The following is a 144,179-nucleotide window of genomic DNA, read 5'->3' on the forward strand; positions in this document are numbered from 1 at the left end:
TAGACATTTTGGGAAGCTGGGCGGTGAGTTTCTTCATTTTGGACTCCGACATGTTGGGGTTTTGGACAGTTTTCTGTGTCGGAGTCCGAGAATCGGTAAAGAAAATTTGGCATCCTGAAATAGGTGGGATTTTGGAATCCCCTTTTTCCCTTAGCTCTGTGCAGTCCTCCCGTACCTCGAGACAGTCCCAAGAACCAGTTTGTGGGAAGGATCCCTCAGTTACTGTTACATTCACAGGATGACATTTCTGGGGTTCAGTGATGGGCGATTCTGAATCAGTCCCCACGCCTACCCAGTCGGGATTATGGTCTCTTGGGACTAACTTTTATTTGGGAGGAATTCCCCCGGCTTGAAGGAGAAAACTTTTTTTCCCAGAATCCTCCAAGAAAGCTTCCCCTTCAAACTGGAGGACACTGACTTCCTCCACAAAATTGGCCTTTTTGGTCTCTTTGTTTCTCCTATCCACCCTCTGTTCCCTGGGTTGCAGATTTTCAGGGGCAGGAGATTTTAGTTCCAGTTCCGCGGTGTCTATGGGATTTTTACAGGTGAGGAAGGAAGCTCCCTGTAGGGCTTTACATCTCCCTTCCTCCTGTGCCTCCTCCTATAGAACTGGTGGGTTATTGGGGTTCTTGCCCCGTCATTGTTCCGGGGTGCCAGACGCTTGGTTGGAGTTATTCTGAGCTGCCACGTTCATCTGAGGGTTCTGCTGAGCCCTCAACATGCGCCTCAGATCTTGAGTAAGGTTCTGGACCTGGCGCTCCAGTTGGGAACCCTTTTCGGCTGGTACAGGGGTGTTGAATCCACTCTGGGATGCTCTAGGGAAGAGTAACTATCCCTTCTCCCAGAGTAACCTGGGTATTGGGGGTTCCCCTGGTAACCCTCCACCTTGGGCTTCCCCTCGCCTGGATTTGGTGGTCCGGACTCCTGAGAGCGGGGAGAGTAAGGAGGGTTGTCCTGCATGTTAAGGTTTTGAAGGTAACGGGGGAAGAAAGTTAAACCTGGATTTGAAGGATTACTGCCCTCCTGAGGGAAGTTAGGAGGGAAATTCCCTGGGGCCATACTCACCTGATTGGATCCCCCCTCATGGGCCAGGGGAGTCCACACATACCCCAGGATAGGTCTGTTGCCCTTATACCAAGGGCCGATGTAGTTGGCAGATTTAGGGGGCACATTTGTGGGGTAGCCTACATGACACCCACCTGCTTGTTATTGATCAGAGGGTCTTCTCCGCCTCTGATTTGGTTGGTTTTGGGAAGGTGTATTTTTAGGCCCCCCACTTCTAGGTCCAAAATGGGGCAACCTTTACCTCCACCACCTTGGCAGCAGAGGGGGTGTTGGTTGGTTTGGGGTTTTCGGTTGGATTTTTGTTTTCTACAGGCTTCTGTAGCTCATAGATCCGGGTAGCTTGCTCTATTACCCAGTCCAGGGTCCTGTCACCATGAACATCTCTTACTAACTGTGTCATGATGTATTTTGGGAGTGCATGAAAATAGGTATTTATGAATTTCCTACTATTTGTGCGCACCCGCCTAGTTGTTTGTGCAAATGCCCGCTTTAGCTCCTGAACAAATTCTCTTGGGGCCTGATCCTCTCAATACTGCAGATTGTAGGCCACCTTGCGGGCCTCCTGGGGATTTCAGTGTGTGGAGAAGTGCTTCAAGATGGCCACCTTGTAGGTGGTAATACTTGTGACGCAGGGACATAGGCTACCCTACCTGTATGGTACTTGCTGGTAGTATACTGTCGCACAAAAAATCGATCATAACATTTGATGTATGTATAAATTAGAGAGCACCAAAATTTGTTTTCACACATATAACAGTTTTTATTTTCTAGTAAATCCTTAAAATTTCCTGTTGAGGCTGCTGTGTATGTATAAACATCTTCAACCCCCTGTCTATGAGGATATTTATACAAATGCAATCATATTAAGTATTCATATGACTAACAAATTGTAATACAGTTTTTTATGAGAGTTAGTACAAGTTGTGACTTAGAATGTGGTTAATATATCCACACATCTGTCTAGTCGACACTTCTGGTGTTTCTGGCACGAACTGGGTGGTTTACTGTTCTAGTGCCGTCTTCAGGACTGTGCAAGTGGACTGGGTGGTGTCGCTTGTTACCCCGTGGAGGAACATCTAAAAATAGAGAAATAAAATCAGAACCGTGGTGTCTCTCTACAGGGAATAGTAATTGCCTGCGTGGTGTGCTGCGACATGTCCTACCTGAGCCGGTAATTGTAGTGTCACAGGTGCTGAGAAGAGGTACAGCGTTCTTCTCTCAAGGTGCCTTCTGTGCGCCTCGTATTTCTTGGTCCTATTCAAATAGGGTCTACTGGTGAGTAATCAGCTAGATAGACTGCAAAATTAAAGATGCTTATGTCATATTTGTCGTGTCTATGGTTGCTAGACAGATCTAAATGACTGCGTCTATGGCGGTCCATGGCCCTTTATTAATGGATCACTAGTGTTGGTACATCTCTGCCCAGCTATTGATACTAGTGTTGGCAGACCCTTATGGGGAGCTGCCGGCTTGTGGTCGGTGCAAGCATAACATTGAAAAATGTGGTTTTGCGGTCATTTTATATCTGGTGCCCCGTGGTGAGCCAACCCTTACGGGGTATCCGTTGCTAGAAATCTGATCCCATCACATAGGCGGGACCAATGGGTGGTGCCCCCCTGTCTATGTGATTGCAAGTAATCGTCATGAGCATTTGATAAAAAGAACTGCTCTATGGAGGGAGACGGCCTTTCCTGTGTCCACTTGCTTCATAGCGGAGCTGTGTCCACGATAGTGTTTCTGGCCTGCGCATGCAAATGTGTCAGAAATAGGCGTGTCACTCGTTACTAGGCGACCGCCGTGCAGACTGCACATGATTGTATGGATAGTGCTGGTGGCTGCTGTGTGTGTAGCATACCAGAGCGTTGTCCTGGCAATTGTGTAATCTACTCAGTGCGCCCGGAAACCATGTGTGCAGGGACGAAACAAAATGCACGTAATAAAAACATTTGAGCTACTGATAGGCACATATTTGTGCAGTGTGAATCAGCACTTGGATTAACACAATACATCATTGATGGGTAATATTGTGATGAGGTTGTTCTGAGCCTAGTACCAACATCCGTAATTCAGCAGTATTCATAACAACATTTTTGCTGGCATGTGTTAGACCAATCACCTAACTGATAAGGTCTTGCCCATGCAAATATTGAATATTGGATAACATTGCCAAAAGGTAACTCGTCATATTGGAGAGATGCACACAATGAAACAGTTTTAGCTGGTGATACGCACATCTTTGTACAGCATGAATCCACACTTGGATAAACACAAGATATCATTAACATATAATATTGTGGTAGGATCTGTCTAGCAACCATAGACACGACAAATATAACATAAGCATCTTTAATTTTGCAGTCTATCCAGCTGGACACATGCACCAGTTGCCCTATTTGAATAGGACCAAGAAATACGAGGCACACAGAAGGCACCTTGAAAGAAGAACTTGTACCTCTTCTCAGCACGTGTGACACTACAATTACCGGCTCAGGTAGGACATGTCGCAGGACACTTCGCAGGCAATTACTATTCCCTGTAGGGAGACACCAATGTTCTGATTTTATTTCTCTAATTTTAGATGTTCCGCTATGGGGTACACAAGTGACAACACACAGTCCACTTTCACAGTCCTGAAGACGGCACTAGAACAGTAAACCACCCAGTTAGTGCCAGAAACACCAGAAGTGTCTACTAGACAGATGTGTGGATATATTAACCACATCCTAAGTCACAACTTGTACTAACCCTCACAAAAAACTGTATTACAATTTATTAGTCATATTAATACTTAATATGATTGCATTTGTATAAATCTCCTCATAGACAGGGGGTTGAAGATGTTTATACATACACAGCAGCCTCAACAGGCATTTTTAAGGATTTACTAGAAAATAAAAACTTATATGTGTGAAAACAAATGTTGGTGCTCTCTAATTTATACATAGATCAAATGTTATGATTGATTTTATGTGCGACATTATACTACCAGCAAGTGCCATACAGGTGGGGTTGCCTATGTCCCTGCGTCACAAGTATTACTCCATACCCTCATGACATAGGCCCCCCAAACCAAAAAAGAGGGTCATATATACCCCTTTATATTATAGACACCTTGTAGGTGGACCACCTTGAATGTTTCTGGTCTTCCAGCTCAGCAAAGAAGCTGGAGTACTCTGGAGAGAACATCCATTTGGCAAATTCTTTATAATTCTGGCTATTTTTAATGTCAAAAGCGGTCATTGTCTGTTCATATAGCTCCAGATGCTCCCATTGAATATTTTGCTTTCTTGCGGTACAAAGTCATGAAACTCCTAATAGCTTTAATTGTTTTAGTGGGGTCTTTCACCAGAGCTCCCTTTTGTTTATTATCCTTCTTTTGCTGCTTCACCTGAGTCCCTTCGCCCTCAGACTCAGAGCTGCTGCTATTTGAGGTCCCCTCGTTATCCTCTAGACGCTCCCTAATTCTTTGAGCTTGTGAGTTTCTCCCAGAATGGTGGGGCCTAGTTTAATCTCCCCTGTTGGGCATTGGGCTCTCTGGGACACTCCCCTTGGACTCCCTCTTTCTCAAAGGAGAGTAGTCATCTGACTCCTCCCTGCTTCCAGGGTTGGTGGAAAATCCCCCCACTGCCCTGATTGGGTGGAGGTTTTTAGAATACTCTTTTGAAACCTCAACTCATACTCCTTTTTCTCTGCAAAGCGAACCAAGTGGTTTCATTGTAGGTGATGTTTCTGCACGTCTAGCACCCTGATTGTCTTGTCATAGGAGCTTTCCTGGTCAGATCCCTCGGGTCATAATATTTTTGTACCTGAACAGGGATGCCTGTCCATCAGTCTCTGATGGAGGCTTGCCCGTCAGCTCAATCTTGCTAGGCCTAATAAGTCTACCTGCCTCATGGTTTCCAGTTCATGTGAACCTGGGAACATGAAGTTAGCAGTGTCTGGTGCATACGAGATGGTAAATGGGTTTGACCCCCTTGGTACGAAGTGCATCAAACTGTGATCAGGGGTTGCCCTGCCACTCTGTACTTGTTCGGGGTCCCTCAAGTTTTGATTCAGCCTAGCACACTCTTTTTCTAACTTCCCAAGTTTCTCCTTCTCAGCCCCTACCTCCTGATAGTACGCAAAGGTCTGAGCCTTTTGCTCTGCTAGCATGGCATGACTTGCCTCTATTAACTTCCCTTAGGCTGCCACCTGACTCTGGAGTCCCCCGTGCTCTTCACAGAGGGCCTCATTGTCTTTTCATGCTGCCGTATTGCCTGGGAACACAGAGACCATTTATGTTGCAGGAGATACATCTCCTAACTTTGCACATTTTTGGCTTGGGTGGTCTCTTCTAGATCACCTTCTACTTATCTTGTGGGCCCCAATAATTGTTCATATTCTACTTTTACTTCATTCAGTTCCTGGAGGTCTAACTCCTTTTCTGTAGGCCTGTTTTTAATTTGCACACTTCCTGACATAATGCATCTCTTTCCTGATAAAGAGTGCCCCTCTGTTCAGCCAGGTCATCCCTCTGTTGCTTGATAGCACTTAATTTCTGGCGTTCTTGGTCAAATTGTGTTTGAGAGTGGTGTTCGTTAATGATTAACGTATTATTCTCCTTTTCCAACTTTTTGATCTGATTTTGTAGTGCAATCATGTCCCCTGAGCAGGTTCTATTGTATACCACCTGTTGGTTTAATTTTAGTTGACTCTCTTTAAGGGACTCAACCTTTTCCTAATACTCTTCTTTTAATGTAGCTAATCTGAGTTGGTTTGTTGCTGTACTGCCAACTCCTCTTTTAACTGTTTGATGTGGTTTTCAAATTCTACCTCAAAATGTTGGCTCTTTTGCAATTTTTCTTCTACTTGTTTTAATTCACTATGGGTCTGATTTAAGAGGTTAGACTGGTTTTGGGCAAAGGTTATACTTTCTCAGTATTTTTCCTCCATAACCACCATGTGTAGGTATATATAGGCAGTGAGACAGATCATTTTAAGCTGCTCTTCTTTAATGTTCAGTTATACACAACTCAGTCAAGGCTTGATGTAACAGGCCGTTGTTCTGCCACACGTCCATGTTCATGGAGGTGACCTGTTGCATCATGTTGGCTAGCCAGGCTCCCTGCTCCTCTTCTGCCCATTCCCCCCTAACAAATAGTTTGGACAGAAGGTTCTACCTAGCTATATTATTCTCTACGGTGCTCATTATGAAGAGTGTTCTTCCTTTATTTAATTATCTATGTAATGACAATTCCGTACTCTGCTTTTGTCTAGTTAAGGGTTACATTTACTTTATTTTTACACATAGGCCTGATACCTAGGGTATACGTTTTGGGCTGGCGCTTTTACAGTGTGACAGAGTTTTCTAACCACCAAAATTATCACTAACTTGAATGAGTTAGCCTCCTGTGTTAAGATGTCATGGGTGGAAACACTTACTTCAATCACGGCATGAGCCCCCAAAGTGTAACAGATTTTATGGCATGGCACACTCCAGCCAGAGACTTCTTCTACTGACGCCGAAGGTGGCGCACAATAAAACACCCTGTGTCGCAATGCACCATGAACCAGGCCGGCGTATAACAAAGAAATATTTATTCATTTTTAAAATTCAAATGAATAATCAGAGCGAAACAGATTCTAGGACAGCAATCACCAGTGTGGTGATAATCTAATGCAAAATGTTATAATACCATTAATTCAACTTTCTGATATCATCTACATAAACCTTAAATAGAAATGGAAACAAAATCACTTTTTTTCACAATCATAAATGGCACTTATGTTATGCACCCCCCCTGCAACATTCCCCAAGAACCTGCTAACTAAATTCTGTGTGGATGAAAAGCAGTGGCAAGGATTCAGCAAGAAGCGGGAACAATCTTTTTTTTTAAATTGAACCCCCCACCCCAGAATGGGAGGCCAAAAACGAAAAATGAAAACCTTCAAAATAATCAAAATATCATACTCGGATTACACTTTTTACTTGAAGATCAGTTTACACTTGAGGTAGGATAGATAGGACAGAATTTCTTGTTGCTGCACTAAAGAGACAAGGAAGCTTGCAGGCTATTGAGCAGGGCACCAAAGCCATGTGAACTCAGGTGAGAAAATGAATTTTGTGGAGGAACTTAATGGAACAAAAATCATATGCGGCAGAATTGCAATTTCTTATTTCACACAGGCTTTAAACTGGCAAACAGCTAAGAAAATGGGTTTAGCAATCAAAAGCGGAAATCGGTTTTGGGATGGGAAACAAAGACACAGAAAAGACACTTCCCCTTCCTGAGGGGAAGGGGTGACTCTTATGGGATGATGATATGGGTTGTATTATGGGAAATGCAAATAGGGTTTTTAAAGAAAAGCAAAATACATGGACACAATCGGTTTTGTTAGCACAATGATTAGTTCTACTGAAACTATATCTTAAGGCTATAATTAGTAAAAACACTCAACAAAAGTGTTACTTTCGAACTGCAACAATAATGAACGTGAATTTTCAATGGGGAATTAATTAATGTATTCCAAATGATACTATGGACTTACATAGGTAACTGAAGGAAATAGAAAATAAACATGCTAACAGATATAGACTAAACAGATTCGTCTAGGGAAAGGGTGAACAGAAGATACTGGCAATTTGGAAAATGACTAGGGTTTTTATGGGATTTTAGTTTTTGTGTAATGTGTTATGGGATACTTACAAGGCAAACTTGGGTTGAGTAATTTGGACAGTCAGCAGGACCTCTAGACAGCAGGGCCATGGATCTGGTCATGGGCATCGGGGTCAAGAGATCTGGTTACTGGGTCAGCTGGGCTCTCCTGGTGGGGAACAGCTGGGCAACGTCTGGTCACTGTGGACAGTGGGATGGGTCAGCTGGGCAAAACATCTTGTCACTGGATCCTCCTAAAGGGGATCAGTTGCCTTTCCTTCTTTCTCCCTGGATTATTGTGTATGCCTGGGTCTGGATAGATGGCTCTGCCTGGATCTGGATCTGGAGTCTTGGAATCTTGAAGAGTGAATTTTGAATCTTGAATATCCCTGTGTCTCTCTGTCTACCCCTTATATAGCCAGAATGACATCAGAGAAGTTTACAATATGGGCAGAAATATCCTGGACTTACCCCCTGAATGAGATAGCCAGGCTATTGGGGTTGCCTCCTCACTCTGGGCTGATTGGTCCAAGGGAAGTGACCTCACCTTAGGTGTGTGCATTTTTATGACTCCCTTTGTCTCACAAGCCTATTTTTCACAAACGTGAATTATGGAGCAAAACTTCATATTTACAATAGTCACCATCATAAAAATCAGATAGGCAGATCCCATATTTCACAAGGAATATGCCGGTTCAAATGCCAATTCTGTGTGATGTTGCCTTGTCCTTGGGCACAATTTTGCCATTTTCAGGAGCAACATTTTATCTAAAATTCAGCAAATGGCTACACATATGCATAATAGTATTTGGATAGTTTCTTCAAGTTTAATATCTGTGCCATTTATGCTTCCCCCAGAATTGCATTTTTCCTGTCATTTCAGTTCACCACATGACAGAAAGATGCACCTACTCTGATTGTGCTTGTCCAAAAATCACATTAAAACTGTCATAATACCACATTGCTGATTAATCATACTTCTGGGAAAATGTCTTAAAGTATAAATGTCCTGCATTGTCAATAAGGTGGATATGTGAAAGATGTGGGCGGTGCTGCCACCCCCACAATCCAAATTGTCTCCCCTGGGTCAGTTTGCACAAAGGTTTCCATGACTCCCCTTTGAAGTTCTCCAGTTTGAATCTATAGGAAATCACCCCTGAGTCAAAACTCAGGGCTTCATCCCCATCCTTTGTCATTCAGAGCAATTCTGCCTGGCAGTCTGGGAGAACTTGTAATTATCACACTTGACAGGTCCATAAGAACAGGGCCCCTGCCCTTGCAGTATCAGTTCACGGGAAAGTGCAACATTGGCCTTGCTGCCAAACTGATTTGACAGAAATTCCTGGGCCTCAGCCAGAATGATTTGTCTTTTGGAGGGGGGGGACAGAGCACAATACATATATTTGAATCCCCTCTCCCCGCATGTACAATTGTGAATCTGTGCAAGCTTCAGTATTATTTCACATTTAGCTTTCCCAATGTCATTTTCAGCTTTGCAAAAAAAGATTTACCCATGTTCTTTTTCTCTCGTGTTTATTTCACAAAATGAGGTTTTTTCCCGCACATAGCTTCCTTTGCATTTACTTTCTGAAAGGCATTTTGTAGATGTGGTCAGTTTTGGGACACTAAGATATGCTGGAAAGTGGTTTCTTGGTTATTGACACTAGGCAAGAGAGAGCATCTTTTCTTTGAAATACTTTGCGTATGTTGGTTTATCTAAAAAAGTAAATCCATGCTGTGCGGACTTGAGGCATAATTCTTTTGCTTTTCATGGACTTTCCTGATGAAACAATGCCGTTCTCGGAGGGATGGCCTTATTTGATGGTGTTCAAAATAAAATACACTGACAGGACTGTGTTTTAATAGAACAAAACTGTGTGATGTTTGAATTGAAAGTAGCATCAGTGCGATGTCGTTTTAAATGCAGGTCATTTTCCTGAGCAGCCTTGAATGTTTAAATGACAGAACAGCAATGTACAGCCATACTGAATTGGAGTGGTTTTCTCTGGATTCATGTGAATGACAACAAAATGAAGCTATTCTTGGGGTGGCTGTGTCAACTCTCGCCCCATATGGGCTCAGCAGACCAAAGCACAGCCATTTTTGGGTGACTGCTAAAATGCAGTTTTTGTTGTAGGGGGTTCTGCCTTAGGCCTTAAATGTACCCCACAGATTAAATATCAAAACTGTTCATTGCTGATGTTATAACATAATATCTCGGTACAAAGCCTATGGGAATGTGGGATTGGTTAAGGGGATTGGCTAGATATAGACTCTATAAGTGAAAAACATTTCATTGGGTTATGACAATGTGATGGCTCCATCTGCGACCACCTTTAAATTGATAGAAGTAAAAAAATATAATCTCCTCACCAAATTATTCGTTGGCCCATAATTTCCTGGGTGGCCTAACACCAGAGACTCTAATTGGCTGGTGCTCGGAGGGCAACCTTGGACATTTAACAAGCCGTCAAGACATGAGCCAGACATGAGTACGGGGAGAGAGGCCCATGGGCTGCTTTCCAGTCAATTATAAAAGATACCATTCCTTATTCCTCGGCCTTGAGCCTGGGGACTTCTTTGTATTTGGCCTTGTATGTTGTTTCGTGTCTGGGTGTATGTGTAGGGAGTACAGCAGGTGACCTATCTGTTTTGATTTCTAATGAATAGACAGTGTTTGTCAATTATGGGTCATGCGTGATGGGACCGGGATTGAAATAATTGTATTGAGTATTTATTAGGACTTTAGATAAAAATGTATGTGAGTGTTATGGTTTCTTTTACCACTGGGGACACTAATGAGTTATTCTGCATGGACTTCTCTTGGCTTATGGTTTAAGTGCACCTGGCTAACAATGTTTGGTTGTTGTCTTCTAAACTTTAATTATTCTCGGAGTATATGTCTGCATACTGAGAATTGTTATCTTGTGCCCTCCCTTGTTTCATGGTAACCTTGACATATTTCTATGATTCCGGCATTTTATATTGTCTTCAATTCTTAAGGCCTTAGTACATTTAAAAGCATGCTATGGCTTCCATTTTGGGAAAGATGGCTGCCGGTACACTTGCTTTTCTATGTTAGTAAGCTATATTCATGTGTAGTTCATGTTGCATTTTAGCATATACATTGCTTCTGTTAGTATTCTTCATGTCTTATAGATGCTATGTTTATTTTCTTCCTGTAAAAATGCATATTTTACCTAGTGTATGTGTTCTTCATGTTCAGTGCACATTTGTTTTGTGTCTAATGGATGCACACGTAATGTTAAAATCTTCGTTTTTTTACTCGTGCTATTTTCAACTGAGTTTGTGTCCATCTCGTTCTGTACCTGCCTGGGATATTGGCGGGAAAGTTGTCTTAGTGAGTAATGTTTCTCACCTGTGCAGTAGTGGGCTTGGGGGGCAGAAGCTATGACATAATCTGCCTCTCAATATCCTCGTCCTATATCTCGTGGGCCTTGTTCTTAATTTCTGGCCAAGCCAGACGATGTTGCTTGGTACTCTCCTTTTACCTATCTTATTAATTATTTCCTACTTATCATTTTAATCGGTGTGTTATCCACACTGCTCTGCAGATGGTTAGGGCTGGGACTGCAACCCGCTGCATCCTTCGCCATTAACTAAGATGACTGGCCCTGGTGGCAGTTGAAGTCCACAATATTTTTGAGAGATAAAATGTTTTAGACCCTTGATTTAAAGGACAGGCTGTTTTATTCCCAAAGATTCTATTCTCCTCTCAGTGACTAGATTATTACCTATCCTGCCCATTTTCTCCAATATGAATCTTATTAGGCTATCTGGAAAACAAAAGCCCTATCTTTTGTCGGTGCCTCAACCTCCCTGCCAACATGGCAAGAAGGCACGTAGGGTCAACAATTCCTGAGACGCATAGAGCCACTCAGGCCAATGGGACTGTGAAATGTTCACCTCTTCCCTCTTAAAATGTTATATCCCACATGTCTAGACCTGTATAGGTACACCTTCACCAAACCACTGCAAGTAGGCAGCTCCCTAATGGCTCATTCACAGGGTCTTCATACACAAGGAGTGCCATATGCTGATGCACTGCAAAGGGAGGCAGCCAGGGAGATCGCAGGCAAGCGGCACGGGCAGACAGGTGTACATGCATGAGATAGGGATAAATGTGCAAGCAAGATGCACCCTCAGAACTTTCTTTTTTATCTGGTGCATCCCATTGCGTGCTACTGCTGACAACAGCACACTCAATAACTAGCTTTCTAACCTAGGGAAACACTAAGCCAGCACCAGCAAATTGTGTGTCTTCTTTGTACACGATAGGGAGAGAGGAGGGAAGCCTCGATTGATCTCAAAGCTTACAACAATGTAACATGGCAGTGACAGGAGCAGGGAATGAAGAGCACAGGAAGGGGTCTGGCCAGCAGAAAAAGGTAGTTATGCCTTCTCTAGCGATGCCTCACTTATGCCTTAGATGAAGCATCTGGGAGAAAGAGAACTTATTTAGAAGCTGACTGATGATGGAATCTGCCCAGTACATGAACTCATCATTGAGTAGTTTCCTGTACGACCTGCAAGGGTAGCAGTCTGCATCCATGAAAGTGCAGGCAGCCATCCTACTGCCCAACTAGTACTCAGACACTGCGAACCCTTGAGGATACCCCAGTCTAACCCAACATGTTAATGTTAATGTTAAAGGTATTTGTACTGCACACTGTCACCACTGGAGTGGTCCCCAGGCGCCCTGGCGGATCTGAAAAGGAGGGTGTGAAAAAAAGGGGGATGATACGTGCCATAGGGCGTTGCGGAATTGCCAACAGACCTTAAAGGGCGGGAAGGGAGGAGGTCTGTTGCCTGTAACTGGCGGTGGTAGCAGCTCCAGCTCTCCCCACCTAAATTAAAAGGCGGTTCTGGTCTTGCTATTTAGAGGAGTGAAACGGAGTCAGAACTAGGAAGTTCGATCTTTTACCATCTAAGGTGGCAGAGAAAGAGTTTCAAAATAAAATTGAAAGTCTGATTGAGGCAGAAGGCAGAAACTTCATTCACTAAAATTAAAGAACTAATTGTTTCAGCTTCTAGGGACCTCGGGCCTCATTACGACCCAGGCGGTAAGGGGTTAACGGCGCCGTAAAAGGTGTCAGCGCCGTTAAACCCTTACCGCCTAATTACAAAGTCCCCTTGCGGGTCCCGACCTTAACGGCTGGTTTTACCAGCCGTTAAGGAAGGAACCCGCAAAGGGACTTTCGAGGTAATTACCGTACCGCAATTTGCGGTACCGTAATTACCGCCTTCCCCATTCCCATTGAGCCCTATGGGGGCAAAAATGGGAATGGGGAAGGGCCAATGGTGAATGGGGAATTACCACCCTGCCAGCCTTGGAATGGGGCGGTAATTCCGCCATTCACCATGGCGAGTTGGTAAAATACCGGCGTCAACCATGGCGCTAATAGCGCCATGGTTAATGCCAGGGTCGTAATGAGGCCCCTAATCTCCAAAAAGTCAGATTAGAGACAATCTAGAGGAGGCCTATCAAGATGTGCATGGTAGGGACTGGAGATACTGTGTGGAAGGCGGAGGAACTTAAATATACACAGTACCGGGTTGGCACTGGTAGGTGATGGTTTATCGCCAACCCTGTAACACTGTTTCCGACGCCTGACATCCCGGTGGCAGAAGCAGCGGTGGAACGGTAAATCCCCATTCCCATGGAGTCCAATAGGACTCCATGGGAATGGGGACACTGAAGCAGCAGCACCGTTGTTAACAGTGCCGGTGCTTTAGTGAAAACACTGCCGGTAGGGGCCTGAACTCAGGCTTGCCACGAGCACCGTACCCATTCCAGCAGACGCGTAGTTTGGTGGTCTGGAGAGGGTGCAGTGCCTTGATACTAGCACTGTAGTCATTGTTGGGGGGTTAAGGGGGCTATAGCCCCTGGTCTTTTGGCTGTAGCCCCGGATAGAATCTCAGGAGCTACAACCAGAAGGCTAGCTAGCCCACAGTCCCGACATTCCAACATTAGCTTAGCCCCAGATCTTTTCCAGACCTAGCAACACCCCTGACTTGCACCCTTATTTCCGGACCACCAAACTTATAATGAAGCCCAGTGTCTTAAAATAAGAAAGAGAGAGAGAGTGTGAGAGAGAGAAAGAGAAAGAGAGAGAGAAGCTGTGACATTGAAATACCTCAGGGGTGTTGATACAGCTGCAGAGCCTGACACTGGGGTGTGATTGAATCCAGCTGGTAAGATGATGCAGGTGATTTCATGATTCTATGACAAGACAGGAGGCTCATATTATGCATTTCAATCTTTACTCTGAAACCACAGCAGCAAAGAAAAAACTTTTATAAACAAAAAAGTTGTAAAGAACAAAACTGAATAGAGTTCAATGTCAATGTAAGGGAGCTCCCCAATCCATCATGGAGGACAGGTCATGCCCTGCAGGAGACCAATGAGCAGGGACCCTTCCTTATATAAGTCCATTACTCTAATCCCAACTCCTCTTTCTTTGCTGCTGATGCCACAGCTAAGTCACACCTTATTGTTTTTCCTTAGAAATACTGGTTGTGGGGCAGCTGTATAATTGGTTTGCCAATGTTGTGTTTTATTTCACAGTACGATTGGTGAAAAATGGAGTCATGCCTTCCATTGTGTGTTTTGCTTTAGTTTCACAGGCGTGAGTTTCTTGTTATGTATAAATAGTACATTGTACTTTATATGGCCTCATTTGCACGGGTCCGTCCAGAATTTATCAGTTCATTAATGATTTTGTGTTTGAATGTTGAAAATGGAATCTCATTTTTCTTTTCCTCATTGGGAAATGTAATTGGAAAAGCCTGCGGGTAGCAGCGCTTTCCTTTTTTTCTTTCATTGTTGTTATGACCTCGCTCGCGCGTCGCGTGAAGCTTGCTTCATTCCAACGACACGCAAGTATATGCCGGTCAGGACTTTCTTTTCTTGATGCACGTGAGTCCATTGGGACTAGCGTACTGTGAAGGGCTTTTTCCTTGTAATGTTGCCGCACGCGGCCTGTGAGGAAACTTTGCTTCAGGCCTTCCGCGCGTCATAATGGTGTCGCAATTGATTTATGTACTTTATAAATGCTATGCGGCTCGCGTGCAGCACTTCCCGAATGTTTTCATTCCCAGGGTGATTTAGGGCCTCATAAATGCTTAAGCTGCTAGTGTGCAGCAGGATACAAAGGTGTTCATTTAAACTGTGTTTTATTTCTTCATAAATGCTTACACTGCTCGCGTACAGCGAGACACAAATGTTTTCATTTAAATTGTGTTTATGTCTTCAAAACTGCTTACGCTGCTCGCGTACTGCGTCACTAATGTTTTTCACTCAAAGCGTGCTTTTGGACCTCATATATGCTTACGCTGCTCGCGTACAGCGAGACACAAATGTCTTCCTTTAAACTGTGGTATGTCCTTATAAAGGCTTACGCGGCTCGCGTACAGTTGCTGGCTCAGCTACAGCAGAGCTTGTTCCTAAGCAAGCTTACCAGCCTTGCATGGCTGCTTCCCATTCACCCTGCTAGGGTGTGCAGTAATGTATAGCCTGCTTGGCTGTTCCTTTCTCAGGGCAGGGTTGTCCTGCTTTATGTTGCCCATTCTATTTATTTATTTATTTTCATGGGTTCCTAACAGGTAAGGTGCAAGGTTTATGAAGTTCTACATACTTAAAGTAGCAATCGTCTCGAATTCAGCCCAGAGGCAGAATAGCTCAATGACAAGAACTGCAAGTTTCCATGCTCAAGAACCTGGGTTCGCTTCCCGCCATGCTCAGGGTACACTTTTGGGTATAGGTGTGTTTGTTTGTAATTTTGTTTTAAATTGTTCAGCTTAGGTGCCATTGCCTGCTCGGTTGCAAGCTCTGCCTGGGTTCTAATGCGAGGTTAGCCCCTCGTGTTCTGCTGGTTACCACCCGGCTAGGGTGAGCAGTTTGACATACACTTGCTCAGTGTATTCCTCGCTTAAAGTTAACAATGTTGTTTGTCTATTACATATGGCATTCATGCTTACCTTCTCGGTATGTGGGCCATAATCGGCTCGGTGGCAGGTTTTTCCCTGTGTTTCTTCTGCGAGGTGAACCACTCGTATACTGCTGGTTCCACACCCGGCTTGGGTGAGCAGTAGAGGTGCACTTGCTCATTGTACTCTTTGCTAAACAATATGTATTTACCGGGTGCCTGAAACACATTTGCGTTCAGTAGGTATCAGCTTCTATAAGGGCCGGGGTTCAGACCCTGTGAGGGCATAACCCCTATTCCTTGGGTATTTTATACTATTTTATACTATTTTATTATTTTATTTATTTATTTCTTAAGTACTTTAAAGAAAAGAGTGTGTAGAGGTGGTTGTAGCAGCCCGTGTGGGGGGGTTGCACCTTCCTCTCTAGCCATCACTCTAGTGTTATCCTTCGCCTTTTACAATTAGTTAGTTTCAGGACAACTCAGTCCTTTCCTTAGGTTTTGCTTTCCCCGATGTCAATGGCTCCACCCAATTCCTGTGCTGATTAAGCTGCAGTATTTTCTCTCGACATGAGGAAGAGCAAGATGAGTTAGGCCTCTATTGAGGTCTGCAGGGCTTGAGGCTCTCTCTTTAGTGGGGACATGTGTTCCCTTACTATGTGTCCCATTTTTGGCATTCATTATACTATTGGACTATTGGTGGAGACAAGGTCAGCTCGAGGGTAACTGTTCAGTTTTGTTGCATGGCACGTTGAGCAACCGTGTTCTACTTGGATGAAGTGTTTGGAAACACTTGATGGTATCAGATGGACGAGTTGCCAAATAGTAGCCTTCTGGCGCCTGCCCCATGGTTTCTCCCAAAACTTGGCCTGTTGTTCAGCTAACCTTCTAACAGTGTGTTACAATTTCTCCTCTACTCGAGAAGTACCAGCAGGCTCCTGTACCCTCAAGAGCCTTGTTTAACCTCGTTTGTTGGATGGGTCATCCTATTACAGATTAAAATGACTTTTTACTCCCATTTTCCCATTTCTGAACACTTGTCTTTCTCACTTGGTTCCCCAGTGTAGTTATGTGACATACCCTGTTTCTAATGTGATATCTTTGTTTAATGCATGGGATGGAACCTTCAAAACTTTCACCCCTATGGGGTACTTTTCTCTATCTCCAGGCGAGCTAGGTGCTTATTTTCTTTGGTTTGCTATCTAGGTTCCCTAACATGTTATGAATTTAAGTGTTTTAAATGTTTGATTGGACAACGGAGGCGTGTATGGTTCCGATGGTTTTTCCTAACCTATTAGTATAGGAAAACTTTGTTCAATGTTTTCTCCTCTTTTAACCAGTTGGTTTTGGTGGCCTGTAAGGAACGCTGGAATTGGCACATCTTCCTGTCGTTTTTCTTGCAGTGGATTTAGCTATGCCTTATAAGTCAGTTATTCAGACAGCCTAGTCTTGGGCAATTCTTTTGCGGTCAGCTGATCGATTTAATAAGAGCATTTAAAACATTTTCTTTTCCTATTATTTTATTATATTATTTATTATATGGTCTATTGTATTGATCATGTTGTACTAATGGGATGCAAGGGCTTCGAACTTGCATAATAATCGCCTCCTGTCTTGTCATAGAATGGCTAATCCCCCACACTAACGTGAGATGGGGATTTGGATTCTATTAAAGACAAGGAGGCGATTATTATCCCACCCACCCACCCTTGATATGATATGATATGACAGTTTTGACACGCATGTACACAGGTGTTTCAAGAGAGAACTTTCTTTGGTTTGTTGTTCTTCCCATCCACCCACCCTTCTTGCTTGTTGTTCTTACAGCTACGAGTTGGGGTTCTGATCAAGAGTATGGTTTGCAGTTACCAGTAATGGAGCGCGTGGTACGAGAGCTTCGCTGGATTGCCTTCATCGTTTATCATCTGATCTGTGCAGTGGACGTCTGGTTCAAGACAGCTACAGAAAGAGGAGTTGGGATTAGAGTAATGGACTTATATAAGGAAGGGTCCCTGCTCATTGGTCTCCTGCAGGGCATGAGCTGTCCTCCATGATGGATTGGGGAGCTCCCTTACATTGACATTGAACTCTATTCAGTTCTGGTCTTTACAACTTTTTTGTTTGTAAAAGTTTTTTCTTTGCTGCTGTGGTTTCAGAGTAAAGATTGAAATGCATAATGATCGCCTCCTTGTCTTTAATAGAATCCAAACCCCCATCTCACGTTAGTGTGGGGGATCAGCCATTGTACTTCTCACACACATGTTCTTATAAGCACTCATGTGTTGTATAGGGGGTGTAGGGTGAGGGCAAATAGTGCACCAAACTTCAATAAGCACTGGATAACACTGTGGAACCTAAACACAATTGGGGATCAAAGACAGAGTCGTAGACTTAGCAGAATCCACAATGTTGCCAAAGGCTTGTAAAGACCCGATGTGCCAGTGGTCCCTATTGTCATGTCAAGGGCAGCGTTAGACTTAAATGGATGGAATCTAGGACTTTGAAGATGGGTCCTTGCTTAGGCCACTAGATAGCACTCACTGCTGGGCTAGGGACAGAAAGATGGTGAAGGAAACTCAGTGGAGTAGAGCAGGGGCGGGGTAGTGTGTAAGAAGCTCCCCCAGAATGCTACAGAGCAACCCTTATCATTTAATACACGTGAAGGGAGAGGCTTCCACTTTTGGAGAGAAGCTCTGATCCCCTAACGGAACTTTCCTGCCCATGTGTGGATCTCTATGCTCTCAGTGACATTATCTCCTGGGACCTCAGCAAAATCATTTGCAATAAATTGCCCCAAAAAACGGATTCTTTCAGAATGACTCGCCACAAAAAGTGTGTGACTTGTTGAACAGTGCGCCTGCCAAACCTATACGAAAATGAATAACTGAGTTGCAATTTTGTAAAAACTGGCACGTTTTCTATTTTACGCTGATTAGTAGTCAAAGAAGCTGGACAAAGATGGCCGCCAGTGAAGCCGGCCTCCTGCTGATGCCACCTGTCGTACATTAAACTAGGGACCTAGACCAGCGGATTAATGCTTTAGTGAGAAATTCAGCGTTAAAGGTTGGCATCCTTGCTGATGCCCTCTTGCTTTCTTTCTCAAAAGCACTTTGGAATTAACATCTTGCAGTGAACGAGGCCCGACAAATCAAAAGACGCACGTCTATTAGTACAGCTTGTCCGCCAGCTCCGAAAATACATTGTGTACCGTCGTCACCGCTCCTGGCGCAGCGCGCTGTCACATTAGTGAGGAGCACGCCAGCTGGCGCAGCGTCATTTTAATATCTTTAAGATGCCCAAGTCAGACAAAAGCTTACTTATGGACTAATGCAAGAACAGGTGCCCCATGGCTGTGTGTGTGTATCGAGCCGGAACAGAAGCGGGGAAAGTTACACCATGGCCTGTCCTGTTAACCTTTTAAGTGCCCCGCACCCGATGGTTGTCATCCCACAACAAAATGAGCAGGGTCAACTTTAAAATATGGCATACCTCTCTACTCACACGCTTTCCGCATATTTCACCCGTCTTCCAATCAGCTGACTCACCCACTCATCCGCCAAAAAAAAAATCAGGTGTTTTCAACCACCTTGGCGGCGCAAAAGGTTGAGCGCTATGGCATGGGGTTCCGGACGTTCCCTCCACATTATGATTTAAACAGGCCTTGGGCCGATGGGCGGCCATGAAAGGGTGGGGGGCCCCTTGCAGGAATGTCTGGAGTGCACCCAAGTGGGCCTGATGCAGTGTTAAACAAGCATTGGCAAAGCCAACCGTTTGGGCTTTTTGTAGGCATGGGAAAGGCACTTGCCAGGCACAGTCATCGTTTTATTAACTGGCTATTGGTGGTATCAGGTGGAAAATGATGCGAGTACCTGGGCATCTAATTGCAATGTCTGGAAAATGCCCAATACATATACACAAGCCAAAACGGTTGGCTTTGCCAATGCTTGTTTTTAACAGGACTTCAGCGAAGGACAAGCGTAGAACTTATAAATCGAGTAGGCAGATCTGGTTAAAGAAATGTTTACTACACCAGTAATGTACAACTCCAATTAAGTCATTAACTCTAAGTAGACTTTTTGAAAAAACACTGGGAGACACTCCGAGTACAAAGTTGATGGTAAGGCTTGATTAAAGCAAGCTCAAAGAGTTCCTGTGAGGAGGTGTTTTGGGCGGGGAGGGTCAGGAACTGCATGTGAATGCCTTAGGGATTAGCATTGCCATGGGCAGTCAAATGGGTGGGAAAATAACCAAGCAACACCTACAAGCTGTGTGTCACTCCCTCATATGCCATTTCTCCCTATCTGTGCTCTAATGCGGTATCGGTCCAAAATATCGATAGAAAAATGCTGAATGCTTCTTTAGCGCACATTCAGAAAATTTGAAATCCCATTATACCGAACAAGGGGAACAGGGGTTTTGGGGTTCTCCCCCGCTCCCCTTGTTCAGTGTAATGAGCTCTGGGGTTGCGGGTGTGTTCCCTGCTCCCATTACATGGATAGCGGGGGACAATAAAGTAAAATAAAATAAAAAATAATTTTAAAAAGGACCCTGCAGCACCATTTCCGACCCACGTTAGTGGAAGGGAACTGACGTCGCAGGGATAGAGGGGAGTCAGCGGCCTCTGAAATGTAAGTAGGGAGAAAAAGGGGAAGCGGGTAGGGGGATGCGGCCAAAAGTGATCTATGTGATGACAGCTCTGTGGCGGTTTTGTAGTCAGCATTTTCTTTGGCTGCATTTTCGATGATGCAGTGATCAGGTAGATCCCTATAATGCAATAGTTTACGCTTCAAGATAGTCCAAACCAAACAAAGGGGCAGGGCCTATGTCCCTGGTACTTAGGGCAGGGCTGAGGCGGGTGCTCTCATAACTTTCTGCGCCTCACCCCCAAATTAAGATGTATAGTTATGTCAACATACGTGTAACTCATTTGGGAGAGCAAGATTTTTACTTGCATTGAAATTAATACTGTCAGAGCATAACGAGAAGAATAAAGGGCGCAGGTAGAGGCCTGGCCGCGGATACATATATATAGTTACGGTTTCAGGTGTCAGCCTCCCTCGACAGACACCTATTGCTCCTTTAAAAAAAAAGTTTCTTTTATAATCTCCTTCCAGTCACCTGGCTTCTATGGAGGAGCCCCAATGCCTCTGAACCTCCTGTTTGTTTGTCTGTCACCTTGACAACATAACTGCTGCGGCTACCGATCATATTCTAAATAAAGACTAGAGTCACTGGGGGCTTAGGTCTGGTCCGCATTATATAGGTCGGCTCCTGAAGGATCTGTAATCTTGTGAGTGTTGTGACTTCCAATGTTTCTGCCCCGGGGCCCGGAGATGCTAAAAGGCTTATTTTTTTTTGCAAGGAGCTCATCTACGTTGCGAGTGGTTCCCCTCAGTAAATTGGCTTTTTGCCAACCCTAGTCATCAATGTAAACTTGCACTGAACGGTCAAGTAAATGCCTCCTGCAATGCATGTTTCTTGGAGGCATTTATCATGGATTGCTGTGGAATCTACCTGCTTTCTATAGGACTCTGCTTCATTAACACCAGCATAAAAATGCCATTCTGGCCCTACTCCACCTGCCTCATCAGGCAGAGCAGAGGGGAGAGGCGGAAATGTAGGTTTTATTCTGTTCCCCAGCTCTCTCTGCCTGAACAAAAAAAAGCTAAATCCCCAAGATTGGGGAATAAGGTGTTCAGAGAGGTGTTAAAGCGTAATGTCTGTTTTAGCAACTTTTGTCTAATCCAGGATACTGGGAAATGAACCCTTAGGGCTGATTCACCGAGCAAATTCCAATGCGGGTTTGCCATTATAAGACGCTTCTGTCTGTGAATTAGGCCCTAAGTGTTTCCCCTGTGTTATTTCACAGGATGTGATGCACGGTAAGGGACATGAGCAACAATGTCCCTCATTGACAATCCGTGGCAGGGGCTGGAATCCCTGAAATCTTCCCCAAGTAGGAACATTCTCCATGTGTCAACCCCCAACCCGGAAATTAGGTCTTCGATGGTGTGCCTTTAGAAGCTGAGCACAAGGTAGTCCTGAAACTCCAGAAGGACCGAGCACAGAATAGTTGGGTATTAAGGCATCCACAAGGCGCAATGGCTGGGCCCGCACTACGATTATGTCCCAATGATTTACTCCGAGACAAGGCCTTCCTTGTGACAGTTCTTATATACAGTGAGTTCATGGATGTCATTTAGGGGTTGCCAGGGGTCGCACCTACGACCACTGAGGTCTCCCTTGCTTCCCCTAAACATTTATTTTTTAATTTTTTATTGAGGCTCATGGGCTGTGGCCAGCAGAATGTGGCTCTTTGTTTCTGGGGTGGCTGGTTTTCTGATAGCTATAGCCGGTAAGATAGCTCAGTGGGTTGAACACTGGCTGCTGCAATGTGTGTGTAATCTGCAGGTTGCAAGTTTGACTCCCAGCAACATCAACTCAGCCTTTCATCCTGCTGAAGTTGATAAATGAGTACCAACATCGGTTGGGTGATATTGTATGTATATTTGTTCTATAAGAAGCACTTAAGTGTAAGTGCTATATAATAACACATCATTATCATTTGGTCTGCTAGCATTCACAGTGATTTGGTAATATGGGCCTTTACGCACTGATATCAATGATACATATGGTGATCCATTCTTGTAGGAAATGTATATCACTTTACAGTGATATCGTAACCATCTTTTTCATAGTGTACTAAGAAACAATGCTATGTGAGGCCACTTCCTGTTTTGTCGAGGGGTGAAAGGTTGTGTTCCATCTCTCCCTGTGATGTCTCTTCGGGGTGGGGTCAAATGACGTCATCAGAGGTCAAGTGTCATCTGATGTCACTTCCGCTACCCCTGCCATTTTGGTGAAATGACATCCCTGGGTGAGGTGGTGCATCCACCTTCAGAAAGACTCTTCCTACTTCATGTTCCCACATGTGATTTGAGAAAGACTGCAGAGCCTAAATTCCAGTCCTTTTCTCATCCCATTACATTTCTTGGCTCCACTGCTCCTGGTTCCATAACGCTCCAACCTTCAAAGGCAAACTCCTATGTGTTAACCTAGCTTTACTTAGTTAGACTGCGGTGGGACATAATAAAAACTGCAGAGGAAGCCCTCGACTTGGAGTAATCAAAATGACTGGTAAGTAATGTTGGGATGGAAATGAGTATATACCACCCCCCTGGGCGCTTTCCAGTGAGGCAAACCCTATGAAGTGATGTAGTGTATAAGGGGAGAGAACACCGCACTACGAAGCCCCCTTTAGAAGTAATGTAGCACCAACAGTAGATGCGCGGCACTTGAAGACACACAGAGAGAAACTCCATTTTGTAGTAGGCCAAAAAGCACAGGCTTGCATGATTCAAGCTGCACCCCTAAAACTCACTAGGACCAACATCATTAAGGCAGAATGAATCTGTGCAGCCATTTCTTACAGAAGTTCACTTCCCCCACGTCCCTTCACTGTAGCAAAGATTTAGTATCTTTCAGAGAAATGCGCTTGCAAGAGCGTAAGACACCACCAGGCTCTGCACTATGTCCATTCATCACAACTAAGATGCCAGTAGGCATCTAACCCCCGCCCAGCCAGCCCAAAGCCAGCCCCACACCACTGACCCGACCCCAACACCCCTGCATTACAAGATTAGCAAGCAACCCCCCTGTTATAGCACAAATACATCCTTTGTAACACAAGATACATGGAGGGATAAATTAAAATATTAAACCCCAGGTGGCACCTTGAGTGCAGGGGGTGCGGTAACAATGAAGACCAGAATGTGTTGGTCAGTCTGACTGTATTTCATCCTCCCTTCCCCCTGGCACAATTCCCTGCGCCACCCAGGTGCATGCCACACTGATGGAGTAGGAAGCTCAGCGTGTTAGATGCAACTTTGTATTTTAATAGCAACCCGACCTTCACACAAGACCAAGAGGAGCCCAGCTGGCCCACATGGAGACTGATCGACAGCGAAAGAACCAACCAATTGTAGTCTGTCATCCCCTATGGAGCAGGGTCATGCATAAAATCCAGCGAATCATCTGTGTAAATGTGGACCCTATATGTTAAATCATCAGTGATGCTGTGGCCTCTCGAAAAGCCTTGAAAATCCATGGGGAGTCAGAATGTTTTCATGCAGCAGAGTCCTTTGCTGATCTTTGTAATCTGTACAATTAAAACCTTTGTTATCCTTGCGGTGCTATCTCCTGGCCTATTTCCCTAGAGTGTTGTATTCATTCTGGAGTGTGTGTAAAAAAGGGACTTGCCTTCAGTAATTTGGGCATTCCATCCTCACCCATCTTTCCTGTCACAGTTCTAACAAGTGGGTCTACCAAGCAATAAACAAGAAAGAATTCAGCCAAAGTTGGAGACTCATTTGTTGCACTGTACAGGGTCTGCATGATGGTGAATGGATGCCAGCATGCAGAATGCCTCCCGAAACAATTAGGGAATGCCACAGGAAATGCAGACACAGCGAGAGGTGGAGCAGGTCCAGGTTCTTCCTAGGGCATTTAGATAAGCTCTAGGAACATTTTTTTGTCCTGATAAGGACTGCCTTCTTATGAATGCAGGGAACAAATGCCAGACGGGGCTGCTGGACAGGGAATTGTTCTCTTCAGTTCAAACAATAATAGGACTCCTGCAGAGACCATCTCTCCTGAAATAATTGGTCATCCAGGTGTTCCACCCTCTCGGCTAGACTTGCTTCAGTGATGTCTACCACCTGAGTGATGTCTACCAAATGAGGGAACCTTTTGAATACATTCAACCAGGATATACACCTTTTAGATAGAGCTCAAGGGAATGCATGAAAACTTTACAGTCTTAGGAGTTCAGACAGAAGGAACCGAGGAGGTGGCTAAGAAAGGGCTCCTGGGGGACATTTCTCCTTGCAGCTGCAGCCGTTTCCTGGCTGTGCCAAGAACAGAAGTGATGACATTTTCTTTTGTAACTTGGTGATCCCCTCTTAGGCAAGAAGAGTTGACCCACCAATGGGGCAAGGTGCATCCTAATAAAAGTCATGAACTGTGAGGGAATCAGGTGATTTGTCAAAAGGAAGCAATGATACTGCAGACTGATGGTGACTTGTTCAACATCAGATTTGGACAGTCATCTTAATTTGAAAATATATTAATAACCCCATGTAGTACACCCACCAGAGGGGACATGAGCTTTGTGACTAATGATAGATCGCAAAGTCAGCCCAAATAAGAGAACAGTAAACTGAAAATGTTGGCCCCTGAAAAAGAGGCACAGAACCTTCTGGTGTGCCGGCAGAATTTGGATCTGCAAATAGTCGCCCTTGAGGTCCTTGGATGCCTGGAAGTCCTTTGCCTTGATCAATGAAATAATCCTCTCTAGGGGGACCATCTTGAAAAGATGACAGCCAACAAATGTCCTTCTTAGATCAAGTGTGGCTGAACTGGCTTGAAGTCTTCTGTACTAATAAATTGGTCCCCCTCCTCCCATCTGAGTGTGCAACCAGAATGATCATTTTATTCTTTATGTTTAATAAATATATTCTGATTTCTCGATTAACAAAGTACATTACTTCTAAAACATTTCCAAATAAATAAAATCTGTTAAAGCAATTACTATGTCTAAAATCACAAATTGTCATGACTCAGTAGAGTTGCATAGAAAAATGGCTGCCCAACATACTCAAAAAGGCTATATATAAAATTCTGATTGTCGCAATTATTTCAAATAAAACATTGCTGTCCTGCAGGTTCTTATTCCTATTGTTATAAAATAAGGTCTTAAACTAAACGTATGCAAAGCTAAGAAACAAGGACATATTAGGAGAAAATGGGCCTTATTATAAGTTTGCCGGTCCGGTAACAACGGTACTGGTAAGCTTGCCTGTACCATTGTTACCGGACCGACAAACTATGAGTTCTGCTTGCGGGTGCCTTCCCACCTGCCAGGACTGGCCTGGCGGGTGTACCGGCACCCGCAAGCAGAGCATGTTGAATGCACCGGCACCATTCTCACGGTGCCGGTGCGTCCAACCTCCCCATTGCCATTGAGAACTATGGGGCTCAAATGGGAATGAGAGGTCCGGTGGGGCTGTAATGACCCGGTAATTGCCCATTCGCGGATGCTGGAAAAAATTGCAAGTTTGGTGGCAGCCTGCCGGTTTTACTGGCAAGACTACCGCCAAACTTGTAATGAGGCCCAATGTATCTAGTCTGCATCACTCCGCATTTTCATGCCCATTTAGCACTTTCACCTCCCGACATATGTGTTTATTAGTAAGTTCTATCAGAAATTATATTGGTCAAATTTATCGGCATGTATTTTTGAGCATATATCGATAGATCTGAAAACAAGTTCTAACGCATCTTACCTTCGGTTTTCTCACATTTGCACGTGCGAAACTCACGGGTCGGAAACCGCCATCTTGTGCTAATCATAATCCTCTGATCCATCGCCCCTAAACTCGATTGCCCTTGCGTCGCTAAATCAGATCACCCGCCCTTCATGTTGACAGGAACATGTCAAACCGATATGCTCCACCTCTTCTTATGACATTGGTGCGTAGCGTAGCCAAACAAACTCTGTCATCACCTGCATCATCACGTTACCCAATGCAAAACTAGGAAGATCAAAACACACACACACAGCACATAAGTTTAGTTTCTTTTCACAAAAAGAATAAAACAACTTGCACTTTCAAGGAAATACTAATAGGCAGGATTTTACCAAGTCGTTATATTTGTAACTTCAAGTTTAACATAGTAGATTACATCAACAGAATCATTGAACACCGTTGAGAATATAATGATTGCAAGAAAACGTAGTTTACAATAAGATATACTTCTGATGTTTAATTTGACAGTTATATTCCATGAACGGTTTCAGATTGCCTTCATCAATCTGTGATTGAATTACGAAGCCAAAGTTCTGTGTGGTAAAATCAAACACACTTGTGCACCATCTTCGTTTTTATTTATCAATGCACATGGCTTTCCGTTTTTGAGGAAAAAAAGGCCTCCTTTCACTTTCAAATGCGGCACTTTTACATCCGCAGGTGTTCCGACAATAAATGATGGCATGTTGATCCCTGCCACTGGCAGAGCAAATGGGCCAGCTGGTGTCTCACGATCGTCCCATAATATGGTTATTACTGTTCTGTTACTGATGGTTATCTTCCAGTTCTGGTTAAAGAACCCATCCACAAGAAGATTGTATCTATGACAAATTCACATCCGAAGGACATAACTATGCACATTTGGGAAGGCAAACGTATACAGTAGTACCCAATTGGAAAAATAAGTTGGATAATAAATCTACATGTTAATTCAAATCATTTTTGTTTGTTATAATTGACTATTGCCAGGTAAACACTTTGCATCAACTTGAATATTAATACGGCACATTGTTACTCATATAGCATACAATTGCATAAATATTATTTAAAGGTTTACTTACATGATTTGCTGATTTTTGATACTAGCAATGTAAATTTGAATGACCGTCTTGCTCCAATACTCTTATGAATAGAAACCTAACTTTGGTATGTTACATTTCATTATAATGAATCTTATCATTTCTTTGTAGTTACTTGTCACATTGTGTCCTTGAAAATGTTAGTACGAGGGATTCAGGGACAAATAACAAAGAGACCCTGTAATGTGTGGTCACGTTGCCAATGTTTCGTTTTTGGGAAGAAATACCACAAAAATGAACAATATTATTTTTCAGTTTCAATTTCAAGCTATGCTGTGAAAATAAGAAAATGATATGTCCCATTGCAAAGACAATGACGTTGCCATATGAGCAGGAGCACACCAGAAACAGGTGTCCATGTTATGTAAGGTAATTTTATATTATGTTGTAATTTGTACCACACACTGCTGCCATTTTCATGGTCTCCAGACATCCTGTGCCATTCCGCTCTGGCCCACTGTAACAGCTGTAGCCTGGAGTGGTGCAGGGGTGTCCCGCAAGCACCTGCTGCCTGCCTGCTTACTGTTGCATGACTTGATTTCTGAGCATGTATGATAAGCTTTGTTATAGGTGTCCCGAATGGAGGCCATTGCACAGCAGGCGTGGTGGAAGAGGACTGCACTTTCTGTGCCGATGGTTACGCCCTGGCAAGGTCGTGACGTGTACCATGATTTCTTTGATAAACCAAGCATGGTGTGCATTGCTGCTTGTCTACAGTTCAGTTTGTGTGCAGGGGTAGGGTACAGAATCAAGTCACCATATTGCATGCAGGAATGGTTGTGTGTAAGTTTATCAATAATTGGCCAAGGTGCACTTGCTGGGAAAGGTAGCATTACTTTTTTTTATGGCATGCCACCCCAATCTTGCAACTCTGGATAGACCCTGACAGTAACAATTCATAATCTACAACCAACACCAACACCTAACTAACAAGTGTGCTCATGTGTTTCTGTACTTGCATCCTCTCTATGGAGATACCAGCACCGAACACAGGGCAAAACACTTATGTTTTTACACCTCGGCACCAATAGGTGCTGTGTATTGTGTTTATGCTCTGGCTTTTTGGTGGTGGTTAGCACGGTCCTATATGAATGTTTCACAGTCTCGGTGATGGGTTTGAAGCATCCAAGGTATTGGGCTTGTGCTCTCTGTATTGGGGAGACCGGATGTGAGCTCGGGTGTCTGTGTTCTGGGTTTGGGAGTGTCAGATTCTTTATGGTGTGTGTGTGTGTTTTACACTACGTACTGTGAATCAGTCTTTCATAAAAATGGCATTACTATCGCAAGAGCTTTTACACTCAAGTATCAGTCTTTCTTCAATGTAAATTCAAGCACCCCATCACAAAGAAACATAATCGTATCACGCCCGGGCACAGCAACCCATCATCACACTTCTCAATAAACACTACTTAATTACACAGACCAAAAACATTCAGTGCCACTTCAAACCCAATACCACTTAGACACATGCAACATTGTGTCCATCAGTTAAATCATTTCAAACTTGTTACTCTCTCACCACCTTCAAAAGTTGTCACTGCACCTGTTCCCTCACCTGATAAGTATGTGTTGCTTCTTGCACTTAGCCACTCCCTAGCCACCTTCTGTGCTGGATAAAAACACAGTAACTCTTTGTATACATCCTCTCCTCACATCTCCCATGACTGACAATGTCTTCAAAGTCTGTTCAACTGCACAGCACTTCTTAGACACACCAATGTGCATACATATTAGAGCATGCAATACATGATGTACTTTTGAAAAACACAATGCTTCAGAGATACAGTCAGACACATAGACAGAGGGTGTGGGCTACTTGTTTTTGTTGGAGAATGGGCTACAGAGCTACAGAGTTGACCCAAAATTGGAACAGATCACCAGAGAAAAGTTTATACTGATATAGATGGACGCATAGAGAGTGATGGATAAAATTGCAGACAGACAGATAAACTTTGAGATCGGTGTATGGAGACCAATCGATAGAGGTATATATAAAATATAGAAGAGTAAATGATGATGTATAGATATCGATCAAAGTATATATATATATATATATATATATATATATATATATATATATATATATATATGAAAACACATGAGTATAGTTATATTTGCGTGGAGAGAGGAATACAGCCATCCAGACACTCTTATGGATCAAGGTATGCAGACAGATACTGATGGATATGTCCATTGATATGTATACAAAGATACATTAAGTCAAACGTATAGAGAGATATAGATCGACAACGACAAATGCATAGATGCAAATGTATATCTGTCTATATAAATATATTGGTAGAGACAAGCAAACACTGATCGACAAGGACAGACATAGAGGGATGGATACAGCGAGATATACAGATGCATGGATATTGATGGAGAAAAAGGGGTGGGTGCATACATAGAGACAGGCACATATGAACTGAGATCACAATATATAATAACAATAATACTTTTATTGCCATAGACAGACAGAAGACTTGTGGAACAGTCAGTCACAACTAAAGAAAATACACTATTCATACCCCGGGCTAATATGCCACGGTACTAATAGCATTAAGCCCCTTGTTGGGGGCGGGGGCATTACCTCTTCAGGTAATGTCCCCAGGCTTGCGGTAAGACCCTCGCTTTGCTCGGGCCTGTAACTATTCATCTCAGGGCATTACCTGAAGCAGTAATGCCCTCCCTAATTGGGGCTTATTCCTTAAGAATGTGATAGTCTATAGTTTTATGTGATTAATGGTGGATTTAATGTATATCATGATCGCTTATTTTTACTCCTTTAGTTGTGTGATAATTGTTATATCTTTCTTCTTATTCAATGTGTTAAATGGTTTGTATTAACTCTCATAGATCTCCAAATTCTTTAATCAAAAGAAGGAAGGGGATCCTTTTTCTCCTTCTATTTTCTCTATCAAATGTTGAGTCCTAGAACCGGCATCAGAAAACTTTGGCTCGACAGATGATTGGGACTACAACTCCTGGGATCCTTCTATTGTCTATGCTGTCTAGGGCTGGTGGGAGGAGTTGTCCAAAACATCTGCATTACCAATGTTTTCAGCCCCTTGTCATCGACTCTGTTCATCTTTAGTTCACAGTGTGATGGAAAGGGCCAGCAGAGGTGTTTAAGATCTCATTAGGCTTGACTTTCACTAATAAGGAGATGAACAGATGGATCATATCTAGCAATCACTGTTTTCTGTTTTGACTGTTTTTTACAGATACATACAGACAGAAAACACTGATTCCTTTCAGTGTTTATTTGTAAAAAACAGAAAAAGGCGAAAATTGATGTCTCTTAATTATTTCTTCCATAATGCCTTACAGGCCAATGGCTGTGCAAAGTATCTCAATGGATATGGTAAAAAGGGTCATATATGTCATTGGAAATTGTTTAAAAAGATACAGAGATATTTACCACATCAGCATAAGGAGCAACTGTTCACCATTAATTTGAAAATGGATCGTGACTTGATGCACAAGGACCCACCTCTTTGAACTCCCCATTACAGATATCGATGCACTACATTTTTAATTTGAATAAATACAGAAATGTATTACTTGCTAATTATATTTTTTTACAGAGCAACTATAAATATGGATAAACACAGATAAAATGACAAAAAAATTAATATGGATGAATACAGACGGAAATGTTGAAAAAATATATGCCATAAAACCTGGAGCCAAATCCTAGAGTTTGAGAGGAAAAGGTGATCACTTCCTTAAGGGGATTCTCATTGCGGCACTCGAGACAAATTGCAGCCTCTTTGGATTACCATGACCAGGACTTCCTGCTACTAGTGTCCTTGCAGGATGTTCTGCATTAACAACATCTTTGCCCGCTGTCAGTCGCACCATGTATCAAGGCGCTTGGCTGAAGGGGATGCCACTTCTAGAGTCAAGGAAAGCAGCACCTCCATGCTCTTCTGAGAAGCTGTGGCCATTTAATTGGCACTACATGAACATATTCGGATAACGTGTTATTTTTGACTGTGATAACTGAGACAGTGAGATTCCATGAAAAGAATGCAAGAAAGCAGCTTTAGAGAAAATTCTGCAAAGCTGCTGCAGTAACATATAGGTTAATTGAGAACAAGAATTAAAATAGATATTTCGTCATTTCTCTGTGTATGGCTTAATGTTCTCTACCATTGGAGCGGCATTCCATATTTAACCCTGTCTTTGTCAAACTGATCAGCAAGCCAACTGTACAATCTGTGGAGTGACCTTGATGTGTAATTCTAAGTGTCAGGAGGGGTTTGGGGTGCATGGTTGCTTACTTACTGACAATATTTCAATTGGGATCCAATTGGAAAAAACACTAAAACAACTTCATGATCAAGTGAAGAATCGTAAACAGGTAGAGTCAATTCCTTCCCAACAAATTTCAATAGTCGCAAATGTGAGATGTAGCTTTAGAAGGACTGTATTGTCATGTGAACATGAAGACACATGAAGCTCAGACTACAGCTCTGGTTTTGTTGGCCAACGCATTACTATTCTGCTAACTCAACTTTGTGCGAAGGCGCCACAGACAGCCTTGACAAATCATCAGTGATGTCACAACATCCACAGGGCCATTGAACTACTGCTTTTTTGCCCTGTGAGCTCTTGCCAAGGCTAGGCATGTGTATGTGCGCTGATGCTGAGTATCCATCCGCCGAAGGTTCCAGGAAGTAGACGTGGTTTAACTGTGTCCATTTCTCAGGCCGGTGGGAATCCTGCAAAAATATGTTTGTCTTGTTAAGACTTCCCACAGAACAATTCTGCTGACTCGGGCCATGGAAAATGTTTAAAAATATGTCATCAACAAATGAATGAGCAATCCAAAAAAATCCATAAATCGAGCCTAAATATATCAATGCATATTAGTAAAGAACATGGAGAGAGATAACCCAATGAGATTAGATTTCAATAAATAATAAATCGGAATGATTAATGACCACTGGAAAAGATGCAAGAGAAGTAGAAGCAGGAAATAGATCCAGTCCAGTTCCTAATACGTAATATCCCGTTAAAGTGGGCCAGGCTATGCTTACATGTTTATAGTCCCCAAGAGATGCCAGATGTACTCTCTGCAATTGGTGCGCACCACGTCATGCAAAAGGATGGGGGAACTGCCAGCACCCTAGGTAAATGTCCAGAGAATGTGTGTACCTCGAAGTTCAAAATAGATAAGGGAGCTTTCAGCAGTCAATATAACCACTTAAAATAAAAACGTAAATGCTAAAGCCACAACTAAGTCATGAAAACCACAGAAACATGTGTGCAAATAATGGGCAGAGAGTCTATGCATGTCTTTAGGAAATGGACGATCCCAAAATGAGACCCTTTTATTTTAACATTTCCTACATCCTCTTTACCATTTGCCAATCGTCTTTGATCAATCTATTGAATGTTCATCGTATTATAATTTAATTGTGATGTTATAATGTGTCCCTAATATTCATTTATTTTTAATTATGCAGTAGTTTGGTAGCAGCAAAATGCTGGAACTCGCTCCCCACAGATATTAGAGCAGAATCCTCCTTTTGGTCTTTTAGAGCCAAGGTGAAGGATTTGCTTTTCACTCAGCAATGCTAATCCTTCGCTTTCAGACTTGCCATATCGGCAGCCAGGTCTAAATAGCCTGCCTGCTCCAATTTACTGTATTTGTAACATATGTGTTGTCCTTCGACTTTGACCACTCTGTAACCTGGTGCTCCTAATGTATATATTCTCATCATTTGTAACCATTTTCTCACATTGCACTTTGTCTGTGTAATCTAGAAATGCACCCAGGTACCCCAGGCTTTGGCAGCGCTATGCAAATAAATAAACTAAACTAAACTTCGAACTAAAAACTTCCATATTATAAAATTAAAGAACAGCATGTCAAGAATTATATTAAAATGGCATTAAGTAAACATGGCATTAAGTAAACATGTTCAATTACATTAAATCAGCTCATTTAAAAAGAGGGGAGATCCATACCAGTCCCTCACCTTTTTACTCCATCGCACTTCATCAAGACGCAACCTTGTTTAGACACGGGCAAACATGCTGAAACATTTAATAATGAGGATATCTCAAATCCCTGCAAACTTCGTATATAGAGTGATGGTGGATATTGTGGATCTTTGAGGAAATCAAATCATACATTTCTTTCTGCATCCAAAGCTTTACTGTCTATGGACAGATGTCTCTAACATTGTATCTCATCATTTCCCTGATGTAGTGTCCACAATCTTTGATGTCCAATAATACTTCTGCTCGTGCCCAAGACCTCACAGGAACCCAATGCATTAAGTCAAAATGTCATGATTGTAGGCCCAGATTAAGATCAGGGAAAAAGCTGCATGAACTGCTGGGGCTCAAATCTGGTGGGCATCACCTTCAAATATTCACAGATGAGACTTTAGGGGATTCATTTTGATTTGGGTGGTTTTTTAGAAAGAAGTACTGCTAGAGGTAGCTACCACCTGTGTCTGTAGCATTTCTCAAAATCAGCCCAATTCAGCTTACCGCTGTTGGACGTGCCTTTTCTGGTTGTATTTCAAAAACGCCATATCTGCCTGTGGTAATCACTAAAAGCATTTTTTTAAGACCATTACCACCTTCAACATGACGGTGGAAATGGAGAGTGTAAAGTAGTGGTTCGTACCACTACTGTACATGTGTTCATGCATGAAAGGGAACACTTACACCATTGTGTGCATTATATCGGAAAGGTGTGGGTTGGGACCTCGGAGATGCCCATCATCTCACCTCTTTGCAATGACGCACTCTACTAACTATGTTTACTGTACAGAAGACCAGAGGTTTCGTTGGTGGACAATAAAATAAAAACCTGCATAAATGCTGTTTGGTGTTTGTAAACTCAAGAGTGCCAGTGTACCTAAATAAGAACAAGAGATACACATTTATATATCTTGGATGTTGAGAGCTCTTCTAAGAGGGAAGTATTGGTCCTGAAGAAGGCAATTTAATTTTGAGATATTACTGAAACCGGTCAACCATTCTTTGTTGTGACATCTCAAGAGAAATAGAGATGCTTGGATCTTTAATACACACTACATAGTAACACAGGTTCAATCACCATAGATTGGAAGACATTACTCAATCCATTCAGTTTTTAACTAGGTGCACAGTACTGGTTGAATAGTGGGAACAATAAAGTTGGGGCTCTTACTATCCCAATGCAGTGTTTTTTTTTTAACATTGCATTGTTTGTTTGGCATTTAATAGGTTGTTATATGGTCACTATTTCCTTGGAGGATTGGGACAAGGGATAGCTTTTCTTTCTGTCCACTTTTAGATAGGCGGCACACCACCACTAACTAGGAACACACAATTGCCTTTAGAGATAAAGTTATTCGAGAGAGACAGTTACTAGACAGGTTACATTGTGTGCCATTCTTTCTTGTTATCTTTTGAGTATATTTTGGGGAGTCAAAAGGATCATAAATACCCCAGAGGCCTTTTATGTGGTATGCGTATATCAGAAATGCCACCTCTGCCTGTGCCATTGAAAGCATTTATTTTAAACGTTTTTTTCTGGCCCTTTCCACCTTCACATTGTGAAGCAGTGGTTTGTAACACTACAGTACATCTGCTAATGCATGAAATTGAACATTCTTAGCCTTGTATGCATTGTATTGGAATGGTGTGGTTTGGGACCTCATAGATGCCCACCATCTAACCTCTTTACAATGACCCAGTCTACCATTGAAGGGAAGGAAAGCCCCTATGTTTTCCTTCAATACAGTAGAAAAGGTCAACAAAATATTCGGGGAAACTTTTCATTTTTACCTCCACCTCTGATGTGGAAGTGAAGGTAGGCAAACTTTCAACAGAAAGTCCACTTGGAATACAGTCAGTGGTATTCCCTTGGAATACTGCTAGTAATATGTGACCAAACCTGAATTGAGCGGATCCTGAGAACTGGTGTATCCTAAATCCCTGGATATTTGACCAAACCGTTGGACTTATCATTACCACCCAACTGTGAACTGAGTGTCTTATTTTACAAATAGATTTGTTAGAATGCCTACCCTATTCCCACATCTTATAATTCAAATCTTTTATTTGAGTTTTACTGGGGAAAAATATATCAAGCTGAAGCTTTCTGAGGAGCCAGGACTCATGGTTTCTGGGTATAAACTTGTATTCAAATCAAAAGGGATTGGGCAATGCCTCACTATCCCTAATCTAGGAGGTATTGTCCTTCCTCTATCAAAAACAAAGGGTTCTGGCCTTTGTCAAGATGTCCAAATCAAAAATATGTCCTGTGTCTGACAATCTTATTCTGGTCCTCACACTCTAAAACTAACTCTAATGTGCAAAGGGTATTGTTTATGTTTCTCAAAGAGCTCACATTTTCAAATCTAACACAAATGTATAGATCTAACTGCTAGGTTCCAATTTTCACAGTTCCAGGGAATGGCTTGCTTCCTTGGATTCCTTTTTACCAAGATGCAAAAGTCCAAACAAATAATAACCAAGTTCCGTGTAACCCAAGATGGCAACTCCTTCCTCTTGGTGGGTTCACAAATCAAGGGAATGGCTCCCTTCCCAAGGTTTCACTTTACATTCGGGACAGTCCAAACCCCAAGGGCATGCATCCTCCTGGGGTTTCTCTTTCCACTGTATTGTAATTCTGGATGTGGACTCCAGACTCACACGTTACCTGGTATACTCCCCTGCTAGGTTTCTTTTCCACTCTGATAACAACTCACAATCTCAAGGGTATGGGTCTTGCTAGAGATTCTCTTTCACTTTCCTTCAAACATTTAACTTTGCCTGGTATACTCTCCTGCCAGGACTCTTATGCAGTCTTTCAAACAATTGGCTTGCAGTCTTTCTTAAACACTTGACTTTGCCTGGTATACTCTCCTACCAGGACCTATATGCAGTTATCTTTCCTTTGGCCCACAAACTGATAATTGCCAAATGTTGGCTTATCAGCTCCTGTTTAACCAAGTTCGTTTTAATGTTTGCTGTTGTATTTACTTAGCTTTCTCTTCTTAAACATGGACCAGCAAACCATACATGATATGGGTCACAACTATGTTTAAGCCTTTACATGCTTCACTATGTGTTTCTTCCATTATTTTCATGGAGTACCATACATTTTTAGGCAACCCGGTAACCCGTTCGTCTTCCCTGGGCTTACCGGGTGCTTTAAAAGTCCCTTGCACCTCTCCATTCAGTTTGCTGGCTCAGCAAACTGACTCAGCGTACATCCTGTTAGCCACAGTGCCTTGGGTGGGTCTGTTCAGCTATGGGCGGCTACCGCTGCTTCTTACTCTCAGGCGGTGGACCCTCTGCCAATCGGTTTCTCTTCACACCATTGGGACTCGCCTCTGCACCGCTTTCCCTGGCTTGCAGTCTGCCAAGCTCACATCATCAGAACAAAAATAAGTTCCCAACTTAGGAACTTACGTCACCTGCACACTTTCTAATATCTGGATAACCAGACCAACGTTTTAGAAAAATAAAGTATCTCAATGAATTATAGTCTAAATGCAAGTCATGTTAATATGAGAAAGACCAATTCTTAATAAAAGACGACATTCAATCGATTGAGGTCACAAGAACCAATCTTAATTTTTTATTCTTGGTGGTGGAGCTGTTGTAGGCCCAACGGATTTCGAGTGAAACAGACACTCTTCATCAGGGCCAGAACAATGATTCTAGGAAAAGATATACACAATATTTATATTAGAGTAATGTATGAATCCAAACGAAAAAATGGACAAAATATCATTATGACTTAAAGAAAGGGTCCAGCGCTCTTGTACAGAAATTCAATCCTCAAAGCACTAGCATGTATAAGATTCAATGTACTGAGTACAGACGGATACCTAAAAAACAAAAGTATACTCATTCCTATATCTTTTTTTGAAATGAGAGAGGAGACAGTTTTTAATTGATTAATTAAATTCCCTATTGAGTGGTATGTGGATCCAAAACAATTGAAATAAAATCGGATTTACCCAAAAAGTGTAAACAACAGAGGAAAAGAATGAGAGAGAAAAATCTAACCTTGTGTGTTTTTTGGAAAGATTGTTCTAAAAATAGAACAAGAGAGGTTCTGGGACAGGAATCCCAGTTGTTCATGTATGCAGGATTCAGGAAGCCCTTTGTCTGCAAAAGTAGAGCATAGAAGTACTCTGTTTAGTCACCAATTGGTTGGATGTCTAAAGCAAACTCAACCATGGAGATTCACTTACATATTTTAAGTGGTCATCCGTATAGGTGATCCCATGAATAGGTAGTAGAGAGGAAAAGCAAGCAGGAGGTCTTGGCGCTATGCAGGGCTTAGTCGCTATGAATGAAAGTGAAAAAGGGAGAGAAGAAGAGTAAGAAAAAAAGTCAGGGTGAGGAAATCAAGGTAGACTGGGGGTAACGGGTTCAGATGAACCCTAAGGTGGTTGACCTTACCTAATATTATGCAGTGCTGCAAACAGGAGACAGGAGACAGGCAGGTAATCCTGCTCCCCCTGCAACGCCGCCGCCATAATGTACTGTGATATCATCACGCGCATGCGCGTAATACGTCATTATTGTAGTTGCGGTGGAGGCAGAAAAATATCTGAGCATATTAATAGTAAAAGAACTATCATAATCGGATAATTGAATACTGCATTATTGGGAAGGTAATCCTGCTCCCCCTGCAACGCCGTCGCCATAATGTACTGTGTGGTGGCATGATATCATCACGCGCATGCGCGTAATACGTCATTATGGTAGTTGCGGTGGAGGCAGAAAAATATCTGAGCATATTAATAGTAAAAGAACTATCATAATCGGATAATTGAATACTGCATTATGGGGAAAGGGAGTAGAATCAAGGGAATACTTGGGTGAATGATCACAAGCCATGGTGTGTTTACAAAGTGACGTCATCATGCTCACGCGTGCATGACGCCACTTGTAAACATCCCGGGTGCTTGGAAGTGGGAAGAGACCGTTCGCTAGTGTAATTAAGGGCGGACAACCGATGTGCTATACTTAAGGTATGGCTGAGGCAGGTACATCTAAAGCAGGACCAAAGGGAAAGAATAGAACGAGGGAGGCGTATGAGCGAGGGTTATCCTCTGTTTTGGGGATACACAAAGTTGTATAAGAGCGCATTTGTGTATACAGATTGCCTTTTACGGCTAAAGACATACTGCTAATATGTGACCAAAAGGACTATGTTCAAGGTACCTTATAACTAACAAATTTGTTAGTCAATACGTTTGTTGTGACTATTATCATGCTTTTTTCATTTATGCTTTTTCCATTTCTGGACTATGTCAAATCTGAGATACATTTCGATTTTAGCATCTAACATTGACCCCCTCTATTTGGCCCCATGAGGTGTAATTTTGCTTTGGGGATCCCCTGTATAGATATTATTTGACTTTAGGCATTTTCATACTACTGAGGACATCTACTATACACGTACCGATTAGTGAGCTCCTCTAATACCTTGGCGGACACTCCTCGCTCCTACGCCCCCTCGTTCTATTCTTTCCCTTTGGTCCTGCTTTAGATGTACCTGCCTCAGCCATACCTTAAGTATAGCACATCGACAAGTTACCCTTCTCAATAACTGCACCTATTATTTCTAGGTGTCTTTTTACATAGGGCGGTTGTCCGCCCTTAATTACACTAGCGAACGGTCTCTTCCCATTTCCAAGCACCCGGGATGTTTACAAGTGGGTCATGCATGCATGAGCATGATGACGTCACTTTGTAAACACACCATGGCTTGTGATCATTCACCCAAGTATTCCCTTGATTCTACTCCCTTTCCCCATAATGCAGTATTCAATTATCCGATTATGATAGTTCTTTTACTATTAATATGCTCAGATATTTTTCTGCCTCCACCGCAACTACCATAATGACGTATTACGCGCATGCGCGTGATGATATCATGCCACCACACAGTACATTATGGCGACGGCGTTGCAGGGGGAGCAGGATTACCTGCCTGTCTCCTGTCTCCTGTTTGCAGCACTGCATAATATTAGGTAAGTTCAACCACCTAAGGGTTCATCTGAACCCGATACCCCCAGTCTACCTTGATTTCCTCACCCTGACTTTTTTTCTTACTCTTCTTCTCTCCCTTTTTCACTTTCATTCATAGCGACTAAGCCCTGCATAGCGCCAAGACCTCCTGCTTGCTTATTCTCTCTACTACCTATTCATGGGATCACCTATATGGATGACCATTTAAAATATGTAAGTGAATCTCCATGGTTGAGTTTGCTTTAGACATCCAACCAATTGTTGACTAAACAGAGTACTTCTATGCTCTTCTTTTGCAGACATAGGGCTTCCTGAATCCTGCATACATGAACGACTGGGATTCCTGTCCCAGACCCTCTCTTGTTCTATTTTTAGAACAATCTTTACAAAAAACACACAAGGTTAGAGTTTTCTCTCTCATTTTTTTCCTCTGTTGTTTATACTTTTTGGGTAAATCAGATTTTATTTCAATTGTTTTGGATCCACGTACCACTCAATAGGGAATTTAACTAATCAATTTAAAACTGTCTCCTCTCTCATTTCAATAAAAGATATAGGAATGAGCATACTTTTGTTTTTTAGGTATCCGTCTTTACTCAGTACATTGAATTTTATACATGCTAATGCTTTGAGGATTGAATTTCTGTACAAGAGCGATGGACCCTTTCTTTAAGTCATAATGATATTTTGTCAATTTTTTCGTTTGGAGTCATACATTACTCTAATATAAATATTGTGTATATCTTTTCCTAGAATCATTGTTTTGCCCCTGATGAAGAGTGTCTGTTTCACTCGAAACGCGTTGGGCCTACAACAGCTCCACCACCAAGAATAAAAATGAAGATTGGTTCTTGTGACCTCAATCGATTGAATGTCCTCTTTTATTAAGAATTGGTCATTCTCATATTAACATGACTTTCATTTAGACTATAATTCATTGAGATACTTTATTTTTCTAAAACGTTGGTCTGGTTATCCAGATATTAGAAAGTGTGCAGGGGGCGTAAGTTCATAACTTGGGAACTTATTTTTGTTCTGTAATATTTAGTGCAACCTAGGTGTCAAGGTTGCAACTCTCTCCTCTGCACCTCATACTTCTTCTACCTATTCCTTCAACTAATTTAAATTTAACTTTATTCTTTCATATTTGATACTCCCATTACTAGGGTGTGCCATAGGGTCCTACTCCCTTTTCTTCCAAGCTCACAGCATCACCCAGCTTCTGCACGTCTCCCTCTCCTCCGCGTCTTTCAGCTGCAGAGGATGTAAACTTCCTGGCAGGATTGAGCATCTTCCAAAGACTAGACCGTTGTGTTGGCTTACTCGTCTTATTCATCTTCATTGGTCAGTACCTCTTTCTGTCCCAGTTGTTGCCATGGTATTTCTAGTGTAACACTGAGGAAGCTGATATCAGAGCTCACTGGGAGTAATCATTACTGCTCCCTGTCTCAGCTGTTGACATACCATTCCCTGTGTGATGTTGGGGGTTATTTGTAGTAGACCTGGCAAGGGTTTCCGGGGGAGGGCATGGGGAAGACAGGGAACATCCCTAGAAGAGAATGGGGGTATGTGACATTTCCTAATGATGTGATGTTATCCCGCTGAGAGTCACCTCAAGTCATGTCCCATTTCTCCACGGATGTTTATCATTTTCAGGGCGCTAGGAATTGGCGGTTGCCATGGCGCTTACTGCAAGTTAGCCCGAACATCTGCATCAGACCATGATTCCCGTCAGCCCTGCATGCTCTGCGTTCCAGCCTCACCCGGAAGCATGGTTATTTATCTTGCCGGCAACATTAACGGTGCTCCTAAATGTCTCGATTAGTTCACAGTACGGTTGCTTGGTGTTTTATTTGTTCTCGTTTCCTTGATTCCTGAATTGGTACTTCGACCCTTGGCTACACTCACAAATGCTGCTCGCTCTTGTCCCTCAGCTGCCTCCGACGCAAGACACCCTTTCGGACTGGTCTCCCGGCTGCCCCGTTGACTCTGTGAACATTTTCTGGTAACGCTTGCTTACTTTTCCTCCTTCCACGGATGCGCAACATTAACGGTGCTCCTAAATGTCTATATTAGTTCACGGTACAGTTGCTTGGCTTTTTATTTGTTCTCGTTTCCTTGATTCCTGAATTGGTACTTCGATCCTTGGCTACGCTCACGGATTCTGCTCGCTCTTGTCCCTCAGCTGCCTCCGATGCAAGACACCCTTTCGGACTGATCTCCGGGCTGCCCCGTTGACTCTGTGATCATTTTCTGGTAACGCTTGCTTGCTTTTCCTACTGATGTCTGTTTGCTCCGATCCCTTACCTTACAGCTTGGATCCCCACTGTTTCTGCCGGCCAAGGTGTTCTTGGACTGCTTTCTGCCCATCCCTCATTGTTCCCTTCCCATGGCCCTGAATCCCCCACCTCACCTTTCGGGACGCTCTGCTGATTTTTTTAGGGGTTTCCGATCCCTGATTCTGGACATTGTGTTCTTCTTTGGTTCTCTGAATGCTCCGCTGACCACTTTCAGTATTATCTCCTTCTGGATCACAGCTTCACTGTTCTTTTTTGCTTCTGTGGAACCTGACCTGGACTCTTTAGTTGCACTTATTTTTGGATTTCCTGATCATATTTGTATGTTTGTGACTCTAACTTCCCCTCAGATGCGCCCTCGTGCCGCCCGGGTCAGGGTTACCCTTGGTGACTTCTTCTCTGATCTTCACAACGCCCTTTGCATCTTAATTACATATATCCGGACTCTCTTCATCCTCACTGGCTAGGAGCCTTTTGCTGCAAGTAGGTTTCATATCTGGTCTAGCATCACGACAAGTAAGAGTTGGGTTCTCTGGTGGTGACATGGGTGGTATGCGTGGAAAAGTACTGGAAGCAATACAGAATATTTGTGTCTTTTTTACTCCCTCTAGCTCTGCTGTTCGCTCCTGCCTTTTCACCTGAGCCCCTATCCTGACAGGTCTTCATACCCTGCAGGCTGCGCATCCATGGAAGGAGGCCTCGGTTTCCCATAGGGACTGGTCCTCCCCACCTGTCTTTGATCCGGACCAAGGAGTCTTTGATCCTGACAAATTTGGGAGCCTAAAACTTACACCAGCCTGTGGTGGATTCTGGGGCGGATCCCATAGCTGCTATCCTACAAACTTTTTTTTCAGCCTCCACACATGTATGGCTTCCCCTCATTCCGCTTTACATCAGTGCATGAACGTTATGCAGAGCCTTGTACACCCGTTGCCCCATGTAAATCGGGGCAATACGAGGACCCCTGACCAAGGAAGAACAAGAAAGGCGAATGGCTAATAACCTCTGCCTTTATTGTGGTCTGCCAGGCCACTTCATCTGAACCTGTCCCAAAAGGCCTTTCAAGCGTTTGGGAAACGCCAAGACTCGTCCCTAGACAGGACCACGTGGACAAGTGGGCTTTCTGGTGGCTCGGAGGACATTTCAGCTGCTATACATATTCATCTGTCGATGTCCTTTAAAGTATCTGATTCTGTGGTGTTCACCAACACGGTTATGATCGACACAGGAGAAACAGGCAATTACATGGACACCCAGCTGGCCAAGAGGCACGGATTGCCTATTACTTCCAGAAGACCGTCGCAGAAGAGGTACATGCTGTGGACGGCTCGTGTCTTGTTTCCGGGTAAGTGACGGAACAAACCAGCCCTGTCTTGATGTGTACCCTAGAGGGACACTCAGAATGGATAATTTTCAATCTCATTTCCTCTCCTCAATTCTGAATCATCCATGGCCTTCCTTGGCTGCAAAAGCATAATCCTGCTATTGATTGGGTTAATCAGACAGTGTGTTTTTCCTCTTCTTCCTATTTAGAGGAATGCCTTACTGTGCAAGGGGAGTGGCATCATCCCCATGTCTGGCCTTACTCCCCAGCACGCCAGTGCCACTACACAAGCCCCATCACCCAAACTGCCTCGGGCTTACCAAGCCTTCTCTGAGGTGTTTGATAAAGGACTATCAGAACAGCTTCCCCCACATCAAAGCTATGACTGCCCCATCGGCCTCGTACACAGGGACACAGTTCCCCATGGTCATATCTATTCTCTTACTCACCAGGAGGAAGAGCAGCTCAAGGCCTACATAGAGAAGTCTGTGAGGTTGAGACACATCCGACTCGCTCGATTGCCTGCAGCCTCACCCATATTCTTTGTGCCGAAGAATGATGGAGAACTGCGCCCTTGTGGACTACAGAGCATTGATCACTATCACCATTAAAAAGCAGTCTATCTCCCTATGGGGGGCCTACAATCTTGTAAGGATGAGGCCGGGTGATGAGTTGAAAACCCCCTTCAAAACCAAGTACGGACTATTTGAGTATCTTATCATACCCTTCAGACTATGCAATGCTCCTGCCACTTTCCAACACTTTGTTAATTATATCTTCTAGGATGAGCTGGACTGTAGTGTTGTGGTATATCTGGACAACATTCTCATATTCTCTGAGTCTGAGGAGCAGCATGCCCAACATGTACACACCATCCTGCAATGCCTACGGCGGCAGGCGCTATATGCTAAACTAGAGAAGTGTATCTTCCATGCCTCATCAGTGGAAATCCTGGAGTTTGTAATATCCTCATGAGGTGTCCGCATGAGCAATGCAAAAGTATGGGTGGTTTTGGACTGGCCAGTTGCTACCACTTTGAGAGTCCTTCCATCCCTTTTCACTGGAACACGGAGGCACAGTTGGCATTTCAGACCCTTAAGGATGCATTTACCTCAGCTCCCATACTGCAACATCCCGATCCTTCTTTAGCATATGTCGTGGAGGCCGATGCATCTGCCGTGGCTATCGGGGCAATTCTTTCGCAGAAATGTCCCTCCACACAACGTTTGCACCCAGTGGCCTACTACTCAAGATCCTTGTCTCCTTCCAAAATAAACTACACCATTATGGAGAGGGAACTCCTGGCCAACATAGCTGCATTTAAGGAATGGAGGCATCATCTCCTGGGGGGCAGATATCCGATTACAGTATATTCGGATCACCGCAATCTGCAAGCCTTGTCACATGCTAAATGCACCAATTATCAGCAAATCTGCTTGCATCTATTCTTTGCTCTGTTCAATTTCGTGGCCACTTACTGTCCAGGTGCTGTGCATGGTAAGGCCGATGCCTTGATGCAGATTGGGGGGACTAAGACACAACGAAATCCATCACACCCATCCTATCCAAGGGTTCTGTGATCTGTGTCTGTTCGGTTTCCTCTTCTTTGCTGGATGGCATCCGCCGCTGGGTTCGACATCACCCTATCGACCTTGCCGCATTAGAAGCATGACCTCTATCAGGCTTGCCAAACTTGCAAGGACTTTTATACATCCCTGACACCAGGACCGGGCTCCAGGAACTCAAATGGTCACATGACGTTCAGTTGTAAGCCCACACAGGACAACTAAAGACATATGACCTGCTCCATAGGTGGTGTTGGTGACCACACATGAAGCAGGATGTGGCGGAATACATAGCAAGGTGTTCCATTTGCACCCTGTGTAAGGTACTACCGGTTAAACCCGTGGGCCTGATACAGACCATGCCCATTCCACACAAGCCATGGAATATGGTCTCTATGGATTTTGTGGTTGATATGCCACCACTACGGGGCATGTCTTCAATTCTTGTAGTTGTAGACGCCTTCACCACAATGTCATGCTTTGTTCATTGTCAGGGTGTTCCTTCCACTTCCATTTTGGCCTCCCTGTTTTTTGACAATGTTGTCTGCTTCTTTGGTCTACCTACCATAATCATCTCTGATCGAGGCTCACAGTTCACCTCCTGTTTTTGGCTGTCCTTAACCAGGTCTCTGGGTATCGCTGCTCGCCTATCCTCTACTTACCATCTGCAGACCAATGGCCAAACGGAATGAGTAAGAGCCACCATGGAACAATACCTTAGTTGCCTCTGTCTGCAGTACCAATCAGATTGACTTTCAGCTTTGGGGGCAGCCGAATTCACATATAATAACTCACTCCACTCTTCAGTGGGGTGTTCACCATTTTATGCTCTATATGGGTAACACCCCAGAGTACTGCCTCTGGTAATGCCTTCTTCAGTGTCAGTCCTGGCACCTGATGCGGCAATGGATGCCCTTACTCCATACACGTGGCTGTCACCCGGCATCTACAGTCCGCTCAAGACACACCAAGGCACAGGCTGACAAACGCTGTTGCCCGGCTCCAGATTACCAGCCCGGTGACAAGGCCTGGTTATCCACTAGGCAGCTGTGCATTCCAAGAAAACACAAATTGCTTCCTCGCTATGTGGGTCCATATGCTATCTCCAAAAGCATCAAAGCTGCCACTTTCGGATTGGCGGTTCCATCACCTGGGCGGGATCATCCCGACTTTCATGTTTCACTGTTGAGACCCTATGTGGCGGGTACCAGACTCCCCATCTCTCCAGCTCCCGTGGAAGTAAGTGCGAAGAAGAATACAAAGTGCAGGCCATTTTGGATACCCGTGTTACCCTGGGGGCTCACTATTATTTAGTAGAGTGGAAGGGTTATGGCCCGAAGGAAAGAACCTGGAAATCAGTGGTTAATATCCATGCCCCACGGTTATTGCGCACTTTTCATTTCATTAGGTTCCCCTCCTCTCGGGACGGGCTTCTTTGTGGGGTGTACTCTCATGTCCTGTTTCTTCCTGGGTGCTTCTCATTTTCGGGGCGCTGGGAACTGGCAGTTGCCATGGCGCTTACTGGAATGCCAGTCCCAACATATGGCGCTTACTAGAACGCCAACCCCAACGTCTGCATCGGACAACGAATCCCGTCAGCCTTGTCCCTCTCTGATTCGCGCAGAACGATGCATGCTGTGCGTTCCACACCTGACCTGAAAGCATGGTATTTAGGCTCGCCGGCAACATGAAAAGGTGCTCCTAACCCATCTCAATTAGTTCACGGTACGGTTGCTTTGCATTTCAGTTGTCCCTCGTTTCCTTGATTCCTGAATTGGTACTTTCACCCTTGGATACACTCTCAGATTCTGCTTGCTCTTGTCCCTCAACTGCCTCCGACGCAAGACACCCTTTCAGATTGATCTCCCGGCTCCCCACTCGACTCGGCTAATGTTTTCTGGTAACCCTTGCTCGCTTTTCCTACTGATGTCTGTTTGCTCCGATCCCTTACCTTACACCTTGGCTCAATGCTCCCTGCTGATTCTGCCGGCCAATGTGTTCTTGCACTCCTTTATGCCCATCCCTCATTGTTCCCTTCCCACAGCCCCAAAATCACCCCTCCTCAACTTTCAGGATGCTCTGGTGATTTTGTGAGGGGGTTTCCGCTGCCTGATTCTGGACACTGTGTTCTTGTTTGGTTATCTGTATGCTCTGCTGTCTACCTTCAGTATTATCTCCTTCTGGATAACAGTTTCACTGTTCTTTTTCTCTTGTGTGGAACTTGACCTGGACTCTTCAGTTGTGTTTATTTTTGAATTCCCTGATCATATTTGTATGTTGGTGACTCTAACTTCTCCTTAGTTGCGCCCTTGTGTCGCCCGGGTCAGGGTTCCCCTTGGTGACTTTTTCTCTGATCTTCACGACGCCCTTTGCATCTTCATTGGATATATCCACACTCTCTTCATTCTCACTGGCTAGAAGCCTTTTGCTGAAAATAGGTTTCTCATCTGGTCTAGCAGCATGACAGGTAAGAGTTGGGTTATTTGGGGTTGACACGGGTGGTATGTGGGGAAAAGCACTGGAAGCAATACAGAATATTTGTGTCTGTTTTCCTCACCTCTAGCTCTGCTATTTGCTCCTGCCTTTTCACCTGAGCCCCTATCCTGACAGGTCTTCATACCCTGCAGGCTGCGCTCTTGGGGAAAAAGTCTCCCTTCCAACCGTGGAAGGAGGCCCGGGTTGCCCATAGGTTCTATGGCTCCTCACCTGTCTTCGATCCAGACCAAGGAGTCTTCAATCCTGACACCTACCCCCATCACAGGGTACTTGGGACCAAACATCTATAACAAACATTAACATAACCTTTTCCTATTTCATTATCAGCTGACTGTATGTTTCCGCGGTAAAATATATGTGCATAGAATATTTGATTTTAACATATTGAACACTTATTTTGGTACTGGCCAAAGCTGATAGTGGCACAAGGCCAAATGCAATCCTAAGCTACTCTATAAGAGTCCCTTCAGAAGTCCCCATTGCTGTTCTCCACAAGTAACATCCGATTTTGTCCAGCAACACATTGCTTTCTTAACGTCACAGCTTGGTCCCATACAAAATAAAGGGGAAAAACATTTCTTGGTACGCCATAATGTGAGGTAAGAAGGAGCAACCTCCAGATCATTTGCTAGGGGCTGGACGTGATGCCATTAAGCGTGTTGCTCTATTTGTTCAATGTTTATATAGTTCCTTCCAAGGCATGTAAATCATCAAATAACAGGCCAGAAAATTGGTACTGCCGTGCCAGCTCTGCATCCTGATGGCCCGTTCTTTTTGCACTGATTTATTGTAGTGGTAAAGCACATCCTTTTAGATTTTGAATTGGTATTGGTGTTGTCTTGTAAAACCTTATCATCGACATAAGCCAGCCAAGTGATGTGATTCTGGCCTAGTTTCCGGAGAAATGTTCAAATCAGTCTCCAAACTGATCAAGATCATCCAAATACAGTTTAAAGAAGAAGGAGGCGAGAGCCCACCCCTACATTAGCTCATTCCTGTTGTTCACTGGCTGCATCAATGCCCCATGGCATGAGCATGTACTCTAGTGGATGTGTATTCATGGAGGAGGATTATCATCTTGACAAGAGCAGAATCCCCCAGTTCCTCTTATTTATCCCTAAATGGTCCTGATTCACTCTGTCAAACATAGCGGATTTGCCCAGCTCGGCAACATAAACAGGGCAAGATCGTTCATCAAGGCCGGTTGCCCCAACAACCTCTAATAACTTCAACAGAAATGTTAATGCAAGCTTGAGATAGATACCAGCGCCAAAGTCCAGACATGAAGGTGTCTAAGATGAACGAAACAAGATTGTGTCACTTTAGATCCGTGTTGTATTGAGGATAAATTGCATCCAGAAAAACACCTAAATTTCTACCAACAGGGGCAGGGTTTTGGACATACACCGAACACAGAATGACAGTAAAGGGGATAACAGGGGTTGTACGGTCTTGTCAAGCCAGTCCTAGCACGGAGGAGGATGGTGGCAGTGGGGAGGAATCCAATTCCTGTTGCCAACCCTTGTGCCAGCGTAATCGTTTGCCGGCACTTAGCTCCAGCCTTACCTCCTATGTACTCACCAGTGTTTCTCCTACTGTTCAGGACACTCTAGAGCAGAAGCAGAAAACAGAAAAAAGCCAAGTGGGAAAATCAGCACCAGCGCCCCACGCCCGCTAGCAAAGAGAGGGTGGCAGGAGCTGATACAGCAACACAAACACCTGACCATTGCCATGCATCAGCCAGGGAGAGAGATAGATAAACCGCAACAACCACCTGCACTCTAAGCATGGTCAGCCAGCATCGCACACCCGGTAGCACGAGAGTGAGAGCCACTATAGGCCAGCGTGGCCCCCGCACACAGACCCAATCAACCTAAACAACAACACGTGCCGGATGGCTTGCGCCTACATTCCTAAATCCACTAACCCACCAGGGACAAGAAAAGAGAAATGAACCCTTGTTTCCCTGAATTTACCAGATTGCCACCTGGGAAGGAAGCCCGGAACACGAACTGGACCATTGAACTTTCAACACTGCCATGGTCAATACGCTGTGACCCTGCACTCTCAAAGTGAACGGAGATTGTCCCCCTTTGGAAGACTTGACCATGCTTGTACACATCCCATGAGGCAAAGGCAGAGCAGGATTAGCTAACGTGAGCTGTCTAATCAGGACACAGGAAGTGAGGTGTAAGCAGGGCACAGGAAACAGGAAATGTGGATTTTTCAGGTGAGGTCAGCAGTTGAGGTGGAGTTGGAGCAAGAGACCAGCAGGAGCAAGGATGGTGCAGCAGCTTGTAGAGGAGACAAGAAGGCGAAAAAGCTGAGGTATTGGTTTAGGAGGGGTGAAGAGATTATGCAGTGTGAGTGTGCATGTTTGTGTGGCAGGGTGTTTGTGTACACAGTGAATGTGAATTGAATGGTACTAGGTGACAGAAGGGTGTTTGTGTAGTGGAGTGGGAGAAGGAGGAGATCATTAGTGTGAGGATGAGAGCAGTAGGGGTGTGAGAAAGAGTTCTAGTAGTGGTGGAAGGAAGAGAGTAGTAGCAGCGGAGGAGGAGAGTAGTAGTAGAAGAGGAGTATATTAGTAGTGTGGCAGAGAGGGGTTAGTAAAGTGGAGGGGGCGGAGTGGTAACATCAAAGGGTGGGGGTAGGAGGATTTGAACATCTGAGGGACAGAGAACTGGTGGGAGGGGTATGCCGGAAGTGAGTGGTGGTAAGTGTAGTGAAGAAGAGGTGTGCGGGAATGACTGAAGACCACACAGTGAGTTCAAGGCACTATTCAAACTTCCTATCAGAACATGAACCTTTGGTTAGAGTATGGAAAGCAGGAAGTCTCTGGGGGTTCTTATATAGCCTGCATTTAAGGAGCCATTATTAGTAGAAGCCAGGAATTAGACAGTAGGTGTCACCGTTCAGTGGCACTAACCAGAAATTACAGACACATGGATTAGGGAGAAATCCCACATGAAGGAAGGAAGACTCTGAGTGTTGTCTGTGTCATCCACGACACCACATTGTACTTCACATAGTTATTGGCTATTCAAGACTTGATGGAACATACGAATTCACAAACCTTCATGGCAGTAAATGCTTTGTTGCCTGATAACTTAACAAAAAATCTGCGTACACATAGTTTAATGCCTTGGGGTATCAGGTTTGCCAGACAGATATCGAATATAAAGACTAAACGGAGTGGAGACAGAGCCACTCCCTGGGGCACTCCACATGTGGGGGGTTAAGGGGTGTAGAAAAAAAGGAGCAAAGCGAGCTCCTGAGACCTTGCTGTAGGAAGGAATTAATCAAGTTCAATTAATTTCCTTTTTAACCAATGGATGAAAGTTTGAACGGAGGGGTGGAATGGCCCATCGTGCCTCCAGTCTAGTGACATTGTTCACATATATTCAAAAAATAAGACATGGCTCTTTTATGACCTAGTTGATTAAATTAGGAGGCCAGAACATTTTAGTTAATCAGCAAAACATTCCTTTCAGACCATATCATCAGATTTTGTGATGGATTAATCCCAGTGGCACCAACCTACCCCGCTGTAACATTCCTTTCTATGTCAAGATAATACCAGGGTCATTTTACGAGAAATCTTAATTACATGCAGGGGAACTCCAACATAGACACTTACCTGATATGAGTCCCCATGCATGAAGCAGAATGGGCAACGAAAATGGTAAAAGCACAGTGAACGTGCTGTTACTCTTTCAATGTTCCACTCCATCTCATGGAAAGGGAAACGCTGCATGCAAATATGCTTTGCAGGCCATGTTCACTAATGGATTCCGATGGAATCCGCCTGGTCTTGGCCAGGTCAAACCCGAGAAAGATTCCATAGGAATCCTTTCGTTGTATGCCAGCATGAAAATCTCATGCAGGTGTACAATGGGGCACACTGATGAGACGCAGGAGGAATGCTATTTGGAGATCTTATCTGCGTTCGGTGCCCCTCCTCCATTTTTACACTGCTGCAAAATGAGGCAGCATGGGATAGGGAGATGTAAAAGCATTACACCCTGCTTTTACACTTCTCATTCCTTCTCCTTCTCATTTAAAATTAAGTCATAAGTTAAAAATAAGGTCCAATGATAAAGAAATATCCCAAAGTAGAGAGGTTGTAACCTAATACTCTTGTGTTTTGTCCCTGAACATATCCATCCATGTTAGCATGATTAAGCAAGAATCCACACATTTCTTAGTGCAATAATCTCCCATTGCACTGCCTGCTGAAATTGCACATTAAGTACTGTGAGAAACCTGAGGGTATCCTCACACCTACTCCCGTTGGATCCACTTCTCAGGTGGCCAGGGAAAGGCCATCGCTTCTGGATTCTGACCCTGGGGTGGAGATATGAGGGAGGCTTACCTTGGTGGAGGGTCCTTGGGGGTTGGGCAGAGGATATCCACTGGCAAGGCATCATATCCCCCCTTGTCTCGGGAGCATAGCTCAGGGGCAACGTGCTCGCCTTGAAAGCAAGACGACATGGAGCACCACAGGTTCGATTCCAGGGTCCGCACTTAGAAACCTCTGGGTATTAAGTGCGTTATAAATAACCTATCATATATATCATACATTCTGGTGAGAACCAACCTTACCCTCCTCCTGCCTTTACAGGCTGTTGCAAACCATCTCCCCTCATTTTCCTCCATTTAGACTATTATAGTATTGAGGCGAGGAAGAGGCGACTAGGAATAGTGCACACTGTTATGCTATTTCACCACTATAGTACTGAGACAAGGGGGAGGCCTGAGGACAGTTGTGTGGGTCAGGCATGTCACAATAACTATAGTCAGGCAGTGAGAGTTAAGAGCTCACACTTGCAACCTGTTAACTGGTTGCAGGTTTAGAAAAAAAGGAAGAATGCAGCAGTCAGGGAACAAGCTGGGCAGGAGAGCACAGCAATCCGAGGTGGAACAGTCAGAGAATGGGCCAGTGAAAAGGGTGCCTATGGCAGAGAAGCCAGAAACATGTTGAGGTCGAGTGGGCCACAAGAGAGTCTGGAGATGAGTAGAGCCCATTGCTGCATTTTCCCCGTTGGAAGTGGGGAACAAAGAGATACCGGTTAACGCTGCCGGAAAGGTCTGGAGGAAGCGAGTGTGGTAGAGAAAGCAGAACCAGTGAAAACACTAGAGCGAAACCAGAGTACCCGGAGGAGCGGCCGCACAACGGTGAGTGATAGGGAAGCATCACTCAGGCCAGGGGGGGGGGGGGCGCTGCAGTGCATGGTGTGTGTAACGGAAGACGCTGCAAGCGAAAGTCTATGCAAAAAGGGATTTGGGGACCCAAGCTGAACTATTGAATACCCAACAAGTTGTCAAGTATGTAATGAAGTTTTGAATGCTATGGAAAAGCGGCCCGGAGACCCAGTATGAAATATTGAATACCAAACAAGTTATCATGAAAGTAATGAGATTTCAATGCTGAATGAAGGAAAATATATGAGAATGTCACTGAAATTAAACAGAAAGTGATTTGGATTTGTGGAACTGTGTTGAACTTGGGGAAAGGAACCCTGAGGCCATTTTGTTGGAAATGTCTCAAACCTTCGGAAGGAAGTCAAGAGCAAACCAGTAGCTGGAAGAAGCTTTTGAATTTTAGTTTGAACACTGTATCTTTGGTTACTGACATACCTACACATTGTTTAGCTTTAGCTGTGAGGTGAAGTGTAGGGTTTGGACACAGATAGACTTTTAAGTTGAACCTACTGACTCAGACTATCCTTAGTTTATTTAGGTAGGGAAATCCCACCTTAGTATAGGGCAAGTCAGGCCTTACACCATCCTAACATATGAGTTAATAAAGATCGTTTGTTTGAACTTTGAATCCACTGCCTATGTCTTGCTTCATGATGCCTTCACAGTACATCCCAGTATTTTTCTTAATCTGCCCCACCCATCACAGTAGGCTTGGTTGGAACAGTGCTTCATGCCAGAATCCTCCAGCTTCTAAACACTGTAATAACAGCCATTATTATTACACCATTTTGAATGGTACTTGATTTAACAACCACGGTAGGCTGAAAGGCTAAATCATATTTGCCGCAGAATTCAAGCTTGCAAAGTACGGGCTTCCGTTATGTCAGAGGACAACACTATACTTGTGTAGCTATGCACCCTTGGACATTAATTTAAATCACTTTCTACTATACTTGTCAGAGAAGGATGGTTAATTGCCCAATATCCAAGGAATTTTTACAAGTGTACAGACCCTTAGTTCAAACAATAAAAGGAAAACAATTGTAGCAGAAAAACATACAGACAAGAATATTCTATGATAATTTGTACCTCATTTTATATATTTGTTCGCCAATGAAGCCCTACACCCCCTTTTTAGTGTGTTATTTAGAATCTTTAAGAGACGGCTATAAAATAATACTTAATCTGTACATATATGTGTGTTTACTTAGCCAGGACTCTTGTAAAGCAGGTTATTATCCTGCCTCAATAAAAACATGAAAACACATTCTTGAAAATAACAGCTAGAGTAACCCTCAGTGTTCCATTACACAATGGAAACCTGCTCTATCCCATACTTATGGATGCTTAATAAAAAGGCAGGTTGCGTCACTTCTCCATTCAGGGATAATATTCCTCCTTCTCACCTTCTGTGCTCTCTGCCTTCGCTGTCGACGGGACTATACATTTTCTTTTTGTTTTCTTTTTGGAACTAAACATTGTGGTTGCCCTGATCTTGACTTCCTCCATTTTCTCCAAAGAATGTTCAATTTCACACTTCATGCAGGATCTCCAGCCCTGGTTTTATTATCAATGAATCAAACCCATACTTCCTAACTCAACTTTTGGAGGGCCTCAGCTTGCTCAATTATCAAACCCTTAACACACTTAGAAATTAAATAGATTGCAGAAAGAGAGATTTTAGAAAAATCACGAGATTGCACCTGTTCAATATCATGCGATGTAATAAACCTGAACCGAGGTATCTGATGAAATATGTGCAACATTTGGCTCTTGTTCCGGGGAATACTTTCAGATTCCTTCAACGTGTCTTCTGTTGCTAAGGCCATGGTGGCAAATGCAAAATTGCTGATTCTTACTTTGTGTCCTGTGCCACGTGGTCAACATCACACCTATTCTGCCTAATATATATGTGCTGTCAAATTGATATCGATTTTGTCATCATGAGCATGCATATGTAAGAGAAACACTTAAGCTTAAAAATAACCCAAGTCAACACCAAATTCCAAAGCCAGGTAATGAATTCCCAAAAAACAAGCCAAAAAGTATAGACAAATTATCTGTCTCCCCATTAGTTCCTAATGCAACCCGTACAGCAGTCTTTAGGATTTATCTGACTATAGAACGTGGTTATAAAGCAGAATTGAGGAAAGGTTCAAATATTTTGTGATGGAATCACATTTTCACCCACCCCTGGCACAATGGTCATATCATTTAGGTCTCTTAACAAATGCACACATCTCATGTTTGACATCTGTCACAAATTGCCCCTTGTAATGTAATACATCTATCAGAATTGTGTTTGGAACAGTCTCGCTGTAAGCTGCCACTAATCAGAATATTGTTTTCTGTATCATTCACGACCTTGCCCTGGACTTACATGAGTTGTTACAGACTTCCGGTTCGAGCCTAAGGCAGGGCAGAGCAGGTCCCATTTGAAATACGTTTGAATTGTTCACGGGAGATGGGTTTAGCACATATTTCACGCACCCAATCTTCCACAAAAAAAAGAAAAGCCCAGAAGGCCAGTGCCGTGGAAAAAAAGATAACGTGAGTCCCTTTTCTATTTTCATGACGGTGATGGCAGAGGACTGTGAGCAGATAGAATGAGGAGGGCCATGGGCTGAGTAGAAAAACTGTACTTGGGAGGGGAGCGTGGGGGATGCTGGGGTTCTAAGGAATGGGAGGGTTTAAGGGGAAGGAGAGTCCTAGCAAAAATAGCATATCGGACACACAAGGAGGGCACTCAGATGGCGAGAACACAGGCTGTAGTTGACAGCTTCCGCCTGTGATAGTGGCCACCTGATTAGCTGGACACACTTCCCCCATCTGCAAATAATATATTTCACAGACTTTGATCCAAGAAGACTCTGGACAGGGATAGTGCTACAATAATATAAATTGAGGTAGTTGCCAAGGGAGCCTTCTGTAGCGAGGCATGTGGAGCTGCCCTTTTCTGCCAAAACTGTCAACTCTGTCCCCATTGCAATGGACAGAATGTGCCAAAATGGCACTTCGCAATGGAGAATCTAAAATCCTGGCATTGGCCCTTCCTCTGAGAGTGTTGTTTGAGCCCAGGCAGGAAAACCCACATTAATATTTGTGTGATAAATGTGCATACAATGATTCAAAATCTATTCACATTTGCCTCATGAATATTATTGAGGGGTAGCCTGAAAACCTGCCAGGATTCCAGAGGCCTGGAGTTAGACAACCCTGCATTAAGGGAACATTAACATGTGATTATTTCAGTACTAAGCTGCTGTTATGTTCTATTATTGGCAAGAAAGCGCCATATTTAAGTAGGTAGTTGTTTATGGTATGAAATAAATAAAAACAGGGAATACAGTTTAAAGAAAGCAGAGTAAAAGGTTAAGCCCCCAGTGGAGAAAAATAAAACTTTTAAAAAAAATAATACATAAAATGTTGCATCAGTTTAAAAGCAGTACATTTATGGCTGCGACAGGATGCAAGTATACTTATCCCAAAAATATTTACATGGGTCCAAGTGATCATGCCTGGCATGTTAAAGAGGACATGTTCTGAATGGCAGAAGAAGGTAACTATTCAGGGTTGGGGTTATATTTGCAACTGCAACATTTAAAATTCAATAACCATGAGTGGCTGTGCAGCACTTGAAAAGAAGAAGTAGATATTGAACACACCCCTGGGAACTCGTTTGTTAATACACGTGTAATTGATTGATTGTAGCTAAACAAACATCTCGCTGATATCAGCCTTCATTAAATAAAGATTAGAATTTGCGTTTTGAAAACTTCCCCTAAAATCTCTGTCTTCCACCCTGCCTCTTGCTTCGTTTCCTGTCCAGCCTTTCATTGGAAGAATAATTGCCGGGTTTCCTGAAGAGTCTCTCCAGCAGCTCTGGGGCTGAATGGGGCAGATTGCCCTCTGGATTGTCTTCGGGGAAGCCAATGCCCCCCGCAATTGATATGTTGTGCATGGTCTTTAACATTTCAGATATTGTTTGAAGGCATTCTGACATCTCTTCCTGGCCATTGGTGAACTGTTGGTTGAGGGCTTTGAGGGCATTCAGGGTGGCGTTCAAGCATGCCAGGTTGTTAATGGAGCCTTTGGAATTGCCCGCAGAAGTTGCTGCTGCCACTGATTGCCGTATTCTTATAAGCTCCTCCAGTTGCTTGATGACCCGCTCAAGAGCATCAACATTGGATGCATTTGAAGAACTTGCGTCCACCTCAGTCGGTTGCTTAGGATCCTCTTGTAGGTATGGCAGATGCACTGGTTGGGCAGGTTCGTTTTTTGGTGGGGTGGCATTCAAAGTAATGGCAGGCATCTTGGGTTCCTGATTTCCTGCTGCAGCTTCCGTGGCGGCCTCTGGCATTTTATCAATATGCGTTGCTTCGGGCGTTTTAGCTGGAGTTGATGATTCTGTAATTGAAATCAGAGAGCAATGTTTAAGAAGGTTGGCACAGGGAGCAAAGCGCACACAAACAGAGATATGACTCGATGTAGAGCGTGGCAGAAAAATGCAACCACTTCCATCTAACTTGACCCCTCCAATCAGGAATGAGCTTCCACCAGATCTGATTGTGGGAGTTTTACCTCTGGCCATCCTACCCCCAGGTTCCTAGGTTGATGGAGGGAGCTGACGTGTTGGGGTTGCAATGTTATAGCCACAGTCAGCTCAGAACAGATTGAAGCCCCACTCTTTCCCACTTAGCTGGGACCATGGATGCTTGGAGCATTTCCCCTGCTTGTGGGGTTCCAAAATGTACCCCGGTGAGGAAGAGAAAAGGGGACCAAACCTTAGCTCCCCCTAATGGATTTGAGTTCAGCCTGTTGTTGCAGGAAATCAGTGTGGTGTTAGTGCTTCGATTCAGTCACATCTCATCAGGGCTGGCAACCTAAGCCTTCAATTAGGTGTGCCCTCCTTGCTCGGGGATCAGTGCTCAGTCTGACAAACATGGAAATCGTGGCCTTTGAACCTGCTTCAACAACATAGGCTTTAACAGAGAATGGACAGAAGCACTGGTTCTGCCATATCTCTTCTCCACCTCCGAGAAGTCAGTCTAGGTGGTAAAGTCAGTGCCCAGTTAAGAAATCAGGCCTCGGTAGCAGCTCGGAGATGGCAGGCAATATAGTGGGGTCACTTCTGCCGGGCAGTGTACATGCAGCATGAGTTGGAGGACACGCACTGCCAGGTGGTGTTTCAATTGGTGACCCGCTCTGTTTCCACTATCCTCACCTGCCTCAGAGAACTCACACTATTTCCTCTAGTTTGGCTTTGAACGCTTGACCATGGGTATGCAATCCCTTTAAATAACCAGAGACCAGGTAGGCGGCCGTTCAGGAGCCTGAGACCATCCCCAAGCTAACATGGTTGAGAGATTTGGTACCTACACTCAACAGCAACCTCTGCCTATATTCGGCACAGGAAACAGTTGCTTGGTTTACAGGAAACACTAGCAAGACATAGAAAAGGTAGCTCAGAGCCCAGGAGTTCAGGGGAGAGGAGGGCTGGCAGGAATAACTCCCATAAATTGGGGAGACCAAGCTTGGATGGTGGAAGGGGACAGAATCCTCCTTCAGCCAACTCTAAATACAAATAGCACTGTTTCTTTGCCAAAAGCATAAAGACAATGAGCAAAACTCCCTTATTTCAGAAAATGAGCAATATTACCATATTTAACATGCACCACTGATAAGGTTGCGCATCATTGATTGATGTAAGGGTTAAAATGGATGGGGTGGGTACTGAAGGTCCATTGAGATATGAGGAACAACCAAGAAGCTCAAGTCAGACTTGGAAGAGCAAATCAAAATCCTGTATTTAAATGGATCCTGATAGATCCTTTAAATCGAGTTCGGAGAGCTGCATACTCGGTGTACAGCAAATCTTCACAGATCTTTAATAAACAGAACGTATATCTTATATACCTATAAGCGAAAACTTAACATAGTAACTTATGTGATGTGGTGTGGTCTTACAGAGGAATCCATTATCTTTTGGCAGAAATAGCATCATACATGGAACCATTCAAAATAAGCATGTGTAGCATATGGTCATATCACAATGTCTATAGATCGACTGCCAAGTCAACAGAGCCAGTTTAATAAGTGCATAAATGGTGAACATGGTGAAGGTCGGATTGTGTAACAAATAATGCTACAATTCTTAACTCTAATACAAATGCTCACCTGCTACAACAGAAATACAACTCCTCGGGTTAATCGGTCATCTCAGATATCTGCAAGCAACATGAAGTCATGCATTTTAATATTAGTGGATCTGATTTAGCTTTCCGTCCTTTCCAGGTCAATAAATTGAGATCCAATACATTGGGTGAAAATATATAGGATAAAGTAACTTCTACTGTAAGTTGTCATGCTATTGGCAGTCACTGAGGATTTCCGTGAATAGAGAAAAAGGACTATAGAATACTGAGGTGACTTTCAATATCCTTTTTACGTACAGTAGAGGATATTTTATTTCTTATAGTTTTTTGCCATACACAGTCCTCCCCTTTAATACATGACCCCTTGCGTAATGTATTGTAAAAGGTCTTCCATTTGCTGATACACACAATCAATATAGAATTTGGATGAAAAAATTAAATACATTTTTAAGCAGTTTGTATTGAGATCGATCTGATCCGTGACGTGCCTGAGGAGCAAGGTGTTGCTAGGTTCGCTGCTCAGCATCAGACGCAGTGCAGAAATGTGAATACCTGGGCTGTGGTGGGCATTGAGCGGGGACTGAGAGGTACGGTTAGAATGGTGAGCAGCAGTTGGAGGCACGGTACGGCTCCCCAGGGGAAATTCACCAATAAAGGAGTTTAAGCCTCACCCAACGTCGCTTCTTTCTTTCACTCTCTTGGTTCCATAGCGTGACAGCGCATCTTAACAATTGGTGATGAGCGGGATTGAGTGCAGGATGACCTACACTCTCTGACATGATTTCAGGAGCAATGTGCCATCTGCTGTGTTTGAGCTGAGAAGGGAAAAAACGCCTGCTTATTGGGCAGGAAACAGTTGGTGAAAGCGCTCTTGGGTCTTGTAGTGTGGGGATGCATTGCGCTGGCAGAGACTGCAGTGTGCAGTTATTCTTTGTTTTGTCAAGTGAAAGCAAATAGTGCTGTAAGAGTTGGAGGGGAGCTGTGCCATGAAGTGCCTGTATAGAGCTGCGAGAAGTTGTTTTAACTTGTTGCTTTGGCTTGTTGCTTTAATTTGATAAGTTAATTTATTCTATTAGCTAATTGTGTTGAAGAACATGGAAGCCACTATCCAGCCCTGCCTGCCTTTCAACCCACCACTTCGGAGCTAGGGATCGTTTGGGTTCAATGGAAGAAGATGTTTGACCCTTACCTGATTGCCATAGTAGGAAAAACCTTTGACCCTGAGAGGAAACAGGCGATTCTGCTGAACAGTTTGGGAATTGAAGGGTGAAGAGGTTTTGAGACATTGCCAATGGCTGCAGTAGGAGAAGGCGTTGGTGATGCACCCGATATATACAAGGTGACTCAGTGCACTTTGGCTGAACAGTTTGGTCTGTACATTAATGTGGTAATGGATCATCATTTATTTTACTCTTGCCCACAAGAACACAATGAGACAGCCAGTGCGTATGTAGCAGCTCCACGTCGGTTAGTGAGGAATTGCGATTGTGAGAATTTCACTCATGGTCTGATACAGGATCAGTTTGTGAGCTGCAGAACTGACAAGAGGCTGCAAGAAAGACTACTTATGATACAGGAACTTACGGTGGAGCAGGCTGTAACAATGGCAAAATTGGCAGAACAATTACCGGCTTAGTCGCTAACTCTGAGAACAGCTTTCAAGGGTGAAGTTAACAGTGTTAATAGTAACACAAGGCCTCCAAAGCAAATTAGTAGGTTAGAGACTCCTCAAGGAAAATCTAGAGTCCAGTGAAGAACAAATGGGAAGCTTGTCAACAGATTCCAAGGAGTTAGGAGTTGAGTTGCGTGTTTTGCGTGTGGAGAACGTGATCACATATCAACTAATGTGCATTATCCTGCAATGGGTGTGATATGTGGAAAATGCTGCAAATGTGGCAATCAACTGAGGATAAGTAGAAGCAAGTCTAGTGGTGAGGTCAGCTATTTAGATGTTATATCACACCAACAACACTAGTATTGCTAATGCAGCCTTTGCCAGAGACAATTAGCTTAAACATCACATTTTTTGTTAGTAATCGTAGAGTCAATGGCGTGGAAAGTGGCACCCGCGAGCAGAACTCGTAATGTGGTGATACAGTGATAACGGCGCCGGCATCACTACTGGCACCGTTATCACTGTACTGCCACTATCGTAATGAGGCACAATGTCTATAAGTCAAAGTCCAACTTTTAAATTGTACAGTTTTAATGTTGCTTAGGACTGTTACCATGCTTAAACATAATACATTTAAAACAAAAGAACGTGATTTGGATCTCTTGGAATTGCGATGGCTATGATTAAGAAACTGCGATTGTTTTAATAAGAATGGACTCAGCATTTTAGGGAATCATGGAGTATTTATTGTATTGTTCTTTGATTGAGTCTTATTGGCTTTTGTTGCTATTTAAAAATTGTAAATTGTAAAAGTAGTAAAAGGTGTTATCCTAAAGTTTTATAATTTTAATTTTGCAAGTTTTAAGTTCTAAATTTGTAAAGATTATTTTAGAATCTAACAAAAATAATAATAATAATAATAATAATAATAATAATAATAATAATAATAATAATAATAATCATATTTAGATGATAACTTTCATTTATTTTAAGATGGCATGAATTACTTGTTAATTGTGAATGTAGAAGAGGAAGACATAGATGCCCCATGGTGTGTGGTAACGATTGATGGGTGTGATTTGAGAATGATTGCAGATTCTGGATCCAAGGATACTGTTATTGGGGCTGACAAATTCCAGATTTTAGGGTATAACCTTCCAGAACTAGCGATCCAGATCAACACCCGAAAGGTTATGCAGGGATGACAATCACAATTTTAGGTTCAAGAATGGTAGAAATCAAGTTTAAGGACCAAGTGATACATTGTGTCCTGTATGTTGCTAAGAAGGGTGTGTCCTTGTTGAGTTGGAAGCACCTAAAGGGTTTGGGGGTCATATTGAATCCAAATTCTGTGGAACCTGTCATGCTGGTAGAAAGTGATCTGTGTGAGGAGTTTATTGATGTTCTTAATGATAAGATTGAATGTTTGAAAAACTTTAATCACAGTATAATACTGAAGAAAGTGGCAAAACCAGTTGTCCCATTGTGAGACCAGTACCTTTAATGCAGAGAAATAAACTCAATGAGGATATGGGTAGAGCACGTAAAAGTGACCAAATTGAGACAATTTGAACTGAGGAGTGGGTATCTTTAGTAGTGATTGCAAATAAATCAGATGGTGCTGTTAGAATGTTTGTAGACCTAACATCTTTCAATATCAACATATAGTGGATCATCACCCACTTCCCAAGGTACAAGAGATGATATCGCATTTGCATGGTGCAAGGTATGTATTTAACAACTATTGATTTATCTAGTTTGTATCATCAAAGTGAAGTGAATCTTCACTCAAGAGCATTAACTCAATTCGTGACACCTTTTGGAGCGTATAGATTTCGAAGAATGACTTTTGGTCTTGCCTCGAATGCAGCTGTTTTCCAGAGGATGATGGGGCTGTTGTTTAGTAAGATTTCTAATATTAAGTGCATCTAGGATGACATATTGATTTTCACGACTGACTCTCTGCACCATGAGGTATGTTTGAAGAAAGTGCTAGTATTCGCAGGTAAGCAGGGCTTACAATAAAAAAGGAAAGTTCAAATTTAAAGTTAGCCAGGTATCATACCTAGGACATGTGATCAATGATCAGGGTATTAGGCCACAGAGAGGTGTGCTTGATGCCATGTTGAAGGCCCCAACACCTCAATACAAGGACACTATTAGCACATTATTGAGTCTTGCAGAATATTGCTCCAAGTTTGTGGAAGGTTTTGTGATTTTGAGTACCGCTTTGCGAGAATTATTGAAGAGGAATGTGAATTTTGTTTGGAATGAATAGAAAGATCAGGCATGCCTGCAGATAAAAAGGAATATAGTTAGAGTTTCAACTTTAAGCATGTTTGATCCTCATGGAAGGACTGTGTTGATTACTGATTTGAGTGGTGTAGGGCTGGAGGTAATTGTGACTCAACTAGAAGGTTGAGAAGTAGACATGGCTTTTGCCTCTAGAATGTTACAAGGAGCTGAAAAGAATTTTTCTACAATTGGGCGGGAAGCCTTAACTTGTCATTGGGTGGTAGATCATTTCCAGTGTTTCCTGTTCAGTGTACCATTTATGATAAAAACTGATCCCAGGCCATCAGTTCATGCCCTGGTAGGGAAACATATTTGTAAATCTCCCAGAACAAATCACTGAGATTTTGGTTTTACAGGAGTACATTTTCTTTGTGGTTAACACCGCAGGCGTGATTAATGTAGTTGCAGACTGTTTGTTGTGGCTCATATTGGAATGTGGGGTTGCACCGCCTGTGGAACAGTGGTCAATGATAGCAAAGGTGATGCAAGAGGGTGTTTTAGAGTTGGCAAGATGGCATAAGGAATATGCTGCAGATGTTGAGATATTGAGAATACTTCAGTTGCTGGAGGAAGGGTGGTCCAAGAGCTCATCTGGAGTGAGTAAACAGATTGACAAGGTTCAAATGAATTGTGGATGTAGGGTGATACATTGTTCAGGGGTAAGAAGTTGGTTCCACCCCAGGGCACGAGGACAAACATTTGGGAAATTGCCCACAAGGATTATCTAGGGAGGAATATGAAAAGAAGATTCAGGGAGACATGTTGGTGACTGTTGAAGTAGAGAACATGCTGACTTACTGTTCTCCATAAGTGGCAAGCGATAAATTGCATGTTGTAGTGCAGCTGCACTTATATCCTGGGGATACCTGCTCGCAGTGGGAGAGGCTGGATTTGGATATAATAGCCCCCTTGCCTAGATGTTATCAGGGGAAGAGGTTCATGTTCGTGTTGATGGATTATCACTGTCATGAGCATATCGGAGGTCGAGCTTTTTCAGTGGCTGCTGCCCGAATGTGGAACGACCTTGCGCTATCGGTTAAGGCATTATCAAATCATTTGGCCTTCAGAAGGTCCCTAAAGACTCTTCTATTTTAAATAGTGGTGGCAGATAGATGGTGGTCCTCCCTCTTTCTCTATTAGCGCCAATATACCTCTGGTGACCATGCGCTGTAAAAGTTTCAAATAACATAAAAACATAACATACTAAGTGGCCGTGTGTGAAGTGGTCAGACGATATTATCAGTAAGTCTCTAGTTATTTTTATGGATGGCATTTTCAGGGTTGAAGGTTTTCCTTCAGTGTTATTGCCTGACAATGGTGTTAAGTTTCAGTTGAGTGCAGTTGAGTATTACTTAAGTAGATCGTGGGTGCAGCATGAAACGATGGCAGTGTATTGTCCCAGGGTTCCATCAGTTAGCTCTCATGTCGAAATTGAATGTTAAGAAATTAGTGAAGGACACCATGCCGAACTCTACAACAGGGGTGTACCCATTGAAAGGTAGGAAAGTGGTGAGTTTATTAACACTGGAGTGGCTGGGTATTGCAGGAACTGTCACGGTCAAAAGAGATGAGCTCATCAGTAGAGATGACAATGTGTCAGCAGAAGTATAACAAGTGGTTTGATTAGAGAAGACATGTGTGTGTGGAGCCGTTTGGGGTTTGTGACAAGGTGTACGTGAGGAATGCAAGAGTGAGAGAGAAAGGGGTTCCATCTGTCATCTCCCAAAAGGATCGTGAATGTTTTTGGGACTGTTGTAATACTAGACGAGGAACCCAAATTGAGCCAAAGGCAATTGGTTGAATGTCATGAAGCAGAATGGAGAACTAATGGGATAGAAGGATGGTTGTGGAGGATCTGTCTGGTGATGAGGTGGTTGAAGCAACCAGGAGTGATGCTGGAGATAGAGTATGTTTGGGTGTTTTGGAAAGGCGATACAGTATTGGGGAGACACCTAGGTTAGGTGGTGAACCAGTGATACCAAACAATGATGTAGTGGATGTTCGACCAGAGAATAGTTTCTCAAAGCTAGTGGCGGAGAGGAAGGATGAAGAATAACATGAGGATGGAGGTGCATTGAAACGAGGAGTGCGAGTAAGGCATGCATAATCGGACTTTGGGGTCATTATAACTTTGGCGTTGCAGTAATTACATGCCAGTAATTCCATTTACCAGTATGTTACCACACTGGCAAAGTACAAGCTTGCCAGTGAGGTACCCGACTTACCTCCTGCTATGAGGCTGAGGCAAGTCAGGTGCCTTACCAGCAGAAATAGCTGTTATTACAGGCACCAGTATTACTGGCAAACCTACCAATGAGTCCAATAGGACTCCATGGAATAGGGATTTACAACCATTGTCAGCACTCGTAATCCACTGATAATACCGCTGGACTGAGTGTCGGTAACAGTAATACCACACAGTATTTACCCAGGATTTACCATCCAGATACCACCAAACTCGTAAAGAAGCCCTTTGTGTTGAGTTTGTTTTACGGGGGAAGCTGTGTATTGGGATATATCTGGTTGATGATGTCCCTTGAGTGTAGCGTGCTGCTATGTCACCTGCGTCACACACACCAGGCGCAGTGCAGAATTTGAATACCCGAGCTACGGCGGCCGCGGAGTAGAGATCGAGAGACACGGTTGGGGTGGTGAGCAGTAGGTGGAGGGTATGGTTCTGCTCCCCAGGTTAAGCTCACCAATCAAGGAGTTTAACCCTCAACTGGCATTGCTTCTTTCTTTAGCTCTCCTGGCTCCATGGCACAACAGCACATCTTAAGACAGTTTAATGAAATCCATCTAAAAAACGTTTTTGTTGTATACTTTAAAATAAGCAAAACCTGCAGATTCTCGCTCTCAGGAGTAAAACTTCAGCATTGCACACAACAAACATACTACCATAAGCAGTTTCATATCGCTTAATGCAATTTTACACGGTGTTACAAGAAATTCATTTGTAAAGCTTGTTATTTCTTTGAGTGCTGCAGAAGCAGCTGAAATTCTGAGCTGTGCTGGCTCAAGCAGCAGGCATTATGACGTCACACTAAAGTCTGATAACTGATTACATAGCAGTAGTGATGTTGTTTTCTTTTTACAGGGCAGTGGTGATGTTGCAACTAGCCTGTAACAAGATAATTATCTACAGGCTTTTTACACTGGCATTGCAGGCTTCGATGTACTGCAATAACTAGTACCACGTTCAAGGTGGCATGAAGCACAATGATTGATATTACTATCACATATCCGGGAGGATAGCTCTGGGCAGCGCATTTATCTTGAACGCAAGACAGCCCAGAGGAACGCAGGTTTGAATCCTGGTCCTGCACTTAGAGACCGGCTTCTGATATTAAGCGCATTATGAAAGATTCATTAATTGACATGTATGCTTTGTGCTGCAAAAGTCTGCAGGAGTTTGAATAATCACTCCAAAAGAGGTAGGAGCCCGACCCAACATTTTGGAATCCTGCTTTTTTCCAGCTCCAGGTGAGCAAGCTAAGCCAGAATGCTACTAGAGCTGCCAGCACTGTTAAATCCAAAAGGGTTTGTGTAGTGAGCTGGAACGGTGCTCAGGGTGACAACCATACCGCTAAATGAGACGCTGTGTATCATCATCCCCGAAGTGGGGCTGAGCTGCTGGAGCACTCAAAATGGGGAGCACCAAGATAGCAAAAACTGACATCTCCATTGATCACTCTGACAGTTAAAAAAAAATCAGAACCAGCCTCACCACCCAAGCAACAGTCAACAGCTAACCAAAGTAATGGAAGAAATGGCCTCCTTGAAGCCATTGATAGCTCAACCAAATTACTGTATTGCCTTCATTAAAGAAGACCTTAAAGGGATCCACACTTCCCAGGAATTGTTTGACATTAATTTGGATGTAATTGAAAACACAGCACACTGACAGAAGATCATCCTCCCACTTTGTCAAGTGGGAGGGTGATCTACGTTAATGCGCTCGCTTCGCTTTGCTCGAGTTTATAACTCTCGTCCCGGGGTCACTACCCAACTGGTAATGCCCACCCCTTCCTCGGGTCCTATTGTTTTATTAGAACATGGAATGTGTGGAAGAAAGAATGTTTGGATTCAAAGGAGGAGGCGGAGAAGGTGTTTGCAGAAGGAGAGAGTGGAAGGCTGGGGCTACTGTACAAGAATGTCTTAAAAGGACATTTTCTTAAGCTTGCTCTCCGACACTTAAGACCTTTCACACTTCGACTTTATACTTCTCACCAAGAGTCTCTTGTCCTATCTCACCCAATCAAATATTGGCACCCCATCTTTTTCGGATCACACATGTGTCTGGCTAGTGCAGGATTTAGATGTTCCAAAACCGATCTGTAAGGAACAGCACATTCTACCATCTTAACTGCAGGATGAAGAGCTAAAGAAACTGTTAAATTTCAATTTCAGGAATTTCATGCAATGAACAATCCTAAGGTTACATCCCTACAAACCAACTGGGATGCTTTTAAGGCCTTCGTAAGCGGTCTTATCATTTCAAAAGCTGCATTTAAGAAAAGGAAAGACAAGGAACTGACTCGACATGGGGAAGGCCATTAAACATCTGGAAAAATCATATGCCACCCACCTCCTGCATCAGAGACACATTAACACTTTTAATGGAGTAAATTTAATGCAAAATAGCACATGACAAATTGTAAATAAATAAGCTCAATGCAATTTCAGCCAAAACAAAAGGAGCAAGCTCTTGGAAAGCTATCTCAAGGCTTGGGTTGATAGAACCAGGGTAAATGCCATTAAAGATGATGGGGATATGTGTTCCCTTCAGACGAGGTTATTGCCGGACCCTTCAGCACCATTTACAAGTCTTTCTCTAACTTGGAAATCACACATGTTCTGAAGCCCTATTATTCATTGGGAAGTCTAATAGGAAGTCACATTTCTGGCTCAAGGTAAACCCTCTGGTACCGGTGTCCTCCCTGCTAAATTGTAAAGCACTTTCTCATACTTTATTATTCCAACAATGCTTGAGTTATATAGTGGGTGTAGGAGAATTGCACCAAGAGAGAAAGATGTTGGCCAAAGTAATTACCACTTGCATCAATGCTGCCCTCCCAAACTTAATTTTGAAAGATCAATGGAGATTTGTTAAAGAGTGATTGCCAACAGATAACAGCAGAATGCTCAGTAACCCTCTGTACTGTGCAAATAAATGCCATAAACGAATTGTCACTTTAGGCTACGGCACTCATAAGGTTTTTTTTTTATTGAGTTGAGTGCGATTATTTGACAGAGACATTACTCTGAAAGGGTTTTGGGCAGAATATTGTTAATTTAATACCAATACTTTACTCTTAACTAGCCTATTACTCAAAGTACCTGTCATGGTGTCTCATCAAGTGGCTTTCACATGAACCAATATTCAAGACAGAAATTACCTATACTACCCATTTGTTATATAATGGCACTTGAGAACATTCTGATGAGCTTTACTGTAGAAGTCAAACTTCAAGGCATTTCCATTGAACAAACATTGTGAAGGTATTTGCATATAAAGATAATGTCCCTATGTATATTACAAATCCAGAATTCTGAATTACAGGCTTGAGTTCCTTGATGAAATGATTACAGCAATATCTTTGCTGCAAGGTTTATTGGGATAAGACAGAGACTCCCTTTAAACACATTCTCCTGCCTCACTATATATCAGCACGTCAATTTGACATGGAAACCTCAAGGCATGAACAGGCTAGTTCTGAGTTTGGTGGTAATTCCACAATTGTTTAATGGAATTACCACCAATCTCAAATGCAGTTGTCTCAAATCAGTCTGGTGGAATTACTGCTGGACTATGAGAGTTAATCCCCATTTTTGGAGTCTGTATTAATGCATCTGTATTTTGGCAGATTTACCACAAGTGGTAGTAACCTCTGCAGTAAATCACTCTAAGTTTGGAGGTGAAGTGGAGGGTTTATTTCCCTCTAGATGATGGAAGTACATCCCCCACTTCACCTCTGAACTCGGATTTGGCTATGTGGTAAACATTGTGTTAATTACATTATAAAGAAACTCATGTTATAAATGGAATTACTGCCATTTTATTTACCACATCGCCAAACTAGGAATGAAGCTGAGAGGACCCCAGGATTTGATTTGGTCTCACCCCGGAAGATATCAAAATAATGAAAATGGATTTCATACCAACAGAGATCCAAACCCACATCAACAAGCAGACCCCACTATGTTTATCCAGGTGGGTAAGACTGGAATCCATTAAAATCATCTTAGTTCCAGAAATATTACATGTACTTGCAAATACTCTCTGGAATTTTCCATCCAATTTTCCAACAAGATGTAAACAATGCTGTCAGCCTTTCTGAACCTTGGAAGAAATCTTTATTGAGCATAGAAACTTTACAAATGTATTTATTTGTTTTGGTTATTACTTAACCTTTGCAACATTGAAAATACAAAATTTAAAGTATCGAATATAATACATCAAATTGATTCAAAAATTCAAATAATCAAAAATAATAATCGATCAGTTATAAAAAAATGGAAAATTCAATAGACACTGCTCGATATTCCTATAGAACACCCAGAAAACATAAATAAAATAATATATTGTGATAATCAGCCTATTGCCGCTATAATGAAATCATCCAGAAAGTTCATAATAAACAACAGACAATATACATTACTTGAATAACTTGCATGTCTCTGAGAGAAAGCGCAATATGGCTATCTTTAGCAAGACCGATGTGCTATGCAGCATATTCCACAAATATCTAAATCAACTCTTTCTAAATTTGATACAAATTTTTGAAACAATTCATACATTCCTTGCTCAATGCAGTGCATTCTATCAACAAATGCAATACCGTTTCTTTACAGTTGTTGAATTTGCAAAATATACAAACAGACGTTCCCAAGGTTGTCTCACCCCTTATTTCATTGATCTCACTTGTCTTCAAAACATTATATCTAAACCTCATGAAATCATAACATCGATTCCTATTAGGAAATGGCATAAGGTAAGGTTCCAGGCAGCCCATTTCTTTTTGATCAGACACAAGTTGAGGATATATCTTCGTGTCCAGCACTTCTTCCACTGTTTCAGCCCAATCCCCATATTGCAAGAACTTTTTGACTCTTAGAGGTTGCAACATAAGGGTTTCCATTGTCAAACACAATTTGTCATGTTACTTGCAACATTCATCTTTTAGTTTGGATAGAAAACCTAACTCAGGGGCCCCTTGGCATAAACCCTTTCCAATACTGCATATATTGACTTATTTAAACTGATGCATACTTTCCTGCATACAGACAACCTTCTCCATTCCACAAGACTTTCTAAAGATTGAAGACGCAGCTTGTATCGAATAGATGAGAATGGCACCGATTTTGGTAGGCAATACAGAATAGACCACCAAATTCGAGCCTCCAATGTATGTAACTCCGCCTTTTCCCAAGCTGGAAATAATTCCAAACCATAACAAAGTTGTGGTATGATATAGGTGTTATAGAAACGAATCAGTGGAAACATTGAAAATGTACCATGTTTATGGTCCACTTTTTTCATTTGCACTGCTTGCTTGCAAACTTTCTCCTGTAAATACTGATGATAGTAAAGTTTGTTGGGATAATCAAAGATGGGAAACCCTAGATGCCTCATGGAAGTCCTAATGGCCAGTTTCCTGTGGTTCAGAAACCACGCGTAAACAATGGCTGATGATCGGCTGCTTATTCTCATTACTACGGTTTTCTTTGCATTTACTTTCAGCCCTCTAGCGACAATATATTCGTTAAATGCAGTTATCTGGCGATGGAGGGCCCTAGGAGTATGGTCTAGAAGAAGAAAATTATCAGCGTAAGCTGACCAGCATAATGTTACCCCCTCAATTTTGGGCGGCGCAAATGGCGCCTCATCCAATGTTTTCCCAACATCCGCCATATGCAGGTTAAAAAGCGCTATCACATGGATGCTACCTTGACGAAGGCCATTAGATGTGCCTATAGAATGAGATAAAAGGCTTTCTTTATTTAAGCAGACTTGAATTTGGGACCCCTCATGCAGATGAATTAGAATGGAGAGAACACCAACAGGCATCCCTAATTTATGTAATTTCCACCAAAGCGTTGTTCTATCCACCAAATCAAAAGCAAGCAACAGATCCATGGCTGCCAAATAAATGGGGGAACTATTCTCCTTCCAGACCTTCTCTTGCAATATGCGCATCAGAAGCCTGCCAGCATCCGTACCTACTTCCTTCCTAAAGCCGGTTTGTTGATAGGCAAGGATATTGTTCCTGTTGGACCGGTCCTCTATATGCTTTAAGACAATACCTGCAAAACATTTAACATCCGCATTCAGGAGCGCAATTGGGTGGTAATTCAATGGACAGCACCTATCGCCTTTTTTTTTTTTATAAATGGGGGCAACATTGGAAATGTGCCAAGAAAAAGGAATAAACCTGGTTTTAATGATATCAGCAAACAGGGAATGTAGAGTCTTTGCCCACAAATCTGAAATATATTTCAGGATTACATTTGTAAACTGATTAGAACGAGCTGCTCTAGAAGAGATGGCTTTGTAAATTTGTGTCTTAATCTCAGCGACAGAAAGCTTAAAATCCCATGGGTGATCTTTTAAGGGATCCAAGCTCATACTCACCCGTGACTTAGATTCATAAAGAAAACTAAAATGTCCCCCCACCCCCACACCTCCTCAGAACTAGAGTTGGTTTGAGCCAAGACTTGAGAGGATTCTGTGGTGTTTAACAAAACCCAAAATTGCCTTGAGGTGCCATCTTTTAGCACAGCAAACATCTACACGAGGACTCTTGACTGATTATTTTTATAAGGGTCTCTACAAAGGTACCAAAATGGACGTGTGTATATAAGGACAACTTTGTTTCAATTTATGAGGCACTGGAATCGGACAAGAATAGCGCATTGAATTTCTGCACATTCCCCTCATTCAAGACAATTCTGGATTTGGAGTTGTTCACCGTTAAAGGAACACTGTATATGCTTCTGACCATACATCCGAGCTGCATTGATAACACAACTTCCAACATCTTGTGGTCACTGATCATAGTGTTTTTTAATATTAAAAGCTTGGGCCACATCAATCAAGGCTTTGGACATGAAGATGTAATCAATCATGGAGGTATGTGTTCCCTCCATCGAGGAGGTAGGATTGGCAGATACATCCAAAAGTGCGTTGGCAGAGAACAAACCCCAATTTAGGAAAAAATCATGCAAGAGATGGCCTTGCAATTTATTCCTTTTGCACCCAGGGGAACCCCCTCACAATGATGTTTTGGTTGTTAGCACACAGAGTGGTCCAAAAGACCAAAAACCTTCTCAGTGGCCAACCCATTCACCCCTCCATCATAATTTCCACATTTAAATTGGCCACAATATTCATCTGCACACCCGGAGTAGTGTTCATCAAGCCGGGTTTCCTGGAGATTCGATTCAGAGTTCCAATAAATGTTTAAGAGTAGAATAAATTGGGAAGGAGGGCTTGCTTTTAACTTTTGACACATGCACACATTATTTTACTACCATATCATCCCCATTTCTTATGGTGACTAACAGACCCCCTGACGGCCACCCTCTCGGGCCCTGTATGGCAAGTTCTGTCCAGATGTCGAAGCCATCTAATAAGTGAGCAGAGGTAAACCATGTTTCCTGGATGCAGATTATTGAAGAGTTAACATAAGACAAGGGTCTGGAGAGTTGTGTAAGTAAAATGAGCCTCTAGAGTTCCATGATAGCAAAGAAACATTATTATGCTGGCTAAAGAATTGTTTTTAATGCTTGGAGTTGGGAAATAGAGTCTTGTAGACTGAGGGCTACCCACCTCCAGTTGAGATCTTGCTCTTCACCCAATTGGGACCTCCCACTCCTCTGACTGCGTCCTGGTTCCCTATTTCCAATCTATCCAAGTAACTGCCATGCTACAAATTAGAGAACCCTAAACTGACATTTAAGATATCATAGCCCAACGTATTGAATTGGTTTACCTCAGACAATAATGCTTCATATACTGAACGGAAGTGCAGGACCAAGCGGATGTGGTCATTTCGATCGGGGTGAATAAAATCGACCAATTTTATTTCCGCAGTGGTGATTAATCCAAGGTTCGGGATTTCATTTAGCAGAGCTAAGACCCTCCATCTGTTCAGTGAATCAGGGCCACCATAACTGAACATGTAATGGAGAATTACACTAGGATCATCCAGGTAAATAGGTTGTCTCCATGGCACTGTATTCAATTCACTAGTGACTACTGACTTTGGAGCCCTCACTACCCGACCAGAGGCACACCCTGTCAAAAGATGAGTACCTTTCCTTGAGCCTTCCAAGTTCTTAAGTGTATTCTCATTCATCTCCGATATGTTAATTCCACTGTCCGTCTCCTTTGCCCCCTTTTGGGCTATTTCGATGTCATCAGCCCTAACACCCAACTCCTTTGACCCCAACCGCTGGGATCTTCAGGGGTTAATGGGGGTTTTGGGTGCATAAGGATGATTCCAGGTCGTCACCTCAACCTCTTTGAAAGTCAATGGAGCCTTACTGGGACTCTGTAGGGGAACGGACAATGTTGATGTAGGCCACTGACCCAACATGTGCGTTAGTGTATTTCTCACCATTGTTTCTACCAGCTGATTGTTAAAGGGTATGTCTCCACTCGGGGGCTTGATTTCAGGAGGTCCTCCCGGTTCCTGTAAAACGCTTGTTCCGGGGAGCATTACCTTATTTGTTTGGGGATCAGTTATTAATGGTGTATTGTTGTTCTTGAATTGAGCCTGAAAATTAGGATTCAAAGTTCCTACCAAACCACTTTCGTCACTTATGGTGGCATTCTTCACCTTGCATACACTCTTTTTGGTGTTATTGCTCCATTCTGTGTTAGTGGGTTCCTTCCGAAACCCCTTAACTTGTTATTTTGTAAATAGGTCAAAATAGGACATAAGAGCCCTTACCTGCCTTGGGGTTTGAGGTTTCATTGCCTTCGTTAGATTTCTTTTGATTCTCTTTTTTTCTCCTTATGTTTCATTGCCTCAGTTAGGATATTCATAGTGACAACGCTCTCACCTTGAGGATATCTATCGTTATTGGGGAGGAGCCCCGCTCAGACCTCCCTGTTTGTTGTTTCGTTTGTAGGAATTTCAAAACAATCCTCCTCTTCACCGGGCAACGGGCAAAGCAAACATTGTCCCATTGTCTTGCGAATCTACAACCTCCTCCCTTACCATCTTCCACCATGAATTTCTGCAGGGCTTATTGGACCCTTTACTGAGAACCCATTTTTTCATTTTTTTTCTTTTTCTTCACCTTTTTTGTCTGATGTTGATAATCCATCTAGGCAGCGGTAATATCTGAGGAATTCATAATGTCCTACGATCTGCCTCCTGTGTCTGATCGCACGTTTGGGAGGTCCTTATTTTTTTTTTTTGCTGATTATTTCCCTTTGACTCCCTGTAAACTTCCATAACTCTTTGACTCCTTGGGAACTTCCATGAAGCCCTCCAGCATTGCGGCTTCATCAGATTAATTGTCAGTATTCAATGGCACAGTTTCTAAGCAAGCACAGGATCTCACCCGCCGAGTACTTGAAAATTAACAAATAGGATTCTAACTGAACTGTAGTTGGCATGGGTTTAGGCTCTGCCCACTTGTACCTAGGTAAACAGTCTATTAGTATGAAATGTATTTAATCCCATCAGGTAAGTGCTGAAAGTAGTTTAATTCTCATATGTCAGCCGACACGTGTTTTGACCTGAGTCGTTCTCAAGGCTGACATGATGAACATGGAATCATGAACAAAGTAATATTGACCTTTTGGGATTGGTGACGCTGCCTTTTGGGATTGGTGACGCTGCTCGCCACCGTCCATTAATAATGTGGTCCAACACACTTCCCCAGGTTTCCAACCCGCACACACTTTTATTTAGGATTGTTATTGCTCTAAAGCACTTGGTTTTGGTTTTGTCCCTAAATTCATTCAGAAAGGATTACTGAAGCCCTCCCTCCCCAACTAAAGCCGGCTCCTCAATCGAAACTGTAGCTGTCACTTGAGCCAACAGAATAGGATCATCCAGCTCCTCCCCCTGTCCCACTGGGCACTGAGACAAGGCCAGGAGCAAGACCTCCGCCGTCAAAAAGACGGGCGGGGTGTCCAGAAAGGATATATCTGCCCGGTCCCAATCCACCCGCCCGGCTGAATAATATCAAAGTCAGCATGCTTCTCACTGACCGTTACCGGAGGAGTACTCCCCGAACCAATGAAAAGCGGTGACAATTGACCTCCCTGTTGCTCCAAGATCGCTACCTTTAGAGAAGGCGGGGTGGCGGCAGAGGGAGCGCAATTGCTCTTGCCATGGTATTTTTAATGGGAGTAAAAACAAGGAGGCGACCAATATATCCTCCTGCAACCTCAACCCCGTTGATTGTTCTTTCCTAGAGCAGGGATCATGGGCGTCATTTTAGGGGGGAACAGGGGTGTTTGTCCCCCCCCAACTTTCATGGCACACCATTTTGTCCCCATTCACTTGGCTGGAGAACCTTTTCTTCAGATGTCATGCCCCCCCCAACATTTTCAGCAAAGTTACTCCACTGGCAGGGATTAGGCTTCATGACCACTAACGATAACAATACACTGATGTCACACTCACTTATTTCAAAGGAATAGTGAACGGAAAGATGAGACTGCTTACAAAATAGTGAGAAACACTACACCCCTTCCACCCTGTGACACAGCAAACAGGCACTCAGAAGCACTCCTTGATGCACAAGCGCAGATGCACGTGGCCCTGTGCCTAAGTGGGAAGTGGTAGGAATAAGGGGGCCTGGCTTTGCACCGTTACCAAAATTCTCATATATCTACAAAAAGACAAAAGTAAATATCAGTGGTCATACGGACATTAAAGAAGGCTACTTTTATTAATGTTAATGCACAGTCCACATGCTATCAAGTACAGTAAAGTGCCCTCATCCTTATGTTTGCCGAGCAGTCCAAATCAGGTACAGAGTAATCCAACAGCATCCACATGCAAACAGTCACTCAGGGGGCCCTCCGGGATGCACGCGGCCCTGTGTCTAAGTAGGAAGTGGTAGGAATAAAGGGCTGTGGCTTCGCGTGTTACCAAAATTCTCATATACTATTAAGTACAGTAAAGTGCCCTCATCCTTATGTTTGCCGAGCAGTCCAAATCAGGTACAGAGTAATCCAACAGCATCCATAGGTGATCAGGCACTCGCGGGCACTCTGGGATGCTTTACGGAGGAATAAAGGTGATGAAGGGTTGGATTTCCTTGTTTTATAGATTACCAGTGAGCATTTATAAAGGGCCAGAGGAACAAGGCTTAATCTGAAGTTGTTTTCTGGGATGAAACCTTTATTTTCCACAGAAGAGAATGTTGACCAAGCTGTGTGTCTCTTCCTTGCTATGTGCTGTTTGAAGGAGAGGTGTCTGTTGAAGTCGAATCCCAAGGGACTTGGCGGTGGTAGACAGCTGGGGTGCAAAGCCCATAATGTGCATAGCTGAGAGCCAGTACTGGATGTCAGGGGGTTCATTGTTGTTGGTCAGGAGTAGGAATTCAGTCTTAGAGGAGTTGAGGTTCAGTTAAGCACTAGACATCCACGCCTGGATCAATGAAAGGCAGACCATGAGCCTGTGGATTTCTTTGAATGAGAATATCTGGAGGTACAGCTGCATATCATCTGCATATTGGTGGATGCGGATGTTGTGTGGAGCAAGGAGGTTTCAAGTGGTTCCATGTTGAGATTGAAGATCTTAGGGGTAAGGATAGATCCTTGCAGGACTTTACAAGTGATGTGTATAGTTGGTGATCTGGAGGAATCCATTTGTACAAACGGGTTGCGATTAACAAGGTACGAAGTGAAACAACTGAGGATGATCTCCCTGATCCCCATGCAGCAATGTAGATTGATGGTGAGTGTCTGGTGGTCTAATGTGTCAAATGCTGCTTAGAGGTCAAGTTAAACCAGGAGGCAAGGATGGCCATCATCAAGCATTTTAAAGGCATCATCGATCACCTTGATGGTAGCCGTTTCTGTGCTTCATCTGGGTCTGAAGCCAGATTGGTAGGACTGAAGGATGTTGTTGGCTCCAATGTTTCAGTGGAGTTCAGTGGCTACTGCTTTCTCAAGGATCTTACCTGCAAAGGAAACATTGTTGAGACAGCTGAGGTTGTCTGGTTTTAATGTTGGTTTCTTGATTAGCAGGAGGATTTGTCCAGTCTTGATGGTCGGGCAGAAGTGCTGTCATCTAAGGAGCTGTTGATTGTGGTCAGCTGAGGTAGGAGTGCTTAACTAGGATGTATCATGCATAATGAGGCAGGGAGAATGTTGTCTACGTACAACGTGGCCTTCAAGGGTGCTAGGGTGGCATTGAAGTCTTCCATAGTGAGTGTCTTCAAAATTGTCCAGTTAGTTGTGGTTTTGTGAACTGTCAGTTGTAGCATTGGCATCTTCGTGTTGGCGGATCATGCTGATCTTGTTGATGCAGAAAGAGTTGATGGCAGTGGATTTTCCGTTCAATGGAGTGAGGTACGGGTGGGTTGGCTAAAGGTGTGTACAGCTCTGCTTAGATTGTTGGCCTTGGTTATGATGTTTAGTAGTAGTTGGCCTTAGCAGTATTGATCAGTCATCTGTGTGTAGCACTGAGTTTCTTGAGCAGGGCTACGTTGGATGTGCTGCATTTTTTTTTTGCCAAGTCTTTTCTTGTTTTCTGATGGTTCATGTGTTAAAGTTAAGTTCTTGAGTGTACCAGAGTGAGGAAGGTTTAGACTTAAGGGTGCTTTGTTCCACTGGGGGAGGATGTTGATGTTGGTTGTGAAATTGGTTTTTAGTTCTCAGAGAAGTGAGTCAGTCCTATTTTGTCAGAGGTTAATCAGCCCATGGGAAGTGGAGTTTGGTGAGGCCTTCTGTGAGAGCCTCCACCGGGAAATTCTTGAATGATCTGAAGGCTTGTTTGATGGTTTGACTAATGTCAAAGGAAATTGCAAGATGGTCTGACAAGTCCAGCGGGATTGGAGAGCTGTGAGGGATGGTGGGCAGGGCGGTGATAATTAGGTCAAGGATATTACCTTTCCTGTGAGTTGCTTATTTTGTGTGCTGTGTGAGTTTCAGATTATCAAGTAGACAGTGGAGGTCTTCATTGACTTGGTTGCTGGGTTGCCAGGGATGTTAAAGTTTCTGTGGAAACTGTTGTTGGCATATGTGAGCTACATGGTGATGGGCCAAGTCTGTCCAGGCTTTGATGCCATCAAACTTGTGAAAATACTGGCAGCCGGCTATTGGCAATTACCGGGATATTCCAGCCCCGCTGGACCCGGTAATTACCCAATACGGGTGCCGGTACCCATTACTCCCCATTCCCATTGAGACGCATAGGGCTCAATGGGAATGGGGAGGTCGGATGCACCGGCACCATTCATGAATGGTGCCGCTGCATCCAACAAGTTGTGCTCGCGGGTGCCGCTCTGCCTTCCGACATGGCGGACAGGAAGGCACCTGCAAGTACAACTCGTAATTTGCCGATCCGGTAGCAACAGTGCCGGTAGCTTACCAGCACCGTTATGACTGGACCAGCAAACTTATAATAAGGCCCAATGTATCTGTTGGGGAGAGCGCGAAGTGGCAGTGAAAGTGCCATTGTTGGCAGCATCCATTTGGATGCATGGCCAAGATGACTTATGAATGAAGGCCATGCCTCAGCCGATTTTGTAGAATTCTGTAGCCGTTGGGTATCAGGCCATCTTGGATGTGTGTGGAGGTGGAAGTCAGTCAGGTCTGAGTAATGAAAATGGTGTCGTAGTCATGTGCGCTGATGAGGTTGGCAATGTTTGCTGCATGGTTGGTTGCTGAGTACACATGGTGGGCAACAGTTTTCATACAATGGTCAATGATGGAGTGCTTCAGGGGTCCCTGGTGTCGCAGGTGAGATTGCTGTGATGCAGAGTTCATAATGTTGCTGTTGAGTGGCTTGGTTGGTAGTGAGTGGTGATAGTAGGTTGGGCTGTTGGGACACATATTGGAGGAAGCTTACCTAGTGTTAGAGGAACTGGGGTTCTGGTCCTGGCTCCTCCCGATCCAAACAGAAATTGCCCTTTTCTTCATATGCCCTCCCTTTTGATCGCCCAGGTGAGAGATGTGGGCTTAGGCCACGTGACCAACATCTGCACCTGTTCACCAACTGCAAAGGAAAAGAGGCTGCTTGGAAGGCAGGAAAACTGGTGGTGGGAGGAGAATCTGAGTGGCAGGACCTGCTCACCTGACCTGCAGCCTCCGCAATGTTGGCCATACACCATGCAACCTTTGGTGCAGGGAGTGGACAGGTGTTAGCTTCCATCAATAAAGTAACTTCAAGTTCATTACCCTTGCATCATTCTTTCAGTCTGCAACAATGGCCATACAACAACCTCAATGGATGCGCCCATGGAGGAATCCCACAATCTTGTTCACAGTAGGGCATTTAAATGGGGCAGGTTTGACTTAGTTTGTGGATGCACAAACCGACTTGGATGAATCCAATCTAAACAGTTGGAGTTTGAGTCAGTTTGTATGATTCAAACTATTGGGACCTGAACTACAAATCTGAGGAGTTTGGATAGATTAGTAGTACATTCTTTCCCACAGGAACCTACTATGTTATAGTACCTTGTAAAGCATGATGTGGGAGCTGGGAGAAGAGGTATTGTTTTGGTAGAATGTTGGAAGCGTGTGGGTGCAAGTGCTTGCATCGAAAGTGGATGCGTGCAGAATTTCAACATGTGGCAGATGATGAGCAGGACTAGTGGAGGTGATCAGACGTGTGGATATTCCCACGTTGCTGCTCTCCCTGAGTGATGGTCTCTTTTGACCCATAAACCTAATTTAAGTTATTTCTGTCTCAGCTCATCATTCCAACAATGACAATGACCAGGCTATGAAGGGGCCTCCTCCCTCACCTGACCACAACAGATCGGAAGCAGTAAGAAGGTTCCTGGCACCTGAGCTGCCGTTAGTGTTGCAGGTAGCTCTACCCACAGGGGGGAAACATTACTCTAGACCAATGTAGGAGTTGACAGCAAAATAACTCCAGATCCAGATTACCTTTTGAATCAGTGTGCTTTTAGAAGTTTACTGAAAATAAGAGTGTTTCGAGATCTGCTGAGCACTTGTTGGTCCAAGAAAAGGTTTGCTCCCCATTCCATTTGCTGAAATTAAAGTTGTTGAAGAAGTCACTGTTAAAAGGAGCTTAATGAATAGATCCGATTCTACTGCATCAATCTGTTTTTTAGGAAAGGGAGTTTATCTATGTAAATGCCCGTTGCCCCTTTGTTTCTTTTGATTTTGTTTTGGTTTTATTTGATATCATGTGATATCATTCTGATATTTGCTGTTTTTTTAGGTCGCACTCATTCATTTGAATCTCACCCATATCATTATTTGTCAATGCTTGAACTGGTTCAAGTTTATGGGGACCACAGACAAGGCAAATTGTGACAACAGAGGTTCGAATCCCAGATCCGTGCTAAGAAACCAAACTCTCTATCAGCTGTGAGCAGCGGTTAGACTGATTTGATCTAATTTGAACCAACATGTTGATTGACCCAAAAGAAGATTTGGAGCGAGTAGTAGAAGGCACGTCCAGTCAAAGAGCAGACAACATTTAGGTCAATGTACACTGTTCCTTGGGCGCCACTCATTGATAGAACCATCTTCCTTCTGCTGCACAGTGTTCACCAACAGACAGACACCTGAGCTTTAAATACTTTATCAGGTGCTACGATAAATTAAGATTGTGTGTGTTTTCGTCGATTGGATTTTTAATATGAAATGTCATCATTTTACATCAAATTATTTTAAGGGGGGAGGGAGGTGAGTGTGATTATTTTATTGTTTTTTGCCTTGTTTGTAAAATATCTGCCTTCTGCCCAATTGGGTAGATTTGGTTTTCATGGCATCTTGTGGTATTGGGAATTTCTTTATTTTCATTGAATCCTGCCTCATCCCATCCTCGTCGCCAAATGAAGTAACATGCGTGGACAATGAGGCACTAAGGCACGCTCTAGTTAAAGGTAGGTTTATTGTCCGCCTCGTACAGCTAAATGCTGCGCCAAACATATGACAATGATGACGAACCAGACAGACAGGCCAGTAACCAATGCTCGCACAACACTCACCCAACACTCCAGATGACATCACCACATAGCATGTTAGCAGAACCCAGATCACAGCATCACAATTATTGTTTTTAAATATCTTCACGTGCTTAAATAAAAAGGTGAAAGCCATTATCATCTGCATTCTCAACTCTTACCTGGACTAATACAACTGGCCCATTACATGCTTTTTTTTAACCCACCACTTGATTTGTGTACTTCATTTAACTGGAGAAAACGTGCATTATTTTCCGCCAAGAGCTGTTGAAAAGATAAAATGACATTACTTCCACTGAAAGCAACAGGTTTCTCTCACCACAATATTAGCTACATTTTGCAGATTTGCGCCAAACTACACTAAGTGTGCAAGACAGACACGCCTTTCGTGGCTCTTTGGTGTGTTTCCCAGCAGCCAGCTCTATGTTGTTTTTCTCTGCACCAGTACACACAGTCTGTAGGACCTAAGTACATGTGCAGTGGACAAAGAAAGAAAGTGGGTGCATATTTGATGTGATGGAAAGTCTCTTTTACAAATGTGTGTCCCTGCATGTTGACGATATGCCAAATAGTGATCATTCTTGTTTGTGGTTAGACTGGAGGATCAAATCGAGGATAAGTCTACCCCGATATTATAACCAGAGAATGACTGCTAATATTTCCAGAACCGGCTCAGTTAGAATGATGAAATACTGTCCAATTTAACAGGCTCCTAGAAGGAAAAGTAGAGAGGGCGGATAAGAATACACTTCTCAATAATTGCTAACATATAGATTTAGTAGATGAGCTGTGTAACATTCAGCATAATCTTAAAATTAGAAGGGTACATGACTTCCATTCCTATAACAGACATTTTCAGTTTCAGAAAAGGATTCTACGGAAAGATCAATGTTTGTTTAGTACTATTGAGCCCGGTTTGCGAGTCTTCTTCACAGATCAGTACAAGAATTGGATCCGCCAAAATAGGTCAATTTTAATCCAAAAGGATGCAGACAGGATGCTTAGAGCTTTACGTGACTCAAATACTAGTGCTTTTTGGAGGATTATAAATAGCCATCTCAAAACGCAGATTGAGGTCCACATAATTCATATCTCAGAAAATGAATGGGTTAATTTTGACAAAGCGATGACGCCCAATAGAAGGTGGTTGCCCTCCGTAACGAGGCTCGTGACATTTATGAGTGGAATGTTCACTTTGACAATGAAAACATTCACACCCTTATTCTAAAGAGTAAATGTTCTAGGGCCCCCAACCCGGACGGGCTATCTAATGTCACTCTCAAAGGGACACTGCGCTTTGGTCTGAGATTTGCTTTGCTATTTTTACTAAAGCTGTTGTTTGCCGACAAATTCCCTCTTCATGGAAAACCCTGATCATTCTTCTGCCTTTTAGGAATTGTGATAGATGTTCCTCCACCAACTAAAGGCCTATTGCCCTTCTATATGGGCCAGGTAAGATCGTGTGCACTATTCTGGAAAAATTACCGTCAATCCTTGAATCATGGGCACATTCAAATCAGGTTTTGTTAAAGGTGTGGGCACAGCCCTTAATGGATTTATTTTGAAAAAGTCCTGTGCTTGTACATTTATTTCATAGATTTTTTTAAGGCTTTTGACAGCGTAATTTGCTCTCTTTTTGGTCAAGGCTTCTTAAATGGGGCTGCCCTGTTTTCCTAGTTGCTATCATTAAACAAACTGCATGAGAATCCAACTATGAGAGTCTGCTTGAATGCTGTCGGCCTTCTATTGTGTGTTTAAAGCTGGGCTGTCTTCTTGCCGCTATACTTTTTAATGAAGTTATTGCAGACATTGGCAAGGCACTTTTAAATACATTCTCCTTCCCTCCCAAGTTAGATGTAGTTGGTATTCACTGGTTGTTGTATGTTGTATGAAGATGACCTTGTTTTGATGGACCTAATGCCTATTGGTTTGCAGAGGCAGATTTCTGCCCAGCATCAATATAGTAATGACATTGACTTGGTGATCAACACTAATACATCTAAAATGATGATCTTGTACCGTTAAAAATAAGCTTGCGTAAAGGGGCGCCGATGTGTTCTATCAGAAGAACAGCTAGAAGTAGTCTCTGAATTTGTATATTTGGGTTTTTTACGGTTAAAATCTACATTGAACATGCTTATCACTCAACCAAAATGACAAATAGGAGTTTTGGAAGGTTTTCTTCTGTGAAGGCATCACAAAGAAGACATAGAAAACTCAATAGAATTTGGGCTATACACTTCTATTAACAAAAAACTAAAAACACCAAATAAGAGTCCATAGTTTAAACTTGCAGGGTTGATCTCGGAGTGTACCTGTGGACAGAAATGTTAGGTTATGATACCATAGTCATACATATATACTTTGAACATTGTATCATGCAACATCAAACAACAAACCAGCCAGACTCACCCAAATGTCCGCACACATGTCTGATCACATATGCCATATACAGAGGCACCACATAACCAGGAACTACCCAGTTCACCACAAAACTGTGTACTACCAAGAGCCAGCTACTCTGGGACCCTGTCCCAACAAATTTGTGTCACAGCACAACTAACTCAGGACCTCTAGTCCCCAGTTCACCACAAATCTCTGTACTACCACAGCCAGCTACTCGGGGACCCCGTCCCACCAAATATGTGTCACAGAACAACTAACTCAGGACCTCTAGTCCCCAACATTAGACAGTACATGTCAGCCCATGCAAAACTCACGAATATGAGTCCTGCACCATGCTCTACACCACACACATAACAAAATGACGAATTGAGCATTACACATGGTTTTAAAGAACATTAAACATCGCATCACAATACCATACTTTAAGCCTGCAGAGTCTTAATGGTAAGTTCTTGTGGAGAAATGCATGGTTAAGTTACTCAAACACTTGTATTGACCTTCTTTAGCGAATTTCACCCATATAGCCACAGCACAATACACCAAACTTGAAATGTGGCCCAACCACAATGAACACTAGAACCTTCCACCAGATGGTGATAAGCCATACATCAGCCTACTGGTCGGCTCCTTGAAGTTACCAAAACAGTCATCCAACCACGCCAGATTGGAACCAAAACTGTCCATCCTCCTTGCAGGAGGTTCCTTAAATTCACCACAAACATCATCCAACCAGTTCAAATTCATTGGACCGTTGTCCTACTGCCTCCCTGCTGGCTCTTCATCATCGTTGGACCCGTCCACAACAACGCCGAGGTTGGGACAAACACCATCCGGCATAACTGGATCATCCATTGGCTGATTTAACTTGGCTCCAGTACCTAGTGAATGATCAGCTGACTCATACCTCAAACATTCTCCACCTTCCTGACACCAGTCGCAATCACTGAGATTATATTTATTGCCAGCCAATCTTGTTACATAGACACATGAACAGTGCTCCTTCATGCGACAACGTTCACACGAGTGGTTGATACAGTTCCCAAAGATTACTTCCGCACACGTCACTGCTGGGCAAAAACTTGAGTTTCTATGAGAGCAAGCGCAATCTGCCTTAGAAACAAACTGCTGCAGTCAACCAGCATTCATATAATTGATGGCTGTTCCCCCGGACCAACCGTTGCCTTCTCTGCTGAAAGACAATGCCCCTTTCAGCACTGAGGTCATCACACGCCCAATGTTGCTCGGCCGGTGCGAACCTCCTACTAACTCTGACAAGTCATCGGACCAAGTGTTAGACGAAATCAGCCGTGTCACCCAAACTTGTTTAATCACACCCAAGCCTCCGCTCTTGTGCTTGGGACCCATCCCTCTGAAAATTGGAAGCTGGAACACCAGCACCTCTGCCTCCATAATCTAAATGAGCTGAGATTCACACCTGTCCGCACAGTACTCGGTGTCCATCCCCGTCTTGGACATACCTGTACTCGCGTGGAGAGAGACACGGTTTCCTCCTGTCAGCACGGCCATCTGGGCTGGGGGCATCATCCAGACCCGGTGGATGCCTTCCTGCAGCTATGCAGAACTGGATCATGCACCTGATGCTATCGGCAGCGCCTCTTCTGTTCCTTTACGGCTGCCACCGCAACACCCTCGATTTTCCTCACCATCGATCGTCCCAGGCATATTCTTACTGTGAACCAACTTCCTCGGGCACTACTCCCAGGTGTAGTCAACCTGCTGAAGTTAGTCAAGATTAGCCATCCTCGTCACCAGTGTTAAATCTGAGGTAATGGGTTGAAATAGAGACATGGGTCCGTGACGTGAGTTCAGTGCTTTATTAGAACTCGAGTAGATCGACAGGAAAGTTGGAAGGATTTACAAGATTAGGTCTACAGGTGAGCAGGAAGACCACCAGCTTTCACTCTCAGGTTGTCTCACTCCAACTGACACTAATGAAACTTCAAGGGGCACTCACACCACAACATTCCATCAAGCAAACATTCATGTAGGACCAAGGAAAGGGAGACACAAGACACAGCACAATGCATGCTTGCCTCTTAACAATGTTCATCACAATCATTCACTTATGCTTTCTTGTAGGCTTTGTTTGTTAGCATTACTCTTTGTGTCAGTTCATAACCAATTCACTTCACTGGTATCAACGTTTCCCCGTGTTTTATCACAGATCATTAATTCGCTGTTGTATTCATTCTGAATTTTCCCCAAATTGGCTTTAGCAAGGGAGTTCATGTAAATAAAGCCTCTTTCTTTTACAGCTTGTCATTTATGGTGAATTTTCCACTGACACCTGTGTCGGTACACCATGGGGCTTGCAGTTCTCCTGGGCAGACTCACCGGTGTTGCTTGGAATGTCCAACGTATAGTGTGGGGCTGCAGCACTGGTCGTGTGTCTGGGAAGCCTTGCCTGTCCTGCAAGTCCTCCTGTGGTTTCGTGGACCGCTTCTCTCTCTCTCCGGCCGGTATAGCTGATTCACCTCACTGCCTCTGTGACTCTGCTAGCCCCTTCTCTGCGGCGGCTCATTCACTGGTGCTCTTTCGGTTCTCACCCGGCTTCTCCACATGCATCTCCAGTTCAGAGGGAAGCATCAGCCTTCCTCTGCAGAGCTTTCTCACGCCGGCCTGCTTTCCTACTTGATTCTCGCTGTGTTTGTTCTGCATCCATCTCTGGTTTATGTGTACTTCTCTAGGTTTTGCTTCGACGCGGCTGCTCTCTCGTTCACGCCTCTCTCCTTCTGCAGTACTGGCCTTTAAATATCCCACCAGCTGATTAGTCCTCTGCAACTAGACTGTGCAGGGTTAGTTCTGTAGTCTGTTGTTAGTCTTTGTTTCATCTTCCTTGTGCCCGTACCAAGTTGGTGTTCGTGTGTGTAAGAATCAATAACTAAAGGATCTATGACTCTGGTGTGCCTCTTGCTCATCCCAATACCTGACTGGTCTTTTCTGGGAGATGATTTAAGTAGAAGATAGAGAAGAGACTGGTAATAACCTACAAAAGCCTGGGGAATGTTAGACTTATTAGAAAAGGGAAAAGGGGGATACTGTGTCTCACCCAAGGGTGCCTCATCCCCACTCTCAAAGTCTCCTCCACCCAGGTGATCCTCCCTCACATATCCACCCCATGGTCAGGATCCGACAGCGACAGCCTTTCCCTGGCCACATGTGAGGAGGATATGTTGGGGAAAGAAGTGAGGACGCCCTGCGATTCCGTACACCACTTCTTACATTTTACAAAGCCAATGTTATCCTGGCCCTTGTTTACGGGGCTTAGGTCATTCTGGGTTGGCAGGATATGCCATGGCATACCTGGAAGAGCTAGTTTTAGAAGCAGACCTTAGGCTTGCCTTCCGGGCACGCCAACATCTTTGATTCGATTTGAGTTGGGCGTAATCTCTATGGAGGCGATGGTCACGAGGAAAGTTATATCTTCCTGGAGGAAAATACAGGTTGCACCTCATCTATCATTGTTTCATTCAATATGTGAAGAGATGATCAATGGAAGAATTCCAGTTCTTAACAGGTGGAATAAGGACAGTGCATCAGTTCTAATGTCAATCGACGCCTCCCTGGACATTTTAATTAAGCATCCTGGCAAGGTCAAAAAGAAGATTTGGGAGGCTGATAGGATGCAAACTACTGAGGAATCCAAAAAACGTAAGCACCAACATTAAATTGTCTTTGATGGAAAACCCCTAGACAAAACACTGTATACATAATAAAATCCCCTGATTCTCGTTGGAGATTGTTTTTCTTGAAAATTAGACTCAATCCATTACCCTCAAACGATATTGTAATGCTAGAAAGGTAATTCCCAGGGCAGAAAGAGGGTGCCACTGCTGTAAATAATAATTATTTTATTTATATATAGCGCTTTAATCTAAAGCACTTTACATAGGACATATTACATACATTACTATTATTACCCCATTGAAATTTGTACTCGTTTAACGACCTCGGAAGGATGAAAGGCTGAGTTGGCCTTGCAGGGATTTGAACCTGCGACCAGCAGATCAAACACAGATCAATCACATCAACAAGTGTTTCATTCCTGCTGAACCATGTTAACAGCTGTCGAAACACTTTTTCATTTAGCAATGGAATGTTCGAGCCTATTGGACCAAAAAACAAAATGTCTTGCCTCTGTTTTTAAGAATTTAAGAGTTACTTCTGCTTAAGCCTTTTATGGAAGATCTTATTGTAGGGTCATCTCATTTCTGGGAAAATTAAATTAATACGATTTTTTAAATTCTTATTTATGAAGGTTTTAGACTCGCCTGATGAACTATAGGTTATTTTGGTGTGCAGTCATGTCGACATCAATAATGTCGACAGTCAAAATGTCGACAAATTAATGTCGAAAAACAATAATGTCGACAAACAAAAATGTCGACATTATTCGATATTTTTTCTAAATTTAATTTAGTGTATGAATAAATAAATAAATATATATATATATGATGTGTTGAGTATGAGGGGTGGTTGGGGGGGTGTGGGGGGGGTGGCAGGGGGGTGTTGGGTGAGGGGGGGTTGGGGGGGGGGACCCCCCCATAGTAAATACAATTTTTATTTATTTAATTATTGAATAAATAAATAAATAAATAAATAAATAAATAAATAATTGGTATGTTTTTAGTATGAGGGGTGAAAGGGTGGTTGGGGGGGTGTGGGGGGGTGGCAGGGGGGTGTTGGGTGAGGGGGGGTTGGGGGGGGGACCCCCCCATAGTAAATGATCCTTTTTTAGGTTATTTATTTATTGAATAAATAAATAAATAAATAAATAAATAAATAAATAATTGGTATGTGTTGAGTATGAGGGGTGAAAGGGTGGTTGGGGGGTGTGAGGGGGTGGCAGGGGGGTGTTGGGTGAGGTGTTGATAGTTTTAAGGGTTTATAGTTATAATGTCAAAAAAAAATGTCGACATTTTTTTTTCGAAAAAATGACTTTTTACATTATAAGTATAGGATGTCGACATTATTATTTTCGACATTTTTTTTTTGACATTTTTGTCTGTCGACATTTTTTTTTCGACATTATGACTATAAACCGGTTATTTTATCTTAAGGTGATGTATATCGTGTGGAGCTCTTAATAATTGTCATGTTCGAGACGGATACTGATGCATGCCGTTTTAATCTGTGATGTGTGCATATTTTGCGCCTGATTCACAGAACGTTTTCCTATGGCATTGCTCCATTATAAAACACTTCCATGAATTAGGGCCTTCGTTTCTTTGTTCCTTATAGGTCTGCAAAAAGTTCACATGAGGGACTATATTACAGTAAATAAATAAATAATGACCATAATTCATTGACTTAATTAATGATAATTAAAGAAGTGGGTGGCTCTCCAGCTCGGAACGCGGGCACAATCCTGGTGAATAACGTCTGCATTTCGAGACTCCTGATTGGCTGGAATAGCCATCGTGAGTGCAAATGAGATGATTGTGCAGAGCTGATACTGAAAGCCAAGGGAAGGAAGGCATCAAGTAATATAAAAGCATCAGAGGACTGGAGCCGCGCTTACCAGTCCACACTTCCACAGGCAAAATGCGGTCCATATCTGTACCCTCAGCAGGCCTCTACTGAGCGAGCCTCCTTCGGGATCTCATATATATATATATATAAATATTGACAAGTCTAATGCCCACTGCTGCTGTGTCCTGGCCATGGACCATTTGACCCACTTTGCAATGGCGCTTCACAAAGGCCAATTCCATGTTCTACCATTATGACGTCACAGTGCCTGCAGAGGAGCAGCTTGTTTGAGCTCCAGGAGAAGGACGTTGCAGGAGTTGCTATCTCTGCTTAGCATTAAATATTTAATACTTATTGTTCGCCAAGTGAGCTCAGTACAAAACAAGATTTACAAGAGAAAGGAAAACAAGTCAGTGAATGTGTAAAATCACAGGACACAAGAAGACCTTTTAGTCGTAAAATATTAGATTTCAAATGTTTATGGTGATTGGCATGACTTTCAAAATGCTGGTGACCAGTCTACTGACCCAGTAACTAAATCTAGAGCATATCCATGTAAACTTTCTCTCCCAGCCCTTGTGCGGGAAAATTACCCTTCGATGGTAAACGTATTGAATGCTTGAAAAGCAGGTCTTTAGTATCACGCATGTTCACCTTCCTAAAGCAGACCATCTCACAGTGGGACAGTGTTGTGATGTGTACTTGTCCTGGTGGGGTAGAGTGGTTGTGCAGTGATGTAGGAGTTTTGTGAGGAGCCGTTAGAGAGAGAGAGATGGATACTGGCTGGATGGGACGCTGATGGATCCCGCACAGAGTCTATGAGCAGCGGTAGTAAAGGTGTATGTGCATACCGAAGACTACAGTGTGACACGTCATCCTTAATTACCACACTAGTGACGAGGATGGGATTGCCGCTGTGGAGGGGGCGCCGGAACGTGTGAGGACATCGTCCTCACAGAGTACTGTCCCATCGGGCAGTGCTAGGGGCAGGTGCAGGGCCTTAGTTGAAGTTGGCGTGGCGTGCCCGAGCACCAGTGGGACACCGCTGTGAGCCCTGGACAAGTGAGCTGGGTCCTCAGTGGCGAGCCAGAGTGGCGCAGTAGCGGGCCTGATTGAGCCTGTGGCCAGCGTCAGGAGCGGACGAGCAAGGGGCAGTGCCGAGGACCCTGCCCCGTGTGAGGAACTGGCGGAGGACGTATGCACAAATTAGTAAGGGGTGCCCCGAATTAGTGGACACTGAAGCAGGTTGGATTCCCTCCTGGGGCAGTGTCAGAAGGGGTTTCGGTGTGTTTGGCGCAACAATTGGGCAAGCATTGTGCCTCGAGCACAGATAGCTGTTCGGCTCATGGTGCCGGTGTTATAGTGCAGCGAGGGTGTGCTGTGTGCCAAGTAGTGAAATGGCCTGGGGGCTGTCGGTCGACAACACTGGTGCTGTAACAAGGGTCTGAGTGTGGACTTGGAGTACGGACTGTGTGCCTTCTGTGCTTTTCGCCATGGGGGACGCCGAACGGCAGTATTTGCAGGAAGAATGCTCCTACAGTTGGCTCAGTAACCAGCTTGCTGCCCCCCCAGAGCCGATGACTCCAATGATGACACCGGCAGTTGCAAGAAGCGATATTGTAACGCAGTGTGGCGTGCTGCGTGGAACGCAATGCGGAATGAGGAGTGAAGGCACTAGCGGTTAGTTCCGTTTCCAATTGTACTGGGGACGCACCTAGAAGTGGTGCACAAGCATCAGGGTGTCAGTGTGAGTCCTGTTCCAGCGTATCGGATAGCAGGAAACTCTCGAAGAGGAAGATGCCGGAGTGCCCCTCGCATACCTCACAGTCCTATGAGAAGAGACCATGTCTGCGATTGTGTGCAGTCTGTAGGGAAGAAATCAGCTGGGATAAGATGTTCTGCCAGCGTTGCAGTGATCTGTTGAGTGCCCTGAAGGAGTTCAATCCTGAACTTTGGGATTTTTACATCAGGATGAACGATCTGGTGCTGTTGGAGGACTGACCTTTGTAGTGTTGGGTGAGGCCAGTGTGTATGCAGTGTTGTTGTGGCCTTCTGGTATGTCGGGTGTCGGGCCCTCTGATATGTGTGTATGCAAATGTTTATGTTGTGGCCCGTGTGCGTGAGTGTGTAATGACTACTGTTTTCAACGTTGTACTTAAATGTTGATGTCAATATGCTAACTGTATTTTTCTTACAGGTGGTTGAAAATGTTTTGTGATTTATTTTGGGCACGGACTTGAGGGTGGGTGTGACCCTCGTTTCCGTATGGTATCTATAAAATTGCCCTTGTTTGGCGGACATGAGGGTGGGAGATTCCTCATTATGTGATCATTGCCCCTGTGTGCGGACATGAGGGTGGGAGACTCCTCATTGGGTGATCATTGCCCCTGCGGGCGGACATGAGGGTGGGAGATTCCTCATTGGGTGATCATTGCCCCTGTGTGTGGACATGAGGGTGGGAGATTCCTCATTGGGTGATCATTGCCCCTGTGTGCGGACATGAGGGTGGGAGATTCCTCATTGGGTGATCATTGCCCCTGTGTGTGGACATGAGGGTGGGAGATTCCTCATTGGGTGATCATTGCCCCTGTGTGCGGACATGAGGGTGGGAGATTCCTCATTGGGTGATCATTGCCCCTGGGTGCGGACATGAGGGTGGGAGATTCCTCATTGGGTGATCATTGCCCCTGTGTGTGGACATGAGGGTGGGAGATTCCTCATTGGGTGATCATTGCCCCTGTGTGTGGACATGAGGGTGGGAGATTCCTCATTGGGTGATCATTGCCCCTGTGTGTGGACATGAGGGTGGGAGATTCCTCATTATGCGATCATTGCCCCTGTGTGCGGACATGAGGGTGGGAGATTCCTCATTGGGTGATCATTGCCCCTGTGTGTGGACATGAGGGTGGGAGATTCCTCATTGGGTGATCATTGCCCCTGTGTGCGGACATGAGGGTGGGAGATTCCTCATTGGGTGATCATTGCCCCTGTGTGCGGACATGAGGGTGGGAGATTCCTCATTGGGTGTTCATTGCCCCTGTGTGCGGACATGAGGGCGGGAGATTCCTCATTGGGTGATCATTGCCCCTGCGGGCGGACATGAGGGTGGGAGATTCATCATCTATTAATGGTTGCCTTTGTGGCAGACATGAGGGTGGAAGATTCCTCAATGGTTCGAGACAGTATGCCGTTAGTTAAGATGTGCTTGCAGTTCCGTGTTTACAACTCCATGTGTCCTGGTTTGAGAGTTCCGGGGCATGGTTATTTGGAGTGTCTGTGGGTGCAGTTTGAGTGCGCTGTTATACGTGATGTGGAATGTTTAGTATGAGCTCACTCATTGTTGGTGTGGTGTGAGAGTGAGTGGCTTGTTTTGCTCGGATGTGCACCAGGGTTCTGGCCGGCTCCTGTTGTTGTATCTGGGGCGATGGTATTTGGGCTGTGACTACGAGTCGTGCGTTGGTTAGGGTGGCTGTAACCAGGGGTCACACGTGTTTAGTGGTGGCTGTGACTAGGGGTCACACGTGGTTAGTGGTGGCGGTGACTAGGGGTCACACATGGTTAGTGGTGGCTGGCGGCTGCGACTAGAGGTTTTGCTGGGGATGTATTGAGTGGAGCATGTCTGCAGGGGTTAGCGTCAAAGTATTGGTTCGTTTGTTATGCTGGGAGTTCTGGATTTGGTCGGTTTCATATTAGGAATTGTTGGGCATCATATCGGGTTGTTGTGCTTGTTGTTGCCCTGGTCAGGGTTGGTTCGTGCTTGGGCGTGGCAGGCTCGAAGTCCCGGGGGGCAGCTCGGGGCGGAAGGTTGTTGGTGCGCTGTCGGTTTAGGAAGTTAGTTAATGTTGTAGTTTGACTGGATAGTGGGCATGGTAGGCCCAGTTCTGAGGGGCAGCTCTGGACCGGTGGATATTTGTTTTATTGTTTTTCGTTCTTGTTGGTTGGTGCCCGGTTGGTTCTGTGTACGTTGCTTGTGGGAGCTAGTTAGTGGGTATTTGGTACAGAGTTTGAGTAGGGGTTTTCTTTGTACCTGCTATTGGGCCTCACTTGGGGTGGTTACCTTTAATTTTTGCGCTGGTTGATGGAGTGCTGATTGGTATTGTTATTGGTATGGTTCTGGTTGGGTTGCCTTATGGTGGGGTAGCTCTGTTGCCGTTATGTGTCTTTTATTTGCTTGGAAGGTGTGGTGGGCGTACCTGTTGAGTGCGTGGTGGCCACACGTTGTGGGCAGGTGCAGTGGTTTGTGGAGGTATTTTTCCATTTTGGTTGCAGGTTTCCTCTTTCGTTCTGTTGTTTCCTATGAAGTGTTTCAGGATCGCATAATGGGCGGAGGGGTGTTATAAATGTTGGTTCTTGAGGTATCCATTGGTTGTTACTCTTCTTACGCTTCTTGTAGTTCTTACTGGGGGAGAAGTGTTGTGATGTATACTTGTCCTCGTGGGGTAGAGTGGTTGGAATGTTGAGAGCGTGCAGTGATGTAGGAGGTGCCTGAGGAGCCATTAGAGAGCGAGAGATGGATACTGGCTGGATGGGACGCGGATGTATCCCGCACAGAGTCTATGAGCAGCGGTAGTAAAGGTGTATGTGCATACCCGAAGACTACAGTGTGACACGTCATCCTTAATTACCACAGACAGCTCATCTGAACTGTCAGTACATAGGTATGAAACATTCCAGGGGCTTCCATGCACAGAATGGCCCTGATGATCTGAGCCCTTCCACACTCCCCAAACACATCTATCTAAGAACCAAAAGCATCGCGACAAATCCAGAAGGAGTCAGTACCTCTCAGAAACTTCAAGAACAGTTTAACATGCATTCTGTTTGGTCCATCCAATATTTTTACCTGACATGCTTGTGCTCCGAGGTCTCTAGACACTTGCTTGCCTTTGCATAAAAACACAACAGTTCTTTCCTGTCAGAGGCGGCATCAAGCCACCTTTCAACCTTTTAATTTGAAAAGGGTCCCAGGACTTTGGGAGCCCCCAAACAACTCTCCCATGTTCTCAGCCTTCTGACCCAGAAACTTGCTTACTTTACTTTATAACTTTATAATGCGCTGCGCAGAACCCAGAGGCATATGGGTGCGACAAGGACTAACAAACATAGAAACATGGAGCTCAATTAATCCTTTAATTCGGACAAAAACGTATGCATGGCACAGGTTAAAGACTGCTGTTGCTGGCGCTCTTACTGTCCAGCCATTTAGGCTAAAGGTCCATTGCAGGATATCAAAAGACAGTCAGCCTTCTGCCTTGCAAACATTATCAATATACTTCTCCCCACATAGATTTCTGTTGGCCCAGAACAGAGGATGAAATTGATCTGCATTGGTTGAATTCAGCCAGCTTCAAGTTTTGAAGAAGCGTAATGGATGTAATGTAATGTGTCATTCGTATAGCGCCTTTCAGCAAAGGTACGGTGACAGCACGATGTAGTTTGAACGCCCTTGGGGGGACCGAAGTCCAAGTATGGGAAATTCGATGAATTATAGTATGCATGTATGCATTTAAGCTGTTACAAGGAAATGGGGTGGTGGCCAAGCCCCCGCTAACCACCCATGCCGAGTTGGCGTGTGGATGGCTGGTGAGAGGTAATATAAAGGGAGGATGCGAGAAACGGCATTCATTATGTGTATAGCTACATATCACATTTTTGTCATGATGGGTAACTGCATTTTCATGGCTGAGGTGTTGTGCAAAGTATCTTAGAGTACTGTATGATAGCAGATGCGTGCGGGAGAATGGCCATGCCTTCAGCTAAAGTCCATAAGCATAACGTGTGATAGGTTCAATACATTTACCACACCCTAAAATCACTCAGATTTAATTCAATGGCTACATTTCACACACACCTGTACTCAATAGAATGGCTGCACTGGATTCACTACAATGGCTACATTTGACATTTGCCTAGATTCAATACAATGGCGACATTCTGCACTCACCTCGATTTCATACAATGGCTACATTGTGGCATATTAACAAGGTCTCTGGGCAGTTACCCCCCATTCTAGCCCTTGGAACAGGGGCTTAATGTCATTAGCACCCCGGGTTACCAAAGCAGTAAACCAGGATGCTAAAAAAAAGTATTTTCAGTCATTGAATGGGACACCTCGCACATCCCGCTCGATGACTGAAAATACTGTTCTAAGATGGCCGACATGGAAAGGGAAGCTGGGGCTCCATATGGAGCCCCTCTTCCATTTCTGTTCCGGCTGGAGAAGCTGGAAGGCGGCATGCACCGTTGCAACAAACAGGTAAGTGGGGTTGGGGAATGGGCTCGGAAATGCAAAGGACAAAGAAAAAAATAAGGGGGCGGAGGGTGAGGGAAAGATGGCAGCCGGGGGAACCAGCCATCAGGCGTCTTGCAATGCGGGCTGGGATTGTAGGTTTCAGCCTATGTTCCTAACTAGCTGATTGGCTGGTTCCCTGTGCCGGGTGCTAATCTACAGTCACCTACATTCATTACAATGGCTACCTTCTACATTCACCTAGATTCAATACACTGGCTACTTTCTACATTCACCTAGATTCAATAAACTGGCTACCTTTTACATTTGCCTAGATTCTATAGAATGGCAAAGTTCTACATTCGTCTAGATTCAATACACTGACTACATTCTACTATAGATCACAAACCCACCGCTTAGAATTCTGGGTCCAGTAATCCTTCTGGAATTCTGTAACATTATCCTTTTTTCCGCACGTTTACCAGTGTCACCAAAGCCTGTGATGGCAATGTGCCTGAGTCCTCTATATCGCCTCATGGATCTTCATTTTTGTCACAGTCCATTTGAAGTTGTGTCTTGAGTTGTACCTAGTCCCAGGCCTGCACTAGATTCACTGAGTAGAGGCATACGGAGAGCCATTCAAGCAGGTTTCCCGTCCCATATGAACTTGCATATCATCTTGTAGAGTTTGGCAGATACCCGCCCGGGTACCTTCATGGGGTGCACCAACATAATGTGATTCACTTTGGGGGCATCTACTGTCTGGATTATATTGGTGTTACCTCACAAGGATAGTGTCAGGATGTTTCATCAAACAAAGAGGTCTCTGTGCTTTTCCAGCAGATCACTTGTATGGACCATATGTCTGAAAAGCCTGATCTAACCGACAATACAAGGTATTTGCTCCTCTTTGAGCACCAGGTAAAATGGAGGTTGTCTAGTATATGCCCTTAAATGCCTTCTTCATTAGCAGAATTTCATATTTGGACCAGTTCACTTTGTATCCCTAGTCCTTTATCACTTGCAAAATAATAATAATAATAATAATAATAATAATAATAATAATAATATAGGATGCAATGAGGCAGAAGCATCCTTCAAGACTAGCAGAAGGCTATTGACATACAGGCCACTGATTCTGGCAAGCACTGTTATGAGATTAACGATAGCTGCATCTGCCCTTGCAGTGGCTGATATGGGCTCCATGGGGATCATGAACAACAACCCACAGAGTGGGCAGCCCTGCCATGTCCCCCAGCCCAAGGAGGAGGAGATTAGAGGTGAAGCTATTCATCATCATCAAGGCCATTGGAGAAGTATACAACTGCCTAGTCATCTCAAGGAATCGCTCTGCAATACCTGTAGGGAAATGTATTAGGGAAATTATTTTCCCTATTCTGAAATTCAACAAGGGTAGCTTCAAGTTTCATCAACCACATTTTAGCAAAGGTCTGAATTTTAACTGGTGCCAAGGGTGTGATACTGAAGTGTCTGACTCATGTGTGAGACTGAATTTAATAGAATGCACAGAACGGTATTACCCAAATTGTTCGTTTACAAATGTTCGAATGAACAATTGACCGAATTTAAAGGGTCACAATTGACCTTTTCACAATTGACCGTATATATATATATATATATATATATATGCCACGACACGAGGGAAACGCCCGCGCGCGTAACATCACAGACGCGCTTACGCGCTAAGGGCCTTTCCTCTTATTACACGCAGACGTGCAAGATTTTCACGTGCCAAATCACTCCGTATCAAGCTGGCCATGCAACAACACACGGAAGACCACACTCCTGCCCAGAAGGCCAAATTACTGCCCCCCAGAGCCCCGAGCATGCTCCTACCTGCCATCTGCTCCTGCCTGCCTGCGTGCTGCCCACATGCCCTGCTATTTGCTGCCTGCACATCAGCCATCTGCAGGGGTGCAGTTGTTGTGACCACCCCTGCTGCAACTGAAGACTCCCGACTGGGATACCATCACTCCACAGCCCAGCCCCAGGACCCAGTTGCCCACCCACACCTGCCTCTGGGGTTGCCATGTCGGGCACACCACTATCTGGCACCACTGGCAACCGTCAGCCAGAGAGGCAGAGAGCCATCAGCTTCAGTGCCAGGGAAGTTGGTGTCCTGGTGGAGCAAGTCCTGGGGCAGTATGATGCCCTCTTTGGAAGTTTGCGCGCCGACTATGAAGGACGGACCAGGATCTGGATGGACATGGTGACTGCCATCAACGAGGAGGGGGTGGCAGTCCGTGACATCAAACATGTCAAGAAGCACTGGGAGGACTCAGGTCCAGGACACTCGACAAGGCCCGGCGCCTCTTGAAGGCAACGGATTCCAAGGGGCATCGGGGCCACCTGTCCGACCACCAAATCAGGGTCCTAGAACGCATATGCCCAGTGCTCCACGTCCAGGTCCTTGAGAGGCAGACCCGTCTGGAGGCGAGCGGTAAGTGTACATGCATACTGATTGGATGCTGTGCATGTCGTGGTGTGCCAGTAGTGTGCAGGTTGCACATGTGTTTTTGTAGGGCCATGTATGGATGTGTATGTACAGGGGCGTGAGGCTGACACATGTGAGTCCTCTCATGTGTGAAACACATGGAAGGTGTATGTGTTGGTAAGCATGCAGGCCAAATGCAGGTGTGGGAGCATACATGTTTGAATTACTGTGTATGTACGTTGGCATGGTTGTGGTGATACACATGGATGGTGGTTCCAGCTGCATGTATCTGCACTGTGTACATGTGCATGTGTGTGTATTTGACAAGTGTGCAACTGTGATGCAACATGGATGCATGTGGCACTGACATGTAGAAGGCTGAATGGCAGATGTGCAAAAGCGGAAAGATGCAGGAAAACTCTATCCTCTGGACCAGAGTATTATCGTAAAACGAGAAACTGAAGAGATATCCAGAGAGCAAAACACTATTACTTACAAAAGTATCAAATTATTTTATTTATCATGATACAAAAATTTGAACAAGTCAATTAATGGCATTCTACTTTGTAGAGCATCAATAAATCACGTAACACACCAGCATAGATGAACAAATAACTGTGACTAAAATACATCCATCTCAACAAACATTCATAGTGCAGCATCCAAACCATACATCATACATAGTGACATTCAACCAACCAACAATGGCTAAAAAGATAACTAAATTAATCAACATTATTTGCCAATTGGGAGTGGGACAAACATTCATCACATCCCATTTGATTATTTTAATGTTTACAAATGTATTAAACAAACAGCAATAGAATTCATTAAAAACAATCTATCACAAGGGCGGATCTGTGAGGAGAAGTGTTATGTAGATCACATCCCTAAAAGAATGAACTCAACCGGTTTCGACGTAGAGTGTGTAGTAAACAACGTCTTCATCAGGAGATACAAAGCGAGAAGCTGCAGAAAAAGAACATTACTACATAAATATGCGGCAGTGTCCCATCACATGAACTAAACTCAACAATAGATTGTATATAGCCACCATGTGCCACCTGTTACGAACCAATAAAACTAGACATTTGTGCTGGGGAAGTATATCTAAATGAGAACAACCCCAGAAGCAGGGTTTTATTTAGAAAAACCAGAGGCGAGGCACCGACCCTGAGAGTGTAAAAAATAATTAAAATTAATAAGGTGCACCATAGGGGCCACAAAGGTCGAAATAGCCCAGACAGGAAAACACTAGACACCCCCACATGCGGCATAAAAATATCATGGCTAAATAGATGCAATATGCTAGACTAAACAAACCTTGTATAAGTAGCCATTAATATGCAAAATGCCAAAGATGGATCGTATGCTGGAATCGTATCGCCAATGGAGTTGTGACTAGTGGAAAATGAGAAGTTGATTGAAGCACACATAAGGTAAAAAAGTGACTACAACAACCAAAGGAATCAAATGCGAGCGGTCAATTGTTACCTGTAGTTAACATGACACTGCTCTCAGTAGCCCCCTTCAAAGATTATGGTACGATGGCTTTCTGGAGGGTGATGCAACGAAGCAAATCGTGTCAGCAGATGTGCGCCTAGTGTACTATCAAACAAAAAATAATATTAGCCTAAACCGCACATGACAAAATCAAACTAAAGATATCCCAATAGAGTCATATACAGTTAAAAAAGTTTAAAAAGTGGCTACTAATTGAAAAATTAGCTGGCTGCTGGCAGAAGTCTGACAGACGAACTGTATACGCAGGCATAAGTACGTAAATGAGAAGTGTCTATGATACTGCAGGCTAAGTAAAGCACGAATCTTCATATACAAATGCAGCCGAACTTGTATATTCATATAGACGACAAAACTTCGTCTCAGAACAAGGATTGTACAATACTAAAGCGGCAGTGTGAAGAGCAGCAGATCATGTTCGTACTTACTTGAAGTTAACACCCGGATTGGCGTGGGCGGCTGGAGTTACTGAGCACAGCCTAGCCGTAAATCTCAATGACCATGCTACATCGGCTGTGTGCAAGCAGCCGACTGAAGCCGTCGCTGCTGTGGACGTAAGTCACGTGGAAGATCACGTATCCTCAGTGGGAACGTGTTGCGTGTGCGTAACGAACCCAAAACACGCCCAATTTAAAAACTCTATACAAGAAGGAGCAGTGTGACTCATAGAGGTGACATGGAACTAGAATGGAAACTCAGTTAAGTTAATCTCAGCAGAATTCAGAATTCTCCAATTTTTAAGGATGATACCCTTAATAGACTCACTGAATTTGCAGAATGTAGAAACACAGACAATTTGTTCTCTCTCTTTGTTTTTGGGGCGTACACTAAGTAGGGCATCCCGGTTGGTATACCGCGCTCTTTTTCTGGAATGTTTGATCAATTTTTTGGGGTAACCCCGAAGTAACAATCTGGCTTGTAGTACATCTGCATGTTTGTCAAAATTGGAAATATTAGTGCAATTACGTCGTAACCGTAAAAACATACCATACAGTAAATTCCGTAGTAGGCTTTTTGGGTGTTGGCTCTTGAATTGCAAAGTTGTATTGCGTTCTGTAGGTTTTCTATATAATTCTGTTTGTAAGCATCCTTCATCCACAAAAATGGATAAATCAAGGAACGCAATCCTAGAGATGGAAAATTCAAAAGTGAATTTAAGATTGGGATCTACCTGATTCAGCCAAACCATAAATGTATTCAATGTAGCAGAGTCGCCCTCCCACAGCATTAAGATGTCGTCTATGTAGCGACGATACAACTTAATATGTTTGACAAAGGGGTTGGTGACGCTAAGCACATGATTTTCTTCAAACAAAGACATGAAAATGATGGCCAAGTTAGGAGCAAAAGTGCAGCCCATCGCCGTACCCTTAGTTTGCAAAAAGTAGGCATCCTTAAACTTAAAAAACTATTGGACAGCACTAGTTCAACACAATTAATAAGGAATTCAGTAGGGACAGCATGAGGTAAAGGCCGTCTGTCTAGCATAATGCGTAGACTGGAGGCAGCTTTGTCTTGAGGGATGTTAGTATAAAGCGCCTCACAATATGTACACCATACAATATCTGTACAAAGAAATTATCTATCTGCTATTGAACTCCCATGTTTCCATGGAGTTCAGGCCTTTATGGAGGGTGCCTAAATTAAAAATCCACATTTGTTCTTTGTAGGCCAATTTGTTGACAGTATGCACATGGCCACTTGCTGTGATTTTTTCGATGCAAAACCATCTTAGTGAATCTGCATCATGCCCCATCTCGAAAAAATGGGAAACCAGGGGGGCAGTAAAACAACTCATCCTGATCTTGGAACGATGTTCATTGATGCGCACATGTACCTCCCTGGAAGTCTTGCCTATATAGAACAGATTACATGGGCACTGAATGGCATATACAACATTCTTGCTTTTACAAGTGGTGAATGTACGCAAGTCCCATCTTCTGCCAGCATTCTCAAAGTGTGTCATTTTTTGGGAAAATCTGCAGGCCATACAAGAGGTACAAGGGTAATGACCTACCACAGGTTGAAAGTTAACATCCCTAACCACGTTACTTTGTAATGGTAACCTGTTGGCTCTCGTGAGTTTCTGCGCCAGGCTCTTGCCCTTTTTAAAGGCAAAAAGAGGTTTATGCAAGTTAATCTCAGCAGAATTCAGAATTCTCCAATTTTTAAGGATGATACCCTTAATAGACTCACTGAATTTGCAGAATGTAGAAACACAGACAATTTGTTCTCTCTCTTTGTTTTTGGGGCGTACACTAAGTAGGGCATCCCGGTTGGTATACCGCGCTCTTTTTCTGGAATGTTTGATCAATTTTTTGGGGTAACCCCGAAGTAACAATCTGGCTTGTAGTACATCTGCATGTTTGTCAAAATTGGAAATATTAGTGCAATTACGTCGTAACCGTAAAAACATACCATGCAGTAAATTCCGTAGTAGGCTTTTTGGGTGTTGGCTCTTGAATTGCAAAGTTGTATTGCGTTCTGTAGGTTTTCTATATAATTCTGTTTGTAAGCATCCTTCATTCACAAAAATGGATAAATCAAGGAACGCAATCCTAGAGGTGGAAAATTCAAAAGTGAATTTAAGATTGGGATCTACCTGATTCAGCCAAACCATAAATGTATTCAATGTAGCAGAGTCGCCCTCCCACAGCATTAAGATGTCGTCTATGTAGCGACGATACAACTTAATATGTTTGACAAAGGGGTTGGTGACGCTAAGCACATGATTTTCTTCAAACAAAGACATGAAAATGATGGCCAAGTTAGGAGCAAAAGTGCAGCCCATCGCCGTACCCTTAGTTTGCAAAAAGTAGGCATCCTTAAACTTAAAAAAACTATTGGACAGCACTAGTTCAACACAATTAATAAGGAATTCAGTAGGGACAGCATGAGGTAAAGGCCGTCTGTCTAGCATAATGCGTAGACTCGAGGCAGCTTTGTCTTGAGGGATGTTAGTATAAAGCGCCTCAATATCCAAAGAGACCAAAATTTGTGTGGAGGAATCAAAAGGGCGTGCTTCAACCAGATTTATAACATCCCTAGAGTCCAAAAGAAACGTGGGAGTGGCCATAGCAAGTGGTTTAATAAAGGTGTCTATATATTTGGACAGAGGCTCTAAAATGGAACTGCAGCCAGAAACAATGGGACGACCGGGAGGTTTCAGAGTGTCCTTGTGTACTTTAGGAATAATGTAAAAGAGCGGAATTCTCTCTTCAGACGAATTAATGAACTCACACTCCTTAGAGGACAAGAATCCTTCATGAAGTTCACTTGCTATGGCCACTCCCACGTTTCTTTTGGACTCTAGGGATGTTATAAATCTGGTTGAAGCACGCCCTTTTGATTTCCTACTGAATTCCTTATTAATTGTGTTGAACTAGTGCTGTCCAATAGTTTTTTTAAGTTTAAGGATGCCTACTTTTTGCAAACTAAGGGTACGGCGATGGGCTGCACTTTTGCTCCTAACTTGGCCATCATTTTCATGTCTTTGTTTGAAGAAAATCATGTGCTTAGCGTCACCAACCCCTTTGTCAAACATATTAAGTTGTATCGTCGCTACATAGACGACATCTTAATGCTGTGGGAGGGCGGCTCTGCTACATTGAATACATTTATGGTTTGGCTGAATCAGGTAGATCCCAATCTTAAATTCACTTTTGAATTTTCCACCTCTAGGATTGCGTTCCTTGATTTATCCATTTTTGTGGATGAAGGATGCTTACAAACAGAATTATATAGAAAACCTACAGAACGCAATACAACTTTGCAATTCAAGAGCCAACACCCAAAAAGCCTACTACGGAATTTACCGTATGGTATGTTTTTACGGTTACGACGTAATTGCACTAATATTTCCAATTTTGACAAACATGCAGATGTACTACAAGCCAGATTGTTACTTCGGGGTTACCCCAAAAAATTGATCAAACATTCCAGAAAAAGAGCGCGGTATACCAACCGGGATGCCCTACTTAGTGTACACCCCAAAAACAAAGAGAGAGAACAAATTGTCTGTGTTTCTACATTCTGCAAATTCAGTGAGTCTATTAAGGGTATCATCCTTAAAAATTGGAGAATTCTGAATTCTGCTGAGATTAACTTGCATAAACCTCTTTTTGCCTTTAAAAAGGGCAAGAGCCTGGCGCAGAAACTCACGAGAGCCAACAGGTTACCATTACAAGGTAACGTGGTTAGGGATGTTAACCTTCAACCTGTGGTAGGTCATTACCCTTGTACCTCTTGTATGGCCTGCAGATTTTCCCAAAAAATTACACACTTTGAGAATGCTGGCAGAAGATGGGACTTGCATACATTCACCACTTGTAAAAGCAAGAATGTTGTATATGCCATTCAGTGCCCATGTAATCTGTTCTATATAGGCAAGACTTCCAGGGAGGTACATGTGCGCATCAATGAACATCGTTCCAAGATCAGGGTGCGTTGTTTTACTGCCCCCCTGGTTTCCCATTTTTTCGAGATGGGGCATGATGCAGATTCACTAAGATGGTTTTGCATCGAAAAAATCACAGTAAGTGGCCATGTGCATACTGCCAACAAATTGGCCTACAAAGAACAAATGTGGATTTTTAATTTAGGCACCCTCCATAAAGGCCTGAACTCCATGGAAACATGGGAGTTCAATAGCAGATAGATAATTTCTTTGTACAGATATTGTATGGTGTACATAGTTTCCATTCTAGTTCCATGTCACCTCTATGAGTCACACTGCTCCTTCTTGTATAGAGTTTTTAAATTGGGCGTGTTTTGGGTTCGTTACGCACACGCAACACGTTCCCACTGAGGATACGTGATCTTCCACGTGACTTACGTCCACAGCAGCGACGGCTTCAGTCGGCTGCTTGCACACGGCCGATGTAGCATGGTCATTGAGATTTACGGCTAGGCTGTGCTCAGTAACTCCAGCCGCCCACGCCAATCCGGGTGTTAACTTCAAGTAAGTACGAACATGATCTGCTGCTCTTCACACTGCCGCTTTAGTATTGTACAATCCTTGTTCTGAGACGAAGTTTTGTCGTCTATATGAATATACAAGTTCGGCTGCATTTGTATATGAAGATTTGTGCTTTACTTAGCCTGCAGTATCATAGACACTTCTCATTTACGTACTTATGCCTGTGTATACAGTTCGTCTGTCAGACTTCTGCCAGCAGCCAGCTAATTTTTCAATTAGTAGCCACTTTTTAAACTTTTTTAACTGTATATGACTCTATTGGGATATCTTTAGTTTGATTTTGTCATGTGCGGTTTAGGCTAATATTATTTTTTGTTTGATAGTACACTAGGCGCACATCTGCTGACACGATTTGCTTCGTTGCATCACCCTCCAGAAAGCCATCGTACCATAATCTTTGAAGGGGGCTACTGAGAGCAGTGTCATGTTAACTACAGGTAACAATTGACCGCTCACATTTGATTCCTTTGGTTGTTGTAGTCACTTTTTTACCTTATGTGTGCTTCAATCAACTTCTCATTTTCCACTAGTCACAACTCCATTGGCGATACGATTCCAGCATACGATCCATCTTTGGCATTTTGCATATTAATGGCTACTTATATAAGGTTTGTTTAGTCTAGCATATTGCATCTATTTAGCCATGATATTTTTATGCCGCATGTGGGGGTGTCTAGTGTTTTCCTGTCTGGGCTATTTCGACCTTTGTGGCCCCTATGGTGCACCTTATTAATTTTAATTATTTTTTACACTCTCAGGGTCGGTGCCTCGCCTCTGGTTTTTCTAAATAAAACCCTGCTTCTGGGGTTGTTCTCATTTAGATATACTTCCCCAGCACAAATGTCTAGTTTTATTGGTTCGTAACAGGTGGCACATGGTGGCTATATACAATCTATTGTTGAGTTTAGTTCATGTGATGGGACACTGCCGCATATTTATGTAGTAATGTTCTTTTTCTGCAGCTTCTCGCTTTGTATCTCCTGATGAAGACGTTGTTTACTACACACTCTACGTCGAAACCGGTTGAGTTCATTCTTTTAGGGATGTGATCTACATAACACTTCTCCTCACAGATCCGCCCTTGTGATAGATTGTTTTTAATGAATTCTATTGCTGTTTGTTTAATACATTTGTAAACATTAAAATAATCAAATGGGATGTGATGAATGTTTGTCCCACTCCCAATTGGCAAATAATGTTGATTAATTTAGTTATCTTTTTAGCCATTGTTGGTTGGTTGAATGTCACTATGTATGATGTATGGTTTGGATGCTGCACTATGAATGTTTGTTGAGATGGATGTATTTTAGTCACAGTTATTTGTTCATCTATGCTGGTGTGTTACGTGATTTATTGATGCTCTACAAAGTAGAATGCCATTAATTGACTTGTTCAAATTTTTGTATCATGATAAATAAAATAATTTGATACTTTTGTAAGTAATAGTGTTTTGCTCTTTGAATGGCAGATGTGACATGGATGGCAATCTCATCACTCTGACAGTTGGTGGACATGCACATATGCATGTAAGTGTGTTGGTGTGTGTGCATGTGTTGTGTACTCCCCGTATTTCATGTGACGTAAGGCTCACCTTCGGATGCTGATGCTGTTGTATGTGTATGGATGTTGCTGCCTGGTGCAATATTGCTGTGGAATTGCTCATGTGTGTGAGTAGAAATGACATGTGTGTTAGGGAGTGTGATGCCATGTCTGAAGTTTGACACTGGCACTCATGTACAACTGTCATGTGTGTATCAGTCCATTGTACAGTGCCCTGATGCCTGTGTTCTATCTCTCCCTGTCTGCAGCGTCAACTGATGAAGAGGACGGAGAGGGTGCTGTGGAGCAAAGAGGCAGGGATCGCACCACCTGCCTGAGACGCAAGGCCCGGCTCCCCTCCCAGATTGTCATCTCTTCAGGGAGTGAGGAGTCTGGTGCCACGTCTCAGGCCGCAGCTGCCGAGGGTAGGTCCAAGAGGCAGAGGTCGGAGATGGACTCCTCGGCAGCAGAAGGGGCAGCTGAGACCCCACAGGGTCCGACGGAGGAAGATGGCATGGAGTCATCCAGGTTGGTGCGGGGGTTTGGAGGAGGAGGAGGCCGTGGAAGGGACACACACAGGGTCTGGAGGTGGGGATTCCACTGGTGCCAGTGGTGCAGTGCAGGGACAGGAGGCAGCACAGGCCACCGCGGATGTGCCTGTGTGTAATCCTGTCCCTGATCCTGTGACTGCATCATCCGGCACCAGCAGGGATGCCTACGTATAGACCCGTTTTCAGGGAGGGGATGGGCGCACAACAACTGGCCTTCCTCTCCCTGTGCACGTGGCTATCCGTGACCGTGTTGAGCCTGTCTTGGCTGGGATAGCGTTGCGTCAACGGGGCATGCGAGGTGACCTGCAGTGTTTTCATGAAGACACTGCATGTCATCTCGGATGCCTCTTTGACCGCGTTGACCTACTGGGACAGGTCATCAGTGCTGGATTCCTCCGTGTGCTGGACCTTCTTGCGACCCCCTCCTCACCTGAACCCCCTATGCGCCAGTCATCCTCCATGCCATCTTCCCACCCATGTATCACCTGGGTACCCTGTGGAGCTGCCGCTGACCCAGCGGCCAGGCTGGTGGAGGACACATCCCTGCCACAGTCGGGAGTCGGACGTCCAGCAGGGGTAGCCACCATGATAACTGCTCCCCAGCCGGTGGAGTACGTGCAGGCAGCAAGAGGCAGGGCGCATGCCCAGCAGCAGCAGCAACATGGTGGGAGCAATGATGGCTCAGGGCCTTCAACATCGGAGGGGCAGGCATTGGCCAGAGGGCAGGAGGTCCCAGGATTGCAAGTGTCTTCCGTGTGGCAGCGGTTAGGCCACGCCATAGATGTGGAGCGGCAGCGGGCGGAAGAGGCACGGCTCACAATGGTCAGGGCGGAGAACTCCATGCATATGGCACTGAGGCGGGCCGAGTGCCTCGAGGCAATACGCAGGGAGTTGGAGGCCAACATGTCATCGTCCCTGCGAACCCTCGGGCCATGGAAGAGGACCACCTCCAGGACATTGAGCGGGAGTTCAATGATGCCCTGGCCTCGGACATCCAAAAGTGAGCCGTCGGACTAGCCCGCTGCCTTTGTAAATAGTTAGTTAGTTAGGTAGTGTTAGGTTTCATTTTGGTTTTCATTTTTTTTTGGGGTGCTTGGACAATACCCCACATTTTTGTATATAGTTCTTCATTAGTTAGTGTATTTTTGTAGGTTTCATTTGGACAGTTGGGCTCATGGACCCAGGATTTCATCCTTGTAAATAGTTGGAGTGTGCATTTGTCAGCATTTTCTTTTTTGATTTTTCCATGGAGCAATGGATTTTACTTTTTCATTTCTGTTTGGATTTGCTTTGTTGGAAGGAGACTTTGGAGACATTTTTGATTTCATATATTTTGGATTCTGATTTCCTTTTTTATCATTATGTGACATTCTGCATTGTTTTCCTTATGTCCATTGTTTGGTATTTGATTTTCTTTCACCACATTTTTTTTTCAATACATTTGTTCCCGTACTTCAATGTGTGGTATTCTCTCATGGGTTTCATGCATGTCACGATGTGGGTTTTCACATTCACTGGCACCCATTGTGTGTGTGTGACGGACATGTGCTGATGTACATACATGCCATTTGGGTTGTTTCATGTAATGGGCATTTCAATTTGGGGTGTATGTTATGCTTGGTTGGTTATTTGGGCAGGGGTGGCGTGCCGGGGGATTTTGGTGGCCATGAGGGCCATGATTGTGGGTCAGGTTGACATGTTGGGAGGGGAAATGAGTGGGGGCCTGCTGGCAGGTGCTCCTCACTGCTGGGGAGTGGGAGTGCTGGGCGACATGAGTGGGACATGAGTGGGGGCCTGCTGGCAGGTGCCCCTCACTGCTGGGGGGTGGGAGTGCTGGGGGACATGAGTGGGACATGAGTGGGGGCTTGCTGGCACGTGCCCCTCACTGCTGGAGGTTGGGGGTGCTGGGGGACATGAGTTGGGGCCTGCTGGCAGGTGCCTCTTACTGCTGGGGGGTGGGGGTGCTGGGGGACATGAGTGGGGGCCTGCTGGCACGTGCCACTCACTGCTGGGGGGTGGGAGTGCTTGGGGACATGAGTGGGACATTAGTGGGGGCCTGCTGGAAGATGCCCCTCACTGCTGGGGGGTGGGAGTGCTGAGGGACATGAGTGGGACATGAGTTGGGGCCTGCTGGCAGGTGCCCCTCACTGCTGGGGGGTGGGGATACTGGAGGACATGAGTGGGGGCCTGCTGGCAGGTGCCCCTCACTGCTGGGGGTGGGAGTGCTGGGGGACATGAGTGGGGGCCTGCTGGCAGGTGCCCCCTCACTGCTGGGGGGTGGGTGTGCTGGGGGACATGAGTGGGGGCCTACTGGCAGGTGCCCCTCACTGCTGGGGGGTGGGAGTGCTGGGGGTCATGAGTGGGACATGAGTGGGGGCCTGCTGGCAGGTGCCCCTCACTGCTGGGGTGTGGGGGTGCTGGGGGACATGAGTTGGTGATCATATTGCAACGTGACATGTGGCTTGGCTGGGGGGCATGCCCATGGTGTATGGGCTGCCTGCAGGACATGACCAGGGGTGCAGGGTAGTCCCCTGTGGTGTGGGCTGCCTCAGGGGCCGTGAAGGGGGTAGAGGGGACTCCTGGGAGGACCCACACTGACAATTCATGTGTAGGACTCCCCGCGCACCACACTGGATACACGTACCCCGCTCTGACAGCAAAATCGTGTGTGAAACTTCACACGCACTCGCGAAATACACGTACCCCACTCGCACAGGGCCAATCGCGTTTGAAACTTCCCACGAACCCCAGTAATGCACGTACCCCGCTCGCACAGGCCCAATCACGTGTGAAACTTCCCACGCACCCCAGTAATCCACATAGCCCACACGCACAGGGCCAATCGCGTGTGAAACTTCCTGCGCACCCCAGTAATCCACATAGCCTGCTCACACAGGGCAATCGCGTTTGAAACTTCCCGCGCACCCCAGTAATCCACATACCCTGCTCGCACAGGTCCAATCGCGTGTGCAACTTCCCGCGCACCCCAGTAATCCACGTAGCCCGCACACACAGGGCATGCCGCTGCAGCGTGTGAATCTTCCCACGCACCCCAGTAATCCACGTACCCTGCTTGCACAGGCCCAATCGCGTGTGAAACTTCCTGCGCACCCCAGTTATCCATGTAGCCCACACGCACAGGGCCAATCATGTGTGAAACTTTTCGTGCACCCCAGTAATCCACGTAGCCCGCACGCACAGGGCCTGCCACGTGCAAAACTTCCTGCGCACCCCAGTAATCCACATACCCCGCTCGCACAGGCCCAATCGCGTGTGAAACTTCCTGCGCACCCCAGTAATCCACGTAGCCCACATGCACAGGCCCATTCGTGTGTGAAACTTCCCGTGCACCCCAGTAATCCACATAGCCCGCACGCACAGGCCCAATCGTGTGTGACACTACCCGCGCAGCGGGGTACGTGTATTCGGAGGGGTGCGCGGGGAGTTTTACAGGCGTTTTCGTGGTTTTGAGCCTGTGTGCCATGTACGGGATTTGTGCGCTGTACATGGCGCACGGGGAGGGCTTGGGGGCATGACTAGTGCTGCTGAAGGGTCGCTGCGCCACTCTGCGTCACGGCTGTTTTTGGATGTTAAAATCCATGAATACGCTGTGTGCGGAAATGGATTTTAGCGCATGCGGCTGGCGCAGAAAGTCGCATGCGCACACTGTGCGCCAGCCGCGTGCGCCACTTGTGCACTGAATTCTATGAATTACCCTGTTTATGTGTCTACTGCGCTGGCTTACATTGCAATAGGTTCTATGTATGCGTGTGTTGTGCCAAGTTATGTTCCATGAATAATGGTTGTATTATGTGTGATTATTTATATTCTGAGTGGATTATATGTGCATATGGCTTACTGAATGTCATGTTTCTTCTTGTCTGATCTAATTTTATGCACTCACACCTATATCTTGGGGTCAGTTTGAGTGTGTGTGTCTGTATCTGTGTCTGTATTCTCTCTGTGACCAAGCCCCATCTGATATTCCAGAAACTTGGGAAAGAGATCCGCTGATGACTGGGGAATCCTACCCATATTGCGATGCTGACAGCGGAGGTGGTATATGGAGAATCTATCAAGGCCTCCCAACTATTCCCACAGTCATAACTAGGGCCACGCGCCTTTCTCTCTCCAGACAGCGTTAGAAAAAGAGACTCCGACCTCCTAACTCAATCCACCCACTTCTACCCAGACACCATTAGAATGAGGGACTCAGAGACTGGAAAATCCAGACAGGGGTTGTGATTCACAAACTGGGAGCACAAGCCTGCACACGCCTGCACCAGGGTATTTGGGAGATAGAATCCAAGCGAAAAAGATTGCATTTTAAACCCTATATGTGATTTCAATCTTACAAAACAATTACTTCAGCAGGAGAGGCAGAGCAGAAGTCAGAAGGCAGACATTAGTGGAAGGCGAGTGTCCTGCACACTGACCCGAGGAAACAAAGGTGAGATTAGCACCCCGGTCTGTTTTGTTCTCATTAAATTCCACATACTCATATGGAGATGTATCCTTATTTTCTTTCACTCCACACCCTTGCATTAATGCTTGCATTTTAAACGTACTAAAAACGCTTGGGCTTGGAAACCTTTTGAGTCTTAAGTCACCTGTTAATCCCTCGAACAGTATATGGTGTGCATGTGTGAGGGCGGTAGTGAATCCAGACATTTAGCACATATTGGGCCTCATTACGACCCAGGCGGTAAGTTACCGCCTGGGCCGTGACTTTACCACCATGGCGTAAACTACGTTTACGCCATGGTGGTTGGCGGACTTACCGCCCCATTCCGACCTTGGCGGGGCGGTAAGTCCCCAATCCCCATTTACCCTTCCCCATTCCCATTTTTGCCCCATAGGGCATAATGGGAGTGGGGAAGGCGTTAATTACGCCACCGTAAATTACGGTGGCGTAATTAACTCCATGGTCCCTTAGCGCCATGGATTTTAACACCTGCTAAAAGCAGGTGTTAAAAGCACCATGGCGCTAGGGGACCTCGTAATTGGCGGTAAGGGGTCGGCGCAGCTAACGCTGGCGTAAACCCCTTACCGCCAGGGTCGTAATGAGGCCCATTGTCTTCTTGTTTAATCTGTGCATAATGTTTTTATTTGTGTTTTGAGAATATTGTATAAGGATAAGTTTGTGGGTTCTGCGGTAAAGATGGCATAATTACTGTTATCACTGTGGTGTAGTCGAATGACCGCTGAATCATGAGTAAGCAGGCACGCGCACCAGTCATTGGCGGTAACAGACAAACACAACTTCTATGGTAATTGTATGTAAAATCAGTGGAATTACCATTACAGCTTAATATGTGGCACAATCTCCGCCTGCTGAATTACAGCTGGTGGTATTATCACTGGCGGGAAAAGCGTCATCACCGGAATGGGAATGCTGCAACGGTCCTATTTAAAAACACAATCCATTCAAAATCTACTTGAAAGGAGTGCCATCAAATTCCAGAGGAAAGCGGAATCATGTTGCAAGGGGAAGGTCCCTGAAATGTGCATGAGGAAACCCAATTTCATAGGCCAGGAGCTGATTGTCCTAGCCGAGCAGCTGTGGCCCATTCAGAGAATTTGTATGGGTAATGGCATCACAAGACGACCAAGCAGTGGAAAAATGCCATCTGGGGGAAGATAAGGGACAAGATGGTGGATGTAGGCCATATCCCACTGGACAGCGAGGACATGAGGAAGAGGTGGAACAACCTCAAGGCATGAGTCCACAACCTCATTAACATCCAATGCCGGGAGACAGCAGCCATAGGTGGAGGAACAGTTGACCCACTGCAGCTGACCCCGTGGGAGGAGATGGCCAGCAGCATCCTCCACATGGCGAGCCTGGAGGGTGTGGGTTTGGCAGAGGTCAGAGCTAGCACCCAGGATGGTGAGTGCGTAAGTGAACGATGGGCCCATTGCACAACAAACACAATAGCATGTTGACATACACAAACTTTCATGCATCCAAGCGACAGTAACCCAGACAATGCATGACCCATCTATGTGACACTGCAGGACATTACATCATGAGTCAAGTAAGGCATGCATCCCCTGAAACACCCACCAAGTAGGATGAATATGGCATGATATATGACACAACTACCATGGAACTCCAAGTAACAAGGACTGTCACATATTTGCAGGACATATCACTACCATCCCTTGCTGGCAGGCTAATCACCCATGTATAGACAAATCAGCCAAACTGGTCCCAAAAACTTTGTCCATGTCAAGCTATGAACACCACAAGACATGTGTCTCAAATTAACAACCACTGCAACAGACCGTAGCTACATGACCTCATGAAAACTGTACTCCAACTAATATTGCTATCACACCACCACAATTAGGAGGGCACCACTCAGCTGACAGTGCAACGGGATACGCAAGCAACATTTTTCTTGCCCTGCATGGGCACACGTGACCCTCTACGTCAGTGAGAAAGATGACTCCACGGCCCAAGAAAGGCAAAACTCCCTCACAGACCTTATGCATGCACATCAATCAAGGCAGTAAACCTCCATACTGGCAGAAATATGAAGTATGCCCCCCTGGAGTCCTAGCTATCTGTGACACCATGGTACACAAAACACTACATGATAACACCCCATACACAAGTCCACAGGCACAAGACACCCAGGAACCCTTAGAAGGTGCCAGTACCTCTGGCACCCCTGCACCATCAAGTGGTAAAAAAGCCAGGAAGGGGACTGTCCACAAAACAAAACCAGTCAGAGGTCACAGAATCAGCCACTTCCATGGGCACTGGCACACCGGCCACAATTGTACCACATTCTCTGGCCATAATGGAGGCTGCTGCACCACACACAACCGAGGTACCTCTGAACTGGGTTCTTCCAGCTCTTTAAAGATGAGTAGCAATACCCTGGAGATGGATGGGGATGCAGATTGTATTCATGGCATCAATAATGAAGACGACTCAGGTAGTTTGGCAAAAGGGAGTCTGTTTTAATATCAAAGATCTAAAACAGGGAGTACAACGAACATCAGCATTCACTCAATCCTCTTACTCGACTTATTTAAGTAGAAACTGAGGTTATATAATATAAAATCGTCATCAGTGACGTGTTGACCTGCGTCACTACCTACGTGGCAAACTACAAAACCTATCGAGAAAAGTGATAGGCTCTAAGTGAATATCTAGGTATAAGTTCCATAGCAGTATAGAACCATGAACGAGAATGATAGGGTACTTCACATCAGGTGGGGCAACTAAGCCCTCCCCTCAAAATGGCCACTATGAACATCACTAAATACACAACGTTCCATTGGCTACACAAACTATAGGACCCTTGATTACAGGGTCCTCTACAATTGGTTGGCTTCTAACCCCCGTCAGTGATTTTCCACCTACGCCTAGCAGCCTGCAGACAGAACGACCAAGTGCTGGTGGGCTTGTTTTAACACTAGCTTCCCACCAATTAATATATCAATCCATCATCACCTCAATGGTCCAGTGTCAATTAGTGCTTTGAAGTGTGGCCTTGAGTTTGTACTGTGCTCTGAGAATTTTATGGAGTGCAGGCACATCCTGCCCTCGTGCGTAGGTGTGACCACCTCAATTGTCCATCTTCCTTCTTCCACGTGACTGGACACCATGAAATCAAGCCTTTTGTGTACTAATATTATTTTCTAATAGTCCTCTGACATCTTTTGTTTTGCTCAAGCCTTCTGAACAGGAGTCTCTATTCTTTCACACAATTTGTATCGAATGTCAGCCAATTCCTGTTTGATAAGACCTTGGCTTCTTGGCTCATTGAACTCCTTCTGCTGAGACTTCATTTGTAATTTAATTGCTTTTAACTGCGACACACTGAAGTGAGGCCTTCTTGTTAATGTTCAGCACTGCTTTATAATACGTTGTGGAAATGTCCATCTTTTACTTGTCCATATGCATCTATATATATATTGGCGCTTGCCACAATCTATTTACTATAAAGCTTGAAGCTAGCTTTCAAGATTCCTTTGCTGCTTGCATTTCTGTTGTATCTGTACATGTTTAAACTAGCTTAATACCTTCATCTGTTTCTGTGGCATAAGCTTCTTCACCTTGATCCCAAGATGTCACTTATCCTTGATACTTTCTTGATGCCTTATAGACTGTCTGCATTCTCTGGGCTCTTCACTTCTTCTATGTGCATCATCTCTCTCTCTCTGTGATGTCACCATCCTTGCCCTTCATCTGCTCTGCTTCTTCAGGAATCTCATTTAAATTGCCATCATATTGTCTTGCATCCAGGAGCAGTTTTCTCAATGGGTACCTTGCCTTCCAGATCTTCTTAGGTATAGGTACTCTAATTGGCTCTGCACAGAATCCACGCTCTGCTCTTTGCTGGTTCAATCATTCCGCATACGTCACATACTTTGGTCCCCACTCTATAGGTAATAGAGGTGGGGCAGTTGGTGGGGGTTACTTGGCCCCTCCTCTACACCTCGCATCACTGCTGGGGACTCAGGAGAACCAACACACCCACCCAAGTGCCGACGACATCCAGTCAAGGGCCCAGTCTACTGCACTCACTGCAAATGTGCAAACGTGCAACTACAGCCTGCCTTCACCGACATCAGTGTTCTTTACCCATAGCCTTAATTTGTACTGCAATCTCCACTTATATATAGTCATTCAGCACAGCTTATGTATAAGAAAGCAAATGAGAATTTGGCATAAATCAATTTTTATTCTTTAAGGCCCAACGCGTTTTGAGATATTCTTTATCTTCATCAGGGGCATGATTCAATTTCAACTCTACAAAAAACAACAGATAACATAATTTTAGATCATTTGTCCAATGGAAATGAATTCTCTGCTTTTATCAACAAATAGTAATTATATCCTTATGGAACATTCTTGAAAACCCCTTAATAAAATATGTAAATCAAGTTCCGTTTCACCTCCATAACACGGTGTTACCTTACCTTGTGTGGTTGTTACATAATAAGAATCACTTATTATCTTCTGCCTTCAAATGACAAATAGAATGCATTTTTGTATTCGATTATTGGCTAATCATCATAAGAAAATGATAAGATAAATTGCATCATCAATAAAATTGATGACCTTCAAAAGGGATTTCACAGTGAATTGGTTGAAGGACAAATGATTTCAGTTCCTTTTCTTGTTTCAGGGGCCCACAGTCAAGATCATGCATTCTAAAGTGAAATTAATATATTGGGATGTCAAGGTATATATTCCCATCTCTCTGGAATTAGATCGTAAAACACATGCAAGAAGTTTGCTCGCCCTTGATACTTGTATCTCACTGTGCAGTGATTCAATAATGGAAGCTAAATCCATGTGCTTATTTTTTCTGTAATATAAATAATGAAATACTGGAATAAGTGTGGGCAGGAGGACCTCCTGTAGTGTGCATTTCTAAGGTAATAAGAGATGTGCAACTCATTTAGAAAATAATTACTTAGATTCTGTAATAACTGGGGATACACCTAAGACAGGGTGAAGAACGCCAGTGGAAGTGTTTAAATGGCCGCTTCTTATAGTAACGTCTACACATAGGTGTGACGTCATCACGTTTGATGTATGTGACGTCATTACTGTAAGCAAAAACAAACTCGCTGCAAGTCTGTACATTAAGGGAAATAATGGGAATTGACTAGCTAATATAAATGAGTGTGGCATGAATGGATATCATTTTGAGACTGTTGATGGTTAACGTCCACCTAATCCATGTGAGAATATTAAAATTATATATATATGTCACTGTGTAATATAATACAATCTCAATTTAAACAGTTACTACACATTTTGGTTTAGACCAACTCACTTGATTGCCTGCTGTTACATGCAACATCTTTGTCATCAGGCAGCGATGGCACTCTGGAGATCAGCCGCAATCAGGGTCAGCAGGTCTGTGATGGTGTGCCAGTCCAAGCAATAGAGTGTCAATAATTCATTGTCCGTCAGTGTCCAAGTGGATGGGCGTATACGTAGTATGGGTGGCCTGAGCAGCACACAACTCTTGGGCCTTTGTGGTGGCTGTCTCCTTCCCTGCTGAGGCCATGCATGCTGCTGTAGCTCAATAAATAGCATCAGGTTGTGAATCCCATAGTTCATGTCTGGTTGTGGCTACATGTTGCTTGAATATGTGTTTGGGTCCAGTGTGGCCGCATGTACTCATCCTGAGAGGAATGGGTACTCTTGTGACTTGATTTTCATCACCTGCATGCAAAGGTGGAGGTAACTGCACTGTGTATTTGCCTGAATTTCCAGCGATTTGCAGCAGTATTTCAGCTGTATTTCCACTTGTAATATGGTGAAATACCACTTTTGTTTCTAGGGCTAATCCCACAGTGGAATTAGCCCTAGAACTGATTCCGCCAGGCTTCGGCGGTAAATCCACTAGTGGTAATTCCACCATGGAATTAGCGCACATTTTCTGAAAAGCATAATCTGGAGGTAAAAGTTGCAGTAATTCCGTTAACGTCACTTTATCCTCTTGCCGCCGTACTCGTAATGAGGCCCATAGTGTTGCTAGTTACTGTTCCTATGCATGCGTAACCCACAGGGGGGTGTATTTCTTTCCATTCTCGATCTACTACCCACGTTGGAATAGTGATACATTTTGGAGTTTTAAAAAAGCATATCTAATTATTGAAACTTTTGGGGCATGCATCAGTTTCATATACGAGATAGACATGTCCTGAAAATCTTGTAAATTGAACTAGACAATTTCCATATATTTATATATGTACAAGTCTGTGGCACTGCGATGGGCATAATATGTGCTCCAGGATATATGCAAATTTAAGGATGGGAATGTAGGAACAAGAAATGATGCACAGTGATGAATATGAGAAACATAGCAACAAAATAATCTCCTGGAATCGTTACATAGACGATCGCTTCATATTCTGGAATGCGAGCACACAAGAATGGTTAGATTTTGTCAGAACAATTGACCAGAACCAACACAATCTACATTTCACAGAACATCACAATGCACTCCAAATCATCTACCTAGATGTCTTGATATATGTCGGGAATGGACAACTGTAAAGCGCCATGAATAGATAACCCCCAGCATCAACTCAGTATTATATGCAAGTAGCTGCCATCCAAAAAACTGAAAAGCAGCATACCATATGGTGAAATGATAAGGACACGTAGGTGTTGCTCAACAGAACCCGAGTTCCAGAAACACGCAAAATCAACAGCAAGAAGATTCGAAAAGAGAGGCTATCCCAAAACTGCAATTGAAAGGGCATACGAAAAAGCCAAAGTGAAAAGAAGGGAAGATCTCCTAAAACATAAACAACCAGGAGAGGACACTTTGAACACCACAAGATTCATCACTTTGTATCACACACAAACAACGTGAATAAGGAAGATCTTGGACACCCAGTGGAAAATTCAAAAAAATGATCCAGACATTCTCCACATTTGTGATGTCATCTTTGATGTCCTGGGTGTTAGTCTTAGCAGTGCATGGTGGTGGCACGAGTTATGGTTGCTTAGCTTACCATAACTGGCGAATTTCAAGGGTTTTTCGGTTTTACTTGGAACCATAACGTCCTTTTAACAAAGTTTTTTTCACTGAATTTCATAGATTTTTAGTAGCGCAACTTAATCATAACGTCCCTTTAACAATGTTTTTTCACTGAATTTCATAGGTTTTTAGTAGCGCAACTTAACCATAACGCCCCTTCAACAAAGTTTTTTTACTGAATTTCATAGGTTTTTAGTAGCACAACTTAACAATAATAACTTTGACTTTATGTACATGTAATATGGAACAAACTGAACCTCTTCTACTGAACTTGATGTCTGCGAACTCATTTAATGTCCACGGACATGTTCGGAGAACAGTACCACTACCTAAAAACTCTGGGGGGGGGGGTATGTTTGATTGTTATATCATAACATAGGAACATTTAACAAATTCAAAAAGCAACACACATAGACATTATATGTAGTAATACATAAGAAATGTAACCCATATATGTAACACACTAACCATTCATTTAAATACAATATGTTCTAAAATGGAATGTACCAGAAGAAGATAAATTGGCTTCCAACATAATTACCTCACAGACACTACAGAACTAAGAACAAGACCAGACCTATACAGTACTTAGAACATATTTTACCTGAAATAGTATCTTTTTTTTTCTCACAGAAATGTCTACTACTGTGGAATGGCTAGAGGAGCATTTCCCACATGAGCAAATGTCAAAAGATATTGAAACTAATGGTAAACACTTTACAATATAAACCATTTAAATATTATTATTTTATATACATTTAACATATATATATATATTATTTGTACAGAGCATACAAAAATAGAAAATACCTCTGAAGAAGCATGTTATGGAAAACACGCTTGACAGCATAAAAGAAAAAATGGATTTATTGTTGAACATTTTTAATAATTTGAAAACTTTTGGTGAAGATCATTTTAAAACAAAAACGTCATACCATTGCCCCACATGTATTTGTCCCCCTTATCACATCCCAGTCAATTATCCCAAAACCCTCTCCATAACCCAAAACGTTTTGATGGGACTTCCATCCCTTCTTCACCTGCTACCAATCATGTTGAAACCCCTAATTCTCCTGTTTTTGTTTCCGTTTCTGCTGCACCTTCTGTCATAAATGATTAATATATGTTAAATAAAGTAACATTTTTATATTGAGTTGTAATTAGTTTCCGTTTAGAAAAAAAAAAAAACAATGTAGGTGTCTGCGGACAACGCGGGTGGTCTGAAATGTTCGTAAATAAACGAAAATGGAGCTGTCCTGAAGAACACTATACCTGTCCGTACTGTTCGCTAGCAAGTTGAAACTGTTCTGAGAACACAATTGGTGTCCTGAAATGTTCGTAAATAAACGAAAATGGAGGTGTTCTGAAGGACACTATACCTGTCCGTACTGATCGCTAGCAAGGTGAAACTGTTCTGAGAGCACAATTGGTGTCCTGAAATGTTCATAAATAAACGAAAATGGACGTGTCCTGAAGAACAGTATACCTGTCCGTAGTGATCGCTAGCAAGTTGAAACTGTTCTTAGAACACAATTGGTGTCCTGAAATGTTCGTAAATAAACAAAAATGGAGGTGTCCTGAAGAACACAATACTTGTCTGTACTGTTCGTGAACAAGTTGAAACTGTTCTAAGAACACACACGGTGTCCTGAAATGTTCGTAAATAAACAAAAATGGAGGTGTCCTGAAGAACACTATACCTGTCCGTACTGTTCGTGAACAAGTTGAAACTGTTCTAAGAACACACATGGTGTCCTGAAATGTTCGTAAATAAACAAAAATGGAGGTGTCCTGAAGAACACTATACCTGTCCGTACTGTTCGCTAACAAGTTGAAACTGTTCTAAGAACACACGCGGTGTCCTGAAATGTTTGTAAATAAACGAAAATCGAGGTGTCCTGAAGAACACTATACCTGTCCGTACTGTTCGCTAGCAAGTTAAAACTGTTCTAAGAACACACGCGGTGTCCTGAAATGTTCGTAAAGAAACGAAAATGGAGGTGTCCTGAGGACGCTATGTCTATCCGTATTGTTCGCAAGCAAGTTGAAACTGTTCTAAGAACAAACGCCTGTCTGTAACTGTTCGTTTGAAGTGTGACGCACTTTTAATAACTTCAGGACCCGAACAGTGTCCGTAGAACATCAACGTGCATGAGCAAACCAATGTCCGTGCATTTGGTGTCCTGCGGACAGCCGCTTCCTTCGCGAACATGTTCGTGAAGTGGTTATGTGACAGCGCCCACACTGATCGCGTGTTCTGAATGCGGACACTGTTCGTGTCCCCAACAATTTAAAAGTACATTTTCAAGCAATCCACAATATTTGTCCATAAAACTCACCATGGCACAAGTCCCACATAGTAATCCTGAGTTTCTACATACTGTTTGAAACTTTTTGAACCTTTTTTTGTGTTCGATCTGTCCGCGGACAGCGCGCATGTCCGCCAACTGCGTACAAGCACCCCTATAAAAGACCACGCCCTAGAGCTTATTCCCATTGTGTTTCTGCCTTTTGTACAGAGCACTGCAAATTTTGCTGCCAACTGCGAACTGCAGATTTCCATCTCATCTTTGATGGCATTCATGGCTTCACTACTGCCACCTGTGCTGCACCTGCTTCAGCACCACCCCCAACCCCTCCACCACCACCACCTCCCCAAGGGCCTGAAGAGGGGAACCGGAGTGAGGATGCAGAGGAGGAAGAAGAGGATTTGGAGAATGAGGTAGAGGAAATCCCTACTACCCGCGCTAGGCGTGAGTCTTGGGTGTGGCAGTTGTTTACCATTCATGGGAATGGTCCTAAGGCTCATCCGAACCGTGTCACCTGTAATGAGTGCAAAATTATACTCAGTCATGGGACGCACGGTTCGTACAGCTTTGGTAACATTACCATGAAGCGACACCTGAGGTCATTTCACTCTGGGGCTATTCGCAAGGTTGTACCTTACGAAGAATGTAGTAGGTTGATTTCCTCTACTTCATCCTCTGTTTCTGATCCTGTCACCACAAGGACCACCTCTTTGGGACAGGCCATACAGAATTCTGATGACCCTTGCCTTACGAGGGTCACAGTTGTATGTATGTACTGTGACATAGTACTCTGCAGGGGGGAGCGACTTCGCAGTGCTTTTGAGACTATCGTCTCAGAGCATGAGAAGACCTGCTCACTACCCAAATAAACCCACTCTACATCTTCCTCTCTCAGCTCACCCTTTCTTATCCCTGTGGTTGGTGTCCCCCCCTTTATCCCCCTTTCCCCTCCAACTCCTAGTGTGTCGGTTATAAAAAACCAAAAAAAATAAGGCTCTTTTCAGAGCTGCCTTTCACAGTTAAAAAATATAAGTGAAAACAAATGAAGCAGGACCCTTTGTATTTTTTAGAAGTCCGCGGACAGTCCACGGACATAAAAAAAATTGGGGTGATACCCTATCATAACCATTGCAATTTTCTCTGGTAGGAAGTGGTGGCTCTGAAAAGAGGCTTTGGGAGGTGTTTGAATGTCAAAAATGATAAATACTTAACACCTACTTCAAAATGGATGCTGTAAATCTAAAAAAGGTCGTAATGCATTTTGGATGTTTGTCAAAAAAATCTGATTGCCAGCATAAGTAAGATGGACTCCATCTCTGCGAAAAATGTATGTACTACGAAACATAATATTTTCATTATGAAAAGAAGACATGCTAAAATCACTTAGAAAGGCACAGACAGCCTTATTAACGTTGCGCATTGCATTTTCCATTTGTGGACCAAATGAAGAAGAACGAAGCCAGATTTGTCTCTGTGAAATCCGTGAAAATATTACTTGAGAATTAGGAAACATGTCCATGACCTTCCCAAGTCCTTCTTTCATAGAAAATTGCAAAGAAATTCCAGACACATGTCCTAAACTGTTCCCTCCACAATGAATTACAATTATGTCTGGATGTTGCTCTGTCTCCAAAATAGCACAAAGAGGTAGCAAGTCCAACCACTTCATTCCACGTACTCCATGCCAGTGTACTTTCACATGTGGAAATCCAAGATTTACAGCTACTCCACAGCTTTCTGCATGCACCTTCAACCAATGTATCCATGAATCTCCCAAAATCCAAACAATCTGTTTTCTGAAACACACAGCCATAGCTATCTGTTGTTCTCTCAGCAAAAAGAGTATCTGAGAAACTCTCTCCTGGCACAACACACCCACTAAACTTTCCTGACCAATCCCTTTCAGTGCTCATTCTCATTTGCATGACTTCTGAACCCAAAAATCCCCGGATGTAACAGCTGATGTCCGCGAACTACCGGCATGTCCGCGGACATATCGTAACATGTAACATGAACAGCCCTTCTACCATTTCCACTTCACTTTCTGTGCCATTCCCTTATTGGATGTAGCTAAGAAGTCACATGACCATTCACCAATCACATTCACGACCTCTACATCTAACTGCATCATCATAGATCAGCACTGCAAATGTACTGTGAATCTCTCTGAGTACAAGTGTCTTATCATTGGCAAGCACCATCTACAAGAAATACTGTACAACTCTCCAAGATTTCTACTTGCAGCTCCATTAATATCCAAATGCATGAACACAAACTACAGATATGCATATTTTCTGTACAAATCATGAACACATTTTCAAACTGACTTAATATTTTTGTTTTATTTATTTATTTATTCAATTACTTTAATTTAAGCATGGGCCTCATTACGAGTCCGCCGACCCGCACTTAACATCACTGCTAAAACCATACCGGCGCCATTTCCATGACCATGCATTCACGACCCATGGACACCGAAACACCACCACCACAAACCGCTGCCGCGTAGATAAGGGATCCGTAAAGAGCGACGGCGGTGAAACCACCCACTTACCGGCAACACGAAACACCATGGCCATCACGAGTACCACCGACATGGAAACACCGCCAAAAAATGGTGCAAAAACCGTGGCCACGGAGGCGGTAACAGCGCCGCCGCGAATATGACATAAAACAGTACCAGGTGAGGCAAATCAGGCCACAGGTGCCCCAAATGAGGCCAGCCGGACCCAGCAGCTCACTGGGAGGCTACAAAATGGACACAACCACACCCAGGCCAACTCCAAACACAACAATGCAGGCAGCAGCAGAAGCATTGGGACTGGGACTTATGCGCCTACAGGCAGCAGTGCACATAGTGGCAGCAATGTTGCAGAGGAGGATGAGGCGGAGGCGAAGGTGGCGCAGGCGTCAGTTAGCAAACCCCATGTCAAACCCAAATGCGCAGTCGGCACGGCCCGCAGGCAGCCTGCAATACCCCGCATCGGGGCCGCACCGTGGAACTTGAGCCCAGGACAGATCCACACATTATACCGGATGGACCGGCCAACAATCATGTACATCACCGCTATGATTGAGGACGACATTAGCAGCCACATTGCCATTTTTACTGCAATTCCCCGCCTCCTGAAGGTTGTGTCAGTATTGCATTTCCTAGGCACAGGAACCTATCAGCACACAGTTGCTGAGCTGCATCAGCTCTCACAACCCTGTTTCTCTAAAATATTGGGACAGGTACTGGACGCTCTGCTGCGCCATGTGTCCGAACACATCGCCCTACCCCGTACACTTGCAGAGGTCATTGCAACCAAGTTGGAATTCCATGCCATTGCAGCCATGCCAGATTGCATAGGTGCATTAGACTGCACCCACATAGAGCTGACAGTACCACGTGCAATGGAGATGGTGTACCGCAACAGGAAACAGTACCACTCATTGAAGTACAGATGGTATGTGATGCCGGACTGTTGATTACACATTGCTGTGCACGTTTTCTAGGCTCAACACATGACTCAATGGTTCTGCGGAATTCAACATTGCCACGCTACATGGAACGCTACATTAGACAAAGCACATGGCTTTTGGGTGAGTACTTCTGCCAATGCACATGTCCTATGGAAGTGTGTTGAATGTCTAGGCCAATGACCCGTGTAAGAGGGCTGCCACAACTGCACATGCATCAACCCCTTGCACATGTAATGGACGGTCAGCATAACCCACACATCTAAAATATAGACATGACAGGTTGCCACTGTACAACACCTGCCAAAGGAGACATACACCAATGCCACCAACAGGCCATACAGGTGGATCCTCTCAATGCATCCATCCACACCTATGTCCATTCTCCTGAAAAGAAGCAACCAAATTTGAATTACAAAGAAGAACTAAGAAGTAACCTGTTCATTTTAGAAAAAAAGTAAGTAGAATATCACAATAATATTTGTATTATTACTGAAACACACTGTAAAGGTAATCCATGCTATTTCTGTGCCTACAAATAGAGGTTGCGCACCATTCTGTCCAAAAATCTGCATGTCTTAAACAGCGATTTACAGACAGAATGGCCCACAAATTCCAATTTTTGGACACACAAATTACCCAACTCAACCGCTACAATTTGGATATTATAGAACAAACAACTGTTTTAATTGTATACAATAGATTTACTATTTGTACTTCTCCACACCACTAGCTTACTTTTTTCTGTCATCTGAACCCCAGTTTAGTAGCATGTAAATTCAAGAATACCCATCCCTAATAGTTGTAGTTCCCAATGCACAATCAGGCACCATTACATACATCTTTATCATCTTACTCAAACACTCATGCACACAGCACATATGCATTGCAGAACACCCCAACCCATACCTTCTTTATTTTTTTCAACAGACCCTAAAGAATGCCTACCAAAAGTCAAGTCTTTAGAAAGCAACACAGAAGTAGAGCAAATGAAAATAAAGTGTCCAACATAAGCATCCATATCTAGCAGAATTTGTAAAAAAAAGTTGAAACAAAACAGCTAATACAGTCATTTAGTGAAACAAAAGAAGTTTCAAGTGGTAAAACTTTGCCTCCTCTATCAAAATGTAAAACAAACCAGAAAACAATTAACACAAAATCAGCTATCACTACAGATAAAACTGCTTCTATAAATCTTGATAAAGTTCAAAGTAAGCATACCAAGAAAAGTATTTTAGCCAAAATGTTCCGTCACAGAGTCCTTCAAAATCTTATAAAAACAGGCAAGAAACCAGGTTCAACACTTAAAACCTATTGTAGGAAATTAATCTTAGAAGCATTGATATTCTTATTTATTTTAGTGTTAAACAAAATGAAACCACTAGAAAAATAATAACTAAATTACAAAAAAGACTTCTAAATAAACGAAATGTCAACAGAAAGAACTTCTTAAGTATCTGCGGAGGTGAATGGAATCACACTACGAGCACAGAACCATATTTTAATGAAGAAGCGTACAAACAAAAGCAAACAAATACAATTGCCATACACAGCAGTGGTCGAGGTTATGAAAAAGTGAATACCATAATGGAACAAGAAGTACTCCTTACAAAAATATGCCCTGAAACCTTAGAATTACCCCTCCATTCAACTGAATGAGAACATCTAGTGTACAAATGGCCATGCACGTCAATGTGTAACATTCCCAAACAATTTTTCAAGTCTTTACGCCAATTCCTCAATCAATATGTAAAAAGCAAAGACATAATCAAAATTAAACTACTGCAAAATATGGATACCTGCCCAGTGTGCAAGTACACAGGACTACAAGGACATTCATTGGCCTGCATTACAGGACCTACTTGTAAAACCATGATATCAAAAGGAAATCAACACATCATTCAACTATAAGAAATCTAATTTATAAACTGTACTATGCTAAAAGTCCTGCTTTAGCACTAGCAAATTTAAATAACATTCTTCTTCATGGTACAGCAAAAGACCTCCTTGAAGAAATTGACTATATCCAGAAAAAATATTTTGGAAGTGAAAGCCACTTACAGAATGAATTAGCTTTAAACCAAATTAGCAACAATTCTACACATGGCAACCTTTTACTAAACACATACAAAAAAGAAATACTAACATTTAAAAGTACATCAGCTGAAGTACCAAACCATGTGTGTGTATGTTGCTGCAGAACTTTTTATAAAAGTAACACAAAATCTGTAGACCTATCATACAAAATAGAAGACAATGAAGATTGTAAATGGTTTGAATTAGCTCTCTACCTTGTAGCAGAAAACAAATATGAAATAACTGACCCCTTAATACTTTGCAGTTACTGCACTACAAAACTTGACAACAACCAAACTCTTTCACGTGCTATCACAAATAATTTGGAATTATACCCACTACCAAAATCCCTACAACAACTTAATGTATATGAGAGCATCATAATTCAAACAGTGCACCCATTTCAAGCAATAATATGCCTTCAACCAAAAACAGTAAAATTACCTCCCTCTGAATTGGTAAAAGGCATTTGTGGAAAAGTAGTTTATTTACCATTAGATTTAAAAGAAAATGTGCATACCCTAGGAGTGTAAAGTCCAATGCAGCAATCTTTAATTAACTTAGTAAATGGAGTACCTACAAAAGACAAACAAATATGGCAACAGCTGGTAGATTTACATAACGTTAGACATGCCTTGCAATATCTTATCTTAAAGAGAATAATGAATATTACAAAGAAATTAATATTGAAGAAAACTTGAAGGATACAACTGAAATATTTCACGAAACACAAGAAGCTGGTCAATTTGAGCTCCTAGATCAAGCTACAATATCAAATACTTTAGACCATTATACAATTCATCCTTTGCACTCTAATGACACCATAGAAGATGCACTGGAAACATACCAAATGCGTCAAACAAAAGGATCACCAATCAGCATATGGGAAAAAAGTATAGAAGCAATTGCTTTTCCTCTACTCTTTCCTACTGGCAAAGGAGGAAGGTACAATGATAGACCTATTCAAATATCAGCTTCAGAATACCGCTCATTACGGATGTATTCTGAAGATCCCAGATTTAGACAAAATGTGGAATACATATTCCACCTACTCTTTGAAAGTGAACTAGCAACTTTATGTTACGGAGTTGCACACATATTAAAATCAGGATCACACTTTCAAAATATGACAGCTGCACAATCATTACAAAAGGTGCAAAAAAAGGTGAGGTTTTACAATCAAATATTACAAATCTATTAGCAAATATGTGTGGTACTAAAGAGTACTGGTTTCGACGTCATGGAGATGTACATTGTATGATCAGAAACCATGGGTCACCGACTTGGTTTGCTACATTAAGTTGTGCAGAATATGCATGGGAAGATTTACATGATTTCCTACGCATATCAAACAAAAACAAACAAACATATATATACTAACACCTGGAGAACTTTGTTCTTTGGATCCAGTTAATGTATCAAGATATTTTCACCATCACTTCATTGCTATGCTGCATTTTATTTGTAATAAACATGTTCCTCCCCTTGGAGAAGTGCAACACTTCTTTTGGAGAAAAGAATACCAAGCCAGAGGAGCACCACATATCCACAAGCTGTTATGGATTAAAGATGCTCCTAAATTTGGTCAAGACAGTGATGCCACTGTTTTACAGTTTATTGAAAAATATGTCACTTGTGACATTCCATTGAAGCAACAAATAGTGATCTTCATGCACACATTTTACAATTTCAAAGACACAAATGTGGAAAATAATAGGTCGCAAATACAAAAACAAAGGGAAATACTACACCAAATGCCGATTTGGTTTCCCTAGACCAGTTACAAATACAGGTCAAGTGAACAACCTCATGTCTTCAGTTAGACATAGTGTTAAAGGTAAGTCACCTAAAAATACATATTACATAAAAAGAAAAGAAGAAAAATATATCAATGATTACAATGCAATCATAGCCCACTTATGGAATGCAAACATAGATGTGCAGTACATTGCAGACAATTCTACTGCAGTTGCACGATATGTCACAGCATACTTAACCAAAGCAGAAAAGACAGAGCTCCAAGACCTCTGGAATGACCTGTCATCAGATAAAACAGTGTCTCAGAAATTATACAGCTTGGGCATAAAAATGCTCTCCCATAGAGAATGTGGATCATATGAAGCAGCTGCTCGTTTAACTGGTCCTGCATTGTATGGTAAATCTGAAAATACAGTATGGCTAAGTCTTGGTCCAGCTAAATCTAGAAAAAGTGTTCTAAAATCCTACGAAGATATAGAAATAATAGCTAAATGTGATCCCAATAGCCAAGACTTTTTAAAAAACAATTTATTGGACACACAATACCCAAACAGAAGTAATACTTTGGAAACCATGTGTCTATACCACATAGCCCAAAACTACACATACAAAAATAATATAAAACCTGATGAAAAAAAGGTAAATACAGAGTGACAAACTGTGAAGGCGGCTTAGTTAAACTCACCAAATGTAATTAATCATATCAAATTGTCATTAAAGTCTCCTCAACATAAAGAAGTATACTATATGTCCCTGCTACAACTCTTTAAACCATGGAGAAAAGAAGAAGAAATACTAGATAACTATGACTCATATGAAGATGCTTTCAAAGCAAATGAAAGCACTATAACTGATGTAAACTTTATTATTAATAATAATAATAATAATAATAATACAGTATTATTACACAGTACAAAACAATGTTGCACAATGAACAGCAACACGAAGAAGAACTCCAGGCCCAACTAGGTAAAGAAACTCCTGACAGTAGTCAACCTTCTGTAACAGGAAGCCAAGAACCACTGGGAGAACCACTAATAATAAATGAGGCCGAATTAGCTATGATAGAAGTAGAAGTAGAAAACACCATGTGTCAGTATGAAGATAAGGAAGACTTAACTATACTACAATCAAAACTAAACAATGAGCAACGTAGCATTTTTCAAGAAGTAACAAAACAAATTGCACATGGTGTACAACATGAAAATGAAGAATGTTCCTGCCATAATTACAAACCTATACTACTGTAATTCAGTGGTGGAGCTGGTTCTGGCAAAACATTCCTAATCAAAATCATCAGTAAGTTCCTTCAACAATTGACAAACAACAAACTGTCAGCTGTTGTCACTGCCCCCACAGGTTTAGCTGCCTACAACATAGGTGGAGTCACATTACAACGATTACTACTATTGCCAGTAGAACACCAGAACAAATTAGACTATTACAAACTTTCTGCAGAAGCTGCAATGGAACTACGTAGAGTATTGAAACAAATGAAAATGCTACTAATGGATGAAGTGAGCATGGTCTCCAACCTAATGTTGGCTTTGATTCACCTCAGATTATGTAACCCTCACCTGATTCCCACAGAGGCGCTGATCCCGGCTGGGCTGCTATCGTTTCTTCAATTGAGAAGCGTAGAGCTCGGACGACTCTCAGGACTGGGCTTCCTCTTATCGAATGTCTGACTTGCAGGGTAAGTTTTCTGCAGGTGGAAGAAAAAGGGTTAATCACCGTTTGATGGGATTCCTTCTCCCCCCATTCGCCAGTTTCTCCCACAGCCTAGCTTTCTACTTGTCTCGGCGAGCTCTCACCTTAGGCGTATAAATGCTGAGCTCTCCATCCTGCGTCTTGTGCAGGGGTCTGTGGATTCCAGTTACGTCACTGAATGAGTTCAGTGTTGAGGCTCAAGTCTTTTGCGGCCTTAGTTGTGGCACTGGTGCTGGGATGCCGAAGAGCGATGCCACCGTTACTGCACGAGCGGATGCCTGTAAGTATACTGTAGTCTTTAGGCTTTAAAAGATGGGCACCTCAATAATGTCCCTTTTCCTTTGTTTCAGGCCTCGGGATGCTGTGGGCGTAGTTTTACGTTGCCGGTGCACGTGCCGATGCACGTAAGTATATTGTTCGTTGGCCGTTTTTAATGGCACCTCTAATAATGTCCTTTTTCTAGTTTTCCGGTGCCGGGATGCTGCGGGCTTTATATCCGTTGCCACTGCACATGCCGATGCACGTAAGTATAATGATCGTTGGCCGCTTTTAATGGCACCTCTAATAATGTCCTTTTTCTAGTTTTCAGGTGCCGGGATGCTGAGGTTGATGCGGCCGCTACTGCGCGTGCAAAAACTGGTAAATTAAGATGAATGCGACTGCCTTCACCCGAACCCCTTTTTAATTATGTCCTTTGCCTTTCAGGTGCAGAGAAGCTGCCGAAGAGAAGGCCGCGGTTAGCTCTGTTGCAATCACGGATGGATCAGGTAAGCGGGCGCGGCTGCGAGCGAGTTGCACTTTTCTAACTTTATGTTTATTCTTTGCAGGTTTTGCCGGTGACTGGATTCCGGGATCTGGTAAGTATTGTTCTGTGTCTTTCTTCATCCAGAGGTTGCTGCGCGGAAGCTGAAGATGACTCTGGACCTGGAATGCAGGAGCCGACTCGGTGAGCGTCCTGCTGCTGCTGCAGAATAACGAGAAGCACGTGTTTTCCATCGGGCGTGGTTTAAATAGCAGAGAAGTGCTTCCAGTGTGTGTTCTTCCACCGGTTCCACCCAGGTAAGAAAAGAGTTCCTGAATGGAGGGAATAGTTCCTACCAGCCCTGATGGCTGGGGACTTCAACCAGACTGGATTGTTCGGGGTAAATATGCAGCATGGTCTGCCTCAGGTAAGTCCACCCAAGCATTATTACACTGTTTATCAATATGAGCCCGGCTCCTATTGCGCCGGGACTGAAACCCTTCATGAGCCTGGCGCCAAAGGCACCAGGACACGGTCCAAAGGGCCCCTGTAGGGGTCTGCTGGGTCCGGAGTAGTGGAAGACGGGTCTGCTTCCGAGGGCGCTGGGCCAGTCCTGGCTCCTCGGGAGTAGCGCCCATGACAGATTACAAGAAGTACTCAAAACAAACTATGAAGAGCTCTTTGCAGGAAAACACATTGTTTTCGGAAATCTTCTTCAATTGACACCAGTAAAAGGTGAACCTATTTTTAAAACATTAGGACACAAACTCTGCCGTAAAACTGTTTGCAGCACTGGAAATGTCAACCTTTGGCAACATTTCCCATACAGAGAATTAACAGAAAACATTTGCAATCTGCAGATCACACTTATGCCAACATCTTAAAAAGTATCAGAGTTGCTATATTTTCTAAAGAAGCAGAAGCAATATATAAAACCTGGCACATTAATGCACTTTATAGCGATAATGCATGTGCTACAGATGTTATGGAACAATTAGCCCACAAAAGTGTCAATTGTATGGCCTTAATGCCAACTCTTGTAAGCTGTTTCAAATTCAATGAAAAAATGTTAAGTAAAGAAATGCAACTAATAACGGAAATTAGCGCCACAGACAAACTAGATGTACATGGTATGACACCACCTATGTGTGACCACCCACAACAAGACTAAATAGTTTAGAAAAATCAATCTCAAACACAGCAGGCTTAGAAAAGATATTAAAATTATCCTGAAATTGCAGAGTAATGCTTAAACGTAACCTTGACGTGGACCAAGGACTAGTTAATGGAGCACTGGGTACAGTTGCTGCCTTTCAAACATACCCATGTGACAACAAAATTCAGTTTGTCAATATTCTCTTGGACAATCTTTCAGAAGTAAAAAGGATAGGATGCTCAACAGCTCTATTCCTTCTCTTCAAAGACATGTATGTACGCAGAGAACAATTTTCTCTAACTCTTGCATACGCAGTCACAATTCATAAATCACAAGGTCTTACCCTAGACAAAGCAATGATAGATATTGGTAACACAGTCTTTAAAGAAGGCATGACCTACGTAGCACTATCACGCTTACGTACACTTGACGGTTTATTTATAATCAACTTTGATGCAAGTAAAGTAAATGCTGATATTCCTTGCATTTTAGAATACAATAGACTTCGCTCACTATACACCCCCCATCTAAACACATATTCTGTTCCAGAAAAAGTAAAACGTTTTAAAAGAAAAATAAATCAAACAGAAATGCAACAGGATGTCACTGCAAATCCTCCAAAGAGAGTAAAATAAACTAATACTTCATCAAATACAAAAGCAAAAAAGAATTAATTAGGGAAAGTAAACCAGGTACTTTCTCAAAGAAGGAAGACAAACTCCAAAAAAAGCAGTGAGATACAGAACTACCTGGTCCATTTAAACTCTCAAATATAGTTGGTGTAAGTTGCTACGCAAATGTAGCAATGAATATTCTATTTCAATTAACACCAATTGTTGACAACATTTACTTACACAGTACAGACCAATTGTGTTTGCAAATCTAAGTACTTCACAGAAATGCAGCAAACAATCCTGATAATACATTTAGGCGCCGATTCATGGAATAATTTGCGCGGCGCAAGTGGTCAAAAACGTGCGATTTGCAGTGGAATAGCGAAAATCGCAGTGCAAGTGCGAAAATCGCACGAAAAGCAGCGCACATCGATTCATGGAAGTCCGTGCGCGAGAAAACCAGCGGATGTGCGATAAAAAAGTGCGCGGCGCACGTTGGCGCACAGGCCATCAAACAGCGTGCGCCAGGTCACAGCGAAAATCGCACAGGCCAGAGCGAAAATCGCACATAGCGCGGCGCACGCAACAAAAGTAGGCGGAACACGGGCGTAACACTCGGAATGGGGAACAACTTGCCAAAACGTGGGCGTCACGGGGGAAGTACAGGGCACAAGTGCGCGGAACGCCCACACGCTAGCCTACAACACGTATTCATGGAATAGAATAGGGAAAAAAAGCGCACGCTCAAACCAGCGCACAGGCACAGACACGACCGCCACAAGAAAGCAGGCGGTAGCGTCTCTGCGGCTGTAGGAAATGTGCGCCAAAAGGTGCGCCAACAAATAGCACCTATATACTGCCATGATGAATGTCCTATACTGTGGCCCTCCAGGACAAATGACGTGCAAAGGGGTACCCACAAACACGGACCCGCTGACAAAGAATACATGTGCGTGTATACCGGGGTGCGCGGGAAGTCTCACACGCGATTTGGCTGGGTACGTGGATTTCAGGGGTGCGCGGGAAGTTCCACACGCGAATGGGCCACTGCGAGCAGGGTACGTATATTACATGGGTGCGCGGGAAGTTCCACACGCGATTCCATCAGGGTACGTGTATTTCAGGGGTGTGCGGGAAGTTCCACACGCGAATGGGCCAGTGCGAGCAGGGTACGTGTATTACATGGGTGCGCGGGAAGTTCCACACGCGATAGTCCCAGTGCGAGCAGGGTACGTGTATTTCAGGGGTGCGCGGGAAGTTACACACGCGATAGTCCCAGTGCGAGCAGGGTACGTGTATTTCAGGGGTGCGCGGGAAGTTACACGCGCGATTCCATCAGGGTACGTGTATTTCAGGGGTGCGCGGGAAGTTCCACACGCGAATTCTGCAGGGTACGTGCATTTCAGGGGTGCGCGGGAAGTTCCACACGCGAATGGGCCAGTGCGAGCAGGGTACGTGTATTACATGGGTGCGCGGGAAGTTACACACGCGATTCCATCAGGGTACGTGTATTTCAGGGGTGCGCGGGAAGTTCCACACGCGAATTCTGCAGGGTACGTGCATTTCAGGGGTGCGCGGGAAGTTCCACACGCGAATGGGCCAGTGCGAGCAGGGTACATGTATTACATGGGTGCGCGGGAAGTTCCACACGCGATTCCATCAGGGTACGTGTATTTCAGGGGTGCACGGGAAGTTCCACACGCGAATGGGCCAGTGCGAGCAGGGTACGTGTATTACATGGGTGCGCAGGAAGTTCCACACGCGATAGTCCCAGTGCGAGCAGGGTACGTGTATTTCAGGGGTGCGCGGGAAGTTACACACGCGATAGTCCCAGTGCGAGCAGGGTACGTGTATTTCAGGGGTGCGCGGGAAGTTCCACACGCGATTCCATCAGGGTACGTGTATTTCAGGGGTGCGCGGGAAGTCGCACACGCAAATTCTGCAGGGTACGTGCATTTCAGGGGAGCGCGGGAAGTTCCACACGCGAATGGGCCAGTGCGAGCAGGGCACGTGTATTACATGGGTGCGCGGGAAGTTGCACACGCTATTCCATCAGGGTACGTGTATTTCAGGGGTTCTGGGGAGTACTACACGTGAATTGGCCTTGTGGGTCCTCCCAGGTGTACGCTCCACAACCTCCACGGCCCCTGCAGGCAGCCCACACCACGGGGGACTACCCTGCACCCCTGCTCATGTCCCGCAGGCAGCACATCCACCATGGGCATGCCCCCAGTCAACCCACATGTCACCTTGCACTACTGATCAACAATGCATGTCTCCCACCACCCCCACCCCCCAGCAGTGCAGGGGCAGCCTCCACCAGGCCCCCACTCATGTGTCCCACCACCCCCACCCCCCAGCATCCAGGGTCACCCTCCACCAGGCCCCCACTCATGTCTCCCACCACCCCCACCCCCCGGCAGTGCAGGGTCACCCTCCACCAGGACCCCACTCATGTCCCCCTGCACCCCCACGCCCCCAGCATCCAGGGTCACCCTCCACCAGGCCCCCACTCATGTCTCCCACAACCCCCACCCCCCGGCAGTGCAGGGTCAACCTCCACCAGGCCACCACTCATGTCTCCCACCACCCCCAGCCCCCGGCAGTGCAGGGTCACCCTCCACCAGGCCCCCACTCATGTCCCCCTGCACCCCCACCCCCCAGCATCCAGGGTCACCCTCCACCAGGCCCCCACTCATGTCTCCCACCACCCCCACCCCCCAGCAGTGCAGGGGCAGCCTCCAGCAGGCCCCCACTCATGTCTCCCACCACCCCCACCCCCCAGCAGTGCAGGGGCAGCCTCCACCAGGCCCCCACTCATGTCTCCCACCACCCCCACCCCCCGGCAGTGCAGGGTCACCCTCCACCAGGCCCCCACTCATGTCTCCCACCACCCCCACCCCCCGGCAGTGCAGGGTCACCCTCCACCAGACCCCCACTCATGTCTCCCACAATCCCCACCCCCCGGCAGTGCAGGGTCAACCTCCACCAGGCCCCCACTCATGTCTCCCACAACCCCCACCCCCCAGCATCCAGGGTCACCCTCCACCAGGCCCCCACTCATGTCTCCCACCACCCCCACCCCCCGGCAGTGCAGGGTCACCCTCCACCAGGCCCCCACTCATGTCTCCCACCACCCCCACCCCCCAGCAGTGCAGGGGCAGCCTCCACCAGGCCCCCACTCATGTCTCCCACCACCCCCACCCCCCGGCAGGGCAGGGTCACCCTCCACCAGGCCCCCACTCATGTCTCCCACCACCCCCAACCCCCGGCAGTGCAGGGTCACCCTCCACCAGGCCCCCACTCATGTCTCCCACCACCCCCACCCCCGGCAGTGCAGGGTCACCCTCCACCAGGCCCCCACTCATGTCCCCCTGCACCCCCACCCCCCTGCCACCATGGCCAGCCCCCACTCATGTCTCCCACCACCCCCACCCCCCGGCAGTGCAGGGTCACCCTCCACCAGGCCCCCACTCATGTCCCCCACCCCCGTCAGTGCAGGGTCACCCTCCACCAGGTGCTCACAATCCCCAATCATGTGCGTAATGGACAGCCTCCACATGCAAAAAGCCCTACCAAGTAACCCATTCACCCACATGGAAATGGAAATCACATGTCACACCCCCAATGTTCATGAAGCTAATGAACCCATGTCCGTCACACACAATGGTTGCAATATAATGGGAAAACACACAACATGACATGCATGAAACCAATGAGATGACACCACACAGTGAAGTATGCTAACTAAATTGTATTAAAAAAAATTAAGAATGCAAAAGAAAGAAAAATAACTACAATGTGAATGAGAACAAAAAACATGCATGTCCGTATAAAAAACTACCAAGTGTCCATGAGCCCAACTGAACAAAGGAAACCTACTAAAAAAACCTACCTAAAAATCAACTATATACAAAAAGTGGAGCAGTGTCCGTCGAGTCCAAATCATAATTCGAAAGAAAGGAAACCTACAACTAAATAACTATATACAAAGGCGGCGGGCTAGTCCAGCGGCTCACTCCGTGGTGTCCCGGGCCAGGGCATCATCGAACTCCTGTTCGATGTCCCGGAGGCGGTCCAGTTCCATGGCCCTGAGGGTCCGCAGGGACGACGCTGTGTCCTCCTCCAACCCCCTGCGGATTGCCTCGAGGCACTCGGCCCGCCTCAGGGCCCTCCGCATGGAGTTCTCCGCCCTGACCATTGTGAGCCGCGCCTCTTCCGCCCGCCGCCGCTCCGCACCTATGGCGTGGCCCAACCGCTGCCACACGGAAGACACTCTCTGTCCTGGGTCCCCCTGCCCTCCGGCCGATGGCCGCCCCTCCGATGTCTCCGAAAGCCCCGAGCCTTCATGGCTCCCAACATGTTGCTGCTGCTCTGCCTCTGCCCGTGCACTGCCGCCTGCTGCCTGCACATCCTCCGCCGCCGGCTGGGGTGCACTTGTTGATGTGGCCACCCCTGCTGGACCTCCGACTCCCGACTGTGGCAGGGATGCCTCCTCCACCAGCCTGGCTGCACCGTCAGAGGCAGCTCCACAGGGCACCCTGGTGACTGATGGGTGGGAAGATGGCACAGAGGACGACTGGCGCGTAGGGGGTCCAGTTGAGGAGGGGGTCGGAGCAAGCCCCATCAGACGGAGGAATCCGGCCTGGGTGACCTGTCCCAGCAGGCTGACCTGGTCAACGAGCCATTCGAGATGACGTGCAGTCTCTCCATGAAAAGACTGGCGGTCACCTTGCATGGCCCATTGACGCAACGCCACACCAGCCAGGACAGGCTCAACCTGGACCTGGATGGCCACGTCCGCAGGCAGAGGAAGGCCAGTTGACGTTAGCTCATCCCCTGCCTGAAAACGGGGCTGGACGTAGGCATCCCTGCTGGTGCAAGATGATGCAGGGACAGGATCGGGGACAGGATTGCACACAGGCACCTCCGCGGCCGCCTGTGCTGCCTCCTGTCCCTGGTCCTGCACTGCACCACTAGCACCAGTGGGATCCCCACCTCCAGACCCCGTCTCTGGTGCTTGCGCGGCCCCCTCCTCCACCAAACCCCCCACCAACCTGGATGACTCCGTGCCATCTTCCCCTGTTGGGCCCTGTAGGGTCCCAGCTGCCCCTTCTGCTGCCGAGGAGTCCAACTGCAACCTCCGCCTCTTGGACCTCCCCCCGGCAGCTGCGGCCTGGGACGCGGCACCGGACTCCTCACTCCCCGACGAGATGACAACACGGGAGGGGAGCCGGGCCTTGCGTCTCCGGCTGGCGGTCGGATCCCCGCCGCTGTGCTCCACAGCACCTTCTCTGCCCTCTTCATCAGTTGACGCTGCAGACAGGGAGAAACAAAACACAGGCATCAGGGCACTGTACAATGGACACATACACGCATTACAGTTGCACATGAGTGGCATTGGCAAACCTCAGACATGTCATCACAATCCCCAACACACATGTCATTGCAACTGGCACACATGAGCCATACCACAGCCATTTTGCAACTGCCACCCCCATCCCTACACATACAACAGCATCAGCAGCCAAAGGGGAGCCAGACATCACATGCAACACAGGAAGTGCACCACACATGTACACACACCACCACACTTGCATGCATGTCTACACCTCTGCTAAGTGTCGCACTGTTCAGACGGGCATCCATGTCACATCTGCCAATCAGGCTTCCACATACCGCTGTCACATGCATCCATGTAGCATCACTGTTGCACCCTTGGCAAATACACACACATGCACATGTACACAGTGCTCATACATGCAGCTGAAAAAAACATACATGCCTGACATCACGGACATGTCTACTTACATACACATTCATCCAAACATGTGTAAACGCACAACTGCATTTGCCATGCAAGCCCACACACACAAGCACCATCCATGTCTCACACATTACAGCCCTCGCATGTGTCAGCCCCACGGCCCTGTACACCCCCACCCATACTCCACCCCATACAAACAGATCTGCAACCGGCACAATGGCGAATGATCACCACACGCCCTGCTCACAACCAGGATGCATGTACACTCACCGCTCGACTCCAGACGGCTCTGCTTCTCTAGGACCTGGACGTGGAGCGCTGGGGATATGCGTTCCAGGACCCCCATCTGTTCTTCCGACAAGTGGCCCCGGCGCCCCTTAGCATCCGCTGCCTTCAAGAGTCGCCGGGCCTTGTTCAGGGTCCTGGACCTGAAGTCCTCCCAGCACTTCCTGACATGTTGTAAGTCCCGGACTGCCACCCCAGATCCGAGTCCGTTCTTCCTTGTCGGCGCGTGAACTTCCAAAGAGGGCATCATACTGCCCCAGGACTTGCTCCACCAGGACACCAACTTCGGTGGCACTGAAGCTGGTGCCCCTCTGCCTCTCTGGCCGGGGGTTGTCAGTGGTCACAGATGTTGTATGCCCCGACATGACAACCCCAGAGGCAGGAGTGTGTGGGCAACTGGGTCCTGGGGCTGGGCTGTGGAGCGATGGAATTCCAGTCGGGAGTCTTCGGTTCCAGCAGGGGTGGTCACAGCAACAGCACCCCTGGCTGATGTGCAGGCAGCAAATGGCAGTGCACGTGAGCAGCAGGCAGTCAGGCAGCAGCAGATGGCAGGTGGGAGCGTGCTCGGGGGTCTGGGGGGCAGTAGTTCGGCCTTCTGGGCAGGAGCGTGGTCTTCCGTGTGCTTACGCGTGGCCAGCTTGGTACGGAGTGAATTGGCACGTGAAAATCCTGCACGTCAGCGTGAAAACTGAGGAAAGGCCCTTAGCGCGTAAGCGCGTCAGCACGCATACGCGAATCCATTGGACCAAAGGCCCTCAGCGCGTAAGCGCGTCAGCACGCATACGCGAATCCATTGGACCGAAGGCCCTCAGCACGTAAGCGCGTCTGTGACGTGACCCGCACGGGTGTTTCCCACACACCACGTGATGACAGAGCACACGTGGAAAGACTGCACGTCAGAGTCTCATCGCGTGTAATTGGACAGCACGTCGAGTCTCATCGCGTGTAATTGGACAAAAGTGCGTGTACACGCGATTGGCCTATGTACGTGTATATGAGGTGTGCGCGGACACTTACACACGCAAGTACGTCAGCGCACCTGTATCCCGGTGTGCGCGCCAATTTCCACACGCTATTGTACTGGGCACTGGATTGGAGGGGTGCGCGGGTCACACGCTCGCCTACAACATGCGCAACGCATTACTTTGCGCGCTAACAAAATAACTAGCTCAGACCCAGGATGAACATACCGTTCTTAGCAGCAGTGGGCGTGGCCTACCAAAGGAGGAGGAGGAGGATAGTCAGGGCCAGAATATTCACACCCAGAACCAGCCTTTTTGGGATGCCTGATGACCAGGTGCATGGGAGGTACAGGTTTCCACCACACATCATACTGGACCTGGTGAGTGAGTGGGAGGACGACCTCACATCACCCACCCTGTGCTCCCAAGCACTCAGCCCCCTGGAGAAGGTCCTCAATGTACTGCACTTCTTAGCCACTGGATCATTTCAGCGGACAAGTGCCATTGTGGGTGGTGTATCACAGGCCACCCAGTCACGGTGCCTACACCAGGTCTTGAACATCATCACTGCACGCCCATCAGTCCGCAGGCACATATACCTGCCCAGAACACCTGCAGAAAGGCATGCTGCCGCCCTGAATTTCTATGCTGTGGCACGATTCCCCAAAGTGCTAGGTGCCATTGACTGCACCCATGTGGCTCTACGTCCCCCCAGGGCATCTGAGCACATCTATAGGAACCGCAAGCACTGGCATTCCATCAACGTGCAGGTAGTATGTAATGCCAAGGGAATCATCACCTCACTATATGCCAACTATCCTGGGTCAACCCACGACAGCTTCATTTACCGAATGTCCACCCTAAGCCGGGACCTAGAAGCTGGCCGGCATGGCGATGCATGGCTGCTTGGTGAGTATGAACGCCACTGCACATGCATGCATGTCAGATACTGAGCAAGGTCACAACCCCACCAATGATACCAATCACCACCTCCACAGGGGACAGTGCCTACCCTCTCAGCCCCCACATGATGACGCCAATTCGGAACCCCACCACGCCACCCCAGGTAAGATATAACGCATCCCACATTACAACCCGGGGCATAGTGGAGCGCACATTTGGAGTGCTGAAGTCACGCTTTCGCTCCCTTGACCGTTCTGGCGGTCAGCTGTTGTACGCTCCCCCAGTAGTGTGCAGGATCATAGTGGCAGCATGTGTCCTGCACAACGTTGCAACACGCCGGGGCCTGGCCGTGGACATGGTGGTGCCCCCCATCCCCAACCACATGCACAGCCGCTGCGCATGGGAGGGGAAAGGGCACGGGGGGAGGCAGCCCGTACACAGCTAGTGGCTAATTACTTCACATAGAAATCACACCCCTGTGGAGTGCACACTGCCCTGGCACATTCCATCTGACAATCAAGGATGACTCAACCTGACACTGATCCTGAATGTCTGGAGAAAGAACCTTGAAAACCATATCAGCCTGAGATTGTTCACCTGGAAGTGTCACAATGTGTGCATCCCTACCCACACTGACACCACCAATGCAGTTTTGTGAAGTTACAAATTCAAGCAGCTGAAATGAATACCCACTTGCAAAATGCAACAAGAGGACAGTGCCATGTCAGCCAACCCAACCCCAGCACCGCCACACGACACACCGTGCCATGTCATGCTATTTGCACGTACACAAATTAATCCCCACAAAATGACACTAGTGTCACAATGTACGGTGTCCCTATTAGAAACTTGCAACACCTGAAATGCTCACAGTAATGCCGGACCAACAACAAACTTGAGCACGTGCTACCATTAACATGACATCACTAATGTATAATATTATGAGTCTCACCACCTGGAAATGCCTGCACTCCCACCACTACCAACTGTGCAGTGTTGGCGCCTGTAGAGTTGTAGGTGCACTGCTGCCAACATGGACAACATCTCCAGAATAGAGGTCCTTGTGTAGACATGAGGAAGGGACCTGCAAATTTGGAGGTAGACACAGAAGATGAGTTACACATCAATGCAACATGCAGTGTACAACACAACAGCATTATGCACTAGGAATGTATACACAGTATTGACTACAGACTGCCCACACAGCTCATGGGAGTCCAACGTCACTGTGTAATTCACTGTCACTTGGGCACACCCTTTGCAAGCCCATGGAAACGGGAAGCAGGAGGGGTGTGTGTGACTCAAACCCAAGCATCTGAACCAAATACATTACAAGCCTGCATGTGCCCAGCCACAATGCAGCGTATGCCCACAGGAACCACGGAAGCCAACAAATTGTCCCATAAAAATTGGGAATAAAAGAAATAAAAATTAAAATAAAACAAAAAAAAAATAAAAATCAAAAATGGCCATTGAAGGGCCCGGGGGGGTTGGGGAGGCCACCCAGGAGGTCCGAGGACAGGATGCACACCAGAACCCACCTGCGTGGATCCTGGGAAAAAAAACACCTCCATGGGCTCATGGCCCACACGGCTACCCTATTGTGGGAGTATCACTGCTGTCGCTATTATCACCCTGTGCAGCTGCATCCGGAGGTGGTTGCACTATGGGAGGCAGCCCACGCAAGGCCCTAGTCTGCTCCTCCATGGCTGCAAGCATGCGGGTGTGGTAGGTCTGGTCCTGGAGGATGAGTGTGCGGAGGTCCCCATGCAACAACTCACGGGATGCCCGGAACCTCCGCCCTCGTTGCCTGCATCTCAGCTGAGAGCGTACGGGTGAGACGCTCCAGCTGATGTTCTGTCCTATGGTGTGTAGAAGCCTCAAGCTCAACAAGAGTCGTCCTGAGGTGAAGGAGCTCCTGCCTCAGGGCTTCCCTGTGGCCCTGGGACTCAATGGAGATGGCCTCCTGCAGAGTCGCCAGTGCCGCCCGCCTGTCCCTGTTGGACCCCAACATGTCCTCCCTGTGTGACTGGCAGATAGAGTCGGTTGCCTGCTCTAGTCGCTCCATCAGCCTTTCAGGGGGGACAATGGAAGTGGCCACCCTATCCATGGCCTGAGCCATCATCTCGGATGATGCTGCCTGTTGGGTTGCCATACCGTAAATGGATTGCTCCCATGCGGTATTGCCAGGTGGCGTACGGCCACCATGTCGGCGGGCACCACACCTGTCTGGGGCAAGGCGAACTGCGCCTTGCTGTGCCGGCACTGCCTGAGGCTGCAGGACTGCATTCCCCCTCTGATCTGCTGGCCCAGGAACAGGATCAGATGTCGCGGAGTGTGACCCTGCATCCGTAACCACCAAAGGCGTAGCTGCCAACACTGACATCCCCATTGAGGGTCCTGACCCTGGTGCAGGTGGGTGAGACAGAACAGAATCCCTGCCTGGAACACTCACCTGCGACGGCACGTAGGTCTCATCCGAATCAACACCTGAGTACAGCTCGGGGGAGGTGCAGCCAGAGACACCCCTTGAGAGCAGGACCTGCAGCACTTGTGGGTTCTCACCCACCACCACACCACGTCCCTCACTGGTGGTTGGTCGGCCCTCGGGCCCCTCCTGGGTCAGCACCATCTCCATAACCCCAGCAGTATCAGGTGCGTCTTCCCCTGCAAAGACATAAAAACAAAGAAATGGAAACAGGCATTAGCACCATGGCACACAATGAGGGCTGAGAAGCAAGAGAAACAGTACTTGTTTGACACATGTCCCACATGACTAAAACCCTCCCATGCATGCAGCCTCACTTCGTATGAAGGGCAGGCAAATGGCACACACTGATGACACCAAGATTGGAGATGAACACATTTTCTGCATGCTGCCTGGCAGTGGCATCACACATTGGCCTGTGATTGGCAGGTGAAACACACAAGCCATCAGACAGATGGCATGTACCATTGCTATTGAGTGAAGATGGAGAGGAGGGCAGCACCTATGCATACTGTCCAGTTCCTGCATGTAATAGCTTTTCTAATTCTAACAGGTCAGATTCTTCACCTGGAGCTGCCAGTCCGAAATGATGCAATTGCACAGGGACATGTTTGAACAAATGATATCCAGGTAACTAAGTCACTCAACTTTACCATAGCCATGTCAGACATGTGACTAGAGGACTGTGACATGCCTAGTAAAAGTGGTGGAATGGTAAATATCTGACTAAATGAACAGTGTTAAATTTTGCAACAATGTTGTGGCAAGGTGACACTTCAAGGGCAACTGGCGTGTAGTTGGACTACATGTCTACTGTTGGCAGAAGGGATACAGCTATGGCCAAATGCAGCTGCGCTGGATGTATTGCATGAAGCACATGGATGACCCATACGACTCAGGCGCACACACTCTCACCTGGCACACAAGCAGAAGCCCTCACACACACCATGCACATGGATGACACACACATGCATGTGCACTCACCGGACAATGCCTCGTAAACAGGGAGATCTCCCACGCCTTGGATCTGTTCCTCCGTGACGTAGGTCCCAGCGACTGACTCATGTGGAGTGAGTTCCATGTCTACAACTGGAGACCCACCTCCATTCACTAGAGTTGCGGCATGACTTGAGGCCAGCTTACTCTTTGCCCTGCGCTTTAGGTCATTCCAGCGCTTATAGCAATCATTGGCTGTGCGCCTCACGATTCCAAGGGCACTTACGATGTCCGCAACGGTCTGCCAGTGTGCCTGGCGTTGTGCAGGTGTGGTCTTGGATCCTGCAACAATGACCATCTCGTTATCATGTCCGGACACATACTCGACAAGTGCATTCAGTTCGTCATCCGTGAAGCTGGGCTTCCTGGACGGGCCGGACTGTGTAGCCGTGTATGGGGCATCAGCCTGCGCCGGACGAGCACTCTTCCTCTTCCGCTTGGAAGGTGGTGGTGATCCTGAGTGTCCTGCGCCGCTCTGGACACTAGGGGCAGGAGCCCTGGTGGACTCTGTATCAGGAGTGTGGGATTGCACACTCAGCATGGGAGTTGGTGCAGGCATTGGCTCTAGTGTGATGGTGTCAGGGGGAATATCAGCAGCATGGACTAGGACCGACACTGTCCTGGCTGGGTGTGTGAGGGCTGGGGTGGATGGAGCCGCAGCTGCCCCTGCAGCCCCTCCACCCTGCCTACTTGGGGCAGCAGATGACCTTGCTTCCCCTGATCCACGTGGCCTGATGACATCAACGTGCACCAGCGCACGTGACATAGGCCTGCTGACCTGGAAGTCAGCCATGGAGTCAGCCAGGTCTGGTGCCACAATGGGCTGGTCCAACAAGGGCTGAGCATGGATGGTGTCAGCCACATCAGCCTCAACCAATGGTGGTGGGGGGGGATTATGGTTGCCCTTGACTGGTCCTCCACACCTGGGGGGACAGGGTCACCCTGCAAGTAACGACCACGTCCCCTACCGTATCCACCACGACCACCACTTGTGGCTCGTCCACCTTTGCCACCCTTACAGATTCCTCGCCTCCCAACCATGGCACTGATGTTAATGTGCGTATGGGAGTGGCTGCAAACTATTGTCCTGGGCAATTGGGGGTCAAAGGGGTTGGGTACCAGATGGTAATTGTACCCTAGTGCTCTAGCAAGGCTGAATGTCACCCCTGGGGAAAGATGACGGGTCACGCAACGCACAGGAAGCCCAGAAAAGGGAGATGACGTGCACGCAACCCCTCCTAGACCACGTGTGCAGAAAGAAAAACCTGCACTACGCTGTGGCACCCAGTAACACAAGAATGAACGTATGCGTGTCACACGCAGCCTAGAATGACCTCTGAAGGGGTAGGCTACACACGGGGCAAGCACAGATGTTAGATACGTGCGTGACTCACCGTCTGCCAGGTAAAAGAGCGTGAAAAAGGAGCGCGTTTGGTTGGCAACACCCCCGCCAAAAGAAGATTTGTACGCTGTCTGAGGAGACAGGACAACAGTAGAAGGGAACACTGTTTGAGGGAACAGGCCCAGGTAAACCAGTAAAAGAGAAAAAAGAGAAATATCTGTCAGAGGTAACAGGGAATATGAACTTGAAACGCCGTGAAGTAAATCGCGTGTGAACCGACAAGAAGTACAGAATTCACCCACTCGCTCTCCATGAAAAGCACGTACAAGGAAATGGTGTTCTACGCGTACCTTTTATACAGGCCCACACGTTCAACGTCACTTACGCGGCGTGTACGCGCTAGGGCCATTTGCACCAATTACACGCTTTGTGACTTATGCGTGTACGGCCATTTCCACCAATTACACGCTTTGTGACTTATGCGTGTACGGCCATTTCCACCAATCACACGCGATGAGACTCTGACGTGCAGTCTTTCCACGTGTGCTCTGTCATCACGTGCTGTGTGGGAAACACCCGTGCGGATCACGTCACAGATGAGCTTACGCGCTGAGGGCCTTTCCTCGGTTTTCACGCTGACGTGCAGGATTTTCACGTGCCAAATCTCTCCGTACCAAGCTGGCCACGCGTAAGCACACGGAAGACCACG

General features: G+C 44.8%; 1 protein-coding gene and 1 long non-coding RNA gene across 2 annotated transcripts; one reads left to right on the top strand and one right to left on the bottom strand.

Annotated features, from left to right (window-relative positions):
• Nucleotides 1–55,666: 55,666 nt before the first annotated feature.
• On the bottom strand, nucleotides 55,667–88,288 carry LOC138520118 (uncharacterized). Its single transcript, XM_069632619.1, has 2 exons — nucleotides 88,149–88,288; nucleotides 55,667–56,398 (listed from the first exon to the last, which is right to left on the bottom strand). Exons 1-2 carry the CDS (start codon nucleotides 88,180–88,182, stop codon nucleotides 55,773–55,775), a joined length of 660 nt encoding a protein of 219 aa, XP_069488720.1. The 5' UTR covers nucleotides 88,183–88,288; the 3' UTR covers nucleotides 55,667–55,772.
• Nucleotides 88,289–103,177: 14,889 nt separating this feature from the next.
• On the top strand, nucleotides 103,178–104,364 carry LOC138520119 (uncharacterized). Its single transcript, XR_011282799.1, has 3 exons — nucleotides 103,178–103,264; nucleotides 103,606–103,719; nucleotides 103,813–104,364. It is a non-coding gene; the product is annotated as an uncharacterized lncRNA (long non-coding RNA).
• The last annotated feature ends 39,815 nt before the right edge of the window (nucleotides 104,365–144,179 follow it).

Source organism: Ambystoma mexicanum, chromosome 13 (assembly GCF_040938575.1).
Source record: "Ambystoma mexicanum isolate Mex_15411 chromosome 13, UKY_AmexF1_1, whole genome shotgun sequence".
Taxonomy (NCBI): Eukaryota; Metazoa; Chordata; class Amphibia; order Caudata; family Ambystomatidae; genus Ambystoma; species Ambystoma mexicanum.

Bases quoted from the DNA above. Each gene is read 5' to 3' on its own strand.
- LOC138520118 (XM_069632619.1), bottom strand. From the start codon at position 88,182: ATGGACCGCATTTTGCCTGTGGAAGTGTGGACTG. The intron at 56,399-88,148 runs GTAAGCGCGGCT...TTTCAATTACAG, and splicing joins GCCTGTGGAAGTGTGGACTG to AATCATCAACTCCAGCTAAA.